Raw genomic sequence first — 103384 nt, 5'->3', positions numbered from 1 at the left:
TGATAGATGATCCTTTCCCTAATTTTTGTCGACCAGTGTGATCCAACCTCTACCAACGGCCGCAGTTTTATCGAACTTAAAAACGTCAACAATTGAAAAAAAGCTATTAAAAGAACATGTTTATTTTCCCCTACTTTTAACCAAAACTATAAACGAAACAAATATCTTAAACTTTTTCGCATATGTAAATTTTAAGAAAAAAAATGTTTACTTAATTAAATCATGTGTGTTTTTCCCTACGTTTTGAATAAATCTGGTTTTATAACTCATTTTTTGGTTCAGTTTTGTTCTTCCAATTGAGGAGACTTACTAATCACAATTCATTTAAAGGCCATTATGTTTAAATACTATTCCATCAGACAACAACAACACGATGACCGATGCGAGACGCCCGCCATCGCCAGTTTACTTTTTGGACAAACTTTAGGAAAACCCATGACAACAAGTCTCTCATAATGACCACAATAATAATGATTTCGTGTTAACTTTAAGAATGCGGTTCTTCATGCTCGTAGGTACATTCATTTATAATTTTTCTCAATGAATCACCACCGAACTGGTATTATCTTAAATGAGAATTGAGAACCAACCTGTTGTACGAAGAACGTATACAAGCTTGCTGTAAGAGGTACGTTACAAAAGTAGGTACACTGTCTGGGTTCTTGTGCTCATTTACTTTCGATAGATACTACAAAAATTGTAGTTTTACTCCGACTCCGATCCCACCCAAAACCTACGCTACGAGAAAATAAAACCTGATAGTCAAGAAAAACGTGTAGCTGTAGCTTGAAGCTCTAACTCCAAAACTAATAAACCTTTCTGCTCTTGGAATTCCAGCTCTGCGAACTGCGGATTGCGGATTGCGAACACCGCGCAGCTATGTCGAAAATGTTCAATAGAGTGGAAGTGGAAGAATGTAAAACTTGCCAGTAATCCAGCCAGTCATCAGATTGCCAGAGAAGGTGAACAGGGGAAAGTAGTAACAGATTTATAACTGCTACCAGATAGACAGCTAACCAGTCTTTGGTTAAGAAGTTAGCAATTAGTTTGAAACTTACTGTCGAGACAGTTGGATCGGTTTCGGTGGTTTCTTCGTTCAGTTAACGCGGGCTTATTCATCTGCTTTCGTTATCGTTTCTGTTTTCGGTGTCACGACTCACGAGTGGCAAAACAATAATAATTTTTCAATAAATCTCCTTTCGGCGGCGCGCGGAGAGGTTAAGAAACGTGTGTCTTGACCGCATAGTACATACCTATATAAGTCACGGACTGTACCAATAGTTTAAACGGTGATCTGCGAAGTGATTGAAGAGTTTCACTCACCAGATAAATCAACATCTCCACAAGTGAAACGTTAATCAATTTCAGAAGGTATGATGGGGTTCGACATTAAAAAAAAAATAGCAGTGTTTTCAAGTCGTTTTTGTGTTTGAATGTTATAAACCACACCCGAAGGTCACTGGTTCTCATCGGAATGCTAATTTTTTTCTATTTAACGTATCTCCAAAGTCGGCTGTCAAACCGATGCGATGAAACCAATTTTATTTCAGAACCTGTGATCCGTTTGGATGCACATTAGTTTTTGTTTTCTTTTGCAAATTGCTGTTTACCAAATAAAGAACCACCTCTATTTCGACGATTAGGGCATGCAATACCATTTTTGTGATTATCAGGTTGGTGACCTACTAAATCAAAGAGAGCTTCGAAAATTTCGTTGAGGAAATAGTGTCAGAACTGTTATGGAAGTGTAATTTTCTTATGTGCGACTTTCAACAATAAAAGGTGGAATGTGAAGTTTTGAGATTAATTAGATATCGTTATTTCTTGTGTCGCGGGTAAAATTTAATTTCAAATTTAATTTGCTTCACAAGAGAGTGTAAATTGATGTTTGAATTGAGAGTTGTGTACTAAGTAAGTAAGTTGTAAAATTTGGCCTCGTTCTGAATTAATTTTAATATCTTTCAAACGAGAACGACACGACGTCATTCGATTGAAATCACGATTATACTAAGTTTTAAATAAATATTTAAAAGAAAAAAAACTCATTAGATATTCAATTTGCGTAAATATTTATGGAAGAATGTAATTAAATTAGAAATCTTAAAAATAATTATGTGAAAAATAAAACCAAGTTCTGATCTTTCAATTAAAACGGATATTGTTTGGTTATTAGTTATTACAATTCAATGTTAAACTATTTACGAGTAACGTGGATGTTGCATTTGAATGTGAATTGAAACAATTGAATAAATAAAAATGAGAAGAAAAAATAGAAGTACACGAACAGGAATAAAGTGCAAAGAAGTTAATGCAAATATTTAATGTTATTCATCAGAAGCAAACAAAAACCTTGATTGAACTGTCAATGGAGTGTTGTTGTTGATTTCTTATAAACGTGATGTCATGTTATGTTGAATATTTAATACACCTATGCATTTGTGTACATTTTATCGTTGTCTTTTTTTGTTTTTGTTTATTTGTTATACTCGAATCGTACGAGAGTAGGTGGTTTTTACTTGAAAGTGAAATATGAATGATGTAAGATTTTTTACATAAATTTTGCAAAATAACCTTTTACATACTAGTTTTTAAATTATACACAATATTTGTATACACATACAGTAAATGCCATTGGTATTCGGTTTTTTGTTTCTTTCGATAAAAACTACTTTTCACTTTAAAATTTAAAAAAGGTAAAAAACAGTTTTCCTTTAAAATATTTTGTATTTAATAATTTCAATTTATATAAATTTTAATTAAAATATCAAACAAAATTAAATAAATAAAGAATACGACAACTCCAAAAAATAACACTTCAATAATATTCGTTTTTTTTTACATTCTTTTATTAACTTTTTAATTAATCTTTCTTACCATTGATCTTAATATTTTGTTGGATACCCTTGATTGGATAAAACTCCGTCCAGTCGCTTGGGCATATTTTTTATAATTGTTTGAAGGTATTCAATGTCTATTTTGCTTCATTCTTCTTGGAGTCTTTGCATTAGTGCATTTATTGAAGAGACAGGGTTTTCGCGAACTCGACGGTACAATTCATTTAAAAAATTCTCGATTTGGTTAAGGTCTGGAAATTGTGGAAGAGTTTGGATAACGTACGTAGGTATCAAAACATAAGAATTAATACAGGGTCCGGCAAAAAGATCTCCCATGTTTTAAAAGGCAATGACAAATAAATAAACAATTTAACAGAAAAATTCTATTGAATTTTTTAAATTAAATATTATGCCATTTTACATTAAAATTACTTAGTTTTAAACATTACATCCGTTTAAAAAATTCGTCTTACACTCCTACAGACAATCCAAGGGCAGCTGCATGTTTAAGTGCTGAACGCCTCGGAAATTGATGGATAGACGCACTTACACGTGCCCCATTATTCGGCGTTTTTGTGGTTAAAGGTCAGACAATTTTATCTTTAGCGCAGAACCCGTTGCTCTAAAGTTTGATAACCAAACTTGATTTGTTTTTCTATCCGGAACAGGATCATGTCGTCCAAGTTGAAATCGAATGCGAAATGTTCGCTGAGTAGTAATCGCAGAACCACCATTACGGATATATTCCTCTGCGACAAATGCGCTATGCTCACCGTGCCACTCCATTATGATTACTAAAATCGGCACGTAGACCTCTATCTATCTATACCCGGAATACCATTTTATCTATAAATAGCTTTAAATATAAAGGTCTAAAATTACGGGAGGTTTTTTGCCGGACCCTGTACTTTCGTATTGCATTATATATGTGCATCGAATCTAGAATGTGCAACACACAGAAGCTTTATGTGTACCAAATGGGATCATGACGAAATCTAGAATGCCAAAAATCTCGAATGCCGAAAATCTCGAAAATATAAAAAAATTATCTATAACGCAAAAATCTCGAATCCACAAAAATCCAGAATTAACCAAAATCTCGAAAGACTCTAGAAAAAAATCTCGAAAAAAAATAAAAATTCGAGATTTTTTTGTTTGTATTTTTAACAGTTAAAACTCAATAAAACACAAATACATCAGTTTACCCAATATTTTATTTCTGATTAAGAAAAATATTTGCAAACAATAAGAAATGTGCAATTGAATGATTCATAACTTTACTTGTCATCTTCAAGTTTGTTAAGGAGAAGTAAGTTATTCGCGTGAATTTTAAACATTGCCTCAAAAATTCAAACATACATTCTGGATTTTTGCATTCGAGATTTTTTTTTCTAGATTCTGGCATTTCGAGATTTTATTTTCTAGATTTTTGTGTTCGAGATTTTTTCCATTCTAGATTCTTGTTTTCGAGATTTTTACTTTCTAGATAATTAATTTCTAGATATCGTGGTAGACCCGTACCAAATTACTAAATATGTAAAATTGTATAAATATCTTCAATTAATATTGATAAATGTTTAATTTGGCATCGGTCTTAATGCAGTCCTATTATAAAACCTTCCGATCGTGTTCCTATAATTGTTCTCTATTACCGGGGCGAAATCGGATAGGATAATAAATAGTTGATTGTCAATTTTTTGATATTCGTTTTATCTATTTATCTCTTTACCTTTTTCTATAAACATGTTTGAGACAGCTTTAATAATTGGAACTTTGGCGATATCGACTATCAATTTATTGCACGATCGCGATCGTTTTTATTTTACGAGATACGGGCCCAGAGCTTCCAACTGAAAAACATAACAATGTGACAACAGACAGTTCAGGGTTGGTAAACATGGAGCTATATACAGATTGCATTGATGCATGATTGGATCAAAGTGATACTAATTTTTTAAACCAAATAATCTTCAATAGAGTGGCTCATTTTTATCTTGATGACCTAGCGAGTCGTCAAAAGTTTCGCAATCGGTTCAATAACGAGCGAGTAATTAATTAAGAACCAAAATTATGCACAACGCGTCACTGTTTAGTGTGGACCTTGAACTGGAGGGATTATCGGACCATTATATTTCAAAAACAGGCAGCAACAATCAATAGAGTTCTTAATCGTGATATGATAACTCAGTTTTTAATTTCTAAATGTCAAGATATGGATATAGTTTCAATAAGATGGTGACACATGACAATTAATTATAAACATAATGTATATAATTATTCTGAACTTAGCACAAACTATCTAAATCTTTAACGAGAATTCGATATTCTAATTAAATTCTTATATCGAAATTACATTTTTTCTATTGAATGTGAACTCAAATTAAGAGGAGGTTTTATCTAAATTGAATGTTAATAAAAGTGGAGGACCTGCTGGGGGTCACTGCTATTTTGTAAAAAAAATGTGGTATTGCAATAGCTCAACTACTATTGTGGATTTTTAATCTCTCAATAGCCAAAGGGCAATTCTTGGATTGCTGGAAGTTTTCATTCTTATCGCCAATTTTTAAATCGGTCTCGAAGCAGGATCTAACCAATTACAACCGTGCAAATTTAGAGCGTGTAACAAGAAAGGAGATTCTAGGAGTAATCTTATATACATAATACATAACTTTCCTTCTTACCCCACTATGAGGTTATCATAAACAGGGCAAATCAAATGCTTGGTTTCTTAAAAGGAAACACCAATGAATTCTCAGATTCATATCTTCTTTAATACTATAGCATTATTTGGAACCCTTATTACAATAATTCAATAGACAGAATTCAAAAAGTTCAGAAACATTCTACAAGGTATGCATTTTATTAGCTAAACTCCAGGATTGTATGGCCTTCTTATTATATTCGATGTTTTTTATTTGGTATGCAATCTCTTTATGATCGTAAGGGTTATTTTTCAGTAATGTTTATAGGAGACATAGTAACATTTCATATCAATTGTCCTCCTCTACGAAGACTAGTTAATTGTGTAAATGCATCTTCTAGAACTACACGCTACCGGTTTAATTCTTATGAGCAGTTTCATGGTACAAATTATGGCAGGAATGGACCCAATATGATTGATTTCAATCTTGATGTTTCGAGAGAATCATTTAAGAAATATGATTTAAATAATATTTAAACTGTCATCTCCTAAAAAAATTAAGATTTGATCTTTTTTATCATTAAGTTGTATTTATTAATTATATTATATTTTGTATTAGCATCTTGTCTATAAGATTGTAATCTGATGAAATAAAACTTAAAACTAACTAAAACTAAACTAACTAACTAAATACTTAATGTCGAGTCATTTCTTAGTCGTCTGTTTTTGCGATTAGAATGGACCACCCAGGTCTTTTTTGAAGTGAAAAGTCTATAAAAAACGACCAACAACACTTGGAATTGACAGGTGTTTTAATGATATTCAGCCATCATATATGAAACGGTAATACAATATTTTTATAAAAGAGAACGTACAAAATTAAGTTAACTAATTAAAAATCAGTATCAGTGAATTTTGGAACACCTTTTATAACAAAACTGATCCAAATCTATTTTTATCTTCGCTCTAGTCAATTATCGGAATTTTTAATGACAGATTTTGTTTTTTTTTGAGGATATGATTCCACCAAATCAATTAAACATAGATTGCTTAAAATCAAGGCTAATTTTTGGTGAACTATCGGAAGATGTTGCTTCTATTTATCTATTATATTAATCGAACATAATAAAATAAATATCTTGCAAAATAAAATACAATACCAAAAAGCTTATGAAAAATCTATTCATTCAATAAATTTAAGAAAAAATAAAAAAATTAAATTTGTATAGAACTTTGTGTATATTTCTATTAATATTTCATTAAATTGTATTCTTTATATTTTAATTTTGTATTAAATTTTATTTACTTATTTGGTGTTTTTATGTATGTGTTCTAACTTTTTAAATATCAAATTCTTTCAGCCTCATAACATATTGGTCGCATTCACATAGCTAGTGGCTACGTAGTTAAGGGATTCTTATTGGCTTAATCTAACTACAAAAGTAGTTGAAATTTCCACTCAGATGTAGTGTACAAAATTCAGCTACAACATTAGTGGAGAATGATTGTGACGTTTCACAATCAGCTGCTCGGTAAACCACACGAATTCAAAATGAAATAAATTGTTAAGTATTTAAATACTAATATAAATCATTTAAATTGTGTCTTAAATTTGATTTTATTGAGTTTAAAAACACTAAAGATAAAGATAAATGATAGTTCCAGATTGACTAGCTTTGTAGTGTAGTTTTGAATTCACAAAGCCAGTTGAATTTTGACTACGTAGCCACTAGCTTTGTGAATGCGACCATTGCTTAATGGAATTAAAATTAAATACACAAATACCCAAAGTTAACACAAACATTTAACAATCCGAATGTTTTCAAAGACATTTTAAAGATTTATTTCCACTTGTAGTTATATGTAAAATAGCTATGAGCCAAATTGAAAAACTATAACTTACTTACTTAAGGTGGCGCTACAGTCCTGTGTGAACTAGGGTCTCCAGTTTCGCGCTCTACATGTCTCCAGTTTCGCGCTCTAAGTTGTTACCGCGCGCCATCTGATCCGCGGCCTTCCTCTACTGCGCTGTCCTGTGGGTGTGGATTCGAAAACTTTCCGGGCCCGTACAGCTCGTCGTTCCACCTTCTAATCCACTCCTCTTCAATGCATACGGGACCGTAGATCACACGGAAAAATCGTAAGGTTCTGTTAAGTTGTTTCCAACCTTTATGGAGCATGAAAAACTATAAGAATTTCTTTAAATAGCAAAATGTTTTCTTTTTACATTGTTAAAAGTATTCAAAATTGATTGAATCGATTTTTCCCAAATCAATTTACTTACACTTTTTTCTGTAAATTTTAATTAAAAAAGCGTTTCCCATCCTAACATCTTCCTGAAAGCACAATTTATTTAAACACTCAACATTCTATGAATTTACACTGGATACTCTTAATATTTCATCTGTCGAAATTATAACGTCCCTTATAAACATCTTTCTTAATTAACTGCACATGAAATCGTTCCCAGAGAAGGCATGCTACTGATAAGGATCAATAGAGTCAGAAACTATCGCTCGGTACAGCAATTTTTTTTCTCTTTGAAATAATAGAGTACTTTCAAAAACTTTCTTTTATCCTTTTTAATTTTGAAAAACAAGACTATTATCTGAAAATAAATAGCACAATTAAGCAAAAACAACAACACTAGGCAATTTGTCGGAAGAATCTTATAAGATTTGTTAATCAGTGAGACCTTAAAAGAAAAAAACTAGTCTAATCCAGCTTTTTTCATTTAAAAATACTTCTTATAAATACACTAGCTCTGACAATAATCTTGTATAATATATAATATACAAAGTATAAGGTGAACGTTTTAGTCTTTATTACTTTACTTTCTTTTTGTTTTGACATTTATGTCAGCAACATAATACCAATCATTTGTTAACTATTTCCTATTAAAAACAACACCGCAATCAGTCAAGGTGATATGTGGTTGATCAATAGTGAACACTTGCCATTGTAACGTCTCAGACAGAAAATTTATCAGTCTCGTGGTTTTCGCTCTTTAAACAAGGCTTCAATTAAAAATAAATTAACTGCTCTATTTATACATAAATATAAAAATTATTTAGGTGTTAACTTGAATGCAATGTTCTTTTAATATCGCTACAGGAAAATATGCACTTTAAACCACTAAAACAAGATTTATTGATGTATTTGATATTATATGTCTAACATTAAGTTACAATGTTGACATGATCGTTTCAAAAATAGTATATGACGATTTTTGATTGATTGCATTTGAAGTTTTAATAAACAATTATACCGGAGACGGTCGATATAGTGAAGCAATAAAAACCAGTCATGTTCACTATTTCGAGCGGGAAGCTGGAAAAGCTTTCCAAAGTTTAATTTGATAAAAAATGCACATTTTGTTCAGTGTAAAGGTAATTATATTTATTTAATCAATAAACTAATATTATAATTAAGTTGAAACAGCAAAACGAACACAAAAACAATTCATAATATATACGTATATAAAATAACATAAAACAAAAACATTTTAACTCATAAAAAAAAAAACGAAAAAAGAATTACATTTTTGGAGTAGTTTGTCACTTTTGTCTAACTATTTCCTAAATTTAAATTAATTTGAATGGCTTTTTCTTGCAATCAAAGAGAACAACAGCATCCTTTGAAGAAACGGAACATGTTGGTCGCTCCATTACCAACTGCCCATCTTCTTCTTCGTATTCGTTTTCGGCTTCTTCAATATCCAACAAGACTCTATCTTCGTTCCAATTGCCTATGTCTCCAGGTGTATGCGTTATGCCTTCGTTTAGATAATTGAGTAGTTTAATCACTACTTCAGAAATATTTGTGATGTCCTGTTGCCTAAGAAAACTAAGTTGAATACCAAATGTTTGTTGGATTCAAAAATAATTTTCCAACACTTTGCAATGACTGCACCATGTACGCTATCCCAAGTCGATCGTAAATTAAACACCGCATCCTTAATCGTGATTTCTTTTACCGCTTGGCAAATATTTTCTAAAGCGACATAAGAAAATTTTACGTTTTGTATATTTCTTGCATCTTTGTTATCATTTCACTACCTACCTTTTTTAGCTGAAATAATTGACAACAACAAGCTTTTTCTATAAAAAAATTTTGTCAGTCGGATTACGATTTGGTCCATCGGTTGAATGTTATGCAGCCATCTGATGTTTGAAGCTGATTTTCCGGAGGTTGACTAGGAGCGATATCCAAAATAAGTAGGGTTTTAAGTGGAAAATCATTATTTCTTAGAAAGTTTTAAACTTTTGGAACATATAAATTTTGAAACCAGTCTTTAAAGATAGTTCCTGTCATCCAAACTGATTTGGAGTGTTGGTAATGTACAGGTAAGCACATGTTTTGGGCGGAGATTTTTGGCTTTTTCAATTACAAGAGGTTTCACTTTATGGCGACCTGAAGCAATGGTGCAAGCAATGACAATTTTTCGGATTTTCTCCCTGGAGCAGTCTTCTCAGCCCACCAAACGAAGAAGCTTCCAATATAAACCTGACTCATCAGCGTTATATATTTGATCTGGCTCGCGGTCCATACTCTTTATTTTTTCTTAAAGAACTCGTTTAAAAGGGTATACCAGTTCTGGTTGAGAAGATAGCGTCTCTCCGGATATTTTCAGATATCGAACTCCATATCTTTTTATACATTTTTGTACCCAACCATCGCTTGCGACAAAATCATATCTGTAAGTCTGAGTCGCTGTATATTGTCCTTCTTTTTATATATGGAACTAACGGTGGATCTGGCTCTTCCATATTGTTTGGCCAAAAACGTTGCCGAAGTATAGAAGTACCCGTAGCATGATTGTTAGTGCGTTGGACTGTCATGCCAGAGGTCTTGGGCTCGATCCCTGCCTGTGCCACCTACAATTTTATTTACGGGTACTGCCCCTTGCGAGGAATTGACAAAATCTCCAAGAGTAATTCTTGTCATGAATAAGTGCTTTCTCAAATTAGCTGTTCGGATTTGGCATAAAACTGCAGGTCCCCTCCATCCCTGCAATTACTCGCACACAGGAATGGTTGAGAGTTTTAAGTTACTAGGCCCTGGTTTTTTTTTTGGTGGCGCAACAGTCCGTAGAGAACCAGGGCCTAATGACTTAAAACTCTCAACCATTCCTGCTTTGCCACTCTGAAGCATTTAGAAGTAAACATTTAAAAAGACATTGTTCTTAAAATTGATCTACAAACTAGTTTCCAAGATATTTAATTGTCAAACAATTAATAATGACTTTTAAACAAATTATTTTTAATCTTTCGACATATCAGCATAAAGTACATATTTGTTTAAATTTGGAAACGAGAAATTCTAAAAAAAGAAATCATCCTCGATATTTTACGATAACTTTTTTTTATAAATGTCTTCTGATTACAAAAGTCATATTTTACCTTGAATTATTCAATTCAAAAATTGTTCGAAATATATTTCTTCGATTCTTTACCTATTTTCAGTACATATAAGTCAAATTTTGAGAAAAAAATAATACAAGGAAAACATTGTTAAGCTTTGATGCAAAGTATACAAGAATACTTACTTTACTTTAGTTGGCGCTACAGCGCATTGTGTTCCTGGGCCTCAAGTAATAACTTTCGCCAGCTTACTCGATCTCTAGCTTGCTGCCTCCAGTTTCGAAAACCAAGTTGGCGTGCATTGGCCTCAACTTGATCACTCCACCGGAGATGAGGCCTGCCTCTGCTTCTTGTTCCCTCAGGCTTGGCGTTGAATACCTTACGGGCTGGAGCTTCGATGTTCATTCGCTCGATATGCCCAAGTCATCTTAAGCGTTGAACACGCAGTTTTTTGACCAGTGGCAAGTCGCTGTATAGCTCGTATAACTCCTGATAAAATCTTTTCCGCCAGATGTTACTTTGCCTGTCGACACAAACCGGACCATAGATCGTGCGCAGAACCTTCCTCTCGAAGATACCAAGAGATCCTTCATCCGCCTGGGAGAGGGTCCATTTTTCTGCACCATACAGCAAGACTGTACCAATTTTGGCGTTAAAATTTCTCAGGAGAATTTTAACGTCGTTTTTGGGACACTGCTTATATGTTTTACAATACGAGTTTTTTTGACATTTTATAAATAGTACAGTAGAAAATTCAAAAGAAAACGCATCGGCAGTAGCCAGATTTTTGTATTTAAAATTGGTAACTGAAAGAAGAGCTGTCAGAATAATAATAAACAAAACACACAAATAGAAGAAAGTTTTGCGAAAATCAAAAGTTAAAATTAACTTCATCAAAAAAAAACTTAAACTAATAAAATGGACAATTTTCAAGAAGAAATGTTAGGAATGGAAATTGAGATTCTATAAAAATAGTTTGTTTAACAATTGCAGCTTTGCAATAAAATAAAAACTTCAAGAAGGGGGTTTGTCCGTAGACTACTACAGTAACATGTGGTTTGAAGCGAGCTTGAAGCTTGTCTCAATTCTTTATATACCTGAATCGAGTTGAAATGAGCTTGATTTGACTCGATTCCGGTCTGGGATCGGAGTCGATTCAAAATTTGTGAAGAGAAACCTGTGAGGAGGAGTTGATTTTACAGATAATGAATTATGGTCTGTTTATTTGCATGTTTGTGTACAAAAATATAGTTGTGTTTTAAAATTAAATTAAAGTTAATAAAAAATTGAAAATAAATTGCACATGGAATAGATAGCATAATCTTATATGGTGCTGAAATTATCAGCTCTTCATTGTTTAACACGAATCAAACTATCTCACTTCCAATACATAAGAAACATCGAAACACCATTTGCATTTTAGAAAGTGCTGTCAAACTTAATCATTTTTAAATCTTCATGTGCGGTGGAAACACCATGAAGATTTATTTAATCTAAATTAAGATAGCAAAACTTAATTATCTTTGCTATTCTTGCAAAATAAGCCTAGGTAGTTCAATTTGATTAACAAAACCAAATAATATCAACAATAACAGATTGATTTTGTTTCCCCAATGGAAAACACATGTTTCCAAATGCACAGATACTCAAAGAACACTGCCATCGATATACGAAAACAATATCAATCGTACCAACATTTGAGAACTTTTATCGGTAGTATTCATACTACTGATTTTGTTTTTGTTGTTTGTGTAAAATCCAACTATACTATTGATAGATTTTCCAACAAAACACGGGTAATATTTAAAACGCATTCTTGAATCACTAAAGATCATAGGTCTTTAGTGAACTCTAAGGTTGTTAAAAAAGAAATGTGTTAAGATTATAATAATTTTTTGTCTACGTTTCGATAAAGTATACTTTTTGATAAAAATATTATATAGGGAGATAAAAGTAAATTTTTTTTAAATGGGTTCACACAAAGTACAAACAATAGATTAATTGGTCTGACTCATAATAATAATTTGTATTACTATATTGTTATAGCTCTAATTAACCTTCAGACGTTTTATGGATATATATTGTCACATAAAGAAAGTCGTTTAAGTATTATAAATAACCTATATTCGAAATTTTTAATTATAATTGTTTCTTGATACAGTATAATTAACATTTTTTGCCAAAGTAAAAACAATGTTATATGTAAAATAAAATGCGTGCATCAAACTTTAAGTTTTAAATCAATGCTGCCTTGTGAAAGCCTTTCCAATAGATGAATCGGAAGTGAAAAATAGTTTGTTTTTGTTAACGGTAAAAGTACAAAAAGTGACTTACATAAAATCTTTCCCATTGAATTGTATTTTTACCATAAAGGCTGATTTTGTTTGCATTATATAACACTTTCCTCTTAATAACTTTAAATAAATCACTATATTTCAAACAAAAAATTAAATAAATAAATTGGGTGGCGCAACAGTCCGTTGTGAACCAGGGCCTAGTGACTTACAACTCGCAACCATTCCTGTGTGCGAGTACTGTTGTCAGGAATGGAAGGGACCTACAATTTTAGGCCAAATCCGAATGGCTTATTTGAGAAAGCACTTTTTCATGACAAGAATTACTCTTAAAGGAATTGTCAGTTCCTCGCAAGAGGCAGTACCCGCGAAAATTATTTTTTTTAAATTAAGGTGGCACAGGCAGGGATTGAACCCAGACCCTTTGCATGACAGTCCAACGCACTTTTTTTTTAAATTCATTTTTATTAATTCATTCTTAAACTTATCTTAAAGCTAGACAAAAATTCATAAAACTAGCCTAATAATCCATAACTTACAACTAACTTAATGGTCCCATACGGACACTCTAAGTTAAACTATAACACTAACTACTAATGCCTACTAATATCAATATCCTTTTTTATTTTCACTTAAAAACTACTTAAAATAAGGTCCTTAATATAAAGTCCAACGCAATAACCATCATGCCACGGGTACTACAAAATGTCTCAACTAACAGCAAACAAAATAGTTTAAAGGGTTTCAAAGATTTTAGCTCTCCAGATAACGCAATTTATTTTGTTACCCTCTACAAGCCATTTTGTATAGGTTTAAGCGAATTTTTTTGAAACTGTAATAGAATATGCCTTAAAACTGTTTCTACCTAAACAGAGCTGACAAATTCTTTATGAATAGCAACTGTGTATACCTAAATTTAGACTCCAGTTTAAATAGACGCGGGTTTAAAATATGACTATGAATATGCCCTATAATGTTTTGTGTCTTACATTAAGGTATGTTTAAATACAGACACGCATTTAAATCTTTAAAAATATTGAATTAAGGAGACATCACGTAACTTTCATTATTAATTTGAATTTTGTTCTTGAAAAATGAGGAAAAAACGCGATAAAGGCAAATGGGTTGCTGTTTTTGTTTTAAAATATTCTTTGTTACAATTCAAGAAGTGGAAGAAGTTAATTTAAAAGATTTTTTAACCACCAAAACCCCTACCTGCGTTCGCCCCTGGATTGTAGTAATAATTTCAAATGGCAACAGAAGTACATATGTACACACATTTTTTCGTTTATTGGAAATTTTACGGAAGTTGTATTGGTTTTTTATTAGCAGCACTGTAGATAAGTATCAGAATAATTGACAGCCGACAATTTAACAAGATTTATTTTTAACTACCAGTGTTAAAACATGTATATATACATCTATATTCACATGTATTAAAACCAACAACCCGACACAAAATTTAATGAAAAAAGATAAAAATATTTTCAGATTGAAATCTGAAATCATTAATAGATTTATTCAGAATGTTGTATTCTAAAATTAATAGTTTTATCTAGAATTAATTATTGTGGAATGCAAAGCCAATACAAATGACATTTGAGCTGCACATCGAGAATGTGGAATGCTTTACCCAACTAAGTCTTCTCCAATGAGCACCGGTACCTAAGTACCTTCTCTTAAATCCTTTACTTTTTTCCTAAAGATCGTTTTGTGCCTATACTATAAACTAAACAAGTTAATGGTGTAACATACGAGATAAGAGAAAGTATTGAAACTTTTAACTTCTCCCATTTTTCGAACTACTTACTTTGGCGATGATTTTGAGGTGGTTTTGAAGTCATAACAAAAGCCCAGCGTAGCATTATGAATTCTCTTTGGAAACAAAACGTAGTTTGTGTAATGTCTCGTGCAAGATGTTACTTTGATTAAACTTAAATATAAAGCACTATAATTGTTCTTAATTAGGTTATTGTGATTTTTTTTAGAATGAATCACAAAATCAAGTGTCTAAATAATATATAGGTTATAGTTATGCACATACATATATATGCAAGTTTATATTTTGCCATTATATTTTTTAACGTTATCCTAGATTAAAAAGCTCAAATAATGACCACATGTGTTTAAATTCATCTTTTTAGTAATACATTATTAACTATTATCATTAAAACGGTTTCATGTAATAGTTTTTTAGATTATATCACATTTTTACTACTTCGAATTTTGAAATTCGGCTTTGTTTGCACTTTACCAAACAGAAATAAAGTCAGTATTGAAAATTATTTCCAATAAAATCAAAACTGCAATCATAGTGTATTCCTCTAAATGGATGAAGCGAACGTGTGGAAAATTCTTGGTTAACTTTGAGGTTTAAATAATTCTAAGCTTTGTGTTTTTTTAAATAAAAATAAAAATAAGCGTCACATGAGTTATTTATAAAAAGTGGTTCCTTGGCATTCAAATATATATTCGATTTATTTTATAAAAACAGTGTCTAATTGTAAGAAACGGTTTTGATTACAAAACTGAAGAAGTAATAACAAGCAAAAACATTTTATAAACCCGGTGGCGTATGCGTACCTTTTTATTTAAATATAATATGCAATAGAAATATTAATGTTTCTTATGCGAAACTCAAACAAACTGAAATGCATTTTTTTCCATAGGAAGTGATTGTACTGATTCCTATTTGTCAAATTGAAATTTTTGTGATTTCTCGACGTTTCAAGGTCCCTAAAGCCGAAATGAAAGATTTTTAGCAAGATGCCTGTGCGTGCGTGTGTACGTACGAGTACATATGTTCGTACGTTCGTAAGTCCGTACAATCGCGAGGTTTTTTTTGTCCATAGCTCAAGAAATAGAAGAGATATCGACTTCAAATACATTTTGTTATACAGATTATAAAGCAGAAACATGAAAAAGGGCTCTCAAGAAAATTGCGTGGTGTTTTTTTTACCATAGCAGTTTGAAAAATAGATGAATAATTTGCTTAATCCTAAATATCTTAAGAACCAAAAACGCTAGAGACTTAAATTAAATTATGTATAATATATTGTAACGTGATACCAAACAAGTATATTTAAAAAAATCCAATAAACAGTTATTTTTTATAAACCAAAAAAACTGAAAAAAAAAATTGTCACCTCGAAAATCTTACGAATACAAAATGATTTCTTCTCCAAAAAAAATTTGTGCAATGAAAAACAACGTTTTCAAAATCTGGTAAAATTTTGAGAAAAATCAAATTGACAGTTTTTTTTATAAAAAAGAAAAACCTAAAAAAAACATACTCAAAGTTGGTAAAAATTGATTTTCGACTCAAATATCTTTTTAAAAATTTGAGATTATGTCTTCCAACTAATTTAAGCTTATGAGAAATATTGTTTTTAATATTCAGTAAAATTTTGGGAAGAATCGAAGTTTTTTTTACAAAAAATAAAAACCTAAACAAAAAAATTAATAAAAGTTGGTAAAAACTGATTTTGACTCAAATATCTTTTCAAAACTTTGAGATATTGGCTTTAAACTACTTTTATCTTTAAAAAATATTGTTTTTAATGTTTAGTAACATTTTGGGAAAAACCGAAGTTTTTTTTACAAAAAATTAAAAACCGAAAAATAATCAACAAAAGTTGGTACGAAATGATTTTCGACTTAAATATCTTTTCATTAATTTGAGATAATAGCTTCTAACTGATTTTTACTTATAAGAAATATTCTTTTCAACATTAGCAAAAATTTTGAGAAAAATCGAATTAACAGTTTTTTTTACAAAAAAATAAAATCTTAAAAGAAAATTTAACAAAAGTTGGTAAAAATTGATTTTCGACTCAAATATCTTTTTAAAAATTTGAGATTATGTCTTCCAACTAATTTTAGCTTATGAGAAATATTGTTTTTAATATTCAGTAACATTTTGGGAAGAATCGAAGTTTTTTTTTAACAAAAATAAAAACCTAAACAAACAAATTAATAAAAGTTGGTAAACATTGATTTTCGACTCAAATATCTTTTCAAAACGTTGGGATTTTGGCTATAAAACACTTTTTGCCTTTAAAAAATATTGTTGTCAACTCTCAGTAAAACTTTGAGGAAAATCTAATTGATAGTTTTTTTTACAAAAACTAAGAACCTAAAACTTGGTAAAAATTTACTTACGACTCCTATTGCTTTAAAAAAATAAAAATGTTATCTTCAAACTCTTTTTATTTCACATAGAATATTGTTTTCGACATTCAGTAAGTTTTTTATAAAAATCCAACAGTACGTTTTTTCATACAAAAATAAAATCTACAAGGAATAGTACACAAATTTGGTAAAAATTGATGCTCGGTTCTTCATATTTCTTAAATTAATTTTATTTTATTATTAAATTGGATTTTTTTTAAAATTAAAAAATGCTACTTAAATTGATACAAATTTGTTTCCTACTAAAAATGTATTTAACAAAACTAGATTTTCAAACTAAACTATTTCTTTATATGAAAAATATTGCTGGTAATTTTAAATTATTTAGGAATAATTTCACTGAAAACTTTTTAAGCTCAACACGAAAACCTACTAACTTTTAAGCAAGACAAATCGACAGACGGGATGGGAAGCTATCAGTGTTGGTTGCATCCCAGCCTCTTTTTTAACTTTGTGTTATTCTTAAATAAATACTAATATTGTTGTATGGAAGTCGTTTATTGGCCTTTGAAAGTTAATAACACATAACGACACTATAACTTACAACTTGAGGGAACTACAAGTAAAGCTGTTTCAGAGTACGTTCGACATCATTGTTTGCAAAAAATTACAAATTCAATAACAAAACCTTCAGTACAAATAGTGTTGCCATTTAAGTAGATATTCTTGAATTTTAATAGTTACTATTGTATCTTTTATTATTTCGCCACGCGCGCTGTTGGCATAGTTTTAAAATTATTTAAAAAGCATGTTTGTGCGATCTATTGCAGCGTTTTATTTAAAAATTAGCTATATTCGCAGAAAGTTCTTCTGGTAGTTAAAAATTTACTAAAACAAAATAATTATTATTTTCCATTGAATTATTATTTTCCAATGAATTTAATAGAAGTTCACGAATGCAATTAAATTAGCATTCCTAATGCATTATCATGGTTAAAATTAATTAACTTAGGTGCAAGTAAGAAATATAAAACTATGAAGTTTTGTTTTATAAGTAAAATAAACCAGTTTAAAACTCCATTCCTATGTTGTATTCGCTGCCGACCGACTGACGACGTTGGACCCATGCGTTGTTCGAAGTCACCACATGCCTCTTTGCTTAACCTATTATGTTTTTATTTTTCGTTCAAGGTTAAAACCATTAAATAAGATTTCTTAACAAATAAATAAAATGTATTTGTAATTTAAAGATTAATTGGCTTTTCCCAACCGCAATTGATCTATTTTTTTGTTTGATTTGGCTATAAAGGCATTAATGATTCAAATAAAGTAGTTTGGAGATCTGCGAGGTCACTGTCAAAATTGTATTATTTATTCTTTGATTTTCCCTTTCATGTGGTCTTGGATTTTTGATTAAAATATTTACATTATGACCTGTCTTGTTTATGTTATGTTAATAATATGGACTTGCGTTGTTTTGGGTATTGCTTTATATAATTTCATATGTGTATGTATTTGACCTTGATGCTTTGATCGAAACATTTTTTATAATAATGATTTAAACCTAGGTTCCTTTGAACTGGAACCCCTGCACTAGTTACTATATAAAACTCTTAGTGGTAATAATTATGAGTTGGCACTACGATTACTAATTGAAATACTGATCGCGAGAAAATGCTGGAATTTTTATACATGAGTACTTGAAGATATTTTTCATGCGATTTATTCAGAGAATATAATGGGAAATCCCTGCGTTCTGTCAATTCATCTCATATAAATCAACCTTGTTACTGTCGGGTTTAAATTATTTAAAGAAAAAAGATTTTCTGAGTCACAAGCTACATTCGAAGCCAAGGTTTTTTTTTTAAATTGCTCGGTTACTTGTTTTGTTTTTTATTTTCACGGTGGGAATTCATTAAAATAATATTGCGACTATAATAAATGAGACTGAAACAGGTTCTTGAAACAAAATTGAAATAACGTGCTCAGAAATACATTGAAATAAATTTCATTGTAGAAAACTACTTTAATAATAAAAAAAAAAACACTTTTTACCCGTGTTTTGTTGGAAAATCTATCAACAGTATAGTAGGATTTTACACGAATAACAAAAACAACATCCGTAGTATGAATACTACCGATAAAAGTTAAAGAAGAATATTACTGCGGATGGGTTTTTGACATTTATACGAGTTTTGAATGGATCTTATATTCATTCTCAAATGTTGGTACGATTGATATTGTTTTCGTATATCGATGGCAGTGTTCGGTGAGTAGTTGTGCATTTGGAATCAATCTGTTACTGTTGATATTATTTAGTTTTGTTAATAAAAATTAACTAACTGGGCTTTATTTGCAAGAATAGAAAATAAATTTAAGTTTTGCTATGTTTCCACTAAAGGTATACCTCAGAATTTTCTACTATATTATTTATAGCATGCCAAAAAAACACGGGTATTGATATATTCTCTAATAATATGCATGGTTAAGTCTAGGTTAGTAGTCTATACCTACAACTATTGCATTAAAGTATCGATAGGAACCAATCACTATATAAAAAAGCTTAGATGTACACTCTAGCTTTGTAAAACTGCCTAGTTTATACGGACACCGCCACAGCCAATAAGTAAATAATAACGAATTATGGTGAACACTTTACTGGTTCTATAAATAAATCGACTACAATTATATTTTTCTCAATGCGATAAGTCGGTAATCTAACACTCTAAGTTTAAAATTCTCAGTAAATGACGAATATCAATATTTTAAAAATATAAAAAGGGACTTAGACTCTAGATGTAGTAAAACACAATGTTTCTAAAGTTTTTTTTCCCTTCCATCGTCGTCTCATAAATAAATTAATTCTTTTTTTTATTTTGTGACAAGAACGCCATCACATTTTACATAACAAGGGGGTAGAAATTATGGAAATGTGTCAATCGTTCAAATCCAACATTCGTACATTGGTGTCGGTCGTTTTAAAAGTAAAAATAAATTTGACCACAAATAAACTATTAACTACATTGTTCTACTTTTCAGTTAACCCTTAACACGCACAAACTTTATGTCCTAGTTCTTGGTCCAATTTTCCTTATCCACACTCGGCACTCCACAGTCGGTACAGTCGATGTGGCGGTGGTGGCTTTGAAATTCTCTTCCTTTGTTATTGCTATGTTTTGTTTATACTTCTATTGATAAAAGATTACAAATACGATAAGGAAAATTAATTCGGATTTGGTTAATAAATTATTAAGTGGGTAAATTCTAGGTTCCTTAATTGTTATTCGGAATTCATAAGTATAGTTCTTTGACCCAAAAAAAACGACGTTGTTAGAGAGTGAATTTTTAATTTGTGAGTTTATATTTTTGGATTTCGTATCTTGAAATAAGAACATCTACTTCTAAATAAAACTTGACAAGTGATTCGCAATAGATGTTTTACTCAAAACAAGAAATAAACGGACTTGTAAGGGGAAGCAGGAAGCTTTACTATATATTTTCTTCGTCGTAGCTTCCCCCAATTTCAATGACATTTTTTTTCGTTAACGTTTCATTTTTCAAATGACTAAAATATTGCTTTACACATTTGACTATAAAGCAAGAATTTCTTATTCTCTTGTTTGGCCCAGATGAGCTTATTAGTTTGATAATGCTGAAACAATCTAAGACGCGCGCTTTAATCGTTGAATAACTGGTCTTTATTCTGTTGTACTAATAAAAAATACCTTTGTTGTTAATATTAAGATCTCTTGGCTTCGAATCTCACCTTTAAATTTTTCTATCACATCAGATTTTAAGGATATGCTACGAGTATTTTAAAAAAGTTAAAATACAAAATAAAATAGTGTAGTGAGAAATTTCCAAAAAAAAAAACGATCAGCAGTATATTTGAAAGTTGATACAACTGAATATTTGCCACAATAATTTATCAAAAAAATCTAAAAAATAGCGAAATTCAGACCAGGGCAGGGGTGAAATCGTGTAAGCTGATTTTTGATAGTTGACTTTTAAAATCAAGAAAATCCGAGTACGTCTGTGCAATGTGATAGTCGATTTCAAAGTTTTAACCAATTTGACATAAAATAAAAACTTCAAGAAGTGGGTTTGTGCTGTCAAATTTTGTGCTGTCGAAGTTTGTGCTGTCAAAATTAATCATTTTTAAATCTTCTTGTGCGGTGGAAACACCAATAAGATTTATCTAATCTAAACTGAGATAAACTTTTGGTGGCAAATTAATTGCATTTTCTATTGTTTTCTCTTGCAAAATAACCTTATTTAGTATTTTTTCATTAACAAAGCTTAATGATATCAACAGTAATAGATTGATTTTTTTCCCCAATGGAAAACACATGATTCCAAATGCACAACTAATCAACGAACACAGCCATCGAGATACGAATGCAATATCAATCGTACCAACATTTGAGAAAGAAATCACATAAGATCCATTCGAAACTTGTATAACTGTCAAAAACTCATCCGTAGTAAGATTCTACTTGAACTTTTATGGGTAGAGTATTGATACTACGGATATTGTTTTTGTTGTTCGTATAAAATACAACTATACTATTGTTAGATTTTCCAACAAAACACGGATAATACATATATCTCTAAGCATTAAATTGTTAATTGATATTACGAATTCGTAATAAGATCAAACAAATGGTTTTGCGTTTTTTTTGTTAAGAACCGTTTTAACATAAATTAATGATTCAGCGTTCTTTTAAGGTTGTATAACTGAAGAAGCCTTACAACTAATTAAGATTTTTTTAAATAAGTAAGATTCTAAAAATATTTAAACGGAAGGGAGTGTTAATTTGGAAAATCATCCCGAATTTTATTGAAACTACTCCATGAGCATAAATAGCCGACAATTTTGTTTGTTATTGTTTACATTTCCGCCAAGATCAAAATGAGCTTCATCTGAATAGATGATTTTTTTTTTGGCAAAATCGGCTTCTTCTCTAAGCGTTCCCAGTGTTGTTCAACTATGCACAACTATATTCGTTCATCGGAAGGATAAAACTAATTATCTGTCAAGTCAGACATGACCTAAGTGTTACCATTTACGAAATAAGCACTAGTTACAAAAAAAGTTAGATGGCGGACCTTATATAATCTCTTAAATTGAAAGAAAAAAAAACAACGGTGATCAGACCTCTACTGGACCACAAATCAACTAATCCTTAAGTTGAACAAGCTATAACATTTCTGAAGCTAACAACTTCCATAAAAATTACTTTAATTCGATGCGCCAAATTAAATTCTTAATTTATTTTTGAGTTTTTTAAGCTAAAAGTTGTTTCAGCTTACACAGTTGCACAGTCTTCAATTTTTTTACAACTGTAAGCAATCATTTTAATCAACATCATTTAGTAACCAAAATTTTATTTGAAACTATTTAAGTAAGCAACAAGCCTGCCAGCTTTAGTTTCAAGGAATAATTAAAACGTTCATAAATATCTTGGCTTAAAATCAAATGTCAGATTAAATTACAAAACTTACTTTCGCAAGAAAATAGCTACTTTTGCGGCCAAAAATTACATTGTTACATTTTATAACTTTACAAATCTCTCAATTGCCAAATAAATATGTACTACATTGCAACATTGGTTTTTGGTATGTAATTATGGACCTACCTACTACATATTGCATTATGTGGTTTAAATAAATCAATGACTTTGGTTAGCTTAAGTTTGGGAGTGACTCTTGGCTCTTGGGGACACATAAGCATTCAAGACAGCGAGACTATAGATAGTGCGACCATGAATGTACACTTGAGTGAATACGAAATGACTTATCTGCACAACGAACCATTTTATCATGACGTTAATGTGTATGAATGTATGTATATTGCATATAGAGACTTTGATTACCTTGACTAGTCGGAAGGACCTAGTTTTGAGACACTAATGACAAGAGAGAGACAAACAAATGCCAATTAAATTTTTGTAATTATACCTATTTCTTTGGAATACCTTAATTGACTTTATAAAAAGATAAAAATGCAACTATGATACAATATCACTTGTAATTATGAGTAGTCAATTATTTGCTTGGTTAGTTTAGCCACAATAAAATACCTAAATATTGTTATTTTGAATACAATTCTTTTAAATAGATCTTATTTTTAAATACGTACATGTATCTTTTCTTGAATCTTTATGCTAATTGCTTTTTAAGCATAACATAATGTTTTGTATTCATTTCAGAAAATTATGAATAGCATTTTTTTTATTAAAATATTGAAAAATATTCTTGTTTTAAATGAAACGTTGTTACGGGTAGTACCCGTGGCATGATGGTTAGTGTGTTGGACTGTCATGCAAAGGGTCTTGGGTTCAATCCCTGCCTGTGCCACCTTAATTTAAAAAAATTAATTTTCGCGGGTACTGCCTCTTGCGTGGAACTGACAATTCCTTCAAGAGTAATTCTTGTCATGAAAAAGTGCTTTCTCAAACTAGCCGTTCGGATTCGGCATAAAATTGTAGGTCCCCTCCATTCCTGACAACATTACTCGCACACAGGAATGGTTGAGAGTTGTAAGTCACTAGGCCCTGGTTCACAACGGACTGTTGCGCCACCCCATTTGATTTTGATTTGTTGTTACAAGGTCAACATTACATGGTGTTCAGAGTATACAAAATAAATTTGTTCCGATATCAAGAAGACAAAGTAATTAAATTAAATGTTTCCCAAGGTTACCACAATACGGTCATTGCACCAACTCCCTTTTTAATTTCATGTGGTTAAAACTTTCCGTGAATAAGCACATCATTCACTATTGTTTCTTTATCTGATCCCAAACCTGGACAGAGTTTCGACTTCTCAGGAATTTGATGCTCTGTCTGACTCCATACAAAGAATTATCTCCATGTATCCTCACACTCAGATCGTTTGTCAGTACGAGAAACCCAACTGGGACGGTTTCAATAATTTCTTCAGGATCGTTACTGGTCGCTATGCTTCCTCTTTAGCGACGTAGACTCCAGTGCAGAAATGATTTCTAGTATGATTCTTCTGGGAATGGAAACCTTATCCCGAATAGGGTTAAAAGTATTAAACCAAAGGTTAAATCATGGTTTCATTATTATATTATATATATATTATCAAGTAGAAAAAGGTGAGCTTCCGGTGTTTTAAGACCAGCCCAATTGAGGAAAACCGGAAAAGTTTTAACCAAGCCAGGAAGACCTGCAACGCCTTTATTCCAAGGACTAAATTTTTACATGAACAAAAAATACGGCGGAAAATACTGCAATGTCCCAAAAACAGTAAAAATTATTGGTCATTCGTAAGAAACATGAGGAATTTTTCCTCTTCCTCGCTTGTTGTCGATGACAATCATTAAGTTAGATCTGTTGATAAAGCCAACTTATTTGCAAGGCAGTTCCCCAAAAATTCCACCTTACCAGATAGTGCCATGGCTCCCCCAGTTCTTGAACTTGTAAATTATTCTATGGCACCAATTTTTTTCGTACTCGAACTGTGGTGAGAGTTCTTAAAGATCTCAAAATTCATAACTGGCCCAGATGGTATCCCCGATATTATTCTGAAAAGGTGTTCTTCCACGCTAGCAAAACCACTGCGGAAGCTTTTCCATCTGTCCTATTCTTCTGGGCTCGTTCCGAGCAGTTAAAAAACTGCATTTGTTCAGCCAATCCCAAAAAAGGCGAATCTTATTCTCCCACAAATTATTGACCAATAGCACTAAGGTCCCTTCTTTCCAAGATCATGAAAAAGCTGATTAATTATGAGCTTAAGAAATGTCTCGAAGATCGAAAGCTTCTTAATGAATGAGAATACGGCTGTCCTAGCAATAGGTCTACTTGTTATCTCATGGTTCATCTCACCAAAGAGTGGACCAAATCTTTACATCGTTTTGGAGAAAGTAAGATTATTGCACTTAAAATTTAAAAGCATTTGGTAGAGTTTGGCACCAAACTCTCTTATCGAAAATGCGTGTTTTTGTTGTTGATGAATCTCTTCTTTGTTGGATTAGAAATTACTTTATTGGATGGTTTTAAGTCTGAAATTCGTAAAATAAACGCTGGTGTCCCTCAAGGCTCCGTTTTGTCTCCGACCCTTTTCCTCATTTTTATAAATGATCTCCTGTCTGCTACTTTTAATCCAATACATTGTTTCGCTGGCGATAGCAGCTCTTCATATTCGTTTCACGACCCTCCTCTTCGGATGTAGAATTGCAACGGCAAAATAGATAACCTCATTAAATTCCGACCTTCACAGCATTGTACAATGGGGAGTAAGAAACCGCGTGGAATTTAATGCTTCGAAAACCCAATGGTGTCTTGTATCGTTAAAGCGAGACATACCCTCTTTGTCACTATCCATAAGTGGCACTTGCATCAACGAAACTGAAAATCTCGACATCCTCGGAATGTGCATCAGGAACCATCTTTTGTGGAACGATCACATACGCGATGTCGCCAAAAATGCAGCAAGATATCTAGGTTTTTTGAAACGTTGCAAGAAATTTTTCTCTCCGTCTGATCTGGCTATAATCTTATAGCAAAACTTATATACGTGCGAAACTTAAATTTAACTCTCATCTCTGGACTGGTGCTCCAGTAACTTATTTTAGCCTCTTGGACAGTATTCAAAGAAGAGCTTTTAAAATGATTGGTGACATTAACATTATCAACTCGTTTACGTCATTTGAACATCAACGAAAATTTCTTGTCTTACCTTTTTTACCGTTATTTTAATGGACTATCAGGGCTAGCCCCAAGCAATCTTGCGCCCTGTGCAAGATTAGTAGAAAGCGTTATTTTTTTTTTGATAAGTCTACAAAACTCTCTTGGTTCATCATGATTGTCCTAAGATAATCTATATATATAAAAATCAATGCCACTTTTCGTTGTAATTTTATAACTCAACAATGCCTTTACCGATTTGGCTAATTTTGGTCTTGAATCATTCGTGGAAGTCTAGAGAAGGTTTGTACGTAGAGAAAATTAAAAAATCTTCAAAAAGGTATAAAATCAACATCTTTCTAAATTCCCATATACAAACATTTTGTACTTAAAGAAATCCCGATTTGTTGATTACCTTGAAAATGTAGAACGAAGCTATAACAATAATTGAAGATATGAGTTTAACGATTGTAAATAAGGCGTTAGAACAATTGGGTATGACCGCACCAAGTCGTAAGATACATGATTTTTTGACTGTGAATTGCAACGTGATTTACGTTTATTTGTACAATCGGATTTAACTAAATTAAATATTCAACAAAAACATGTGTATGACACAATCATGCAAGCCATTTCCAATAATACAGGTGGATTATATTTCTTGGATGCATCTGGTGGTACAGCAAAACTTTCGTTGCATCATTGATTTTAGCGACTTTTCGATCGGAACAGAAAATTGCATTGTCACTTACATCTTAGGGAATCGCTGTAACATTATGGTCGGACCGCAGACTCTGCATATTAAATCAAAACAATTTTTGGAAATTGGTGGTCAAAATACCAATCGACAGTACCAACGGATTGATCGATTGGTATTTTGACATCACCAATTTTCTTCAGAATCACAGAAATCATGATTGTTTGAGAGAACGCACCAGTTCAGCGCCGAAAAACAATCATATTAATGCCATTAATTTTCAAATTCAATCGAAACTGCCAAGTGTAGTAACGACACATAAATCAATTGACAGTGTTATGAATCAAGATGAAGCAATGAATTATCCAATTGAATTTTTAAATTCATTGGAACCGGCTGGTATACCACCACATTGCTTGAGTCTGAAAACTGGTTCTTTGATTATATTATTACGAAATATTAATCCACCAAAACTGTGTAATGGCACCAGATTGGCAGTGAAAAAGTTATTGCCAAATTTGATTGAAGCTACAATTCTAAGTGGTAAATTAAAAGGAGAAGTGTGTTTAATACCGAGTATCTTTATGATTCCAACTGATATGCCATTTGAATTCAAAAGATTACAATATCCTGTGCCGTTATCATTTGCAATGTTCATAAATAAGGCCCAAGGGCAAACACTTCACGTTTGTGGTGTCAATTTGGAGCAATCATGATTTTTACATGGCCAACTTTATGTTGCCTTTTTCAGAGTCGGTACCCTCAACTGTTTATGTACTCATGCTCAAAATGAAAAAAAAAACTCATAGACCAACCATAGTAAGAGTACATAATTCTTTTTTATTTTTAAGTTTTTACTCTTTGCTGATAAATATAATATAAACAATATATCATTTGGGTCATTTGGACTTTCAAATAGCTAGCAATTTGAAATATTTTTTGTTTGAATAAATGAACTTAATGATAATTTTTTTTATTACTATGCCTTATACGTAGCGAAGCACGTACCGAGCCGCTAGTTTTTAATAATTTTAAGTTTAGAAAAACTACGTTCTCTTGAAGGTACCGTGACCGGGATTGTATAAGGGATTTGGAGAGCAATTACTAAATTCCGAGCATAATCTTCAAGGTTTGAACTAAAAATAAAATTGAACACGTGAGCTTTGTGGACTACCTAATATTATAAAATTCTGCAAATTGAGGTATAAGGCACGTACATTTTTATTTTTTAAACATTCACTTGTGTTACATAACAATGAAAATGTGATGTTATATGTATCAAGCTGTTTCATAAAGAATTTTGGAAACAAAAATCTACTTTAAATCTTTGTTTCGGGTCTAATACAGTTTAAGGACATTATTCAAAAAAATACGCAGAGCATTACGTGATTCTTCCAATCCAATGGATTTGATAAGATACTTTTTTAATTCTTGCATTGGCTGATGAAACTTCTTTGCAGATTCATTTAAAACTTCTGGCTTTCCAAACAAGCCTACCCTATTAATTAAAGATGGAATTGATTAATCGTTGCATTCCAGAAGCGTACCACCGATAGAATTATATAACCTTCGGTATACCATTCTTTGACGTCCACACAATTTGACGTGATAGAAAATTAGTATAATTTTGGAAAATATTTAATTAACGGTTTTTTAGTTTGAACAATCAGATACAATGTTATGATCCTCCTTTAAAATTAAACAACCGAGATATTAAAATATTAATTTTACAGACAACTGTATAAAAGTTTTAGACAAAATAAGCTAAAAGATTTCGCTGCTATTTTTAACAACTAAGGCTGGCGATTAACAACAAAAAATCCCCCAACATATTAACTTCAGCTAAAACCAAAATTGTTTTCATTTTTACACAGTTAACTGCTCAAAGAGCACAAACCCCAATTTCACAGTTTTTATTTATAAAATTCAATTATTAACTCATTACATTTACTTTTTTTCAAAATGAAGTAAGTACAGGATACCAGTTTGAATTTAAGTTTGAATTTTTTCATAAAACTTTTACCATATAATGCAAATGAAACTCCAAACTCAGATACAGATTAAACATAGGAATTCCGACATTTGTATAAAAAATCTCTATTTCTCTTTGAACTTCATGCATTCCCCTCACTTGAATCCAGTCAAAACAAAATGGCACTGTAATATCTTCTTTTAACTTAATCTGTTATTACTAATACAACTTATTTATAAATTTTAATTTCAGACATGATTCAACAAAAATACTTAATTGCTGCATTCGCAGTAATATTAATATCATGGACACCAATCTCAAGTCTTCCACATGGTGCTCCGGAAACAGTCTGCGACACAATGTTGCCATATCATAGTGGCATAGAGCCATCGATTTCGGTGCCACCTTTCCGGATAGAACCGTCTGCAGCAATGATTGGTCAAGGACAAACATTAAGGGTCGATATTGTAGGCGCTCCGGAAGGCCTCAACTTTGGGGGTTTCATGATCCAAGCAAGAAATAGGAATCCACCTTATCAAATTGTAAGTTTATCATTTCTATGATCTTTGATATTTTAGACCTTTCTAACACATTTTTTAGTTGGGACAATTCAATCCCACTCCTGATGGTTCAGTTAAGCTGATGAATTGCGAAAATTCAGTAAATAATTCAGCCACTCACTCCAACGCCAGTCCGAAACCTATCGTTTCTTTGGAATGGCAATGTCCGGTTGACTTTCTTGGCCAAATTGTGTTCAAGTAAGTATAAGGCATTGTTTGTTTGAATTTTGTATAATTAAATAAAACTTATAGTTCAACGATAGCACAGACTTACGACACGTTTTGGGTTGGTGTTCCATCAAACCCAATTCAAGTTGTAAAGAGAGAAATCGCTCCTCCAGTTATTGGTATATCAAGCACCCGACCACCTCTAACAAACACTAGGAGAACTTATGTTCCTGAACCAGAGAAGGTGGCACCGGTGGTATGTATTATCATATTTCTATCAGTGATGTTTTTCAAAATAAAATCAAAAATAAAACTAATATTTATCTCCAGCCCAAAGTTGATGATCCGTTTTACAGAAGCTGTGCAAGAAGTAAAACATGTTTTGGATTTCCAGATGGATGTATTAAAACTAAAACCTGTACAGCTATTGCCGCAGTACTAGTTCGTGGTGATATCTATGAGTTTGAGCTTAAGGGTGCAACAAGTAAAAAGCAAAATTATTTTACAAAAATAATTATATCTTAACAAAGTTTCTGTTTGCTTGTTTAGACGAACCAGCTTATCTTGCATTAGGATTGTCCAATGACGATAAAATGGGTGACGATTTGGTAACGGAATGTATAGCTCAAAACGGAAATGTTGCATTGCACACATCACTGACGTCTGGCAAGCCCAACTATGGAACAACTAGAATTGGTGTTGTAAGTTTCTTTTGTTATTGAATCCTATATATGTACATTACATAATTTTGAATTGAAATGTGAAACGAAGTCTACATGGATAAGTACATATTTTGAGGATAGTAACTTCAAAACTAAAAGCACTTTTTAACTTGTCATATTAAAAAAAAAAAATTCAGCAAACTTGGTAATTACAGGAACAAGATCAATTGGGCAGGTTCAGACAACATAAGGGATTTTATTTGCAGTCAAATTCATTCTTTGAACGTACATTTTGACAGGCAACTAGTTACTTTTTGAAGTGTTATGAATTTTAAATTCAAAACTTTACTTCACAAACCTCTACTTAAAGTTCATAGTACAAAAAGTAGCAAAAACATAATTGTCTACAAAGCACTCCTCAGGCAAGCTACAAATCCATCACGATTTGCATTTATGCATTGTATTGTAAAGAAATATTACTTATTCCTTTTCTAAATTGACAAGAAAGCTTTACAGAAAGCATTAAATGAAGTTGTACAAAAAATAAATAAATCATGAAGTAATAAAGTTTAGCTTTCAGTTGAATGAAAAAACATTATCAATTGTCATTTTGACAGAAGTAGACTTGACTTGATAGTTAGTGAGATTTTTCTTGCCGAACTTTCCAGTCAAATTTCCCATAAAGTTGTCTTAATTGGAAGACAATTTTTTGACAGCTGTCCAATCAGATGCTAGAAATTTGCCTGGACTGGACAAGTTTTTTCGTTGTTTCGTTAGATTTTTTGTGCAACACTTGCAAAATCTTCTCTTTAAGCTCTTTTGCATTCCTTATGGTCAGTTTCTTCAGTTCATGGCGCAAATGGTCCCATAAACTTTCGATAGGGTTAATATCCGGTGATTGAAGTGGAGTTTCCATGACCTTAGGACAATTATAAAGCAGCCACAACTTGGTATTATGTGCCTTATGTTTGGGATCATTGTCCTGGTAAAAAGTGAACTGGTTTTGCAGACCTAATTTACGTGCACTTTCACCCAAATTTAGTTTTAAAATCTCTATATATTTCTTGTGGTTCATAATTCCTTCAATTACATGTAATTTTTAAAACAACCCCAAACCATCACTGATCCGCTCCCATGCTTGACAGTATTTTCCGGAAGTAGCTCCGTATTATGTTTTTGCCAAACCATTTGTCGTCCATCTGAGCAAGATATATTGAAGATTGACTCATCGGTAAAAATTAAGTTTTTCCAATAGTCCAAATCCTTTGATTGGTGCTCTTTTGCGAAATTTAGCCATTTCAATCTGTTCACAGAACTTATGAAAGGTTTTTTCTTGCAACTCTACCATTAAAACCGTGATCGCGAATGCAGTTTCTCAACGTCTCGGTAGAAAACTGTTTGTTAAGTTCGTGTCGCAACTTTTCAGCACGTTTTTTTTTTTTTTTTAACTGTTTATTTGTGTTCCCTTAAAGTGTAACAATTTGTATCTTAGTTAAATAAACTTAAAAACTATTGCATTATTTTTTTTTTTCTTTTAAATTATTAGTACTCGACATAGAGTTCTCAGTGCCTACTTATTTATCGATTTCTCGTATACATACTTATTAATATTTCATTTTTTAGTACAATTAATTATTATTTACATTCCTATTGTTGTTAACTGTGTCTATGTTTTTTTGTTTTTCATTTTAAAGAAAATGGGATTGAAAAAAACCTTTTAAAATCTTTATTTTTTCATTTTTTTCTTAAAAGTAGTTAAGTAGTAGTTCTTAAAAATACTTAAAAAACTAACTAACCTAGAAGGTGTCATGGTATGGTATATGGTCCTAACCTCTCGAGATATTAGCAGGATCGACAATTGTTTCCAATTATCTAGCTTGTTCCCTCGACTGATCAAAAACCATATATCAGAACGATATGGTAAAAGGAACTATGCGTCTGCAACGGCCCAGTCAAGCCACCAATATCTTTGGCGATTATAACGATCGAAATTTTGTTCATCTCTTTGAGGTATGCTTACGCAGTATCTTAGGTCTGTATTTCCACTTATTAATTCAGAAGGTTCATACAATATTCTTTTATCTGTAGCTCTTTTTGCCATATGGTATATTATCGGTACTTTCATTGCGTCGGACAAATACCCATGTGCATCCAGAAACAAGAAAGCCTCGTGAGGCATAAATCCACTCGTAAGTGTGTTTCTAAAGTATTCGGGGTTAAAATAAAATAACCCAGAAACAAGATCGTTCTCAATATTGTTTGCCGACCTCTCAAAATGATTGCTCACAAGATTCAGAATGACATTGTCAATTCTTGACACACCGGAAGCATCCAAAAGTTTCTTGTTCGAAACGTAATGCCGAAAGTCAGAATGTAAGCTTCTGCACATTTGCATGCAAGTTCTAAGACATTTTCTCTCGAACATGCGAAGCTTTTCCATATGCGACGGATTAATATTTCACCATACTGCACTCGCGTAAGTCAGAATTGGACGTATAAATGCTTGATAGCAAATAATCTTCACATCCGATCTTAGATAGTTGGAGAAGAAAAAGCATTTAAGCGACATAAATAAGAATTTGTCCAAATGAACACCCAGGTACTTCACAACAGTCTTAGATTCGATTGCGAGACCCTCCGAGTTTATTATTTTTAGGTTTTTCAAATTTCGTCTCAAATCTGAATTTCCGCGTCTTATTGGGCTGCGGAACAGTATGGATTCGCACTTAGTGTTGTTTATTTTAAGCTTCCACTCCGAGCAGAATGATTGCAGCTTATCAAATTTTCTTTGCAGGTCTGTTTGAATATCTGCAATTCTTGATCCACTTGCATACAAAGTGGTGTCATCAGCAAAACGCGCAAGTTTTGCGAATGATAAGGCGTTTATCATGCGAGTTGAAAATTTCGCGTGTGGTGCTTCTTGGCATATTTTCGATTCGATTTTCCGTACGATACCTTTTTACGATTGATTGGATAGTTGATTTTGGTCTGCCAACAAGGTCGGATACTTCTTTTAATGGTTTACCATCATTATGGTACTTTATTATCATTTTCCTCAGGTCAACCGATGTTTCGCACTGTGTTCTCCCCATTTTTTTAAATTGTTTTACATTTTTTAAAAATTTAAGAAATGTAATCGAATTACGAAAACAATAAAATGATGAAAATATTTTTGCTCTTAGTTCTTAGTAAAATATTTTTCGATGACCAATAACGTTGGTAATGCATTACATACTTAATTTTTTATGAATTGCAAAAATGAAGTTAATACTTAAGAAAAATTGGCAATTCAAATTTATTGAATGAAAATGCAATTTTAGATACAAATTAAGTTTGTATTAAATAGAATAGAGTGTACGAATATGAATTTGATTGACTGTATTTAAAGTTCTGAAAACACAAATGTTTCTTATATTATATATTTGTATTTGTCATTAATATGACAGTTCCGGATTGACTAGCTTTAGCTGCGTTCAATCTCCGCCAGATAGGGTGTCCGGTTACCTTTTTGTTAGTGTTTTACGTGTAAAATAACAGCTGATATGTCACAAAAGGAAAGGTATCCAAGAATTTGTGGGGTATGTTGGAACATATCGGACAGAACAGCTGATTCAACACATGGTTGAATATCAAGAATCTTGAAAATTGATGTCAGCTTTTTGTATTTTGTTTTTATTTGTTGGTGAGCAAAAAGATAAAAAATATAAGTTGAAGCTGTATTTGAGGATGTTCTGTACATAATAAATGATGAAGAAGCTATTTGCCTTCTATAGAATTCCAATTGAGCTAAGAGGAAATTTAACAAGGACTACAGATTAAAGTTAACTCTTATTTATTAAATTGTCACGCACCCATTAATTTATCATCGTCCGACGAATCAGTTGAATCACTCATTTAATGTTTTATCTTACAACAATTTTGACTTCGAAGCTTAAATGTTTCTCTGCTTTTTGTGAACAGATGAAAGTTGTTTTTATTTTTTGATGAGTATCTCAATACAGCTATCCAACTCGTCTAACAATGTATCTAAAAATCCACCTATCCAAGATACCCTATCCAACACGAGATTGAACGCAGTCTTTGACTTTGAATTTTGACTGCGTAGTCACTAGCTTTGTGAATGCTCACATTGCTATGCTATGAATTTAACGTCTGTCAAGCACAAGGCTGTAACCAAAACATCTTGGACAAAAATTTTTGTAAGCAGGGGATATTTTCTGATATTTTGGTGTATCATGCTCATGGTTACATACATACATATATGTTCATATATCAAAGGAAAAAAGTTATGAGGGTTTGAAATTGAAAAATAAATTTGAAAAATTATTTAAGTAAATGCGCCCGATAAGCAGAAGGTTGAAAGTAAAATGTCTTTGGCACACTTTTTTGTAAAAAGGATATTGTGTCATATTTTTGTATGGTTTTTAATTGAACCCCAAAATTGAAAAATTACAATTTTCGATCGTTTAAACCCGACCTGGGCAAAACAAAAAAAATACCTGCCAGACGGTTGAATTTGATATATTAATGCGTATATCTATACATTCAGATTAAGGAATTTTGGTTATCACTTCATTCTCAAAATTTATTGCCAGCTCTTGGTCTAATACATAAACGGTGGCGAGCATATGTGGATACATAGTTCTCAAATTTGGCTTCGAGATGCTGCAAAATGAGCAAAAATATAGTTATAACGGCCGTTCTTTTTGTAATTACTTCTTTTATATTCCTTAGGTACTATACAAATACAAACTTTTTTCAAAACTTAAATGCAATATAAACATTTAATTCAAATCATATGAAAAGGATGTGAATATCACGTAGTTTAATACTTTGTCCATAAGCCCTTTGCAGTAATGTCGCTCTTTATCCGTTTGGGCATGCTAGTTTTTCTATCAGTTCGAGCGAACATTTCGCCCACTCCACTTGAACTCGGGCCCAAACATCGTATAAGTTTCTTGGCGCATATCGTACCGTGCAAGTAGCTTTTTCAGAAGAATTGCCTTCCGAGCCAATTTTTCACAATTTTAGGAGTATGTTTGGGATCTCCATCTTGCTGAAACACGACCTCTTCTTCTGGGTATGCGCTTTCCTCCACAAACTCACGCAGATTCTCTTATGCTCCTACACTCCAACAAGTGAAACGACCCCATACCATTAAACTATCTCCTCCGTGTTTCATTGTCTCCTTAACATGGTGTTTCTGTAATTTTTCGTATGGTCAGTGCCAGTAATACTTCTTACCATCTGACTGGAAACGGTTAATTTTGGTTTCATCAGACCAAATAACTCTTTTCCATTCATCTGCCCAATTTTTGTGTTATCTGCAAAACTTTAGGCGCACTGACACATTTTTTGTTGAAAGCGCTTGCTTTCTCCGAAGTGCTCTTCGTGCTGTCCACTCACTTATGGTTTTGTTTAAAGCTGTTACAGCTTCGTTTGGTGTTCTTACTTGCCTGGTTATCATCATCCGCTCCATAGCTCGGGCATCTCGATCGGAAAGCAATGTCGGCCGGGATTTTTTCACCTCAGGCGCGCTAATATTTCGTCTTTTTTTAACTTTAAGCAATGTTCTATGACATATTTTTAGTTCTTTTGTTATTTTTCTAGCTGAAAAACTTTTTTTTGTCATTTCAAAAATTTAATTTTCCTGATTGTGGTTAAAAAACTTTTTTTTACTAAACCGCAGAAAATATTTACGGAAACTAATTACTTTTAAACGAAATTTCGTTTGTTTTGATGAGTTGCATAACAGTAAGAATAACTGTAAATATTTGGTTTGTTACACTCATAAATTAGCGTTGCCAGCTAAGAAAAAAACGATTGCCTGAAACGTGCAAAAGTGAATACGTACATCCTTATTTTTCAAAATTTGGAAACAGTTTGTATTTTTATAGTATCTAAATAATATAAAGAACTAATTAAAAAAAGCATGACCGTGATAACTATATTTTTCCGCATTTTGTGGTATCCCAAAGTAATATTTGAGAATTATGTATCCACATGTGCTCGCCTTTGTTTGTATATACATACATATTATGCGTATTTCTTTTACAAAAAATTAATAAAATTTTGATTTTAGTTGAATACAAAAACATGATCATTGAAGGATTTTTTTCTTGATTAACTTTTAAAAAATAGTCTAGTAAAATAAAAAATTTACACATTGTAGTTTATAAAAGTTTTTTTTTTGTATTTATTCAAAAAATGGGCTGCCTTGAAAAATATTGTTTATAAAAAAAACTTTCACCTTTTTTTATCTCAGAACAGTTAAAATCATTAATGATAAAAATTTTATTTTAATCGGCCTAATATGTTTTTAATTTTATTTTGACAACCATCTTTAATATACCTCCACTCCATATCTATCATTTTAGCCTCAAAAGAACGTGAAACTACTTGATTCATCCCTCATCGATGGAAAAATTTATTGTAAGGTCCAGCGAGATATCCTGACAACCGTTCAAGGACAAATGTTCGATCTGATGAACAATCAATACTATGTTATGTTAGCAATTGGAAAATCCGTTAACGGTAAGAATATCATTCAAATCGTCATGTTTTAAATTCCAAAAATATCAAACTTATGTTTTCAGATAATGGTGTTGGTCACCACGGAATCGGTCGAATCGTTTCTGCAAAACCGATCGTATTATCTGAAGTTCAAGATCTATCAGGATCTTCCAATATTTTGCTCCGACTTCATGGTGTTTTTATGATAACTGCTTGGATTGGATCAACATCTCTTGGAATACTTTTGGCCCGGTATTTCAAGCAAACATGGGTTGGCAGTACTACATGCGGAAAAGATCAATGGTTTGCGGTAATGATAATATTTTAAACACTCATATTTCCTTTTTTTATTTAAAAATGTGTATTTTTGTGTGTTTATAGTGGCATAGAATATGCATGGTGACAACCTGGGCACTTACAATGGCTGCATTTGTTATAATATTTATTGAAATTGGAGGTTGGTCAGCTGCCCGTAACCCACACGCTATATTAGGTGTTATAACGACGGTGTTGTGTTTCATTCAACCCATTGCGGCTATGTTCAGACCAGGACCGAATGACAAAAAACGACCAATTTTCAACTGGATGCATTGGTTGGGAGGAAATTTGGCTCACATTATTGCAAGTATGTACCTACATATTTTTGTTTGTAACTACATTTATGTATTTTTTATATTAAATTTTTTTAACTTCTAGTTGTGGCTATATTTTTTGCGGTTAAATTAACCAAAGCAGAGCTTCCCGAATGGATGGACTGGATTTTAGTGGCGTTTGTTGCATTCCATGTTATTGTTCATTTAATATTTTCCGTAAGTGATAATTTCTATGGCAGATTGGATTTAAGAAAAAAAAAAACAGAGTATAGGATTGAAAGCATGCTTATTGAGCTCAGGTTGATAGGATTGAGGCGAGTCAAAGCATATATTGAATTCAATCTTTTGATTTTGTGTATTTGGTCACACTTCTCTAACAAGGTAGATACAAATTGATCAAACTTTTGATCATCAAGTATTGAAATCGGTTTATTAGTTCCTGAGAATTATAAAAACAAAAAATGTTTTTATGAGCGGTGCCCTTCCGGAGCAATAAAAAAATACATTTTTTTACTAACAGAAACCAAGTTAAGAATACAAATTAGAGAAAATTTAATACTATTCAAAAAATTAAGACAGTATTGATATAAGTAAATTTCGTACGGGTGTAAAAGGAAATAGCGCGCTTATAATGGAGGGAACTTTTTTTGTCGCGAATGTCTATCGGCTCTTATACGAAACTAATTTATTGAATATTAATTTATAATTTGTTGAAAAAATTTAACTTTTTGTTATAATAAACATATGAAATACTCGGGAAATATTATGTTAAGGGAAATGGTTTGTGTATTTGAAGGAAATTACCAAATACACACCATTTTTTTTCGGTAAGCTAGTTTCATCCCAAAACACAACTCATCCCGGAAATGAAGAAGACTTGTAAGCATACTTAACGCAAACAATTGTTTGTGTATTCAAACAGGACAAAACAGGATTTGGACAGCTTTACTTTACTGGAAAATAAATTATCTGACGATAAGAAAGAGGCAGAACATCGATGTTTAAATTGTAAAGCGATCGTCTATTGGTTGTGTTGTTAGGTAGGTGTCCAAAATGAATAAATAATAGTTCATTGGCGTGCTCAGCTTTATGCAGATAGATAGGTAAAGACATGTTTATGATGATAATGAAGGAATGTTATTGGTAAGTAGAAGGTACTTACTACAATCCAATCACATTCCTTTCTTTCTACAATTTTTCAGCGTAAACATGGAGTTATTACATACGAACAGGCAATATAAGAGCTCGTTAAAACAATTATTGAAATTGGTTCATAAGTTGTTGAGGAAATTAAAAAAAAAAAAAAAACGGTTCTATGGGCGGTACCTTCCCGGAGCAATACAAAAAAAATTGAAAATTCACGTTAAAAAATAAAATATTAGAGAAAATTAAAAAAAATATATCTGTTTGTTTTTGAGAAAATTCGAATTTTTGTTTTTTGACCAAAAAAGTTGTATGGGGTTAGTTTTGATCTTAAAAAAAATGAAAAAAAACGCCTAACGCTAATCTGCTCAAAAACTTAACTTCCATGTTTAAACTCAATCGACCCAATGGTTTAGGCTGTAGGAGCGTGGACAGATGGACAAAACAGACCGGACATTCCGTCCAGGACTTTTTTTTCTACCATCGTAAAATCATGTTTGATTAAAATCTCGAGTTCGAAATTTTGTACGAAATCGTATGTGGTATTTCAAAAGACAAAAACTTTTCCAAACAAAATTGTTAAGAGAATTTGAATAATTTTTATAATTTTATAAGAAGATCTTAAAGATTATCTACACATGTATGGACAAGCTTGCTTTTTAAAACCTTCCGTCTAAAGTGACAACATTAATCAAAAAAGATACTATAATGACAAAATTAATATCAGACTATTATCGCTTAGCGTTAACTTCAAGGCTTTTCGCCATCGGAAGCAGCTATGAAGATTTTAAATTCTTGACAGCTGTTTCGCAAACAATTTATGCATACATATAGTCATGTAAACATGCGGAAACGTTGAACTGTAATGACAGTTCATAAAAATCATCCAGCACCCGACTTCTGACTGGTTTTGACTTTTTTGAACTTTTACCAGTAATTTGCCCGGAAATTATTTATTTTATTCAAAGCTGTCTGTTTGATTAAACGCTCGTATCCTTGATTTTGTATAGTCCCGTTGCTATAATCACGACTCTTTGTATCCAATGACCCGGTATTCCCTGTATAACTCCAGAATTTCAAGAGAGAGCCTTGCCGTCCAGAATTTTCATATTCATGTCACAAAATATCTGTTCCTAAAATAAGACGAACCTGAGCAAATATCAAAATTGTTTTGATTTTTACACATTTAATTGTACAAACCGCACCAACAACCCTATTCACATCACACACTCAAATTTTCGCAGTTATTTTGTGTAGTGAATGGCCGGAATAAGGGTGACTTCAGAACTTAACGGATAAACTGTGACTATTGGTTCAGTTTCAACACCAAAAATATAGCAATTGAAAGTTTCCTTTGGTACCTAATTGTTTTGTTTTTCAATCTTCGTCGTCGTCGCCAATTTAAATGATAATTCAAAGTAATTTGATATTGGACCAAGACAAATCTGGAATAAAACTGTTCGAGTTGTTGTAATTTGTATAAGACTTTAAACTGAATTCAAAGCTGAAGGACGTATGTAGGTCTTACTTCGCATCTTAAAGTGGTTTAATACATTTTATAGGCCTTGGTTGTACATATGTCATCTGTATATACATTTTAATCTGAGCTCTGAGTTCTATACATACTAATCAGTTTTATAGGTTTTATTATTTTGTACAGAATGAAAAAAGTAATTAATAATATCTCTTCTTCTTTTTATCGTACGAATCCTTTTTCGTTGTAAATATTGTGCTAAAAAATTGATTTCTTATACTAATTTTGTGTTCAAGTTTTCATTGAACATATTACCACTACCAATCCCCGTTAATAGGTGTTTTATTGTTCACAGATTGGAGGATGCATGGCTGACCGCCAAGTCAGTCAAAGAGTGAACTCATTCCCAATGGGAGATATGTCAGGAAATAGAAATGGCATTAAGCTGGAAAGAAAAATGGATGCACCGGTAAGATATACCAATAATATTACATTGAATGAAAACATATTTGATATTTTTATTTTTGTATTTTTATTTCAGTTTGCTAGTTTCCGTAAAGGACTATTAAGTATCTACATTATTGTGCTGATTTTCTTTGTAGTTGTACTAGATATAATCGTGTTTTTGGCGCCAATTGATCGAACATACGATGATATAAAAAGTAAATTGGCTCAATAATCTACTGCATCCATGATGATACCCTTTTTTATATTTTTGTATGTTATTTAAGTTAATTTTCTTCCTTTCGTTTAACCTTAACTCTACCAGAAACAAAGCAATTCTGAGAAAAACTGTGTTTGAATAATCTGAGAAATATTGACGTTGTTGTTTGTAAAAAATCGAAACTGTAGAGCTCTTTACCAATATCGTTATATATGTATCAACCGAAGTATGTATATACAATACGTGTATTTTGGATTGTTTAATATTTTCCAATTTTTGGCAAACTCAAAATTGTTTTCTCAAAAATCTCTGTGCTCCCAACAATTATATTCTAACAATATAAAAAGTACATAACACAATAGGTATAGTTATATAAAATTTGTTATTTAAAAACATAGCAAATTCGATACCACATTCCACTAGATTATAATTTTGTAATGTACATTCTGTTTTATGTTCTTTTGTACAGTTATAATTTTTGATAATTATTATTTTTTTGTATATAAAAGATTTAATACTATTTTAAGGATAAGTCTAATTTATTTTATAACAAATAAATGTTAATTAAAAATGAAATAAATGATCGAAGTTTTATTTCAAGCAATGGAATTTTTTATTTTTGGTTTGAAAAAAAAAAACAGTAATTAGTAAATTATTAAGGGGCCTATTTATTTTTTTGTTTCTGATTTCTCTTGCTCCTGATTCAGAAAACAAAATTATTGGGATCATTATCATTTGAATCGATTTCGTCATAATTTTGAGTTTTGCCGACATATAATACTTTAAAATGTTGTCTTATGTTATGTAAGGCACAACTTGCATTGACAAATTTCGCAGCTCTTTCAGGATTGTAATGCAGTCAGATAGAGACACCTGAATTTACTTTTGATCACGCCAATCGTTCTTTCAATAACGTGATTCTATACTCCCACTTTCAGCCAATCCAAATGGAGTCAGAAAATGTTTCTCTAAAGTATATCCATCATCTCCCAAAATAAAAGTGTTCTCATCCAATTCATTTAACATTTCCTTATATTCACTTAAATTGTAAGCGAATAAATCGTGATTAGCAACGGAATATTTGGAATCTATGACATGCACATTCATTTTGCAGTGAAACAAAAATGAATCTTCGATAAATTCATATCGTCATTTGTCATATGAGCCTTAATCCATTGTGGACAGATATGTACGTTCTTCTACTACGTCTAGCACTTCTTTTAATACTACCGGCACTGTTGGCTGGGCAACCCCTAAATTAAACTCATTATCAATGCACTTTTGGTAACTTTCTTCTGCCATGAAACGTAGAGCAGTGCTGAGTTTGAGAATTGGCGGGTTTGGGAAGGAACGCAGTGGTTGTTTCCAATAATCTTTGATTTCGTTTAGCACATAAACAAATGCGTCTTTGTTGAGTCAAAAATAACTATAAAATCTGCAACAAAACGAAGACATTAAATCAACACTTCTCATTAAAGAATTTGTTTAGAAATAATACTTTTTGTTTGGAAGTTCCAATGATTGAAGTGATCTCGAATATTTTTTCTTAACAGCGCAACATTGAGGAGAAACAAATCAATAGAACTCTCCATTTCGTAATATTTTATCTATTTAATAAAATTGCACTGAATTAAACTTTGAAATACCTACGTATTTTACTTTACACAGCTGATTTTGACAAAAACAAGCTTATAAAAGTAGGTAATGGTCGCATTCAAAAATCTAGTGGCTACGTAGTCAAGGGATTCTGATTGGCTAAATCTAAATACAAAAGTAGTTTCCCCTTGACATGACGTAGTGTTAAAAAATCGGCTACAAAGTTAGTGGAGAATGATTTTGACGTTTCAAAATCAGCTGCTCGGTTAACCACACGAATTCAAAATGAAATAAATCATTCAGTATTTAAATACAAATATAAATCATTCAAATTGTGTCTTAAATTGGATTTTATTGAATTTAAAAACACCAAAGATAAGTTAAAGTTATGAAATCAAATATGTTTCCTATTTTATATGTATATGTATTTGCATTTGTCAATAATATGACAGTTCCAGATTGACTAGCTTTTGTAGTGCAATTTTGCATCCACAAAGCTGGTTGAATTTCGACTTCGTAGCCACTAGCTTTGTGAATGCGACCAATGTATTTGGTCCTCTCAACTGAAAAAAGTTGTGTGCCATAATACGAATACGAAAAGTTGTCTCCCATAATACGAACTATTTTTGTAGTTGTCTTCAAATTAAGTTGTCTTGATTACAACTCAACTAAGTTTAGTTGTAAATTCATAATAGGCCCTTAACTTTCCTTGGGAAATTATTCACCCCTATCACAGAGTCCCTCGTAGCGAGTCCCCGAAAATTGTGTTACGCTACGAATAAGAATACATTTACATCATAAGCCCCGAACGAATTCAAAAAAAGCATTGGCACACAGAAATACTAATTTCGGAGTTTTAAAATCAGCTTATATGCGTCAAAATAAGGAAATTAAATAAAAGTTCGTTTTTCATCTTTCGATTTGTTCTTGTTTTTATTTGTTTTTGTCTTTAAAAATTGATAGTATTGTCGTTGCAATCTTTGCAACAAATGAAGAAAATACACGAAGACTGGATGAATCATATGATTGACGCGAAGTGGTTGGAAGACGCCGTTGAACATTTCTCACATCAACTACGTCTGATGACATCGAAACATCGGCAAGTTAGTTCTCTTCACAAGGTTCATTTGATTCTAAAGGCTCTGAGGAATTTTCGAATCCAAAAGATTGTGGATCTTTTATTCCGCTGGTCAAAGTTCATTCATTCTTATGACACCTTCTTCGAGGCTGCTAAAAAAATGAATTCTATTTGCTCCGCCACCTGTAGCTTTGCATTCTTTTTTGTTCTCAACCATTTTCTCTTGATTTATGCCTTTCAATCTAACCACACTTAAGAATTAAATTAAATTATAAAAAAATTTGGACCAATTTATTCAATTTACTTTTTTCCAGCTAGAGGTGTCCTTAGAAGGTGGGTCTTTAACTATTTAACTATATTTTTACTGCCTCCCAAAACGAATTCACTTCCTCCTTAGGGATTTTTGAAAATCCTTGGGCAATTTCAAGTTTTTCTTTTCTTTCACATTAAAACAATAGTAAAACTTACATGATTCTTTTCATATATTTTATTTTTATTTAATTTATCTTCGCAAGCTTAATTTTTTGTTCGTTTTAAAAACTCCGATCAAAATAATTGTTCGTAGAAAAAACTGCCAAACTTCCTATTCATTCGGGGCTAGTGATACCAATTTTCACGAACTCCGAATTTCGTAGCAAATTTTTTTAGTACGACGGGACCAATGATACAATTATTCGGGGTTCGTACTACGAATCTATTACGACGGGGCCTGTGATAAGGCTGATGTATTTTTTGAATTGTCCCTAGAATACATACATACGTATATATCAAATATTTTTAAAGAGATATTTGTGAGGGAGTATGTATGTACGTACGTTTGTATGTTAGATTAAAAAGAAATGCGTTCACACCCTAAAAATAAGTGACCATTACCCATAAAATGTTCGACTTAACTGTCGTAATTTGATTACCTCTTAAAATAACAATACGTTGGACCTTGTTAAGCAAATATAATAACGTCTTAGGATGCTTCGAGAGGAAAATTCTCTCGTACAAACCCATTTCTTTATAATAAAGCTAAATTCTTGAACATAAACATTAAATTGTATGCGTTTTATTTCTTCTTAACAATCAAATGTCTAGTAAATAGAATTAAAGTATAGCAAGTATATTTATTTTAAAAAATCCAACTAACGGTTTTTTATAAATCAAAAAAACTACAAAAATACAATATGATTTTATCTCCAAAACAATTTTGTGCAACGAAAAATAACGTTTTTTACGTCTGCTTAGATTTTTAGAAGAATCAAATTGACAGTTTTTTTTATAAAAAATAAAAACATAAAAAACTACTCAAAGATGATAAAAATTGAATTTCGACACAAATAGCTTTTCAAAAATAAATAATATTGTCTTCAAACTTTTTTTATTTCACAGAAAATATTGTTTTCAATATTCAGTACTTTTTTTTTAAATCTTACTCCGTTTTTTCATAAGAAAAATTAAATCTACAAGAAATATTACGCAAATTTGATAAAAATTGATGTTCGGTTCTTGATATCTCTCAAATTAATTTCATTCATTAAATTTGTAAAAATTAAGGAAATGCTACTAAAATTGGTACACAAATTTGTTCGACTAAAAATCTATTAAACAAAAGTAGATTTTCAAACTAAACTATTTCCTTGTATGAAAATGATTGTTAATAATTTTTAAGTTTTTAAGAATAATTCAACTAACAGCTTTTTTAACCCAACCCAAAAACCTACAAACTTTTAAGTAAGACAAATCGACAGACGGGATGGGAAGTTATCAGTGTGGGTTGCATTCCAGCCTTTTTGTTAGATTGTAGAGCGAATGGACATCAACACTCCAGCCCGGAAAATCTTTGGATCCAATCAACTGAGGACCGGCGAAGTAGAGAAGACTCAGCTCAGGTGGCACACGCAGTTAGGATAGGACATTAATCAAATTGGCGTTCGGAACTGAAGACAGCTAGCTACGTTGAAACGTCAATAACACGATGTTCTTAATAGTAGTAACTAAAAAGCCCTGTAATTATTATAAAACAATTTTTAGGAAAATTAAAAATGAACGTTGATATTCTTAATATATTCTCACATTTTTGTCCAAAACTTCATTTGTTGTTCTTAAGCAATTTTAAGCTGGATCGCACTTTAAAATACGTATCATTGAAAATGTGTAAAAAGGTCAAAAATCAGTAGTTTATGTAAAAAATTAACAATTTGTACCACATTTACGTAACAGTTTTATTAACTTTGTAAAAATTATTGCAAACATATTAAAAAAAAAAAAAACAAGATAGTTTCTATAAGATTATTTTTGTGCTAACACAACATCTGAATATTTGACATGCAAATATATGAATGAACGTTTATTATAATTTGATATTTATGATGTTTTATTATTAAGATGTATTATTGAGTATGTGTATGCAAAAGTGGTGTTTACTTTATGTACTTTTTTTTAACAATATGCGTGAAACTCGTCAGATAAAATTTTTATTTTCAATATATTTGAGACACACGAAAGAAGATGTTATCACCCAAATCTAATAAATACTCAGTTTAATTTGAAAAGTTAAATGTTGTTTTTTAATAAGACCGAAATTTTACGTACATAATTTATTTTATTGAAAGACCTATCCTCCAAACGATCATAAGAAAATACCGAACATCTTTTTATATGAACAATTTTTTAAGCTATAAATGATACTCAGTCATAAGCTTGAGATTTGGTTAAAGAATTACCAATTTGGCTTTTTTGGCTTAGTCTCTCAGCCGTAATTAATGCAAAAGATATTTTGTCTAGTAAATCCATTATTTGGGGAGTCAACTGAGGTTTAATTTTAAAATCACACTTAAAATTTTGCCTTAAGGTCTTAAATTTGAAAGAATTAAAACTTGCGCCTTATATTCTCACCTACGTGCTTAGTTCTAATTGTAAATGGATCAATATCACGAAAACCACACAAATTGTATAACGAGTTTAAGGCTATTTATTAATAAATAACTCCGCTAGTTCATCTTCTAAAAGAACTACTGATACTTATGGGGATAGTAAAATATCACAACTTTGTTCTGTAAGCGAATGCCAACTTATAACGGATCTATCAAATTTATCTTAAATTAGATATGCGCTCTTTTTTTCTGGCGACAACGCACGACAGCTTACCACTTTTGCACACACACCACCAAAATACATTAAATTAGCAGATATTGATGTTTTATTAGACACCATCGATAATTGTTTAATTTTATAATAACAATATAGACAAGACATCCTGTAGAATTAAATATTCTTTCTAAGATTTTACATTCATTGGAACCTTACGACTTATGTTTTAATGCTGTGGAAAAAGTAAGTTGTATAGTAGTTATGTAAATACGATATGGGAGAGAATAGTATAATATATATGTATGTTTTAGTTTTGTATAATTTTTGGACATGACTTTTACAATGTATATTATCCATTAAGGTTGTTGTATATAGAAAATTGTTCTTACATTTATATAGCTACTAGTGTACACATTTAACAGTCATCTTAACTATAGTTTTGTTGTTTCTTTAATATTTATAGTTCATAATAACTCATTATAGACACAACTGGACAATTTAATAAAAATAGTGCCTTGCATAAATTTCCTCTAAAAATATTTTAATTTTCTAGACTTTTAAAATTCACAGTAATATTTTTGGCTCAGAGAATATGCCAATGTATTGAAAAATAAGTTTTAACGTATTGCAGCTGGCTGTATTAAAAGTTAAGGCGAGGATTTTTGTATTAAACAAAGAAAAAAAAATATGAATTAGATGAATGAATTTTAAAAGTATTTAAGAAGAAAGAGTTATTTTTAAATGAAAGAAACTCAGTAAATAAAATAAGCTAGACATGTCCATTGGTAAACATATTTTTAAAAATTCATATACTCATTTAAGGACGTTATTTCTAATTGGTTTTTCTAATTATGTACTGGAATAGTATTATAAAGGTATCCTGGTTAAATTGATATCGAATTCTATTCGAAATCAAATGTTGGAATGCCTCCTCAAAGAAGCTTAAGCTTCACTTTGGTGCAGTAAATATATAATATGTATTTATTTATGATTAGTTTAAGCTTAAAGCCTTAGAGTATTTTTTTCAAATAATTTTGTAGAGCAAATAATAAAAAAAAGAAAGATTTTTATCTCAAAAAGTTAAAATATTTACGAAAAAAATAATAACAAAAGAATTAGTTACTGCCTTGAGATTAGTTTAAATAAATAATAAAAATATAATAACAAATGATTTAGTTACTGCATTGAGATTGGATTTAATAAATAATTTGTTTTTATGTTTAATATTGCAGTCGTTTTAGTTTATTTTGTGAATTGTCAATCATCCAGTTTCAATTTTTTGGTTAAAAAAAATATCTTTACTCGTTAGTTGTTTTCAACTACTTTTGGTCCAAATTTTGGTGTTTTTATTCAAACAGAAACTTATTTTTAATCATTTGATCGAACTTTCCGCAACGATCCCCGATTGAACTTGGAAATTGACTCCAATAAAACCGAACGAGTACCTCCATCTTCATTGGCATTGGTAACACTCTTGTCTTGTTCTATGGGGGGTGCTGGTGGTAATGGCGGTGGTGCCGGCAATGGAGATGCTATATTAAAAACAAATGTGTTATAATGTTACTAATTCAATTATTAATGTTAATGTTGTATCATATTAATAAAATATATTGTAATTGTAATATTTGTGTTCATAAATGAACATGATCCGTATATGGGTGCAGCTGCGCATTTCCACAAGAGATATAAAAATAATCTTGTGGTAGTACATAGCTTCATAGGATAAGATACTGTTAGGATAGGAACACATGTGTACACACAAATACCTAAAGAAAGCATGTGGTGGAAATACGTATTCTATTTTTGTCAGTTTCTTATCTCATGTTCCTTAGATTTAAGTAGGTATAAATAGTTGAAAGTAGGTTAAGAAAAGATGAGATGAAATAAACATTCACAAATATTGAGACGTATTTTTTATTTCTTTCCGAAATTATTTTCAATTTGTATCTACTTATTCCACACGTTCTAGTTCTAAAATGAGAACAATTAATCGTGTTTTTTTAAAACATATCGACTTATTGATACTAAAACATTTTGTTTTTCTGTTAAAAAATTGAAATATTTCTTGGAATACACTTTTTTCAAAATTTCACTCGATATTGTGTTTCTTTCAGTAAAAATCATTGCGGCTTTCTTGTTTTGAAAGTGGGATAGGAATTGATCTTTTGTTTTAAAAACCTGTATTTTGCAATGATTGGGAAATATTGAGCCGGGTAAAGCAGTCCACATTTGTCTAGTGCGGCTTAAAAAGAAGCTCCGAGCACGTCTGAGCTTAGACTCAAGGCCTGCCCCCTCACTAAAGTGCGGGGAAAGAAGAAACCATATTGGTGGGCTGCTGAACTGGAAATACTCAGGAAGGGTTGTATAAGGCTTTTCAATCATGGAAAAAAGACTAGACACCCCCAAGATTGGGACTTTATAAAGAATCCCTCAAAAAGTATAAACTAGAATTGAGAATAGCCAAAAGATCCTCATGGAGATCCTTCTGTAACTCCATAGAAGAATCCTCGGAGGCAACAAGGATAAGGAAGATTCTCTCGAGAAATCCAACCATTTCCCGGATAGCTCCCAATTTGTTAATACAACAAACAGTCCTGGGTCGGGTATTAACTTAAATTTTCCTCAAGGTCTCTTAACAAAAAAAAATTGGCATGGGCACGGGCAAATGCTCGCATGTCAACCTTAAAGATCTAAGACCTATTAGCCTATCATCATTCAATCTCAAAACTCTGGAACGATTGATTGATATCCATGTACGTTATAGCATTGATAAGAGATTATCGATGTCTCAGCATGCTTACTGCAAAGGGAAATCGGTAGAAACAGCCTTGCACACTCTGGTAAGAACTATCGAATACTCCCTAGACCAAAAGGAATATACTACGGATATTGAGGGCGCTTTAAACAACGTTGACACATCCGCTATCACTTCTGCTATGACGACCCTAAACGAATAAATTCAATACTCACTCTGTGAGTTGATGAATCTAATGCTAAAAAGCAGGATCACCAACTCTAAGAGGGGGGAACATAGTGGTTAACGAACTGCTAATATACCTTGAGAGGGAAGGCTATAGAGTGATTGCGTATGCCGATGAAGTTGCTATCGCCGTCACAGAAGAACATCCTAATACACTGAGATACCTCCCCCAAAACGCACTTAATATGCTCACTAGATGGGCTGATCACTGCGGACTTAGTATTAATCCTCAAAAAACAGACCTCGTCCTTTTTACACGGAAATGCAAGATCCCAGTTATTGCACCTCCTTCAATAAAAGGTGTACCACCAATTTTTACTAATGAAGCCAAATATCTTGGTCTGATATTGGACAAAAATTAAGTTGGAAACCTAATATGTATTCAGGAAAGAGTTAAAACAGCTACAGTAGCTCTTTTCCTTTGCAAGAAAGCCATAGGAAGCAAATGGGGTTTTTAACCTCGCAAAACATACTGGCTATACACATCGGTCATTCGACCAATACTTGTACTCAGAAAAGCTTAATCTAAGCATCTCATTCTTCCACCCTAATCATTGTAGCGTCTTCCAAGTGGAAATTTTAGCCTTCCTCTCTCCTGGCTAAAAGAAAACGTAATATCCACTTCTGATATCGGCATCTTCTCTGACAGTCAGGCGTCTCAACCAAATCTCTAACGGCCCTCGATTGTCGATCGTCTCCTATGGAGATGGTGCAGCAATTTAACATTCACCTCTGTTGGGTGCCGGGCCACAGAGACATCACAGGAAATTGTAGAGACGATGAACTCTCTAAAAATGGAACCGTCATACCTATTCCACCTGAAAGGGAGAAGGTGGGTATACCGATAGCTACGTGTAACCTTCTGCTTAAATGAAACAGCTTTTACGATAACAAACTCTAGGTGTAACAATTTACCAACATGCGCAGCCACAAAACTCATATGGCCTTCACTGGACCTAAAGCGCTCTAAAGAATTGTTATCTCAAAGCAGACTTCATATTTTTTCCCTAAAAGGTGTCCTTACGGGATACTGTCTTATAGGCAGACACGCAATACGACTTGGTTTAGCCTCAAATGACATCTGCAGGAGCTGTATGGACGAGGAAGAAGAGGAAACAATCTCTCACCTTCTCTACACTTGCGCTGCTCTTTCACTAAGACCTAAACTTCATCTGGGAGACTACTCTTTTGATAATCCTAGTGAACTAGCTAAAAAGGATATCAAATATCTTCTTCTTTTGGCCTAAGTGTGTGGATTTTGAATTCGCAGCCACTTTAACCTAACCTAACCTAGCAGTATTTTTGGCAATATCGAATATGTGATCATTCCATAAGAGGTGATGTGCGATATACATACCGAGTACTGAAAGTTGATTAGTTTCCTGGATGCAAGTGCCGCTGGCATGATGGTTAGTGCGTCGGACTGTCAAGCCAGAGGTCTTGGATTCGACCCCTGCCTATGCCATCTAAAGTATTTTTTCACGGGTACTGCCTCTTGCGAGGAATTGACAAATTCTCCAAGACTAATTCTTGTCATGAAAAAGTGCTTTCTCAAATTTGCCGTTCGTTATAAGTGCCGCTCATGAATAGCGGCATCGGGATTGGGTTACGCTTTAACTACAGGAGACAGCATTGGGTTTTCGAAGCATTAAATTCTACACGGTTTTTGATTCCCCATTGTACAATGCTATTAAGATCAGAATTTAATGAGCTTATCATACGCTGCCGTTGAAGTTCTACATCCAAAGGACAAGGACTAGAATCTAAAAACGAATATGAAAAGCTGAGGGTACTGTCATCCGCGAAACAATTTAGTGGGTTAGAAGTTTGAGACAAAAGATCATTTATAAAAAAGGGAGCCCTTGGGCACACCAGCATTTATTTTGTGAATATCTGATTTGAACTCTTTTAATACTATTTGAATTGAACGGTCCGAAAAGTAATTTCTAACCCAACGAAGAAGGGATTCATCAATACCAAATGCACGCATTTTTAAAGAGGGGACATGAGAGCTTTTGGACGATAGTTAGAGAGGGAGGATGATTCGCCTTTTTTAGGGACAGGCTGTACAAATGCTGTTTTCCATCCGCTCGGAAAGACACCTGTAGAGTAAGAAAGATGGAAAAGCTTACGCAGTGGTTTCACCAGTGTCGAAGAACACCTCTTTAGAACAATAGAGGAATACTATCCGGGCCAGCAGATTTGTGTATGTCAAGTTCTTTCAGTACTCTTGCAACTACACGAGTGCGAAAAAAGATTTGTCCCATAAAATCGTTTACGTTCTCAAGAACAGGAGGACTCAAGACACTCTCTAATAGCGTCAAATTATCAGCAATCTGTGCTGCAACCAAACTGGCTTTACCAATCGAACTTACATAGGGAATGTCATTGTAGACGAGCGTTGGAACTGAGGATGACGTGGTGTTCCATATGTCTTTTACAAATGACCAGAAATTTGTACTACCTTCGGGACATTGTAGTATTTTTTCTGGTCATGCAAAAATTTGGTTCGTCGAATTCGGCCGTTACAAAGTCTTTCTAGCTTGTTTGAATTTATTCCGGTTTTCCTCAGTGGGGTTGACTTCATAAATCCGAAAACTTACATCTCTGATCCTAATTACCTCTTTACAGCTCGAATCAAACCATGAGTTCTCTTTGGGTTTGATAAATTTTAACATATTCGGGATAAAATTTCTTATTCCACAAAAAATTAAATTTGTAACTATACCTGCGCTGGAATCTACGTCACTATCAAGGAAGCATAGTGACCAGTTAAAGTTCCTGAAGAATTCATTGAAACCGTCCCAGTTGGCTTTCTCATATTGCCAAACAGTTATCATAGGAGTTTTTTCTTTAACTGGGTTTTTTACACATGAGGAATTTGCAGATACGATACAATGGTCTGATGTGCCTTAAGGCGGTAATACAATGATTGTGTATTTATTAGGATCAGAAGTAAGAAACAAGTCTAGGGTGTTGGCGGATTGACCTGCAACGTCAGGGATTCGAGTTGGCTCATCGACAAGCTGAGTTAATTGATTCAACTCAGCAAAGACCGCAACATACCTTCCTTCCGGTGTTGACTTGCCAGAATAACGAAGCCAAGAAGAATTCTGTACCTTGAAACCGCCCGCAATGACGTTTTTAGTGTGAGGATAATGGGTAACAATTCTTTCAATGGAGTCAGACAGAGCATCAAATTCGTTAAAAGTTGAATTTCTGTCCAGATTTGGACTTCGATATAAAAAACATGAGTGGATGATGTGCTTATATACCGTAAATTTTAACCACATGAAGTTTAAGTTTGTGTTAGAGCACAAACCATATTGTGGCTGAAGTTGGTACGCAACATTATTAATAAAAACACAATTCGGACAATTAACTTTGGGCCCATAAATTATTTGCGCTCTCAATTTTCCTCAATATCAAAAATTGAATTTAATGGAAAATATTGAAAATTAAAAAACCGCTGGTAATAATTTCTCACAAAATAAATACAAAAATATTTTTTAAATTATTACTTTTTTAAAACATACTCTAGGTGTAAAGCTAAAAGTTACTCACAGCTATTTCCTGAAGACGGTGGGGGCGTTGAAGCTGTGTCGTTTGATACATTAACACTCAAAACACTGTCGGATCTATTGAATGGACATACTCGAATAGACAAAGCACCAACATTTCCACTGGTCCCACCGCCGCCACTAGAAGAAGATGGCGCTCTACAATTGTTTGCTTGGAGTGAATTTTGCTGCCGGAGTTTTGATTGTTTGTGTTCTAATTTCTATTTTTCAAAGAAAAAAAAAACAATATTTTAAAATATAACAAAACATAACATAGTAATTATATAATTACCGCCTTTTGCTTAGACTTTTTGCGCTCTTCTTCTGAACTCATCAGCTCTTGAACACGTACCAGACGTTTTTGGTTCTTTACCTTAAACAAAATATGTGTTATAAAAAAAAACACGAAACAATTATAATTTAAATATATTACAGATTTTTGTTCATCTCTTAATCGACTTTCACATTTTTGAGTGGCAATGCGAATTTGTTCTTTGGCATTAACGGATAATTTTAAATGTGGTTTATTGGGACCATCAACCGGACTTGTAAGCTCTCGTAGACTAGGAACATGCTCAGTAAAGAATCGATGCTCTATAAGCTGATCCAATGTCGGAAGACCAGCTCGACAAGCCTCTTTTGACAAAATTAATTCTAATACATTTTCTGCAAAAAAATTAGAAAAAAATATATATAAAAGAGCTGCGTTTCTTGTAAGCTTTTTATATATTACTTAAATCTTCAGGGCAATCACTTATTTGACGAGCAACAGATTCTTGTAGTGGATAACCCATAGTCATTTCGAACAGCACGTGTCCAAAGCAGTAAACATCGATAATTTCAGCTGAATGAAGTTTGCTATGCTGAACAAAGAATGGGCGATAGAATGCCGGGACTCCCAAAACATAGTTTTCAATATCCAACAACCTCACGCAATCGTCTTCAATAACAATATTTCCAGAATGAAGGTGTCCTAACATTGAGAACAGAAGTACAGTATAAATATTTGTATGACACCTCTCTGGGCATCCTTTTGCCTATTTGGTCTAAACTTACCATAAGGCATTCCCTTAGAATGTAAAAAAGACAAAGCTTCCAGTATTTGGCGTCCATAAAGAGCAATTTGTTTCAATGAAAGCGTAGTTCGACCCTTTGGGTTTCCGTACTTGCTCAGAAAAGGATTTTTCGGAGTTGACATACAAAGAATGTCTTTGAGAGTACCCTGCTTGTGGAATCTAAAGCAAAGAAATACACTCTGGTATTAGTTTATGATCAATAGAATACTTTTAAAGCTGAAACTTACTTTCTTACAACAACACAGCCGTTTTCATTGGACGCTGCATAGATTATGGGATCAATATAATGATGTTGCAAACTAACAAAACTTTTTAGAACACTATGAATCTCTTTGTCATCCATGTATTTGTCTGGACCAAATTCAATCCATTCTAGTACTATTTCGCCGGGTCCGTATAAGCCTGAGTCTAGACTTCCACTTCCATTACTAGATGAAGCAAAGTGCTTTGCTTGATGCGATTGAGATCCGCTCTTCACCAAATGCTTACTGCTAGATTTCTCAGGTGGCTTAGGAGTCACTTTAAAATAGTGCTTTCTCAGACGCCATCCAATTGCGCCCATTGTTTGTCCCAATATATAATGTCCTTCCGTTCGAAGACATAATGATGCGTTTTGTACTGCTTGATCTATATATATAAAGGAATTAAATAATTTCCATAAATTCAATACATAATATAAAGATTTTTAAATATTAACGCCGACCACATAGCCCATCCATTCACAATTCAACAAAGAATTTCCAAGTGGACATCCCGTTCATGACTATTTTGCAAGACTAAGCAATTCAATGGATCTAAAACTGATGATGGGGTAAGTGAGGCGTGCATTCCCTTAGACTAAATCGGTATACCCTTAGCTACTTGAAAGCCACAGATGAACTAACAATACCAACACTTGTGGTAATTATGTAAAATCATTTTACATAACCGCCGTTATAGGTATCGTCACACAACGCTGCCTTACAGATAGGTATGCATTTCGATCTGAAAATCCTGTAAAAGATTTTTGCAGAAGAAGCTGCATGGACGAAAAACAAGAGTAGACAGTGTCTCACCTTCTATACTCATAAAGACGAGGACCCACTTAGGAGACTTTTAATAACAACATTTATCTTCTCAAACGCCTCATAGCTGGCACCAATTGGTTTTAACGAATAAGGTCGATATTAAGACGCATGTGATATCACAACGGGCCTACTATTGATCTAAGTGAATTGGTATTTCCTGCTAGCAGCCACTTTTAATTTAAAAACATAACATTAATCTTACCACTTAAAGCCTTTAAAAAGGAGTAATAGCAATAATTGACATTTGTTTTTGGCCAGAATCGGATGATATTGAACTTGGTTGAACAGCAATTTGCTATAAAAAAACAGGGCTTACTCCACAATGGACGGGAAATATATGCACTGACTACTGAGCGCAATTTATTTTCGTTAAAACTTTTCTTGCCTTCAAAATTGCTCCAGCTCCTAGTTAACATGAATATTAATAAACGACTGAATAATTCATATATAATCCTTTCCATTTAATAACTGCACTTTACTTCTTTTTTTTATAATTTATTTGTATTGATTTATTCTTAAAACTATCTGGATAATAAGCATTATTCAGTGCATTATTGAATTGCCTCCATCGGTAAATGTCTTAGTACAACGTTAGATATACCATCGACACCTGCTGACTTTTTGGTTTTTATTGAGTTGAAGATGAGCTGAAGCTCAACCTTAGTCACTACTCAGCGATTATGGCATTTGCCAAGGAATGTCATTGAACTGCATGAAACCGCGGTTCTCAGATCGCCATTGTGTCATATCATTTCGAAGGTAAAAGTGATTAAGTAGGGCTCTGTTTTCCAGGTTCTGGTTGGGGCGAATGCTAACCCACCTCCACTTTTTCCTTCGGATCTTCAATTATATAAAAGTCATCGTCAAAGATGGCTTCTTCTGGATCTATTTGCGCTGTCCTGAGTACGTCCCTGTTCTCCTCAGTTCTTTGGGGTTTCAGACCACGGAAGGTCATTATCGTTCTTTTTCCTGAATATCTTGTTGATTTTAGGGAACATACTAGGTTCATTGGAGTTAACTGACCGGATCTTGCGGTCCCAGTACTTGTTAATTGATAACCTGTAGTTCTTCTTAATCAACAGATTGACATTTTTTATTGACGACTTCAGTCTCCAAACCTCCAAGTCGTGTGGGTCTGTAAGCCGTCTGTACAAGTTTTTGAATCTTGTCAGTGAGCCACTCTTGTGCCTACCATCTGTTGTAACTGTTGTTTGGTGGGGCTATGTCACTCGAACGAAGTTCTCTCGCTATGGCGTTTGTTAAACGAGCCCAGCTCATCTTACCGTAATTGTAAGAGTGTGTTGCAACTCCACGCGTTCGTTCGGAATCTGCATTACAGCAGCTAGTCTGCAGTGATCACTGTCGTACTCGACTGTCTGTAAGCAGTTTCGAGGGTGAATACCCACTTTATCTGTAACTGTCAGTCTGGTGTCGTACAGCAAAAGATCCAGAAATGATCAGCTTCTTAGATACTATGGCTATTCAGTAGCCAGCAGGTCGACGCCATATTCAACGCTGTAAAGATTCATTACTTTGTTGATTTCTCCAATCTTCATGTTTTGCGTTCAAATCACCGGCTAAACTGAAATAGTTTTCTTCCAAGCTCAGTTTAAGTTCCCTAAAAAGAATCTGGAGTTCTGAAGCAAAGTAAGTAAACTGCGGAGCTCCAGCCGCATAAGCCGCAGTCATATACAACCGCTTCCCTTGAGTGAGAGGTATGCTTACTACGCAAACTTCTAGGGTCTTGAGCTTTCGCAATTCATTTTTGTATGACTTTATAATTAATGCCTTTTCGTATAAAGAGAATGACACCGAAACCTTGAGTGGAGTCGTGCATGCCGGTCTTTTCTTATTGTAATTTTTATGATTCAATTTGTGTTTGTGGTTTGTTTATCTTGGTTTCGCTAGCCATAAACACATCGGGACTGTAGTCTTTTAACAATTGGAACATGTTGGCTCTTCGTTCAATCCTAATCAGTGAATTTACATTCACAGCTAGGATTTTTCGGCGCGTATCCGGCCTCGTGCCTATTATGGTCTACATTGCGGCAGGCCAGACAACAAAGAGTAAAGATGATCTACCCTTTTGCCTTGCTCTTATCTGACTTTGCAGATCTGTTAGTTGACCTTGAATGCTCAACAACAAGGCTACAATGTCAGGCTGCACCTCTTGTGCCATAGGCACGGGGGCCTTTGGGTAACCGTTGGTAGAGCCCATTCCTTGACACCATTTGGGAGTAAGAGAAATTGGGATCCACGAATTATTGAGTTGGAGCCTATCGAACTGTTCGAATTTCTGCGGCTTTTTGAATGGCCTGGTATTTTTTTCATTTGTTGAACCTATAGTTAGCCGGGTGCCCCTGGTTTCAACAAATGACACATTTGAGCTGGGTTAAATCCTCAACCCGCTCATTCCCCGGCTTGCTTTCTCCCTTGATGTGGGTTTCGAGCACCTCTGTGCACTTTACTTGATGAAGGTCTATTGATCGATTTCACCTTCCACAAAAATGTTAGTAAATTTAATAAATAAATAAATTTTAGTAATACAATTAATGTTTTCATTTGACAAAAAAACCGTTACTGAGGTGATTCAGCGCATAAACAGTGAGTGTGCAATTATGTGTGAAAGGTTATAGTGTACCAAGTACAGGGGGTTGTGTACATCTCTGTTTAAAAATCGTAGTATTCATTTAAAAAAAGTTGTTTCAGGCGTGTACAGTGATTCAAAAAACAATTAACAAAAAAAGTAGTTTTATATATTATTTAAACGTGATCAATTGAGACCCCCAAAACAAACAAAAATATCAGTAGTATACTCATGCTCCGAAAGTCGCCACTTTAATCTTGGAAAACGACATTAAACCTATTAACATAAGTAAATACAGTGTTGGAAAAAAAAATAAAAACAAGTGTCTTTATCATTTTCGATACACAATATTTGTTTAACTATTGACAATCTTATTTAAAAGAGCTGTATAGAGCCTACATAAAGTTATGTAAAAATAATTCCTTTCCAGTTTAGCTCGGTTATTAATGATTTTAATAACTAAAAAAAGGTTCAAATCAATTTACTAAGACCCGAAGAATTAAAAAAAAATATAGATGTTCGAAAGAGAATACCATACAAATAATCGGAATTATCCATTCGGACCTCAGAAGCGACAATAGAGGAGGCCAAATCCCCATAGATATAATGGCTGCAATAAGATATTGTGGAAGGAACGAGGTAAGTTTGTACTAAATATAGTTTATAGATTCAAGACGATGGAACAGACATGCACGAATTTAGCCAACCTACGCGAGTAGCAAGAGCATTAGCTAGCAAAAGACCTTTGTTCATTAAAAAAAACTTCTTTCTTCTTTTTCGGCCCATTTAAGAACTCTGAACAAATTCTCTCTAATACGGGAGTTTCCAAAGATGGTATGCCAAGTATCCCAAAAGTAGTTGGCCCATCAGGACAGTATTATATAAACAGAAAAGGGTACTACTTGCTGAATACTCAAGTAATATGCGAATTATCCCTAAAAATTAATGACATTGTTTGCCACTGGAGAAACAGCACTCATTACTAACGAATTTTTAGGGAAAGCAGAATTAAACAGAGATTTGATAATGGGGAGTTCAATGGTCGTCTGCTTGGGGATAGTGGGTACCCTTTTATACGATAATATACCTACTCGTAGCACGGTGGAAAGATGCTTTGGCGTCTAGAAGTAAAGATTCCGCATTTTGTTATCAGGTATGAGGTGCTCAATGCCAAAACAACTATTATAGCCTTAGAAGTTCTTTATAACTTGAAAATTGTTTTCCAGGATGTTCTTCCACCCACAACACAAATTTTTATATTTTATTTGTTACGACAAACATGACAGATAAATGGAATAGATTGCTCCATTTTGGTACTTTTTTTGACATAAGCATTGTATAATTAAAATGTATAGCAGAATTTTTTTTTTAATGGCAATTTTCGCAACGTTACATAAAGCCTACATAAATCTCTATGCACTACTATTTATCAGTTTAACGGATTCTATTGAATAAGACTGTAAGTCTTTTGTTGTTAGTCTTTCTGTATTTTAATTGTACCTAATAGTGCTCTCAAATGGCAAAATTTGTTTGTGGACACAACTTTTTGTTTTCACTTAAAGGTAAAAAGTTCGAGGCCAATGAGGGTTTCGTCTGAAAAAAAAAAAATAGAAACAACCTACTTTAACTGTTATTCTAACGTAAGGATCAATTTTTTGGTATGCGTTTTGAGTTTGTTTATAAGTTTGTTAGATGTTTTGTATTCGATACTAAAAACTAAAATTTTTAAAAGTCATCTATAATTTTAATAAATATGGGTCGTGGATTACATTATGCTCCCTTTGAACGCGAAGTGATGAAAAAACTAAGACAAGCTGGAAAAACGATGTTCGAAGAAAAAAGTATTTAAAACTTCACATTCACGCCTAAAGAAGAAACAAGATGAAGAAAAAGATAAACTTCTTCGCGTTTTGATACACTATAGTAATAATATGTAAGAAGAAACCATTTTTTTTTTAAAGATAACTCTTTGAAATTAATTGATCAGTGACAGCTAGAACAATAAGAAAACAACTTATAAAAACAAATAGAAGTCCACGAAAAGTGGCATTTTTTAACGAAGCAAAATATAATGCATAGACTTCCCTTTGAAAATAAACACTTATACCGTTTTTATTGGAATAAAGTTTTGTGTTCTGATGAAACGAATATCAATTTGTTTACTTCCGATGGAAAAATGTATATGAGAAGGCCAAGACAAGAAGTTTAACTCGAAATACACAACGAAGGCAGTCAATCACGGTGATGGGAATATAATAGTGTAGATCCAATATTTTGGATCAAAGATAAGATGTTCGATGTGGATTATACCCACATCTTAAATTCAGTTATGCTAACATTAACTGAAGAGGAGGTGCCAATCAAATGTAAGTTCATACAAAATAATGACCCGAAGCACCCCTCCAAATTGGCTAACTAATACTTACAACAAAACAAAATCAATTTTATGGAATGGCCATCACAATCCCCCTGCCCAATTGAACACTTATGGGGCATCCTAAAGCGAAGGATCGGATATTGTAAATCCAAAAAGAAATACGAGTTGTGGTCGAAGGGAATGGTACTCCATACATGTAGGGACATGTGCCGAATTGGTGAATTCGATGGGGCGAACAGTGGAGGCAGTTATTAATAATAAGAGTGCCACTACCAAATACTCAAAGAATTTGAAATACTTTTACCGTTAAGTAATTTTCTCGCTACAAAAAAAGTAACATTCTAATTTTGTTTTTATCTTTTTTTCCAGAATGAAACAGCATAATAATAACAAGTCTACTTTTTATCATTATTTCCCATGATTATATTTTTAAAAAAATATTGCATTTAAGCAATACATTATTACTAATCTATCTGTGTTGTTTTTATTTTCTTACTCCTCACAAATACATTTTTATGTCTTTAAAAGAATGAACACAAAGCTTGTTTCTATTACTTTTTTCCCAACAAAATAATAGGTACATCTGTGTTCAAAATAATAGGAGTTCTTTTACAAAATTTGCTCAAGTGTTTTTTTTTACCATGTGTATACTGGTAATCAGCCCATTTCTTTACCGGTAAGTATAACGGGACATTAAAGATGATAAAACAATGAACTGGTTTGCAATTCATAACCGTTTACATTTGTAACCAGAGATCAAATGATCTTTACTCTCAATCAGGCTATTCAAAATAATAGGAGTGTGAGTTATATTTTACGTAAAAAAAAAATCAAAAACTTAAAAAAAATAAACAGTAAGTAACTAAATTAAAATAGGAATATTAAATAGTTGGAATATCGAATACCTAAACAAGTTTGGTTATTTAGTGGGCCGAGGAAAGCACTGCACCGACGAAAAACGGAAAATCATAAAAAAGTTGCGAAATGAAGGAAAAACTTATAAGGATATAAAGTTGATGTTGGGGTGCTCTGACCAAATGATCGCCAATGCTGTAAAATATGAAAAAAAAGTCGAAACTCGGGGACGGAAACGAGAAACGAGTGAAAATGACGATCGACGTATTGTTTGCTACAGCCAAAAGGATCCTTTTGCGTCCTCTAAGATGATCCAGGAAGATCTAGGACTGGCAGTAAGTAGCGTAACAATACGAAGGCGATTGTTGGAACACAATCTTTTCGCTCGCAGTCCACTAAAAGTGCCGATGCTTACAAAAAAACATGTAGCCAAACAAGTAGACCAAAATTGTTTTATTCGGTGCAACTGGCTCTAGGCAATACGTCCGACGTCCAGAAAATTCCGAGTTTAAGCCTCGGTACACCATTAAAACGGTAAAGCATGGAGGTGCTAAAGTGATGGCATGGGGCAGTTTCTCATATGCTGGTGTTGGCCCCATTGTGATGTTGCCTTATGCGAGTTGGAATATGCCGGTTAGATGGGTATTTCAACAAGACAACTACCCGAAACACACCAGTAAGTCTGCCAAGGAATGGTTTCGGGTCAATGGGGTTGAGGTCATGGACTGGCCAGCTCAGTCGTCTGACCTCAATCCCATAGAAAATGTATGGGCAGATGTGAAAAAGGGTGTTTTTCGACGAAGACCCTTGAATTCGAGGCAGTTGTGGGACGCAGTCCAGGAAACATGGAACCAAATTTCAGTTGAGCGTTGTCAGGCCCTTGTAAGCTCAATGCCACGCAGATGTGCAGCAATTATAAAAAAACAAAGGATTTTCCACAAAATACTGACGAAAAAATCTTAATATTGAATATTTTTTTTTAGTTTTTTATACTTTATTTTGTTTACGCCTATTCTTTTGAACAATTCGTTTTGGCTTTATTTTGATAAAATTCATGTTTTTACTACCTTATTTGTTTTAAACAAAGTAGTCAACCGTTACTAATCTCCTCACATTCTCAAACATATGTTCAAACGCTTTAGAACAAGGTTATGAAGTTGACTGTGTATACACTGACTTTTCTAAAGCTTTTGACCAACTCAGCCACGGAATTATTTTATTTAAACTTAAGTATCTTGGTTCTCCACCATTTTTCTTAGCTTGGATTAAGTCATACCTTAAAAACAGATCCTACGAGGTAAAATTTAGAAATTGTCATTCTGAACCTTTTGTTGCTCAATCTGGTGTTCCCCAGGGAAGCCATCTTGGCACTTTTCTGTTCATCCTGTCTATTAACGATGTATCGTCTTGTCTACGCTCAACTGAACTTCTCATTTTTGCTGACGATATGAAGATTTTCAAAATAATAAAGTCCAACCATGATCGTATTGTTTTACAAGCCGACATTGATAGTTTCACATTTTGGTGTGGGAAAAATAGCCTCTTACTCAACCCTTTAAAATGCCAGACTATAACTTTCACTAAAAAACTAATCAGTAACGTATTTGACTACTGTATATCACACCAAAAACTCTGTCGTGTCTCCACATTTAAAGATTTAGGTGTACATTTCTGTTCCAACTTAGAGTTTACACATCACATTAATGTTATTGTTAATAAGGCAAGTTCTATGCTTGGTTTTATAAAACGCTGGGCAAAGGAGTTCAATGATCCCTATGTTACCCTTTCTTTGTATAATTGCCATGTTCGTCCTCATCTTGAATATGCTTCGCAGGTATGGACAATCAACAAGTTTAAAATTTAAAGACCGAAATAATACGAAAACGTAGGTATTTTTGTTCTATAAATTTAATTTATTTCATTTGAACTCGCTGTTGCTGTACTGTGAGAGATATTTATGTACATTAATCTTTTGTTTGAATTGTTCTTTAATATTTGATTAACTGAACGCATTTGCGTTTAATCAATGTGAGCAATTATTATTATTCGTCATATCATTTTGCCGTCAAACTCAAAGATCTATTTTAAACTTTAATTCCAATCGTGCTTTTGATTTCAGCTAATTTCAATCTATAGTGAATAATAAAAAAAAGACATGTTGAATATTTACCGTGAAATGATTGTGAATAGCTGTCCGGGTCAACGAATCGCTTCGCCGGCAGCGATGATGCTAGTATTGGATTCATGAGGACTGTATCAATGTACTCTTGCAGTTGTTGACGCCGTTCAGCTATGAAATCGGGGCGCATGTTACCAATGAGTTTCTTACCGGGCATCGGCAATACAATACCAGAAGGTTGCAGATGTCTGTTAAGCTCAGCGAAGTCATTGTAGCGGCGTAAGATTTTCCAACTATTTTCTTTTAATGGTCCCCGTTGCAGGCGCAGAAGATACTCCTTTTGAATAAATAAAACACACTCATTAATTAATGACAATTAACTGCAGCTGGACAACAACAACAGAGCAGAGCACCAATGTAGGTACCTATGTTTTAATATTTTCTTAGAGAAGGTAAGAAAAAACTTACCGTATGTCCATTCACCGTCTGGGCCGTTTCTATAAAGCAATTTATTTGTTGGGTGTCATCGAGGGTGATTTTTCGTTCGTGTTTTTGTTCAAATATAGCCATTGGTTGTCCAAACAAAAATCGAAAACATTTTTGTGCTTCGAATGTAAATTATTTTCTTTCGCCAAACCACGACCGTGGACACACACCAATAGGTGTTTTTTTATTATTTGGGTTTTTATTCTCTTTCTTATCACCAAAAATTTCTTGTTACACTTAAAAAAGAGATAATTTACTTTGTTTTAAACTTAACTGAAAAAATTTAATTTAATTGGATTCTAGGCCAAATCCTTAAAAGATTTTCCAGGAGTCTTGATTCTTGTTTCTTGATCTTTGTTGGATATTTTAATTTTTCTCCAATTTCATTTCCTTATCCATTCGTGATTTTATGACTTTGACATTTTATTTTGTTATTCTGATGTTGGCAGTAAGTGTTGTATGAGATGGATGCATTCACGTGGAAATATTTTTATCAGGCCAGTTTAGATTAAAACAAAAATTATATGATGTAGGTATGGTTCCAGAAATTAATTTGTTTAGAGTAATTTCGTTTTACATTTTTTGGACGATTTTTATTTATAAAGTACATGTACTCAAGGGGATATTAATACCCTTAACACGTTTACGGTTAAACACATTGCGAGTAATAGGAAAATAGGGAAGGATGAAAGAGGAGATATCGGTGCACAATGGTTTTAAAATTTTGAATATTGAATTGGGATGCGAAAACAGAGTTGGGTAAAGCATTCCACATTCTCGATAAGTGGTTAAAAATACAATCTCTATTCTTGGCAGTACGTCCGAAATTGAGCTCAAGATTAAACTGATGTGCATTCCTAGAAATACGAGAATCTGAATTGTTTGAGGGGGGAAAGGCAACTGGCTAATTCGACAGAACACTGTTTATAAAAATATCGGTAGAACAACGAAAGGCATGAAACATTGCGGCGGTGTTCAAGTGAAGTAACTGTTTCGGTTATAGTTCTATCGCCTATCATTTTAGGGGCACCTGCCCAAATATGGGAGTTATATTCAAATGTATGAAAGCTTTGTAAATTACAGCCAGATCAGAAGGGGATGAATGCTGCACCTAGCAGCATTTTTGGCAATATCGAATATGTGATCATTCCATAAGAGGTGATCTGTGATACAGATGAACGGTTAGAAAAGTAATTTCTAATCCAACGAAGAAGAGATTCATTAATACCAAAAGCACGCATTTTCGATAAGAGAGCTTGGTGAAGAACTCTATCAAATGCTCTTCATGATGACGTACAATCACATTTGCGTTCTCAGTTGTTTTTCTTTTATGAATGTTTTTATTTTCCTTGTCTTAACTGCAGAAATATTTATAGAGTTGAAATGAGCTTTGAGCGTATAAATTACTTTATCACTAGTATAGAACTTGCAAAAAGTACAAAATTTAAGCTAAAAACATTTCTTTATGTTATTATTGAGCCTCCCAAAAGTTTGCTTTGATTCGCATGTTTTATTTGTTATTCATAATAAGGGCTCCAAGGTATGAACATTGGGGTTTGGAAAATAATCACTTTACAGTAGACGCTTTTAAGTATGAATGTATATCTCAAAGTAAAAAAATACAATGTTTTTTGTAAGTCAATTCCTTCGGTAACTTCATACTTTTTAGGAAGTTGAGAAAATCTAAAGTTTGTCAACTTTTAAGTTAAGAAAACTTCAAACTTGAGTGAATTAATAAAAAATCATGATTGATTCTAAAAATATCTGAGTAATGATCAACTTTGACAGAAACAAAAAGCTTCTTGTTTGGTAACAAGAGCTTAATTATAATTAGAAAGTCCAAATAAAAAAACTCTTAATTCTTTTATTGGAATGGAGTGTCCAGTCCAATGTCCTTAAAAATCCTCCTGTTGGACTAAAACAGTTATTGTTGTCTATCTGGCCAAATAGTCAATTCATAAAATTTCATGAATTAATTACTTAGATGTTTGACCATGTCTTTTACAGCATGTATAGATAGATATTCGTAAACATGACTGAAATAACATAGTTTCCAATACTATATTTTCTGGACTTACGAAATTTGAATTCTTCTATGGAAAAATTTCGACATTATAGCTTTACAGCCTCTCTTAGTGATCTGTTCTATTTCAAGGCTGTTTTTGTGTTAAATTTTAGTCTGAGAGAATTTTTTCAAACTTTGAAATAGAATAAAACAAAAACAATTTTTTTTAAATTGAAATGAAAAAAATGTACTTTATTCGAAAGATGATTTTTTGCATTTTAATTTAAACCTGATTTTTGGCTCAGATAAATTCTTATCTGGAATTTTTGATGACCTACTTTTTTCTACATTTGTGGCCGTGTATCGGACATGACACGGTAAATGTCTGTTCATATTGAAATACGAAACCAAACTTAAAATATAAACCACTTGCTAACAAAATAGCCACCAGTTAAAAACCTATAGCCAACTTTAGATTATATATAACTCTAGAAAAAAAACCGTTATACGATTATATAGGGTGATTTTTTAAAAGCTATAGGATAGTTTAAAAGAAAGCACATACAATTCAGACAAATTTATGAAATCTTTTTTTGAATCGATAGTACGGTCCATTTGATTTAATATTTGAAGAATATTTCAGGCCAATGTTGACCTTGACTGCACGCTTCAAATAGTCAATTCGATAAGTTCAATTTTGGCATACTTACTTACTTACTTACTTAAGGTGGCGCTACAGTCCTGTGTGAACTAGGGCCTCACCCAACAAACTTCTCCATCTAGCTCGGTCCCTAGCTAGATGTCTCCAGTTTCGCGCTCCAAGTTGGGTGAGGTCACCTTCCACTTGTGCGCGCCACCTGATCCGCGGTCTTCCTCTACTGCGCTGTCCTGTGGGTGCGGATTCGAAGACTTTCCGGGCCGGAGCATTGGTTTCATGCGCTCTACGTGACCCAGCCATCTTAGTCGTTGGACTTTTACTCTTCTTGCTAAGTCTACGTCGCTGTACAGCCCGTACAGTTCGTCGTTCCATCTTCTCCTCCACTCCCCTTCGATGCATATGGGACCGTAGATCACACGAAGAACTTTTCTCTCGAAGCGACCCAAGGTGCTTTCATCCGCTTTTGTCATGGTCCATGCTTCTGCACCGTATAGCAGGACGGGGATGATAAGGGTCTTATATAGCAACACTTTGGTCCCTCGAGAGAGGACATTACTACTCAATTGCTTTCTTAGTCCAAAGAAACAGCGGTTAGCAAGAGTTATTCTGCGTTTGATCTCAGCGCTGGTGTTTTTTCTGCGTTTGCAGCGGAGCAGAGGTAGACGAAGTCCTTGACTACCTCAAAGTTAAACGTCTGTCGATGGTGACGTTTTGACCAAGATGTTGGTGTTGTATGTCATTTCTTCACGACAGCATGTATGTATGTACTTTGTTTTGGCATACTCTTTCTTTAAATACATTAACCGCACCAAACTGTGACTTTTTCTGGATGCATTGGTAGCCCTTTCATTGCTTCTGGCTGATACATTACATCACATTACATCACATTACATTACATTACATTACATTACATTACATTACATTACATTACATTACATTGCATTACATTACATTACATTACATTACATTACATTACATTACATTACATTACATTACATTACATTACATTACATTACATTACATTACATTACATTACATTACATTACATTACATTACATTACATTACATTACATTACATTACATTACATTACATTACATTACATTACATTACATTACATTACATTACATTACATTACATTACATTACATTACATTACATTACATTACATTACATTACATTACATTACATTACATTACATTACATTACATTACATTACATTACATTACATTACATTACATTACATTACATTACATTACATTACATTACATTACATTACATTACATTACATTACATTACATTACATTACATTACATATGTATTACTCAGCACATAAATCTAAATGTACAGAGAAGATAACACAGCAACTTGAGCGACTAGACTATGTAAGGTGATAACAACACAAGACATTAATACAAGACAGAAGGACAGAAGAGAAGAACAACAATCAGAAAGAACACATGGCTCACATACTTACTTAAGGTTGCGCTACAGTCCAGTGTGAACTAGGGCCTCACCCAACAAACTTCTCCATCTAGCTGAGTCCCTAGCTAGATGTCTCCAGTTTCACGCTCCAAGTTGGGTGAGGTCACTTTCCACTTGTGCGCTGTCCTGTGGGTGTGGATTCGAAGACTTTCCGGGCCGGAGCATTTATTTCCATGAGCTCTACGTGACCCAGCCATCTTAGTCGTTGGGCTTTTACCCTTCTGGCTAGTTCTACATCGCTGTACAGCCCCTACGGCTCGTCGTTCCATCTTCTCCTCCACTCGCCTTCGATGCATACGGGACCGTAGATCACACGAAGAACTTTTCTCTCGAAACGACCAAAGGTGCTTTCATCCGCTTTTGTCATAGTCCATGCTTCTGCACCGTATAGCAAGACGGGGATGATGAGGGTCTTATATAACGACACTTTGGTCCTTCGAGAAAGGATTTTCCAGAGGCTGGTGTTCCATGGTTCTAACAGAACTCAGCTCCCCTTCGGTGCATACGGGACCGTAGATCACACGAAGAACTTTTCTCTCGAATCGACCCAAGGTGCTTTCATTCGCTTTTGTGATAGTCCATGCTTCTGCACCGTATAGCAGGACGGGGATGATAAGGGTCTCATATAGCAACACATTGGTGATTGGTCCTTCGAGAGAGGACATTACCACTTAATTGCGTTCTTAGTCCAAACAGACAGCGGTTAGCAAGAGTTATTCTACGTTTATATCAGCGCTGGTGTTTTTTTAATGCGTTTGCAGCGGAGCAGAGGTAGACGAAGTCCTTGACTACTTCAAAGTTACGTCTGTCGATGGTGATGTTTTGACCAAGATGTCGGTGTTGTATGTCCTTTCTTGACGACAGCATGTATGTATGTACTTTGTCAACCTTTAAACCCATTTTTGCCGCCTCTTCCTCAATACTCACAAAAGCCCCCTTGACATCACACATCACACTGAGTTCTTCCGATTATGTCAATGTCATCAGCATATGCTAGTAATTGGACAGACTTATGAAAGATAGTGCTTTCCATTACCGCAGCACGAATTTCGACTCGCGGTTTTTTTTATTCGATAGATATGTGCAAATAAATAATAACTACAGCAATTTTAGAGCGAGGAAACATTTATTTCTATTTTTAATTAATTTTTAAAGTTCACTTTTTTACATACAACACACACAAAAATGATTGATTTTGACATTTCATCCCTATTTTTTGTTCAGTGTTGCCATACTTGTTTTTTTTTTCTTGGCAATTTTTTTTTATTTTAGTGCTCAAATGAAAAAGTACTTTGCATATACCCAAACTCGCACCCACCCCAAATCCTATAGTGACCCCAAGTAGGGGGCAGCATGCCCCCCTTACATACCTAGATGTAAGTACGCCGTGCTATCAATAAAAAAAAAACTTGTTTTAGGCTCAAAAAATGCAATAGAAAAAAATTAGGGTTAAGTCCGAAAAAGAAAATATTTTTTTTTTTGACTTAAAGTTGTTTCCTCGCCCTAATATTCAAAAAGAAATTCGTGCTGCGGTAATGGAAAGTCGCCCCGGTCTCCGTTTTTCAGGATCGGGCAAACAATACTGAGGTTCCATTTATCGGCCATACTTTCTTCCGACCATAACTTAAAGATAAGTTGATGTATGCTCCTGACCAACTTATCTCCGCCTGCTTTAGAGAGCTCGGCATTCAAGCCCCAGTGGTTTTATTAGACTTCAGCTTAGATATGGCAATATTTACTTTGTCTAAGTCGGGAGGACGGGATTGTTGGCTTTCGTTGTCTATGTTGAATGGATTATCCTGCCTAACAGCGGAATTCGGTTCGCCGTCGCCGTTGTACAATCTGCAGAAGTGGTCCTTCCATATCCCCAGCATTGACTGCGGTTCCACTATGATGTTTCCTATTTCGTCTTTGCAGCCTTCGGTTCTAGGTGTATGTAACTGTGAATTACGTTTCACCTGTTCATAAAACTTTCGAACTTCATTCCTGCTTTAAACCTCTCAACATCTTCGACCGCAGCTCTCGGCCTTTTATACAATTGTACTGGAGCACTATATACTGTAACCTCGTATCTGCAAATACTTCTCTCACCTTGAGTGAGTTTTTTACGGTACCATTGAATCACCTGAAAACTATGCACGTTGTAAGTTTAAATAAAATGATATTCACACATTTTGCTTAAAAAATTATAAAACAAAATAATATAGTTTTTTATTCCAACTGAAAACCTGGTGAAATAGAGATACGAGGTTGAGAAAGAAAGGCGACGATATGGTCGAATGAATCAGTGTCAATTCAGAAGAATTTTAGAAAACTGTAGGGATTTATGCATTTGAGGATATGCTAAATATTAACTTAACAACATTTAAATAGAACTCGAGTCTTTTTCTCATTTATACTCTTAACAATTGTGGAAATGTGTGCTACTCAGTTTTTCACCACAAAATTATGAAAACCAATTAATTAATTTATAAGATAAAGTCAACAAACTCTTTTATAAATTTAAAAAAATTAATACGAGTAGATTATTTTTAATTCAAATTTATTAAAACACATATTTTCAATACTTTATAACTAATGCTTTTATTTTATTTTTACATAGTATATGCATTAATACAAATTCATTACAAAAAGATATGCAGTGTAAAAAATCGTTTGATCGATTTTATCAATCTGCATTATATAATTTACAATGTTTTTACTCGCCTTATAAAATAAATATAATCTGCAACAAACTTAATAAAGCGATTTTTTTTTGTTTGAATAATTCATTGAACATGCGACAGGTACATTCTTAAATGTATAACAAAAATTTCCTTTAGTTCAACTAAATCAGTGTTATGTTAAATTGATTCCTAAAAAAGGAATAAAAATGAAGTTTGCAAGCGCGGGCCGTGTTTTATTTACAGTTTTTTTGTTGTTTAATTTTCTTTAACTAATGAAAATTTAAAATGATTCGTTTTTATTCCTGGGTGAATGAAGTTAAACATGAAACTTAAAAACCGGTCATACTTGAGGATTAGATTCGTTTTCCTTAAGTTCAAGGTGTGCTAGGGTGCGAACAACTACGCCACGGTTGACGGGTGTGAGGTTTTGGCAAAGGCCAACAACCGCATCAAGAGCTACCTCAGGGCATTCCTAAAATGTTTCAATTGGATTTTTAAAAACAAAATTTATATTGAGAATTTTTAAGGACTCTCACCTGTAAAAGTTTTTGAATTTTCGATATAATCGCGTCCTGTTTGACAGCGTTTATATTTTTCGAAACTGTGGATTCAGGACCCTTCTGTTCATCATACCACCGAACCATTTCTTCATTGCTATCCCAAATGTAGGCCTGTATGCGAAATAGTAATTAAATTAATACTATATTAAGAAGGAAAAGAAGAAAACAAACCTCAGTAGCTCCCTTCTCTTCAACCAACCACCTTCGAAGCATTTGCTTTGCTTGGCCAACAGACAAATTATCTTGGGCTTTAATGATCTTTTTCGTCATCGCATCCTCCAACAATAAACGGCGCAGCCGCCAGTATAGCCAGGCACGGGATTCTCGCCATGGAACAATTTCATTTATACATTGCTTTTCTAACATTCGCTCAGGCGTGTCATGTAAATCTGCAAAGTGCACCGCAACAGTGTGGTACACATGAATTAGTTGGTTTATCCGGGTCTTTATTTTTTCTTCTATTTCATGCGTTCTCAACGTATCGCCCGTAACTTCCTCCAGTTGTTTATTGAGCTAAAATAAAATTATTAGTGTTAGACTTTAAAATATTATGTTATTTTAATGATGTCAAACTTACCGATATAACGGTGGCATCTAGTCGTTGAATTGTTTTTACCAGATCCTTTTCCTTGTACTTAATTTCGACAATACCTTCGGGTTCCAAGACCCCAGCTCTCGCTTCTGGATCGGCGTAGGTTTCCATATATCTTGGATTAATCAGAGAATCCAAAACGGCCCAAGCTCCTCCACGTAGTTCAGCATTAGGTGGCAGGTAAATTAGAACCGGATGTTTATATTCCCTCAATCCATCGACAATATACGCTCCGAACTTCACAATCTGCTCGTACATGTCCTTCATTCCACCGGAGAAACCTCTCCAATTGGCAAAAACCAAAAGAGGAAGTTCTTCGCGTCCAAAGTCTTTAATTGCTTGAGCTGTTTTGTACGATGAATCGGGATACCAAACTTGGCCGGCTTGTTGCAATGTCTACAAAAAATACAACGAAAAATGTTAAATAATTCGAGACTTTGTTGTTTTTTTTTAATACTTTAGCTTCCGAGTCTAAGTTGGCAGGATCTGCTGGCATTTCCACTTCAACAGTTCTTGTTTCAACAGCAATAACACCAACTGGCACACCGCCAAGACGAGCTCTTCCTGTCACAACGGTTTTTGCCCAAGCCTCCATTATTTCAGCCCATGAACCTCGGTCGAAGAAACCAGTCTCCCATTCGTTCATGTTGGCTAAAAAAAGGAACAAATTTCTTAAATGAAGCAACACATTGAAAAATAGTATATTTTTACCAGGATTAACTCGACCGGCAAGCATCCATCGTGGATCGTACGGAGATTTCGTTGGCATGAATCCAATAGGGCGGTTGACTGGGTCATTAGGCAATACTATGGGCAAATCTCCGCCAATATAAGCAGGAATGTATGACAGCCATGTAAGGATAGTATTCACACCATCCAAGTCAATTGCTGCAAGGAAAATTATCAAAATTCATTTAACTACATTTATTATAATGGTCATACCTTCAGTCTTATGAGATACACCGTTGTTGTACATAATTTGAACACCACCGAGTTGATTATTTGACGCATATACTTTGCGTCCTAATAACTAAGGAAATACAAAATAAAAACACTGACAACTCTGAAGTTAAAAAAACATATATTTATCTGCCTTACCTTATTCAAAGCTGCATATCCGGTAAGGATAATGTGCGAATTATCAATTTGGATGACACGTTGGCCCAATCGCACCAAATACGAACCGATTCCGATAGTTCTACACGTCACCATTGAGATTGTAACAATTTCCTCGTATGCTTGCGATGTCTCACCAGCAATTAAACCAGCATATCTCAAATTTTCCACACCTAGTCCATCGTCTTTGCCAATAATATCGGTAATTTTATAGCGTGGCTCTCCTTCGTCTTCAATGAGAATTGCTCGCACCGAATTGAGACTAGCAACCTTGCTGTAGTCTTCGGTACTCAAGTACAAATACTTAAAACCTTTATCGGGTTCTTCTGGATCTTCCCAAGCAACCTTAAACATTGCTTTCACTTCCTCAGCAAGTCCGATTCTGGCACCACTGTTCACTGATATATAAATCTGAGAATCGATATAAATAAAATTTGATCCTACTTAGTTTTTATTTCATTCTTACTCTTGGAACTTTTCGCTCTCGTGCCAATTGAGATGCTTTGTGGAATAAAATATCCTCCTGAATTCCAAAGGATCCAATGAAGAATGTCAGGTCGTTAGCAATCACAATGATTTCTCTTCCGCTTGGATATTCTGGTGTCGCTAAAATTATTCTCCAGGCCACCATACCACACTATTTGAAGAAAGTTTTAATTCGTTCATAATTATGTATTTAATGTCAATTGGCACTTATTGCCCAATCCTTTGTTCTCAAAAAACTGTTCTTACATTATTCTCTCCAGGAAGGCGCTTCATTTCAACAAGATTATCTCCATCCAATACAAGTTCTACACACTCAAGCAAAATCTTTTCGGGAATTCTAATTTCAACAGTTGGTCGTGCCTTTGAAAAGTCTTTCCATTGCTTCTCGGTCATTTGACGGAACATGTCAGGAATGTCATATGCATACGTTGTACCATTTGACTGGGCCTGGAAACGTTTTTGTTGCAAAAAATCTTTCGTCATGTATGGCGTTGAAATGGGATGCCCGTTTAGTGAACCTTGTTTTTCGCCGTATGCTTGGAATTTTATCTAAAAGACAAAAAAAAACATGTGTAATGTTTTCTTTTTGTCAAAGAAATGTAACTTACAATTCCAGTTTCGGGATCTGTTACTTCCGTGTACATTGATATATCCAAGAAGTAGCCAGAATCGTTGGCAATACAAAGTCGTACAGCTTGCGTAGCCGATTGGGGAGTTTGACGGATGACCATTTTCAGTTCAGCTTGAAGTACTCTCAATTTCCATAATCGGGGACCATAACGCATGATCATCTTCGTTACAGACTCTTCAATTTTCGCAGGGTCCATTATAACAGTGGGTACAAAATTTAAGAAAATATGGTTGCAGTCTGTGCGTTTTGCATGGGGGTGGGAGAAGGCTACTTCGAGTTCGTCCATTGCTTCAAGCAACACTCGTTCTCCTTCATTTTGTAAGTATTCAAATGAAGCTTCCTAGAAACGAGGTTACATTTTAAAAATAAAACAGTTTTTGATTCTCCTGTGCAATGTGCAAACAAACCTTAGTTATGAGATCGGAATGACGAATGATGGAACGAATGAAAAACCGATAGTCGCTAACTTCTTGACCTTTGGAAACTTTCGCTCTGCCCAAGTACAAATGCATTTTTTGATTCGATGTGGGTAAGGCTTCTAGGTCGTATGTTCTCATTCTATTGAGTTCCAATTGGAAGGCACAAGCTGGTTCTAAATGTCGGTAGATACGATCCTCTTCGAAATTGTCTCTTGACCGATAAGTAAAGAACTTGGGGAACTGGCGTCTGGAATTAAATAAAAAGTTTTAAGATGTATCTTTACAAAGTAATTTCAAATTTGTTGTCATGCATACTTTTTCAAGCAAGCAAATGTTATCCTGCGTACACGTCTTTGAAACAGTTCTTCCCGATGTAGTTTACAGAACGTTCCAAAAGCTGACGCCATCTGAACATCGTCCATATCACCAATTTCACGAACAGCTACACTCAAAATATGGATAGGTTCTGTAGATGTGGCTTCATCTGCGGCATTAGCTCTTGAAACTGGATCAGACAACGAAACATTGATGGAAGTACTGAGTCTGCCGTCAGAGGCAGAATCTGCTGCATCAACAGCTTCAAGTACCTTTGATATTGATAAACACGGTAATTAAGGTTAAATGAATTCATTTTTTGCATACAACCTTAGCACTAGCATAAGCTGGAGACGACAGATCTTCAAGAAGATCGAAGATTTCATCTGAATATTGTTCAAAATGTTCGAACGAATCAAATGCAGCCATGCATCCTGTTCGCATAAATGTTGCACCTGGAGACAAGGCCGCCTCCATTCCATCCAGCGATAGATGAGATTGGAGTCTATAAAAAGATCATGGTATTTCAAACTAGGCTTTCAAAAATATTCAAAAGATTTACCTATTCGGATGCGCAGTCGGTAGCACAAACTGGAAATGCACCAACGGTACTTCGCCCGACAACTCCAAGTGCTGCAAACATGTTAGATCATACGATATGTAAGCTCTTCGGACATAAACTTCCAAGGCAGCATTGCAAACAGCACGATTTGTATGGTAGAAGAAATCGTGCAGAATATCAAAAATTGATGTTTCTGACAAAATCAACCGTTGTAGATTTTCCGGATGGAAATCATGGCCATACATATCAACTGCAGACAAAAATATCGACTCCATTTGATTGTGACGCAGTTCATAAGCGGGCTGGTGAGCAGCTATCAGTACTTGTCTCGAACGCAAGGCTACACGCGAATGTTCCGCACGATGTAGAGAAGTAAGTTCACTTAAAGTAGTTGCCAATTCATCGGTAAGACCAGGTTCATTGGCCCACAGATGATCTATTAATAGAGTTACGAGGAGATTTTTCTTCGACACCTGGCTGTGCGAGAATATCGTGTTAACAACCGTCAACATATCGTCTTTGTGTCTTTCTCTTATCAAACCGACACATTTGTCATAGTGACCGTGTTGAAATTGTGACTCCACCTCGTAGTATTGTCTGAGAAGTTCATGGACTGCTGCTTTCATACGACCACGAATTCCGTTGCGGTATCGTTGAACTAGTTGAACGATTCCCTGAGTGGTGAGGAAGAATACATCTCGATCGGCACGTTTTTGCAATGTAGCCGCATGACAGTCGATTACACTCGCGATTTGTTGCGATGGGAACTGGGCTAGCACACTTGTTATATTGCGTTCGTACAAAGTCATCAGTTTTCGAATTTTCTTCTCAACTGATATTGGAATACGCCCTGAAACAGATGCTATGACTTCTTGCAGTTCAAGGAGAGGCAAAGATGGATCACGAAGACTCTGCATAAACTTCTCGATAACTTCACGAAGGCGAGGAGCATTGTAAGGATCCGGGAGGCAGTATCCTGCAAGAGTGTTCTCCAATATGACTTTGTAACTGTTGTGAACTCGGTTGAGTTTTTCTGGTATCGAAGAGTTTTCCGCCACTGGAAATCCACTCTTAAATGGCTGAGCTTTTGTGACCAGCGACGGGTCATCCAGCTCCAAATGACCAAGGAGTGTGCCTGCATCGAGAACTGCTCCTGGACGACGGATAAATGTTACGGTACCCGCTTCTAAAGATGTCAACGTCATAACCATTTTCATTACCTTTAAAAAGAAAATTTAAACATTTTTAAACTATTTTTTAGAATTAAAAAAAAACTCACTTCAATTTCTGCAAATGCCTGTCCCTTATTTACATGAGCTCCATCCTCTACAAGTAAATTTATTAGTTTTCCAGCAGATGGGCTTCGAAGAAGTGAAGGATCGTTTTCCTTCTCAAAAACACACGTTTGATTTCCAATCACAATTCGATAACGGTCCACTTCCTCTTTCATATAAGTCGTGTATGATGACCCTTCGAATGACAATAGCATACCACCATCGGAAAGCTTGTGCACTTCAACTTCTTTAAATGAGTTATTCATCAAGAGAAAGTATGTGTTTTGTCCACTTTTTGCTGTTTGAACTTTGTAGCGATTACCATCGTTAATGAGTTCAACATCAATTACATTTGTTAGCGTATTAGCAGCTTGAATTTGTCCCTTCTCCAAAGATGTTTGGAAACTAGAGAAAGCTTCAGATATTTGTCGATCGGCGATATGGAGAGCCCCACAAATCACACCCAAAAGAATGTTGGGCTTCTCAGATTGAACCCGTTCTGCAATCAAAGCATCTAGCCAAGCAGTATCGATGCTATTGTCTAAGAAGCTGTTCGTTTCCAGTAATGTGATCAGATATTCTACAGTTGTTCGGAAATCTCCACGAATGGATAATTCCTTGAGAGCGATGACTAAATTTTCTCTAGCCTGCTGACGGTTTTCTCCCCACGAAAAACAATGTCCAAACTGTGAGTCTGCGAATTCATGCAAACCACCTGAAGCGGCTACACTGAAGTAGCCCCAAACATTTTTACTGGAACGGAAATTGAGTTCCTGTACAGTTCCTGAACTGGGCTTAAAGCCTTCATCTGGATTTTCGGATGTAATACGGGCCGCAATGACGTGTCCTAAGGGAACTGGTTTGTTAGCTGGGTTTTCAAAGTCTATTATAGAAGTTCCCCAAGGAGACTCTCCATAGAGCAAACGAATGTCTTTCAAGCGATATAATGGAACACCCATACCGATCTTGAATTAAAAAAAAAAAAATAATGAGATAAGACTTAAAACAGCAAAATTAAAACTTACTTGCAACTGACAAGCTGGTAGGTTAACGTCTGCAACCATTTCAGTACAAGGATGCTCTACTTGAAGTCTTGGATTCAATTCGAGGAAATAGTATTTACCCGATGTATCGTAAAGATATTCAACAGTTCCTGCACTTACATAACCCACCATTTTTGCTAACCGTACAGCAGCCTTTTCCATATCCTCAAATACTTCTGGATAGGCAACTATAGCAGGAGCTTCCTCGATAATCTTTTGGTGACGACGCTGTATAGAACAGTCACGTCCGAATAAACTTATAGCATTGCCATATTGATCGGCTAACAATTGAACTTCTAAATGCCTAGCCCCACGTGCCAACTTCATTACAAATATAGGCGAGCCAGGCACTTCAGCTTGAACTTGGCGGAATAAAGCGGGAAATTCTTCAGCAGTGTCAACTCTTCGAATACCCTTACCCCCGCCACCTTCAGAAGCCTTAATCATGACAGGAAAACCTTAGAAAAAAAGGAAAACTCTTGATTCATGTTATTTGGGAAGATAATTATCAAATACTTACCAATTTTTGCAACGGCAGCTAAGCCCTGATCAACGTTGCTTACACACCCACGGTTGAATAAATCGGAAGAGATTTTGATTTTCTTTCCTGTGTATTGAGCTTTGAGCTCAGAACCGGACCAGGGAAGTGTTGGAATTTCTGCTGTTTGTGCAACAATCGATGACGCAACCTTATCACCAAGTGCCCACATAGCTCTCTCAGGCGGTCCAAGAAACACCAGACCTTCTTTATGAAGTAATTCTGGAAGTTTTGGGTTCTCTGAAGCATGACCCCAACCAGCCCAAACAGCCTGTATCAAAATTAAAGCATTTTTTTTGTTGAATGAAAAAAGTTCGAGTTTATAAAAATATGACGTAGATACATTAAATATCTTTAAATATTATATCTTTTAGGAATCATTAGGTTAAAAAAAAAGCTAACCTACACTTAAACTTTAGATTTTGAACCCAATCAAGAGCGGACTAATTAGAATCTACATTAAAGTATATAAAACTAAATCTTCATTATTTCATATTTGCTTACTGTCGTTAGGTTAATCAAAAAATTAACACATCGAACCATTAAGATAAGCACTCTTCGCAAAATATTGTTTGACAAATATACAAAATAAACAATTTTCCTGATCTGATGATTATTTTTTTTAATAACAACATACCTGAACTTGGGTTCTCAGTGCAATGTCTACAATCAACTCTACATTTGCATAGTTGTTGTTATTTGATCCACCAGGCACTGGCACATAGTGATCGGCCATTTTTATATACTCAGCGTTGGCTTTAAGATCTTCTGGTGTTACCTGGTAGTAAAAAAAGCAATTACATATTTTCTTTTATTATAATTATTTTACTGTTCAATTACCATAACGACAAAACGAACAGCTCGTTCGTTTTTAAACATCTCGTACGACCATCTGCGTATGGAACGCATACACTTGACGGCAGCAATTCCATTGTTAGCGATTAGAATTTTATTTATAACTCTCGTACCGCCGAACCTCTTGACGAACTCTTCAGTAGTAGCAATGAGGAAATCTCGTTCTTGATGACGTTCGACTCCCAAACCTGTTCCACGAGACATACTAGGTCTGTAATTACAAAAAGTGAAATTTTTTAAATTTTAAATCTCGTAAATGAAAAATAAAATTAAAATTATTTGTATTACTTCAGTGAGCCAGAAGTTTGCGGAACATTTAACAGATTTGGATTCTGGTTTCCAACTTCAGCTTGTGCCACTAAACTCATAGGTATTTGCAACTCAGTTGAATCATTCATATTGTTTTGAGATTGCTGGACAGTTGAATCCACAGCAATTTGATTATTATTGTCAACTGTTGAATCCCAAGAGGAGCTTTGTTCGCCAGTTTCGACCAAAACAAAACGTTTGCTTGCGCGGCGCTTAAGCATTGTCAAAATCAATATGGCAATTATAACACAACAACCAGCCACAAATTTCTCATTCATTTAAGGTTGCACAAGAAAATTGAATGCGGAATGCCTATTGGATTCGCAAATTCAGTTTAATGTTTACTTAATACGTCATTCATGGGACGACGATGACCCACTTTCTTTTGATATATATATATATGTGTTAAGTAAATAAAGCACCACAATAAAATAATTATGAATGGAAAATATTTAATACGTAAAAAGAAACCTAATGCACTGCTATACGCGTATAGTTCGACCAAGGAATTTTGAATTGAAAGAAAATAAACCATATGAAATCACAAATTGTATTCTCCGTTCATCTGCTTTTCAATGTTCTACCAACCAAGTAACCCGACACTTGCGCTTTATCGATTACAACTGACCAAAAATCTTCAAATTGTTTGCTTCAGACCTGTCTGGCTCTGGACATTTAACCCCACCAAGCTCAATTAAGAACTTTATTATACACGATGTATTTTTTCCGTGACTATTACCTGTTGACTTGACTTATAGAATTTACTTGGTAGTGGAAAGGCGTATTGTTTACTGTTTTGCACAATTGGAAGAAAATCGTAGTGAAAATGGTATTGGTATCTCTTTGGAGCTTTTATCTCAGCAACAGGTGGTTTTTGTGGTATATAAAAGTTCATCACATAAACGATGTGCTTCTAAGTAATTATTCGTTTACGGATCAGATTTAATAAACTCATTATTGTTTATATTACTTTTTCAAGACATTCAAATGTTGCCCTGTATTCATGTGAAAATAAATAAAATAACAAATATTTGTTGATAAAAAAGGCAACGAAAAGTCGTATTGAAAAAAAATATGTACTATTAGTTTTGAAATAAATTTAAGTGGTGGCATAACTGTGATTTAACTGGAATTAATTTTTCTCATTACTGTCCGAGAGTATAGATTAAGTTACAATTATTAATATCTATTAATATGGACTAAAGACGGCCGCACCTATTTCTATAAAGAAAAAAAGCTACAACCAAAAACTATGAGAAAAATCGATGATAAAAATCGAGTTTATAATTAAAGTGACTGATAACCGGTGTCAACATTGCCAGGATGCAATAAAAGATACCGCCTACAGCGTGTTTAGTTTTACAAGATCATCGCAACTTAACAACAGGTTTGACAATGAGTGCCGTCAAGTATATACAAATAAAGAGTTATTGGTTGCAGCATAAGAGCGTAGTTCCGCAAAAGAAAAATATATACCAGCATAACTTATCGGAGAGTTAAAGATGAAATATGATAGATAAGCGTTGAGGAAATAAAAGTATGTATGTACATATATTATTACAACAGCAATAAGATACAAAAAACTGAAAGATAAAAAGAAAAGGTATATAATCAATGGTTGGTCGCAGTCGATGCTTAGAATATGGACTAATAGTTTTACGAAACCGTTTAACCCAGTTCGAGAAAATAAAAAGTTTTGTTTAGCTGAATACAACACAGTATGTACATAAAAATGAACTTTGACATCTGGTCGGAAGAAAACATTGGGCAGGTTTAGACAACATAAAGTACTTCATTTGCAGTGAACACATTCTTTGAACGTGAATCTTGGCCAAGGCAACTAGTTAGTTTTCCAAGTGTCAGGAATTTCAAATTTAGAACTTTACGTCACAAACCTCTACTTCAAGTTCTTAGTATAAAAACTATCAAAAACATTATTGTCTACAAAACACTTCTCAGGCAAGCTGCAACACCATCGCGATTTGTATTTTGTATTGTAAGAAAATATTACTTATTTCTTTTCCAAATGGACAAGGAACCCTTAAATAGAAGCATTTAATGAAGTTGGCAATAAATAAATAAATTATAAAATTCAGCTTTCAGTTGAATGAAGAAACATGATCAACTGTCATTTTGACAGAAGTAGACTTGACTTGATAGTTAGTGAGATTTTACTTGACTTACTTTTCAGTCAACTTTCCATTAAAGTTGCCTTACTAGGAAGGTAATTTTTTGGCAGATGGCCAATCAGATACTAGAAACTTGTCTTACTTTCAAGTCCTTTATGTCGTCTGAACCTGCCCATTTTCAATGTGTTAAAACCAACCAAATTTGGCTGATCTTTGAGCAACAACCTTGATTAAAATTCACATAAAGTCTGATCTTGAAAAAATAACTCACGTTTTCAAAAGTGACACACATAATTTTAAGATAGTTTTCAAAGTAACTCTTTATTAAAAAAAAAGACACGGCGAGTAGAGTGGAAATCGTTTAAAGGTTTAATTTTAAGAGGCGCTATCATTTTACACTGCCGAAACAAACTAACAAAAAATGCACTTTATTAGCAGCACTTTTCAAGGAATGTGTCAAGGGGAATTGTAGAGAAGGCTCAATTACGAAGTAACTGTACATTGAAAATACTTACAAAGAGATGATATGCGCGCTAAAATGGTTCAGGAAATATATTTGAACCAGCTTTCGTAAGGAGGTAGTTAAATTTAGAAATACCAAAACCTACAGTTGTGTTCATAAAAATAGCAGTGCTCTCCAAATAAAACAAAAAAGGCCCTCAATGTCAAAGTTATAACATATTTCATTAAACTTCTAATAACAAACTAAAATATTTTATTTATAATAACAGAAAATAATTATTTTCGATTTTTTACCGTTAGCTTTGTCACAGTAAAGCCGTTTTCTTTTTTTAAATATATGGATGTTCATAAAAATAGCAGTGCATGACAAAATACTGAATCTATTACGTAAAAAGTAAGAAAAACTGTAATAAGTCACATAAAATTATACAAATAATGTTAGCTTACAATTAGTACTTTCTTGTACAACCATTGTTTTTTATGACTGCTCGCATCTACTTGGCATCGAGTCCGCTTAAACCTGACACTTCAAGACTGCTTCCCATAATTCTTTCGTATTCCTGGGTTTTGCTTTATGAACTGCGTTCTTAACATCCCCCCACAAATTTTGGATGGGGTTAAGGTCGGAGTATTGAGCGGGCCACTCTATAACGGATAACTTCTTCGCGCAAACTATGATTTTGCATTTTTATAGTGTACCGTGGATCGTTTTCCGCATTTTAGGGTCTTATTTTCCTAGAGCCTATGGAAGGGTTTTGTTTTGCTAACTGAAAAATTTTTTCTGTCAGTTTTTTAGTTTTTTGGGCCTAGCGTTTTCGGTTTATTTTGCCATTTTGAGGCGTTACTGACCAGTTTTGCTGAGCAGCCTTGGATGTCTTGAATGTCCCATTGTTTATTTTTGAGCTTTTTTTTGATTAATTTTTTATATGCTTATATTTTACAAATACTTAAAACTTTAAATAGTAAAATATTTACTTACCGAAAAATAAAACAAAAATATTTTTAACACTATTTAATTATACAATCAAAGCACTGCTATTTTTATTTTTTTATGAACAAGTCTCTAATATGAAAACAAAAGCCCGTTAGATGCAAGTAACATGTACTTTTTTTGTAAGAATTTCCTTTATTTAAATAATTAACAATCTTATAAAATTTGACCAGCACTACTATTTTTATAAACACAACTGTGAGTAACACCGAATCTTTTGAAATGGTAAGTACCAAAAACAGGGTAATATACAAAATACGGAAATGACACCTTAATCAGAACCAAAATAGCTATGTTACCTATCCTCACAACTGTTAAGATTTGCATTGTTTTCCAGTGTTCTACTTTTAACGTCAAGTTATAATGACTTTAATAGAGTTCAGTTGAGTTGAGTTATAAGGATTTACTTCTCAAAACTGGTACAAACATTTTAGTTATCAGAAAGCCAAGAAGCAGATGGAATATTATTTGTTTTTTCTCATTATATTAACTCACCTTAAACGCTTGCGCTTATCTACTACATCTCCATTGGCCCTTATTGGATTATTTCCTTGGGGAAATTCATCAACTGCTTCAGTCGCTTCCTGTATGCTGGCGTCGATTTCATCTCCTACCTAAAAAATATAGTATGTAAGACAAAATCGAGCAAAAAATCTATTGTTTTTTTTTCATTTTCTTTACCAAAAAACTAGGCCTCTCTGAAGTACTCATTGGGACGCTTTTAAGTAAACTATTTGTATTGTTACAGACTCCGTTTTGTATAATTAAATTTTCATTAGAAAATTGAACCCTTTTTATAAGGTTATTCGGTTTTGGCGGTTCTTCTGCGTTGGCTGCAACAAAAATACGAGATTATATTGTACTTGTTTTATTTTTGATCGATTATTTATATTATTATAAATTTAAAGCATGATTAAATTGTAGGTTTATTCTTACATAAAAAGAAGTGTTTGAAAAGTTTTCCCAATAATGTTGCGATTAAAAACATAAGGATACACGTAAAATACATTGATTTGATTGTTGTTAGTTAACTTATGAAAGCGGTGCCAATCTACTGTTCCAATACGTCGTGCACGGAGTCATTACTAAAATAGAAATTGTACGCTTTTCTTTAACAACAACAAAAAAAAAAAAGAAGACAAGAAATAACTTCCTATAGGGCTTCGTAATTACAACATTAAAATTTTTAATTTTATTCACGAACAAAATTCGATGAATTCTTGTGCAGCTGAAGTCGATTACTAAGTAGCTCATGTTAAGTGTATTAATTTATACATTTATTCAGTTGTGTTATTTTTGAGGTTAAATCAACTGCTACTAGGAGAATCGATTAGCTTTCAAGGTCAATGACATTTGAATATCGCATTATTAATAATTTTGACCAACATACAAAAATTGGCATAAAATAAAAACAAAGTTTATTTTAAGTTAATTTGTAAATCATGTTAAAGATTAGATTGTTTAGGTCAATGTTAAATTTCTTTTGCGATAGATAACTTTTGTAATTAAATTAAAGGACTATTTTGTTTTATTGGAACCTAAATGGCAGAATCAGTTAGCAATAGTTAATTTATTACTAAATTAAATAGTTGAATTAATTAATTATTAAAAGCAAGTCTTTAAGTAATTATAAAATCGGATATAATTTTGTAAATATGCGTATAATATAAACAGCAGGTCTTTCATTAAGATACTAAGGAAGAAGAATAACAACGTGGGAACTATCATAATGAATAAAAGCACTACAAATAATATAAAATTTACTTAACAAAGTTCTAACCAAATTATTAACGATAATTTTGATCAAACCAAGTTTAACCCACAGAACAAACATCGAATTGATTACATTATTTGACTTATTGGGAAATGTAACTTATAAGATTTTTATCACGCATAATTAAATTTTCTATTTTAATATCGGAAATCTATTCTTTTATTTATATCCACTTTTGTGTAGTAACCAGTTCAATGCGTATTATGCTTCCGAATAAGATTTTTACGAAGAAAAAAAAAAACTTGTTTATCAAAGTCACGTTGAAGTAGTTCAAAGGTTATAATTTATTTGAATTTAATTGACAAAAACCGCAAAAAAGTTCGATTTGGTCTTTTTTAATGCTTTGAAAGAAGTTAGATTTTTTTTACAATAAATTAATTATTATTTCTTGAAAAAAAAATATCCATTCGCATCACACTTATTTTAAATCTCAGTCAGTCTTCGTCTTAAAAACTAAATCACACAATTCACCTTTTTAATATATCAAGAAGAAATCGTTTTTCAATCGGATACTTGAACTTTTATAGAGCACGACTAGCTACAATTCTACACGGAGGAATACATAATTGAAACCTCTTAATCAACCGAATGTCTAACTTCAACTAACATTATTGTACCTAATTCAGTTTAATCCAAGTTGTATAAAAATTTGCTCGCGGCCTCAACAAAAAAAAAATCAGCAGTTCCCTGATTAAAAATCAGCTGAGGTGGTATAAGGTCGTAGGAGAATATACCCAAACACGATCGGACATCAAAACATTGATCGTGGCATTTGTAGCGTGTCTGTTGTGTTTTTTACCTCTCTCCGAAGACTCAGTTTATCAAAATATGTAAGATGATTTGAATTTATGGTATTTTATGTGTTTTAATAAGAAACAAACAATATGAACACGTTTAGTGAATGATGGTCTTGTGTAGATGTTTTTGTAATCAATTTGCGAAAGATAATTAAGTGGGGTGATTTTTAACATCTGTAAGCACTCATCTTATTGTGTCCATAGAAAACAAAATTAATATTTAATTGATAACAAACAATTATTTTTGCATGTGATATTTAGTGAATTTTAAGCGCTTGGGCAGTATTTTAAATTTGAGGTATATGTATCTTTTTATGATAACAAATATTGACCAAAGTCTGTGGATCGAAGTCCGCCTACCCACATATTATTTTAAATGTACTTTGACGCTCGATGTCTCTTTCGTCATTAAAAAAATGCCTTTCCCATTTGGGTTTAAACGAACACCTTTAAGAAGAAAAGGTTGAGAGCTAAAACTCATTTCGACAACAAGTTGTAGCAAACTGTAGTACTGATGATGGTTTCTTGTCAAAAAGATGTACAGTTTTGATTCAACAAAATTACATACCTTTTAAAAAACAAAAACTTATCGGTGGAGAAACTGAATTTATCAGATACTTGGAAGACTTAAGAATATTTTTTTAGATTCCATCGCAAGGCAATAGTTCAATCATCTAGTTTATCGGACTTTAAGTTTTCAATGTCTTGCTACATTATAACTTTCCATCCCAAAAGGTTTGTTTATCCTTGAATTTATTTAAACTTATGTATTCTTCAAAAACTCGCAAAAATGTTCTCCTCCTATTTTCGTCTCCCAGAATAGTGGAAAAGCGAGTCAAAGCCTTAAGCAACGGTGAGAAAATTTGCCAAGGATCTGGCAACTGTTTTTTTTTTATATAACTAATAAATGGTAGTGTTATTCGAAAAGGATTTAAATACAGGGTTTTATTTTAATGTAAGAGCAATCGGTGGAATTGTTTGTAAAGATTAAGAGAAAAAACATTTACAGGTTTTTTAATATTGCTACAAATTAAATAAATTAGGTACACAACAGTCAGTTCAGTTCTAAGGCTAGTGACTTACAACTCTCCACCATTCCTCTGTGCGTGTACTACTGTCAGAAATGTTACTACAATTTTTTTTTAAATACAAATTATTCAAAAACTTGGGATAGTAAGGAACACATTCTTCTTTAATACATTTTCTAAGACGAATATTAATTGTTACGAAGCTTTTTTGAAAGCTCAGGCCATACATACATACATAATGTACTTTCCTAGGTATTTACTTAACATTTTGTTAATCGATTAAAATCTGAATTAATATTAATAGTTAGATTCTATCCTTCTGTTTTGATGTGTTAGATTTTATTCAGGGAAACAAAATATACAGACATGTACATATGTGTCCTTTGTAATTTACCATACCATACAGATGATTTAGGGTCCCAAGTTCTATGATTTGTCAAGTCTTGAAAATATGAGCATGCCCATTTAAAATATCTACGCCGGAGAGACATAGCTAGAACAAACAAAATTTAAATAATCAAATAAGGTTTATAGGTAGATATTGTGTGTAGGTACGAGGAAGCAATCAATACAGTTTTGAAATCATATCATGGTGTTTGTTGTGGTGTGACTGAATTAAGCACTGGCAGGAGTATATACGCTCAAAAAAAAATTCTTCCATGCAAAGCAAAAATATGTGTTTATTTAAATAATCAATCAATAAAACAAAAATAAACACATTTAATTGGTTATACTTTAATTTCAATATATTTATTTATATAAAAAGTGTATTTCTTTTAAACAACTCTTTATCGCTGGACTGATAGAATTGGCTTAACAAAGTCCAAAACAAACAGAAAATATACAAACCGCCATAATCATGTATAGTAAACAAACAGAATTTTACATTTCATAGAAATTTTGTCTTCCAACTCAGATAGTGTTACTAAAATAGAGTCACCAATCGGTCTCACTATTCTAAGTGGAAGCTATACCGTAGAAAAAAAAAACATAACAACAATTTTACTCTCTGATTACCCGGCACAATAACATTTTTGATAGGTACTCTAAGATCGTATGATTCGATTTAAGTTGAACGTTAATGACCTGACTGAAGACTATGACGTAAGCTTGCACCTTATTTTTAAAACAACAACTAGGTACTTATAAGTTATACCCGGCTTTGCTTTGCCGGCTAGGAAACCTGTTTGCTTAACGAAAACAGCATCACGCGATTCAAAAAAAAAAAACACAAGCACCTGTTAGACTCACACCCCTTCTAGACATACTCATTCAAAAAGTGATCAAAATCTGCATTATATTGTTTTTAGAGATAAAAATGACGACAACACTTTCGTATTAGCTATTTACCTAGAAAACTATGAGATATGAGTCAAACTTTTATCGTTTTAAAAATAGGATGAAAGAAATCGTTTCTCTGGTATTGAAGCTTCCTGATTGTCAAGCGGCTTACAGTGGAGTGTTTGCAATCAAAGTAGATGAAAAAAAAATAATTATAAAAATGTATTCAAATTTCGAATTTAAATTTGAAACAGTATCAGAACACACATGATAAAAAATAAAGTTTGCGAAACTTGGTGAAGACAGTTAATTAATAAAAAAACATTGATAAGGCGAAATAAAATTGTTAATTGCGATACCGCTCAAAATAGTTCGTTGGCGTTTCTATATAATAAGAAATAAATCTTACAATCTTGAACTGTTTTCGTGTAAGATACAATTTTCTTCATTTTAAATATAAATCAAGCATTTACGCCATAGTTCTAAATACAAAAATGTTAAGTACGCCAATACCTCGATTTGCGTCGTTTCGTTTTGCGTTTTTTTTTTTAAGTTGGGTCGATGCTGAATTAGTACTAATTTTGACTGTGCGTCGTTATATTTTCCAAGTTGCGTTGTTTTGGGTATCAGTCTTAATTTTTTTTTTATTAACAACAGGTTTTTAAAAGATGGCCACGACTTTTGACTCAAATTACACGCCATGCCATCAAAACTCGAGGATTCCTTTTCTATTCTGAGCTGTTCAGCAAACATTAGGCCGGTATTTTGATAAAGAAAGTAGATTAACGACAGTAAATATGGACTCATCAGACAGGTTTTTTTGTGTATACATAAATTGATTGACTATTTTATTTTGTTTTAATTGGATTTATTGTTTTTATGAATGTAATAGAATTTAATATTTTTTCCGCTTTTAAAATGTTTACTTTGTTGAATTTTTTTTAAATAGAAATTTCTTTAAATGCCTTTCTATACAAAATCATAATTCACCTTGGCGTCGTTTCAATTTGAGTCGTTTTTTTTGGAACGTAACCACGACGCAAACTGAGGTATTGGTGTATTGTTCGTTATAAAATTAATTTCGTTATATGAAGATTGTCTCAAGACAATCTACTACAACAGAGCTCAAGTAACTCAAGCAAAGATTTCTTTTGTTTCTTATATTTTTCCAAAACAACTCCTATGATGATTTGGCATGAGTAATTGAATATACATATACCAAAACATCATTTAAAGAACATATTTATTAAACTAACCGATTTTACATACCATTTTCAATAAATACAACTATGGTTCTTTGAATTTGAGTAAAATGTAATTGAGTAATTTTAGAGTCCCGATTCAAATTCAAAGCACCAAAAAAACCTTTACAAAAACAACATGTTGTATTTGTCTAACTTGGCAAAATCCTTAATTAAATCTTTTAGATTCTATTTATTCTTTTATTATTATGAAATTTTTAATTAAAAACAAAAACTAGGAGGCAAATGGGACCAAAATGTTGTGTTGCTAGAAGAACTGTAATGCATTCGAGCAGCAGCCTCGTGGTGACAAGTTTTTTCAGTTTCACAAAGCAGAACATTTTCATCTCGTATCTTATTCTGTTAAGTGGTTGACTTATTTTTGTTAAATAAAATTCGGGGCGACTTTCCATTACCGCAGAACGAATTTCCTTCTGATTTTTATACAGTTAGGTAGGTGTCACAATAGAACATGTTTTAAATATTAAGGTGAGGAAACACCTTTAAGTCATAAAAAAACATTTTCATTTTCGGACTTAACCCCTCATTTCTTTTCTTGAGCCTAAAACAAGTTTTTTTTTGAATTGATAGTAAGGCGTTCTAACAGCTATGTACGTACTGCCCTCCTGTTTGGGGTCACTATAGGATTTGGGGTGGGTGCGAGTTTGGTTATATGCAAAGTCCTTTTTGCATTTGAGCACTAAAATCAGAGAAATGAACTTTGAAAATTAATTTAAAATAGAAATAAATGTTTCCTCGCACTAAAATTGTTATAGTTATTATTTACTTCCTCATATCTATCAAATTAAAAAAAAACCGCCAATCGAAATAATTTCCTGCGGTAATGGAAAGTTGAGCCTAAAATGAATAAAAAGTGCTTGGGGTCACTATAGGATTTGGGGTGGGTGCGAGTTTGGGTATATGCAAAGTACTTTTCCATTTGACCACTAAAATAAAAGAAATTACCAAGAAAAAAAAAAACAAGTATGGCAACACTGAACAAAAAACAGGGAAGAAATGTCAAAATCAACCATTTTTGAGTGTTTTGTATGGAAAAAAGTGAACTTTAAAAATTAATTAAAAATAGAAATAAATGTTTCCTCGCTCTAAAATTGCTTTAGTTATTATTTATTTGCACATATCTATCGAATAAAAAAAACCGCGAGTCGAAATTCGTGCTGCGGTAATGGAAAGTTGAGCCGAAAGTTGAGCCAAAAGATAAACTGCACTTTTAGTAGAAACAAAATATTAGATTAACGTACAACATAAAATAAATAACATTCAAAATTTTGCCAAGTATTTATAAACAATCAATCCACTGTACTGGGGGATTTATTTTTTTTTCTGATTGGAAGTGGTCCCTCACCTCACACCGTTCATTACTTGACTAACTGTTGTATACGTATAGGAATGGCGCGAGGGCTTTCGTCCAATAAGAACACAAGGTCAGGACAAACTGTAGTGTAGTGGTAGCAGGTAGCATGTGCTAAACTGCTACTCCCTACCAATGCGCATGGCCCAAATGGGAAATTTGTTCTTTAATTTTATTATTCATGCAACTGTCATCTATATTCTTATCGTTATATCTCTCCGATGATTATTATTTATAATATTGTTATTTCATGCAATAATATTTACAAATTGATTGTTTTGATGGTGTGATTAGCCAATTCAGTAGTAATCCAATAATCTTTCTTGATCCGGACTACGGTGGTAGAGGAGAAACGAGTCGAGAGCTCAACGAACTACGAACGAACTTATGACATGACACCACAGACAATGGGTCAGGTAGGATACACAGAGGAAGAGGACGATTTTTTTTTTTTTGGGAATTCTATTAGCGGTGTGTTATGTTTTAATTGCAATTTGCAGCTAGAGTTTTACATACTTGTTTCCATAGTACACAATTAATCGAATGAACAAAACAATTAAAAAACAAGAGTTGCTTAATCAATTGATGCCTTCTTGAAGTTATTTGCAACTAAGCAGAAAAAAAAACAATTGGAACAATACACAGCTTTCGCGAGAACTGATTCGTTTTCTCTTATTTCAACTACGATGTACGACTAATTTAACAATAAATAATATAACGCCAGAATTACACGATACAAGTGATACTCGTGTTTTTATGGACCGGTACGGTAATCAATAACCTCTAGTTTTTATGTTTTATTTAAATTTGCACAAACAAAGTAATTACGGGGCAAAGACTGCCCTTTATTTTACCGTTCTGCGAATTTGATGACAGAGACAGAGTACAGCAACTTTCTTTCGAGACAAAACAAAAAATGGATATATTAGGTCCGTTCAGATTGTTTGATTCTATAGCCTTGTTTATTTGTGCGTTCAGATTTGTATCCAAATATATTAAGAGAGTTTGCAAGGTCTAGTTTTGCTCACAGCAGGGGTCAAAAAAAGATAATCTACGAGTATAGTTGCGTCCAATCTTTTTGTGAGAATTTTATGAGTTAAAGAAGGACTGATAACAAATAGTTTAGTTGTCAGAAAATAAATCTAAAGTTATAAAAAAAATTCTGGAAGTTGTGATCAGCATATAGTTGAATTGGAAGGAACCTGAAAATTAATATCAAACAGCTTCATAGTCAGAAATTTTACGAGTTAAAGGAGAGATAACAAACAGTTTAGTTATCAGAAAAGAAATCCAAAGTTATTAAAGAAATTTTGGAATTTATGTTGCATGTAGTTGAATTGGAAGGAACCTGAAAATTAATTTTCTTTTGTATTTTTTTCGGTTAGTTTAAATTATATATCAGAAATTTCATATGAAATAGAAGTGTTTTGCCATCGACAGTTAGAAGGCAATAAAAACATATATTTTTAAAAATTCATAATTGACTTATTCTGGTTTCGTTGCAAATAACAAATATGCTACGTCTTACTTTAAACAGAGATGACTATATTTTAATGCATAATAAAATCATAGCAAAACAGAAATAAGAACGAAATTCTACGGATTTCTTTTTTATTTGTTTATATTAAAAAAAGATGATTCACAATTTTTAATCAAAAATAAAATGTTACTATGTTTATTTATATATTTAAGCTTTTAATAAAAAGTAGGTGGAAACTTAATGGTTTATGTGACTTTTGAAGAAGAAATTTTTGACTGTTAACAGTCGAATTGTTTTTTCCTGAACACCGTTTATTTTAATAAATATGATTTAAAACCACGAAAATAAATATGAACCAGCATAAAAGTATTCATATATGCGTTTTGCCCCGATGTAATGGTTGGGCTCATCAGAAGATTAACATTACACTTTGTCTTGACGCATATTTTCCCGAATAAATCGAGATTCCTTATAATCCGAGCTACATAGAGCAACTGCGAATTATATAGTTGCTACAAGTCTTCAAAGAAGATAAATTGTTGCTATTTTTATTGCTTTGCTATGGGACAAGACAAGGTGTAATTGTCATCTTCTGATGAGCCCAACCATTACATCGGTTTATATTTATTTTCGTGATTTTAAATCATATTTATTAATGGTTTAAACAAATTTCTAGATATGTATTGATTACATTTGTTTTTATTTCACTATCAAGCTAGTCTTACACGACAAATGGACATTTTTGTAGTTGTTTTATAAAAACCCTTTTTATGTTAAGTATTATGCAGTTAAACACTTATACAGTGGTGGTTATATAAAAAGCACACATTGTTGTTAATTTTTTTGTTAAATTTAAGTGAAAGGAGCATTTAAGGCTTATGTACATCAAGTTTTTATTGCTTAAATTAAATTTCATATACTTCTCAATGTATTAGGAACCATAAGTTTCGTAGTTTCAGTTATTTCTGTAAGAAAATAGAGATAATAACCACAGTTAGTAAATTTTTGTCATTTTAGTTTGGACATTTAATTAGCACATGTGATATAAAATTGAATTTACCTTTTGATTTCTTCATTTTACTTTATATTTAGTTTGAAAACCCTCACTGTAAATCACGGCTTGATTTCTAATTGGCAGACTCTCCACCAATTTTTGCACCATGCTCTTGGAGTTAAACACCAAGCATTTTTAATATTTTCAGAATTCCTCAAAATCTTTGGGATTTTGACCTTCCAATTGGCGTCCATTCCAAAGATTCTTAATCGGGTTGAGATCGGGAGACTGAGCCGGCCACTTCAAAACACTAACACAATTATCCTCTAAACATGATTTTACTAACCGAGAAGTATGCTTCAGATCATTATCGTGCATAAGACGCCATGTCAAAGGCAAATTGTCATCAGCGTAGGGAATCATATGATCTGTGAATATGTTTTTATAAGATCCAACTTTGAGCTTATTTTGACAATTCGGCCAACGCCGTGCCAAGAGAAAGCTCCACACACATAACATTTCCTCCTCCGTGTTTAATTGTTTTGAGAGTGTACTTTAGGTTGTATTGTTGGGTAAATGGGCGGCAAACATATTTTTTTCCATCTGATCCAAATCTGCAGAACTTTTATTCATCACTCCAGATCACGTTTTTCCAAAAATTAAGAGGTTTCTTAGGCGTTTCTTAGTAAATTGAATTCTGCACTTTATATTTTTTTTCGACGAACGGTTTGTTCTGTGATATACATCCCCTTAATTGAATTTCATTCAACCGCCGCCTGATTTTCCGAGAAAACACAGAAATACCGTCATGTAACTCAACATCAGATTTTATTTGGTTTGAAGTCTTGAATGGGTCTGCTGCCGAAGCTCTTTGTAGTAAATGATCTTCTCTTATTATGGTTTTTCTTGAAACGTTTTGTGAAATTCTAAATGCCTCAAGGTGTTGAATTGTGTTGTAAACAAGCTTTCTTGAACAATTTAAAGGCTCCGAAAGCGTCTTTCCTTAAGCTTACATCCCATTTATTATCTGCCTTTTATCATCTGTGCAATGTGGTCCTTTTCCCATGACTATCAATTTTCTTTACAGAGCTGAGTTTTGTATGCAATTCACCATATACAAGGTACAGAGTGCTATTTACGTGTTATAGTTTAAGGCTTGTTGGTGATTTAAACACAGCTCTTATTTACAGTCAATTTTCCAGATATTTTTAGTAAAACCCCAGGTTGAGGTTGTATTCTGCTGCATAATAATACTTCAAATGACAGGTTAAAGCAAAAAAATAATGTTATATTTTTAAACTTGTTATTTTGTGCTGTAATTTCTTAAACTTGATGTACAATATAATAATAATATTAACCCTAGAACACTATCCATATTGAGAGTAGTCTTTTTGTATCCTGGGTGCCAGGGCAACCTGTTTTTTATTTCTTGAACCTATTTGGCACACATTTTAATTCGATGGTCTAAACAAATATTATCAATCGAATAAATCACAGGGTGATACAGCACCCTAGGTAGGGTTCTAGGGTTAAAAACTGTTTCTTTATACAAACGATATCATTCGTAAAAATTCTTGTCACTTAATTCAAGTAAATTGAACCGTGTTTTGTATACATATTTTCCTTTTTCCTGGTGGCATATTTTGCAGATCACCAAATAACTCAAACTCCTCTAAGAAATCCATATCTTCTTTAATTACGGTATCAATCGACATTTTTATTTGTTATAATTTACTTCTTCGGCTTTTCAATCCACATACAAAAATTAAATATGAAATTTGGCTGTGATAATAAAATAACAACTTAAACACAGCAATTGCTATGCTTATAGTTAAACCACAAATTTAGCGCTAAACTTAGGTTTACATTTATTTATAAATAGCCTAAACTCTGGGCTTAGCAACTATCTAGCAAACATCTATAAATGTGGCCCAAACTATCTAATTTAAAAGAAAGTTAAGTATCATTTAGACAATAGACTCTTTACCAGAACAAAACTTATTTTCAAACCGCTGAACCTTTTAGAGTTCAAAACCGTTTTAGCATAAATATTTTAGCGTTACTTCCAAGTTTTTGTATTTTTGTAAGACAGATGAAATCTTACATGTAAGATTTAGACTTTTCTAATTTGCATTATGTAAAATACTAAAAATAGATCAAATGAATATTAAAAAAAAAGGATTATAGATTTGGAAAACCATCACGGATATTTTTTAAAAAAATATACTTCACAGTGCAATTTTTAAATGTACCTACACATATAGTAGCTTACAGCTTATTTTACCCAACCCTTATTAATACATTCAACTGAGTATACTTCCTAAACAATCAAAAAGTACAAACGCAGGAACTTAAATTAAGATTATCTTTAACATAACTTTTACCTAAGAAAACGAAATAATTTGATTTTCCAATGCCATCACAGCTTATTTGACCCACTGGCAGCACGAAAGCGAACAATTAAACAACGTGAAATTGTCCTGTTTGTTTGATTTTCAAACATATGGTGCCTCTTTTCTCCCAAGCTCACAATATCTGCGTTTAATTATCGCCAACTACCCATTCTACGAAAATAAAACTATGTACATTCAACATACAAAACGTTCATAATTTGTTCTTATGTTAGTCTACTTTACAAAAATTTGTTGTCTCCTTTTTTCAGTAACATTTCACACTACCTTACCATTTGAAATACAAAATAGCCATCTGCATGTCACACTGAAAACGGTTTCTTATGTTTCTAAAATTGTCCCAGATTGACCCCAGGATCACATATTGTGGCCCATATGGACCATTTTCGATACTAAAACGCAGCTGTTACCTTACACAAAATAACCATCTACATGTTATAATGAAAACTAATTTGTAGCTCTATGAATTTAACACAGACCAGAACCAGGATTCCAAATTATTATTGTATTATTATTTTAGATAATATAATGCAGCTTATAAGTCTGTTTTCTTCATTGGTTCATAGCCGCTGGAGAGCACAAGTCTGAATAAAACAATTTATCTCAAACTTGGTGAACTTTATATAAAATATCAAAAACACTTTTACTAAATGCAAAAAAAAACGTTTGTTATGAAGGCAATGCTTCCAAAACTAAAATCCAAAACAACATTCTCAAAAATTCAAACTCAACCCAAGGCGAGCTATCGACTCTACTTGTGAACGGTGTGGCTTTAGTATTCCTTACGTTGTTCACTACGTTACGTTACGAGAGTAATACGCCGAAGACAGCCCTTATCCGTTGTTGTCATTTTGACATTTGTTGACAGAAAATAAAATTCTGCATTGGCATTCTGCAAACTTCCATAAATTCCCAATCAACGTTGTTATCACAATTTTCGCGCCGAACATAATAAATAAAATATTTTTTTTAAAAGTATAATATTAAACACAAATTTAGAAATAATGTTTGAGGTTGAACAAATTCGCGCCGACCATAAAGATGTAATACACGATATAGCCTACGATTACTATGGAATCCGTATGGCAACTTGTTCCAGTGATCAAACTGTAAAGGTCTGTATATAATTTTGTGTTTAAGCATTTATTTATTTTTCTACGACGACTTAATATTTCTATAAACAAAAGGTTTGGGATCAGGATAACCAAGGAAAATGGACTGTAACGGCTAGTTGGAAAGCTCATTCTGGTTCGATTTGGCGCATTTCATGGGCTCATCCAGAATTTGGACAGGTTCTGGCAACATGTTCATTTGATCGGACAGCTTCAGTATGGGAAGAAGTTGTTGGCGATAAAGTAACAGCTACAATGACCCCTGTTAAACGTTGGGTCCGACGAACTACACTTGTGGACTCGAGGACAAGTGTGACTGATGTTAAATTTGCTCCCAAGATTCTCGGCCTCCTTTTGGCAACTGCTTCGGCAGATGGGATAATTCGTATTTATGAAGCTCCTGACATCATGAATCTGTCGCAATGGCCAGTGCAACACGAAATATCATGTAAACTGCCTCTTAGCTGTTTATCCTGGAATAAGTCAATGTATATGCTGCCCTCTCAGTTGATTGCTGTAAGTATTACATGTTATTAAATACCAAATTTTTCGACGTTTTCGAAGAGGCAAAGAAATAATAACTGAACGATCGTTGTCTCATGTCGACATTTGCGGGGGTTCTGTTGGCAGTAATACAATTATTGAAAAATCCTTGTTACTGATTAAACTAAACAAAGCATTTTGCACACTATTTTGTTGCATTATCGATAACCTATTATCAAATCAAAAGTGAGTGCGGTTAGTCGAAAGATTTTGGACCATCAGAACCCTACAGTGGATGTTAATGTACCCCTTCCATTTTTGTTGTTTTTCCTACTAACAGGTATAAGTGTCTTTCATTGTATTACATGTAGAATCTTAGTCTTTAAAGTTGGGTTCTAGTCCGTGAACAAAATCAGAACACTACACACAAGTGTAGTTGTATATTTTCTTAACCCTTTGGCTTTACAACTTTTATTTTTTGATTTTTATAGGCTTACAAAATTTGTTTCAATATATTAATTACAAAAATATGTTTTTTATGATCAGTTAATGTTCGTGTGTCCAATTTGCACCAAATAAATTGGGTATCAATGATTTACAGTTGGGCGTGATAGTAATGCCTTCCACAAGTGCCAATAATGCCTTCGGCCATTAATCCAGCGCCTGTAACAAATCCAACAATTTCATATGTTTCTTGGCCAATTCAATCTTCTTTCGAAAATAAAATTTTATTTATTGATCTTATTGCTTGACGTTGTAATTACTATGATGGCTTGTCTTAAGTACCTAAAGATGTAAAAAAACATAAGATTAATGCAAGAACTTTCAATATAAATACTTTATGCATATAGATCATTATTATCAAACTGAATTAGAAATATGCACATTTTGGAAGAATCAATTCTCATTAAATCTTTAAGTGTTTCGTTACCTTCATTTAAAAATATATTTCCTATTTCTTGTTCAATTGATAAGTAATTGAATTATCATTTTAGTATTGAAAATGGTCACATAAATTTTGTATGTCTTGATCCATCCTCACAGTTAATTTGATGCAACAATTTAATCTGTTTAGATGTTTACTTTATTCGTATAAACGTTCAATACATAGTAGTATTGGATAGGTTCAAGTCTGAAAACCACAAAATAAACGCTGGTGTGCCACAGGCTCTGTTCCTTCAAAACTCTTTCTCATTTTTATTAATGATCTTTTGTCTCCAACTTCTAATTCAAAACATTGTTTCGCTGACGATAGTACTCTTACCTTTTCATACTTGGTTTCAGAATCACATTCCCCTTCTTCGAATGTGGAACTTACTTACTTAAGGTGGCGCTACAGTAATGAGGAACTAGGGTCTCACCCAACAAACTTCTCCATCTAGCTCAGTCTTTAGCTAGATTTCGCCAGTTTCGCGCTCCAAGTTGGATCTTCCTCTACTGCGCTGTGTTGTGGATGTGGATTTTAAGACTTCCGGACCAGAGCATTGGTTTTCATGAGTTCATTGTGACCCAGCCACTTTAGTCGTTATACTTTTACCCTTCTGGCTAAGTCTACGTTGCTGTACAACTAGTATCTTCTCCTCCACTCCCCTTCTATGCATACGGGACCGTAACTCACAGGAAGAACTTTTCCCTCGAAACGACCCAAGGCGCTTTCATTCGCTTTTGTCATGTTCCATGCTTCTGCACTGTATAGTAAGACGGGGATAAAAAGGTAGGTCTAATATAGCGACACTTTGGTCCCTCGAGAAAGGACTTTATCACTCAATTGCTTTCTTAGTCCAAAGAAACAGCGCTTAGCAAGAGACAAGAGTTATTCTGCGTTTGATCTCAGCGCTGGTGTTGTTTTCTGCGTAGCCTAGGTAGACGAAGTCCTTGACTACCTCAAAGTTACGTCTGTCGATGGTGACGTTTTGACCAAGACGTCGGTGTTGTAGGTCCTTTCTTGACTACAGCATGCACTTTGTTTTGCCCTCATTAACCGTTAAACCCATTTTTGCCGCCTCTGCCTCAATACTCACAAAAGCCCCATTGACATCACGCTGAGTTCTTCCGATTGTGTCAATGTCATCAATGACTTTTGAAAGATAGTGCCTCTAGTGTTGACATGTGAGCTTTGCACTATTCTTTTACGCACATTGTTAAAAAAAATCGCATGACAGCGCATTACCTTGTCTAAAACCTTTTTTGACATCGAAGGGTTCTGTTAAGCTGTTTCAACCTTTATGGAGCAGCGTGAAATCGATGAAAAAATGGTGGGTTTTTTCCAGGATCTGCCGTAATGTGAATATTTGATCGACTGTGGACTTTCCTGGTCTAAAACCACACTGATAAGGACCTATCAGGTTATAGACGGAAGGGCTTAAGACGTTCACACGTTACGGCAGAGAAGATTTTATAAGCTATGTTAAGTAGACTGATTCCTCTATAGTTGGTGCAGTTTAGAAGGTCCCCTTTTTTCAGAATCGGGCAAACAATACTGAGGTTCCATTCATCGGGCATGCTTTCTTCCGACCATATCTTAAAGATAAGTTGGTGCGTGCTCCTAACCAACTTATCTCCAGCTGCTTTAAAAAGCTTGGCATTCAAGCCATCCGTTCCATCGGCTTTGTTAGACTTCAGCTTAGATATGGCAATCTTTACTTCGTCTAAGTCGGGAGGACGGGATTGTTGGCTTTCGTCCACTATGATGTTTCCACTTTCGTCTTTGCAGCCTTCGATTCTAGGTTTATGTACTTGTGAATTTCGTTTCACCTGTTCATTAAACTTTCAAAATTCATTTCTGCTTTTAAACCTCTCAACATCTTCGACACATGCCCTCTCTTTTTCCTTCTGAGAAGTCTGTGTTCCTCTTGCCTCTTCTGCTCGTAGAGCTCATGAGCAGCTGTCGTCCTGTTATGCAGCGCCGCCTCTTTGCGTGCCTGTTGTTTGGCTGCATTTACCTGCCGACATTCCTCGTCAAACCAGGGGTTCCTTGTTGGTGGCTGCTTGAAACCCAGCACATCAGAGGCGGCTACTCTGATTGAATTTTGGCAATGTTGTCACTGGTTTTTGACACATTGTGTTGGCGGCAGAAAACTTCGAGAGAGGTTACTTGTTACTCGGTCGGAAAAGGATTTGGCGATCTCTTGCGATTGTAACCGTTCGACTTTGTACCTTATCCCAGCATCTCCCTGTTTGGGGATGTGGAACTGCAGCCACAAAATATGATAAGCTCATTAAATTCCGACCTAAACAGCATTGTTCAATGGGGAACAAAAACCTCGTGGAATTTAATCTTTGAAAAACACAATCCTTCCTTGTATCGTTAAAGCGAGATATACCCCCCTTGCCATTATCAATGAGCACTTGCTACGAGGAGACAGAACATCTCGATATTCTCTCACCACCTTGTGTGAAACGATCACATAGGCGATGTCGTCAAAAGTGCCGCAAGAAGTTTGGATTTTCTAAGGCGATGCAACATCGCCGTAAAGATTCTTGTCTCACCCTCTTTAAACGTTATTTTAAAAGTTTATGCTGTTGAGAAATAGCCATGCCACACTCTGTCTTTCCCAGGCATACCAATATTCAGGAATTAAAAACCAATGTGCATCGACACCACCTTTCAATCCCTCTCTCCCTTTCCTAGTGCTCACTGCTTAAACTGTGTCTTTACATAATAAGGGTAGCAGTCCTTGTAGTTAAGTTAATAAAGGTTTTCACCTAAAAAAAATCCAACAGTTTTAAAACGTGGCTCACTTACTACAGGATGACTGGTGATGACCCAAAAAAAGGCCCCAAGAATCCGACGTGAACTCTAGCGGCAGTTAAGAGAAACATTGATATTGTTTATGATTGATTCTCGTTCACTCCTTTAGAATTAAAAAAATTACAATTAAGTATAATACCCGTTGTTTAGTGTTTGGTTTGCTAAGCCTAGAAATTCCTCGTAAATGCTTTCGAACAATGTTTGTTAGAGATATAGTTCATGGAATATGCCCTAATTTATTAAGTATGATCGGCCGGAATTTCTCGGTGCATGCCTTCAGGAATTTCAATACCTTCTCAACTTCCTATCAAATATCTAAATTATGCTTTAATTGATCATAGATATACATATGTAACTAGATGTTCAAATAAGCAAATTCAATTTTTAACTCAATGATATCGATTTTTTTTATTGTAGTATAGAAGTTTTAAAAGCTCAAAAGTGGTCTATTCTCATTATAACTGGTTGTAACGATATCCTATCGTATATATTTAAGTTATTTTGGAAGAGCATTGTTCTTTAATTGATGAAAATAAACTTGATTCACGGCATGGAACAAAGTTAAATGTACAAATCCATATATCGCCCCCTAAAAATAAAATTCTTAAATTTGAATTAAATAATCAAAAAATTCAAAATTTATGGCTTAAAAAATATTTAATATCTTGCAGGCTGGAAGCGATGACGTTAGCTCTTCAGCGGGAAAAGTTTTCATATTTGAATACAGTGAAAATGCTAGAAAATGTGCTAAGATTGAAACCATTAACACAATAACAGATCCAGTACATGATATGGCTTTTGCACCAAATGTTGGAAGAAGTTACCACGTCTTAGCTGTTGCAAGCAAATATTTATATATTTTGAATTTAAAATCTATATCGTGAGTACAAAGCCTTTATGTAGATTGTACTTGTTCTTTCTAATATAAGCTCCTGTATTTTATAGAGATCCAACAGGATCGGCACGTTTAGACATTCAAACTGTGGCGCAGTTTAGTGACCACAACTGTCCAGTTTGGAGAGTTTGCTGGAATATAACTGGAACTATGTTGGCATCGTCTGGTGACGATGGATGTGTTCGCATTTGGAGAAGTAATTTTATGAATGCAATTTTTATTTTATCTTTTTATTAATTATAAATATTATCTTTTCAAAAGTGAACTATGCAAGAAACTGGAAGTGTGCTGCAGTACTTAAAGCTGAGGGTTGTACACCATCGATTGATACATTCCTTCAAACGGCTACATCATCCAATACAACGACACCTGCGACAACAAAATATTATAAACGTGGAATAATAAGTAATCCAAATCAAGTTCCATGGCATTGATAAAACGGTTGCAGTCCTGTTTCGAATAGTTTCTTTTGTTTAAGTGATTTTAATAAAAAAAAAACCTAACAGCTTTGAAATGTATAATTTGTCATGTTTTGAGTCCTATAAGTGTAACGAAAGCAAAGAAGTCCTTTTTCCTTATTATTTGAATTATAAGTACTTTCAATATTTCTTGTTCGCTAAGGAGAAAATAGTCCTGGTCCTTTGATAATCTATGCATTACATAATGCTTATGTATGCACGAGTATAAAATCCGTTCATAAAACGGTTAGAGTATGTGTCCTTCTTAATAAATAATATCATCATTTAGAAGTTAAGTCAATGCTCAATCTGTGAAGCCCCTAAGAGGCAAAACATTTACAAGGGTCGTTTGAAAAGTCCGTGCAAAGTCAGACAGATGTGCACTACTGGTGCATATCGAGGTTATTTATAGTTAGAAGCATGTCTTGAAAGAATACACACCAAGTTTTAGCCAGGTTGGTCTGTTGGTTTGTGTTTGACATTCGTTTGAATTGAGGAAGTCAAAAAAAAATGAACGAAAAAGAATTTCGTGTGTTGATTAAACATTACCTTATGAAAGGCAAAACTCCTCAGGAAACTAAACAGAAACTTGATAAACATTATGGTGACTGCCGCACCTTCTAGTAGAACAGTTTACAAGTGGTTTCAAAATTTTCGGAGTGGCCATATAAGCACAACAGACGCTGAACGTTCTGGACGCTCTGTTGAGGTTGCAACTCCAGAAATCATTGATAAATTCCATGATATTATGGTGATGAATGACAGAAGAGTGAAGGTGCATGGGATTGCTAGTGCTGTGGGTATCTCGAGTGAGCGGGTACATAATATTTTGCATCAACATTTGGACATGACAAAGCTATACGCAGGGTGGGAGCCGAGATTGCTCAGCTTTTCCAGCAAAATCCGCAGGACTTTCAGCGTCGTTTCATTACTGTGGATGTAACATGGATACATTACTACACTCCTGAGACCAAAGAGCAATCTAAACAATGGGTTGCTAAGGAGGAATCCATTTAAACCAGGTGGTGATTACAGAAACCAAAGGCTACTTTACAGACTTGGACAAATCCTATTATTCGTAAAGGATCAACAAACTAGAGCAGATTTGGACGAAGTGTATAAGCCTGAAAGGAGACTACATACGTTAAAAAATAAAGAAGGTTTATACAAAAAAATTAAGCATTTTTTATTTTCGCACGGACTTTTCAAACGACCCTCGTATGTCCAAAGATCAAATAACTATTAATTTAAATTTTTTTTGACGGAGATATCAATCGATGTCTTATTTTGTTTACTGATAATCACTGATTTATTGTGCAAATTTTCCTTTTTTCAACAACAACTTTACCTCATTTTGACACGATTGAAATATTGCTCAAGAGTGAATTTTTGATTAATGAGCCAAGATCAAGTTTATTTAAATGTAAAATTAGAAATAGAAAATATAAGTGAAGAATGAATGTTTCTTATTTCTAAGTATTAAATAAATTTGAAAAATTTATCTATCACAATGAAGTTTTCAGCTTTCGAAAAAATTATTTATGATGTAATTTCAAACATTACATTTTTCATACGGCACGAAACAGAAAGCAACTCACAAAAATGGATATAATTCCATGTCAAAACTTTAAGACTTTCTGAAAAAACCAAATGCTTTCGAAAATAAACTATAAACAAGACGATAGTGGTCGTGCTATGTCTGTGAAGAAAATTAATATTTATCATAGATTTTTTATTTTAGAAAAAAAAAAAACAATATTAATTTTGGGTTTAAAATTAACTAAGTAATAGTAATTTTTAAAAAGGATTCAGTTTTACAAATTCAAAAGTAGAAAAACACATGAGATGCAAATTTGAAAAATGTAAATATTTTCACGTCATTATTTATGTTTGGTGCATTATGAAACATAGTTCTTTTAATCTTCTTCGGTTTCGATGTTAAATAACTCTAGACCTAAATTAATTGTACGTCCAAAGAGGGCTTCATAAGGA

General features: G+C 33.4%; 4 protein-coding genes across 6 annotated transcripts; 2 read left to right on the top strand and 2 right to left on the bottom strand.

Annotated features, from left to right (window-relative positions):
- The first annotated feature begins 796 nt into the window (after positions 1-796).
- On the top strand, positions 797-40943 carry LOC129952495 (putative ferric-chelate reductase 1 homolog). 2 transcript variants are annotated; one of them, XM_056065095.1, is made up of 12 exons: positions 797-962; positions 28839-29128; positions 29187-29344; positions 29399-29570; positions 29645-29798; positions 29864-30015; positions 36354-36510; positions 36573-36799; positions 36871-37114; positions 37186-37298; positions 40055-40168; positions 40241-40943. In XM_056065095.1, exons 2-12 carry the CDS (start codon positions 28841-28843, stop codon positions 40376-40378), a joined length of 1917 nt encoding a protein of 638 aa, XP_055921070.1. In that variant the 5' UTR covers positions 797-962; positions 28839-28840; the 3' UTR covers positions 40379-40943. The 2 variants fall into 2 exon arrangements, with proteins under 2 accessions (XP_055921070.1, XP_055921069.1); XM_056065094.1 differs by lacking the exon at positions 797-962 and adding an exon at positions 1012-1371.
- Positions 40944-45229: 4286 nt separating this feature from the next.
- Positions 45230-63599, bottom strand: LOC129952496 (PX domain-containing protein kinase-like protein). Its single transcript, XM_056065096.1, has 9 exons — positions 63205-63599; positions 62788-63073; positions 53959-54358; positions 53712-53890; positions 53389-53628; positions 53089-53321; positions 52948-53028; positions 52660-52876; positions 45230-47647 (listed from the first exon to the last, which is right to left on the bottom strand). Exons 1-9 carry the CDS (start codon positions 63304-63306, stop codon positions 47484-47486), a joined length of 1902 nt encoding a protein of 633 aa, XP_055921071.1. The 5' UTR covers positions 63307-63599; the 3' UTR covers positions 45230-47483.
- Positions 63600-69924: 6325 nt separating this feature from the next.
- Positions 69925-90642, bottom strand: LOC129952093 (acetyl-CoA carboxylase). 2 transcript variants are annotated; one of them, XM_056064521.1, is made up of 24 exons: positions 90325-90642; positions 83252-83400; positions 82997-83148; positions 82811-82929; positions 78410-78635; positions 78207-78347; positions 77552-77840; positions 77014-77489; positions 75994-76953; positions 74715-75934; positions 74483-74657; positions 74153-74424; positions 73826-74084; positions 73396-73758; positions 73034-73336; positions 72768-72938; positions 72284-72712; positions 72128-72215; positions 71897-72073; positions 71643-71836; positions 71171-71581; positions 70765-71106; positions 70570-70704; positions 69925-70505 (listed from the first exon to the last, which is right to left on the bottom strand). In XM_056064521.1, exons 2-24 carry the CDS (start codon positions 83322-83324, stop codon positions 70374-70376), a joined length of 7107 nt encoding a protein of 2368 aa, XP_055920496.1. In that variant the 5' UTR covers positions 83325-83400; positions 90325-90642; the 3' UTR covers positions 69925-70373. The 2 variants fall into 2 exon arrangements, with proteins under 2 accessions (XP_055920496.1, XP_055920497.1); XM_056064522.1 differs by lacking the exons at positions 82811-82929; positions 82997-83148; positions 83252-83400; positions 90325-90642 and adding an exon at positions 78713-79108.
- Positions 90643-95564: 4922 nt separating this feature from the next.
- Positions 95565-101455, top strand: LOC129949892 (nucleoporin seh1). Its single transcript, XM_056061608.1, has 5 exons — positions 95565-95808; positions 95881-96321; positions 100711-100919; positions 100985-101130; positions 101196-101455. The coding sequence occupies exons 1-5, from the start codon at positions 95698-95700 to the stop codon at positions 101366-101368; spliced, it is 1080 nt and encodes a 359-aa protein (XP_055917583.1). The 5' UTR covers positions 95565-95697; the 3' UTR covers positions 101369-101455.
- Positions 101456-103384: the final 1929 nt, after the last annotated feature.

The sequence above is a fragment of the Eupeodes corollae genome, chromosome 3, assembly GCF_945859685.1.
Source record: "Eupeodes corollae chromosome 3, idEupCoro1.1, whole genome shotgun sequence".
NCBI lineage: Eukaryota > Metazoa > Arthropoda > Insecta > Diptera > Syrphidae > Eupeodes > Eupeodes corollae.
This window is presented reverse-complemented; position numbering and strand designations above follow the sequence as displayed.

Bases quoted from the DNA above. Each gene is read 5' to 3' on its own strand.
- LOC129949892 (XM_056061608.1), top strand. From the start codon at position 95,698: ATGTTTGAGGTTGAACAAATTCGCGCCGACCATAAAGATGTAATACAC. The intron at 95,809-95,880 runs GTCTGTATATAA...TATAAACAAAAG, and splicing joins CCAGTGATCAAACTGTAAAG to GTTTGGGATCAGGATAACCA. The intron at 100,920-100,984 runs GTGAGTACAAAG...TGTATTTTATAG, and splicing joins TTGAATTTAAAATCTATATC to AGATCCAACAGGATCGGCAC.
- LOC129952093 (XM_056064521.1), bottom strand. From the start codon at position 83,324: ATGTATTTTACGTGTATCCTTATGTTTTTAATCGCAACATTATTGGGA. The intron at 74,658-74,714 runs GTAAATCTTTTG...ATCTTTTTATAG, and splicing joins CCGACTGCGCATCCGAATAG to ACTCCAATCTCATCTATCGC. The intron at 73,337-73,395 runs GTAAGTTACATT...TTTGTCTTTTAG, and splicing joins CAGATCCCGAAACTGGAATT to ATAAAATTCCAAGCATACGG.
- LOC129952496 (XM_056065096.1), bottom strand. From the start codon at position 63,306: ATGGCTATATTTGAACAAAAACACGAACGAAAAATCACCCTCGATGAC. The intron at 53,629-53,711 runs GTAAGTTTAGAC...TCTCAATGTTAG, and splicing joins TTCTAAGGGAATGCCTTATG to GACACCTTCATTCTGGAAAT. The intron at 53,322-53,388 runs GTAATATATAAA...ATTTTTTTGCAG, and splicing joins TGATTGCCCTGAAGATTTAA to AAAATGTATTAGAATTAATT.
- LOC129952495 (XM_056065095.1), top strand. From the start codon at position 28,841: ATGATTCAACAAAAATACTTAATTGCTGCATTCGCAGTAATATTAATA. The intron at 29,345-29,398 runs GTAAGTATAAGG...TAAAACTTATAG, and splicing joins CTTGGCCAAATTGTGTTCAA to TTCAACGATAGCACAGACTT. The intron at 29,571-29,644 runs GTATGTATTATC...ATTTATCTCCAG, and splicing joins CAGAGAAGGTGGCACCGGTG to CCCAAAGTTGATGATCCGTT.